Raw genomic sequence first — 131508 nt, forward strand, 5'->3', positions numbered from 1 at the left:
ACAACGTATGTAATAACTACATTTAATTATAGAAGGTGAACACAGGAACCAACAAGAAAACTCCCCTCCCCCAAGATACTTGAACCACTCAGAAGTACTTCACTCCCCATCTGTAGAAGGCAGTCCATTATTCTGCCTAATCTTAGAAGATTCTAAATGGAGGTGCACTAAGTTCAGTGGCAGAAAAATGCACATGCAATAACTGGGGCTATTGCAGGTGATCTAAAGAATGCTGATAAGATGAACAAACCATTTATGTTCTGCCCTCTTTAAAAAAGGAAATTGTGTTTCTTGACATGGAGGTGCTAATGATAAGAATAATTAATAAAATAATTATGATGACATGATAATAATGATTTTAGATAAGATAGAAAGGACAAAAGGCACATTTAAAAGACTCAATATCATTCCTTAACCTTGCAAACTTCACTTTGTCAGCTCATAATCCCTCTATAAAAGAGAAGAAGTCAAAGTCAGATTTATAACAGCAAGAATAGTCTCTAAACAGCTGGATTTACCTCCACTGACTCCTGACAACATTGGCTTTACCAAAAACCTCTGAAGCCAAGGTAGGCCCATCAAAGTTCAGAACATTTTAGAAAATGTTAACTTTAAGTATTTGGAAGTTATTTAACCCTGCAAAGGAGGTTTGTTTTGAGAAATTATATATTAGGACGTCTTCTTGGAGAGTATCTTCCTCCAAGACTCCATTGACATAGAATTAGCATATAAATACAAATTATTTAGTATATTTCATATTCTGTGTTGAATAACCACTTAAAAAAATTAGTGTATACTACTATATAATTGTATTCATTCATATGTTAATGGTTGCATATTCTATAACAGTGATACATTTCAAGCTTTTTAAAAGTCAATTCTGGTTATTCCGTTTTACTGCAATGCTAACAATGTAATAAAAAAAAAAAACAAGATTAAGCAGAAAAATGCAACAATACGGCCTACATGAGGAGGGGGAAACCCACTGACTTGACAGTTGCTCTGCAGACACTTACTGACACTATCCACATGGCAGAAAAAAAGCTACAAGTCATCACATAGGATGCTGGCTGTTTACAGAGTCCTGCACCAAACATGCTAATCAGTAACAGCACGGTGTTTCTATTCTTAGATGAAAATGTGTTCTTTTTTTAATAGTTTTTAGTCTTGTATCACTATGCTTTTGTGTGGCAGTTTGCTTTGCCAATGACAGAACTAACATTTTCTTCTGTGGGACTATATATGCAATTTCTATTAATTGAAGTTAAGTTGAAGGACAGAGTCAGATAAAGAAGATGAGGTGGTGTAATGGTTTCTGCACTGATTCTGGCCTGATCACTCAGTCCATACACCTGCTCTGCTCCACCCGTCCGCAATCAGCTCTGACCGGATTCACCTGTTTCCAGCACTTTAAAAACCCCATTAGATCAGTCCTCCGTGCCAGATTATCTCGAGCCAACGTGCCACGAATAGTCCAGCATCTAAAAGAGTACCTGACCGCCTATCTGTTTCTGACCCGATCTGCCTCCTGACTCCGAGCTGCCTGACCCCTGTTTGATTCTGCCTGCCTGATTACCCTCTCTCCTCTGCCTCTGGATCCCCAGATCTCTGTGTCGTTCTGATCGGCCTGCCTGCTCCCCTCTCTATGGATCTCTGACTCGGAAAAGCTCCGCTAAACTGCCTGCTTCTCCATCCTGGATCTAACTGGTAAACCTCCCTCAATCTGCCCACCTGTCTACCTGCAGCCTGTTTGCCCACACAGATTCAGCCCCGCTATCAGATTAACCCTTTCAATAAACCAATCAAAACGTCACTAACCTGTCTTGGTTTATTTGGATCCAGTCTCTCTCTTATTACAGGTGGTTTGGGTTTTATCTGAAGCCAGAGCTTCAAAAGCCAAAACAGAAGCGTTTTACCTGCCCTGACAAGAAAGAGGAAACCACTATTGCACGGTGGTCCTTGAATGAATTTAAATGTTGATTTTTATTTGAAAATCTAAGTCCCTGAGAGGGCAGGAAGTGAGGAAAGGTACAGAAATCAAGCTGCTTGAGGTTTCTGGAATTAGAGACAATTTGGGCAGACATGTTTACTGTTTGATCAAACCCAATTCTGTGCCAGAAGATACCAACAGATTAAAAAAATAATTACAGATTATGAATAGCATTAATTGCATTAAAAATGAGAGACATTAGAATAAACAATGCAGGGTTACTGGCAGTTGGTCTAATATTAGACCAACCTGACCTTCGTCAGAGCCACAAGCTAATTGCCTCCTTGCAACGCAGCGTTTATCTATTAAAAATCAGCTCAAGTACCGTACAGACAGCGAGTATTTAATGGATTAACTTTTATTATATGCATGGGTGAACTTTTTAGTAGGCTAACAACTTTGAATTAAGCAACCTTTATTCATTAGTTTTAAGTGATATTCTAATTCCCTGAGAAAATGAATTTTAACCTTTAATTTGCCGTAATTCAATTTGATCAAAATGAAATGAAAAAAAAAACAAAACACAATGAATGAATTTATATGCATGCCATCCTCCTTAAAGCAGGAGTATGAATGTGGGCGGTACAGTTTATTTCAGGAGAACCATCGATGCCCCCTTTTTGCTCCAGCAGGAAGCTCTTTGGATCATGTTATGTTGGAGATTAATGGCCAAACAGGCTATTTTCAGGCTGAGTGCTGCAACCTGAGACGGCTGGCAGCTGCGTGGACCTGGGCTGGGCTGCCGACCATAAGCACACAGACAGGAAGACAGATTGGACACCAGGGTTTGGGTGTTCATTGGTGTGTTGGAGCGTGCATGTAGTGTATGCCACAGAGGGCAGGAAGTGAACGTGGACACCAGAGTCGTCTGATATTTGGAGAATCTGTCGCCTCTGATCACATGGTGGAATCTGTTGCATTGGGCCAAGGACAGGCCAAGACTTTCCCACAGTGAGAATTAGTCAGAAAGGAACAGACAGGCACAGTCAGCTCTGCATGTTCAGCAATCTCTGATTAAACACACATTTAGATATGTTTAAATAAATAAATCAGCTCTCAAAATGCAAGTTAAGTGCAGAAATATAAACATAGCTAATTTCTACAGCCTGATTCGTATGCTTATAATATGAAGTACAGCTGAATTACTTAACCTTTAAATCAGAAGGCCTCCAAAAAAGTATTCACAATATGCCAGCAGATTAGATTCGCACCACCGATGAAATATTTCTGAGTAAAATATCTATTTCTTAGATAAACTCAAGGACTGAGTGGTTGTGTTGATCTGAGAATCAAACAAGTGAAAGACACTGATGCTGCTGCTTCTATATTGAGAGTCAAGGAACAAGAATAACCTCTAAAAGCTTAATGGGAGCAGATGTGTGATGTTGGTTGTCCTCTGCTCACTATTCCACATCTTCTACTTTTGTCAGTAGCATGGTAAGACACACCAGCAGCCAAAATACATTGCCTTGCTGTGCATTTGGCCCTATTTCAAACATAACTGTATTACCAGTTCACAATTATTTTAGAAAAAAAACACTACATTGCTCTGCAGCCAAAAAACTTAATTTTTTTCTCCAAGAAATTTAGTATTTTAAAAGGCAAACTGAAATAGATTTGCCACACATTTACTCTAATTAGTTAATTAACTGAAAACATTTGGTTCCCTAAGCCTCTAATTGGTCTCTGTCTGGGTGAGCAGGCTACACATCTATGGTGACTAATGCTGACCTGATAGATTATCAGGAGATGAATGCTGACATCTTCCACCAAAAAGGGTGAGCCAGAAAGTATCAGGGCTAAGGAAGCTGGTGGGAGTGGTAGGACAAAATGCAGCAGGAAATGATCTGCTACTGACAGAGATAGCTACAGCTTTGAGTGGTTTGTCAAGCAAATTCCAGTCAAGAATTTTGTATGTGAGTTTTGTACCACAATGGATTCTACACAGTAGGATAGCAGGAAGGTGATCAGCCTATGGCTCTGCTGAGGTATAATAGGAGCCCAGGTTGCTCTGATAGAGGCTTCTTTTATTGAGTCTGATGCCTTTCACCTTCCTTTCAGCAATATTCCTTACATGTTCTCTGATGTTCAGGTCAGGCAGTAACATCATGATCATTAAACGAGCTTATGGTACGATTGGCAGTGTAGCTGGCAAAGAGTCTGCTGGAAAATTAAATCATAATCACCATTAAGCTTGCCAGCAGAAGGAAGCATGCATTGCTCCAAATTCTCCTGCTAAATAGCTGGGTTGACCCTTAAAGGAATAGTACACCCAAAACATGATTAGCCTTCATTTTCTACTCACCCCCATGCTGAACAACACTCTGGAGTACTTTTTTGATATCTCAAATGCATCTGGAGATTTGGGAGGCTTCTTGCTGTCTGCTGCCATTCAAATAATGGAGTTGCCCAGCGCCCGAGGCAGAAAGGCCCATAAAATTCCACAAAAAACGTTTCAATATTCCTCTATACTGCTCGTCCAATGTATTCCAAGTGTCCTGAGTGGGTAGCATCCAGAATTTACTCGAAACGAAGTCATTTAGAATGTTTTTAGAGCATAAACAGTAGTGTATAGGATTTCTTGAAAGCGCGTTCACGACTCTACGGAAACCGCGGCAGACCAAACCAGATGAAAGTGCGCATTCAGCTCGGCAAAGAACTCATGCTCTTCCTCAACACTGAAGTCCTCAGACATTTTTCTTTCGTTGTTTCTTTGTTTGCACAGGTAAACAGCACATTTCTTCTTCTACGCTTGCATTATTGGCAGAGCAGACGCAGATGCGCGCTTTCAGGAAATCCTATACACTACTGTTTATGCTCTAAAAACATTCTAAATGACTTCGTTTCGAGTAAATTCTGGATGCTACCCACTCAGGACACTTGGAATGCATTGGACGAGCAGTATGGAGGAATATTGACACGTTTTTTGTGGACCTTTATGGACCTTTCTGTCTCGGTCACCATAGACCTCCATTATTTGAATGTCAGCAGACAGCAAGAAGCCTCCCAGATCTCCAGATGCATTTGAGATATCAAAAAAGTACTGTCCAGAGTGTTGTTCAGCATGGGGGTGAGTAGAAAATGAAGGCTAATCATGTTTTGGGTGTACTATTCCTTTAAAAACAAAGGATCTACACCAGCGGCTCTCTATTCACTCTGAACTTTTAGGAGCATGGATTCTGCAGCAGTTCTCAATTCTTCCTCCAGACAATTAGACCTTGTATTCCAAATGAAATGAAAACTGCCATGGCTCGGATCTGAAGACCCAGAATTCAAAACAGACAGATTACAAAAGCGTTTATAAAAGCATGTTGGATCTGCAACTCAGCCACAAGGGTGTCAAAGGCAGTAATCTCTGTAAGGAGAAAACTCAGGTTAGTGACCATTTAAATTTGACAAAGGAGAATTACAAGCATGTGAGTCACTAACCTGGTTTTAGAGTTCAGTCCATGCCCAGAAATAGGAGTGGAATCCAGCCAGACCGCTAACAACAGCACACAAAACAGGAGTCCAGGGCAGAAGATCAGAGATCCAAAGAGGTACAGTGGGGAAATCCAAGTTGAAGTCAGAAGACAGATCAAGGTTCAGTCCACAAGCAGAAACCAGCAGGAGTCCGAAGACAGGTCAGGCGTAAAAATGCGAAAAGGAAAGAGGCAGGCTCAAAGGTCAGAGTGCAGAACAGATCAGGATTAGGCAATCAGAACAACAACAGGTACAATAGAGAACTCTCACCAAAGGCTCAAATAATCTCGCACTGATGACTGGGAGCAAGCAGGTTAAATAGAAGCAGGAGCAGTTGGATAAGATGAGCAGTGATTAGAAACTGGGTGGAGCAGGGCCGATGAATGGAATGAACCATTAAGGCAGTCAAAAGAGCCAAGATAATGACAGAAAATTTTACTTTCATCTATAAAAATGACATTAAGCACTCAGTAAAAATCCATTCTCTATTCACCTTAGCTCAGGTAAAACCCTTAAAATGAAAGATTAGGGAAAATGGTATTGATGGATCACTAATCAAATTTGTCTCAACATGATCAGTTTCCATATGGCAATTTTCATAAGGTCAATATTTCATTCATTAAGGATTTGTTAAAGTAAAAGTCAGGTCATATTCAGAAGTCAAACTTCTGAAAGTAATTGAAATATTAAATTATTACATACTGCTCAATAAATGATAATTTTTTTAATTAAGAGTATTTTTTATTTGAATGTGCTTTACTGAAGACATCCATGTTTGTCAAAGTACACTACTGCCACCTACCGGTTTGTGACATCACGGCGCGGATAGGCTGTTAAGCAAGTCCTAATGCTGTATCTGGTGTTTGTCACAACGCGCTATTATCCAAGTCATCTTGAAAACATTCTTCGAAATGTTGGCTACATATTACGTGTTTTTTTCTCTGGCCAGAAGTTCGATGGCAAATCCTCCCTCTTTAAGTTGGCAATCCAATGATCAGGACCACCATAATCCGTCCGTGGTGGATCATGAATCGGAAAGGTGAAATAACTTATTTTTGTTTTCACTTTTACCTAATGTTTTTCCAACATCCATGCCATACATGTGGGCATTGTCAGTTTAACTATAGCTCTCATGAATGTTAATGGTGATGTCCTCTCAAATTTCTTAAATAATTGTTGTTGATTGCAGATGCGTCTCATAGTTCCCATTGATTTTGCTTGTAACGCGGGGAGAGTGGCGCTAGGCTTACCGAACTGGGACATCACTTTTTTTTTTTTAGGAGTGAGGTGTTACTATATTTGGAAAGAAATGGCCACTCCCAGATTCAGTGATTGCGACCAAAATTATTAGTTTTATTTTTTTTACTGATTAACACTAAATCCATTAAATCACCACAAACATATTAGTTTTAGGCATAGATCGTGATCCATTGATCATTCCGTGCTGACCGGACTTTTCCTTTAAAACAATTTGTTATCAGGAGACTTCTTTACCTTCCCTGAAAAACATTTTCTCAAGCCAGTGGAGGTATTTTCCACTTTCTATTTACATGCAATGATGCTTCTCCATTAACAGAGTGTTTATTTTTTTTTTTATACATATACACCAGTAGTGCCTATAAGGGTTAACGTCACGTTAAATTTAGCATCTCAACTATATAAAAAGCCATCGTCATGAAGATTCTCCCCTGTAAAAAAGACTCAATTTAGCACCTTCTTACCGATACTGCAGGAATTTCTCCTCTGCTTAAAGGGATTGCTCTCATATTGATGATAGACACTAATGTGAGTGAGAGAGCAGTAATGCACATTCGCACAGTAGCAGACGTCTCAGCTGCTGTGCTATAAAGCTCACATTCACTATTAAGCATCACTGACATGCAGCTTAGACCACAACACGACTGGGGCATTTGTAGCTCATCATCTCCCTCCACACACAGTCTAGTACCTCCTGCAGGAAATGACTTGTTGACATCCTCATTCTCAATGCTGCATCTTAAGCTCTCCCCACAGATAACTGACACTAATTAGGTGAGACACACATGCAGGGAGTTTTAGAGAGAGACAAGGCTAGAATGGATGAGCAAAGGGAAACAGAACGCAATGGGATGAGTGAGCCGAAGAGAGTTTGAATAAAACCAGAACACCCTGTGAGCCCGTAATGAGATTACAATGGGGAAAGAACATTTATGATTATTTTGAATCCGCCAGAGAGCTTTGATTCCTAAATCGTGTATACTCCTCATTAATGAAACACTTGACATGCAGCCTGTGCACGTTTGCTCTGCCTGAACAACAAAGGCAGTCTGATAAGACAGAAATTGAATTTAAATGATACCCTCCCACTGTACAAATTGTTCGCAATTTAGGTTTGCATGTAAAATTATGGGGGCTGAATTACTGCCAATGAAATGCACTAAGGGTTTTCAAATCCTAGGCCTGGTGCACTATGAAATGGTTTCCATTGATATTTGAGTCTCATTGTGTCCGCTTAGGTGACCAACTGATTAGGTTCCCTTCAATGTCTTCCTTTGGTTGCAGTTTCTGTAGAAACTGCATAAAATGCCCTCTTTCAAACAGTATGGTTTAAAACATTTAATAAATCAAAAACTATTCAGTTGTGCAGCAGAATTGTTTGCAAAGTGACTCCAGCTACATCAATTTTTCAGGATATTTTTTGTAAATAGCAGCTCTATATTGTTTAGTTTGAGGTTCTGTGTGAAAGCACTGGGTGATCTCGCCATCAGGAAATGCAGAACAGTTCCTGGTGTTCTGTCTGGCTGCTTGCTCTCAGGGGTTGGAATATCTCTGCTTGGGTAACGCTTAAATTTTCAAAATAAACAATCAATGCTGTTTGTGTGTTTCTCTCGGGTCTCTGCCTTGCTGACACGCCCCTCTTCCACATCCTTCAGTTTAAGATAGTGAAGAGGAAATAGCAGTAGATAGGGAAAGCATAAAAGGAAGAGAGAACTGGCCGCAAAATCCCATTCAATAATTTTGGTGAGCAGCTCAGACAAAAAGACATCGGTAAAAACGGTGGTATCAAGCACAACTAGTTTAATGAGGAGGTTGGACTAACTTTACTAACTTCATAAACATCTGTTTTAAGCATTTACAAAGGATAGTGCACATTTTATAATGAGGTTTAAGAACAAAGTTTCAATTTATTTAATGCTGCAAAGTCCAAAAATTGAGATTTTTATTTATACTTCATAAACTGCCTAAAATATTATTAGTATTAATATCAAATACAGTATATACACATTTTCAGAGCAGAACACTAACACTTATCTTAGTATCATATAGATCTGCATCACCAAACATATAAAGGGAAAGATTTTTTTTTTTTGCCAATTGCCCAGATTAAAACATAGAAGGAAAAGTGCCTACATAGGAAACCTGACAAATTTAGCAAATTGGCAACAATAGCCTGAAGTAATCAAATCAAAATATATTTATGAAAAAAAAAACAAAGGATGTAAAAAATTGTTGGATTTGCACAAATGCACTATATTGCATGGTGTCAATGTAGTGGAAATTGTATTTATGGCACATAGAATAAAGACAGAAGGGGATTAATCCTTGAATCAGAGCCAGTACTTTGGTAGTGAAGAAGGACAATGCAGTAAGGAGAGGTCTGGGGTTTTAATTGAGTCTTATGGAGTCAGGGATAAAGTTGTGGTGTAACCTTGTTGTTTAGCTGCTCTTACAAAGTGGTTTCTTTCATGGCCTTAGAGGCAAGGACACTTTGATTTTATGCTTCAGAATAAGTTGAACTTCATTCATGATGGTATATAAACAAATATAGATGATTTGGAATGTAAATTTTATTTGGCTAAAAAATATCAATGTCAAGCTCTAATGTTGAGACATTAGTCCTTTAATCTTGGAGATGGTCTTCAGGTAATAGAAGGTCAAGTTTGTTACTGTCTTTATGAGCCTCTGGAGGTTCAGGTCTGAGTAAATCACTATACTCGGATTTAGAGCCTGACTAGTGGTTTCTAGCTGTAACAACCGAAGCTGTGTGCTAACTTTGACATGCTATTCCTTTGGTCCAAATATTATTACTTCAGTTCTGTTGTATTTCGGCTGAAGAAACTTTGGGCTCACCCACATGTTGATATCTTATATGCATTGTAGGGAAAGTTCAATATGATTTCATGGTTAGGAGCAAATATTGGATAGAAAAATAATAAAAAAAAAAAATCTTCTAAGATGTCTCATCATCAGCTCTCTTTTAAAGTATTGTGATCCTCCTGAGGAACCGGGAGTTTTCCTTTTTTATTAATGAATTGCAGAGGACAAGCCAAAATAAAAAGCCATTTTCTCTTTTTTAATAAAGGTATTTTACACAAACTTAGAATCTGTCTTTAGTGAAAGATGAGACCTTCTCCAAGGATTTAAGCACTGCATTTACTGAAGAGGCAAAGGAATTACATAAAAACTAAAAATAGTGCACCACATACGCCTCTGTTTTAAATATACGTCAGAGGAAATCCCACTGCATTATTTAAGTTAACTTAATGTAGCTTAAGGCTTCACTGGCACAGCTGTGCAAGCTCTCTGTAATGTAGGCTCACTTAGCTTGACCAGAAAGAAGAGCATATTAGGGTGTAGTTAAAAGGAACGATGTCTGGGTGAAGTCCTTGAGCTTTACCCTCTGTGACCTGAACTAATGGAAGTATAGGAAATAGATGGAAGGACTTTAATCTTTGTCTAGAAAGCTCAAGGGGAATTGTTTTTAACATTATGATGAATATTACTCAAAAAATGTCACAAAACACTGTGAAAAACTTGGCCCAAAATATTTTTACTGTTTCTCATTTTTGATTTTATTTATTAAGAGAGTGATCCATTATCAGAATACTTTCCTTTTTGATTTGCTAAAACTTCAGTTTTTCATATTCAAATTCATATTGATTCCTGATCAGTCATTAGCCCAGTGCAAAGCCAGGTCAAAGTGCAGAATGAGATCCTAAAAATGGATGAGTGGATACTCATTTTCTCACTGAAACATGCTCCAGCAGGGAGTATCTATTTGCACAAAGAACTGTGTTACTCAGCCTCCCTGCTGCTCGCTACCTTAATAATCCAGACATAGTCTGTCTCTCCTAATTTTACCCGTGTTCGGTACGCTGCTGTTCTGGTCAGTTGCAGAGTTTGACTGTGCAAACATACAGATAATCTAATGGGGTCAGAAAAGACTTGAGTCCAGAGCTCAATAAACTACAGACTGCAGCACAGTCATATTCAAGTGTTTCTTCCACGTCTATCCCTAGTGGTTGATACTTTATAGTATCAACCACATTATTGCATTATCTTCCGTTTGTTTCATGAAAACACACTAGATCAATAATTTTGCATGTGTCATGTAAACTCAAATCTGGCCCATATATAGTTGAGAAGATTTAACTTTCATGCCACAGGATATATAACATAACTTAAAATGAGTATTTACTCTATATCTACAGTCCAAAATAGATTTTAATTCTACAGAACAAAGAGGATAGGATGAAAAGGATCCATCAAACAACTCAGAAACAGATTTAGCTGATTCTAGAATAAGCTTCGACAGTCTGCCATTAATACATCACTGCTCAGAAGAAACTCATCTATGGCATGAGTACAATGCCATAACTGGGCTTTTCATGACTCTCAAACCACTCTAGACAATATACACTGTTTTTCAACAAGTACTGTATTTGGTTCCTTGCTTTCATGTACACATGACCCTAAACAACATGCTTTAATTAATACAAATGTTTTAATATGGCGTCCCCCTTTGTAGCAATAACACCTTTAGATATTCAGAGAATGTTGTGTATAGAGTTTAGGAGAGTGTTTATGGGAAAGTATGTCTATTTGAATTTTTTAAATACCTTTATTTGACCAGCAAATGCCCAGAGGAAGGAGTAAAATCCAGCCGGATGATTTTCCACAGCAAGCGGTGGACGCAGTGGCCAGAGAGCTCTAGGAGCCGAGGCCAAGAAGGCTGCAGAGTTGGCTGACGAGCAGAAGCCAGACTAGGAAGAGCAGGAGTTTCTTATGGATGAGGAAACAGAAGTCCTGGCCAGAAGATCAGAGATCCGAAGAGGTACTGTAGGGAGATCCAAGCCCGGCTCAGGAGACAGATCCAAGGTCATAAGTAGGCAGAATCCAACAGGAGTCTTAACCCCTGGTCTGCCCCTGGTCTTAATCAGAACAGGGGCAGACAGGCTCAGAGTTCCGAGAGCAGAAACTAGTCAGGATCAGATGATCAGAATACTAAACTGGGTACCCAAGAGAACTCTGACCTATGGCTCGAATAATCTGGCACTGGTAGCTGAGACCAAACAGTTTAAGTAGAAGCTGGAACAGGTCGGTCTGATTAATAATAATTAAAACTGGGCCAACCTTGGCAGGTGAATGAAATAAACCATTAATCCAGTCATCAGTGCCAATATCATGACATACTATCCCTCCAAACCAAACGCAGCATCTGACATAATACATTGAGATGGTGCTGTTCTCAAGAGAATACGTCTCTATTACTCTTAAGTCCAGTAATTGTGTGTTTTACACCACTGTGTAATACATGCACTTGCACTTAGTGATTTAAGGCTAGGATATAATGCTTTAGCCATGTAAACTCATTCTGTTGTCAAGTTAATCTGATGACACATGGAGGTCTATAGCTATTGGTGTTTATGGCATAAGAGCCCCTGATTCTGCTCATGCCATTCAGTGACTTTAAGAGTCCTACTGCTTTATGGTTGAGTTGCTTCCACTACTGTATGTTATAGTAAAATATATCATAAAGTTTGCTGCTCTTATTTAATGCTGCTTATCCCCTGAGAGTTTCCCATTCTTTCACAAATGTTTATAAAAATTATCTGAAAGGCTAGGAGCTTGGTTTTTACTCATGTGTTTTGGATTTTCACCACTTAACACAGTGTTGACTGGTTAACACCATGTTTGTACTGTAGACTCAAATATAGACCCAAACCCTACATGTATATTTGGATTTTTTGGAGTAAGCTGCAGAAATCCGGCCCTGTCTGTATCCTCAGCCTGCATTACTCAGGCCTGATATTTCGCCATCTTTCTTTTCAGAATTGGAAGGGTCCTTTAAAATTAGTTGGTTTATTCTAGGCAATTTTGGTTTTTAATGCAGAAGAGAAATTTCCAGTAGTTTTAAGGTCAGGGTCAGTGTAGGAATTTAATGTTGGCCAACTATAACCATCTTAAAACTAAACTAATGTGTGATCGGGATCATCACTTTGCTAAAATAACAAACGCAAAGTCTACCAAAAAAAAGGATTTTTGAATTTTTACGCTGCTGAGAAAATATTGACCATAAAGCCTGCAGAATGATATTTGGACTATTGTTTATTCGTGAATAATGCTAACATATGTTTTTTAAAATGTCGAATATAAACAGTAGTTGTTTAAAGGTAACACATTTTCTTTTCTCATACCAGAAATGACTGCTCTATTTTGGGCCTTCTCTCTTTTAAGCTGTTGCAATTTCTCTCTTTTTTCCAAGCCATTTATTATAATATATTACTACTGCCCTTATGTGTTGCCTAATCATTTTTCTTAAACCCAATGGAAATCGATTTGAACAATTTTTAAACATGTCTAGATGCAGAAATTTACACCCTGAAGGCAATAATTCTGATATTGTTGATCCTGTTCAGCTGTGCAACAGTTCAACTTCCTTTTTGTTCATGGTTACCATAGCAACAGTCAGAAAGAACTGTTATCATCAGACGGATCAGCCTGCAAAAAATTATTTTTATCTCCACTTCCCCATTTCTATGCCTCACACAGCTAGAAGACTGAATGTCCTCGCGGGTTTCACGCTACAGCTTGAGGGTGCAACAAATTTTCATGAATGTGAGAGAATCTGAAGTAAAGAAAAGGACAATCGGGTAGACTGTTACTTGTATGAATGCCAAATATACATTCAGTCCTGGATTTGCACAAACAGGTAGAAAGGAACATGGGGGGGGGGGATGCAGATGTTCTGTAACAGAACATGCAGATAGGGAGGAAGTGTGTCTCATGTTGTGCGTTTAATTTGCACATTTATTTAAATGAATTGCTAAACTCTACAACTGTTTAACCACTGAGTATTTCCATGGTTCATTCTGCTAAAAAGAGTCCACAGGAAAGACTCATACTACAAGCACAGTCTTATTTTGCTTAAATCATTATCAGAATATTTTTTCTAAGAAAATGTCAAGTTGAATCCAAACCATTAATGAATTAATCCGAAAAAGTATCAATTTAACTTTGGATTCTGACTTGAAATACGTTGTTAACTTGAACAAAAGAGTCATATGAATGAGACACTTATTCTTCACCACACCAGTAAGGCACCTCATTTCGATTCAGACCCACATGCAGAAAAAGCTATGCATTTCAGCAACCTGCAGAACTTTTCTAGGTCATGAGCAGGACAGGAGAGCTAAAGTAGTGCAGAGTTTGGACTGAAAAAAGCAAACAGATTTAAACATCGCTCCTGTCAGGTTCTCTGTAGCATGCTGTGATTCAGATTTTTTTAATCACCGTTCACAGGTTCACTGCTATCACAAAAAATAATTTTCATTATCTTAGAGAGTTTTTTGTGAATCTGTTTAAAATGTCTCATTAAAAAAAAAAAAAAGGTAAGGTGGAAACCTGTAACTCAAAAAAGATAATTTGTGGAGAGAATTCTGCAGTGGGCAAATGTGTTGGTTCATTTATTTCACACATTTTCCATAAAAATGCACAAGAGAATTAAAAAGTTCATGGTTGCATGATATTGAAAATAATGGGAAAAGTTAAGAAATTTTATTTTTTAGACCCACTCTTAAATTTCTAGAAATGAACCAGTATCTCTTGTATCAGGGTTCAGAGGTCGGGTTTGTCATTATTAAGGGTTAAAGGGTCATCTTAATGGTGTGCCATCTATACAAAAATAGAGGTTTTCTTTCAGATTTCAAGATAATCTTAAGGTCGAGTAACATGATTGTCTGGTGCTTTTCTCAGATCTGGTAATCATTTTAGATCTTTTTTTTTGGCCATTTTTCTCCAAGGGGCATCAGAGGTGAATTATGAGGACTCAGACACTCTCGTCCTGAAATAATGGGGCAGTTTAAAGCATTACATGTGCTAATGGTCTGCAAATCTGACTCTGGGGATCATATTGAATGTGTCTTCCATCAGTCATTAATATTTATAGCTGATAGGAAAATGTGTCCAAAGCTGCTTCTCATCGTGGACAATGGATATATCTATCTAGATCTGCAGTGATGTTCTTATATAACATTGATATCACTTTAAATAGCATAGTCAGAAAGTGTTTAATTAAGTGCCCTGAAAGAGATGAATGAGATTTATAAAGTTTTCCAGACGACCACAAAAACATGATGGTTTGTTGTCTGATTTAGGTCAAATGAAATGAAATTGCGTTCTGAAGGGTGTTTTTATTCTAAGCAGCATCCATATAAATACTCGCTCAGATTATATGGTTCGGTTAATTGCAAACTAACCTGATTGTGAGTGTGTGGTGGAAGGCAGGAACACTGAGCATCACAAAACTTTACAGGATGTTAATTTCCTCCTGCTCTCCCATTATGTAACACAGGAGCAGCAACAGTATGAGTTGCAAATCACATGACTTGAACTTGAGTCAAACACCAGTCATTAATTGTATGACTGTAGACTTGATTTGAAAAAATGGTCAGGCTTCTGGCTTTTACATAAATGAATCTGGACTTAGATCAGACTTCAACCTGTTTGATCTGACTTGATTTTTCACCAAATCTAAAGCTTTAAGCACTTGTTATTTAAAGGGTGCATGGCATTAATTCCTTTTACTCATCCCATTAACAAATTGAGTCCTTCTCTCTTCTGCAGTGGCCTAGAGGTGTTCTCTTCCTTCCCACACTATGTACCAATGTGCCCATGAGCTACCGCAAGGCCAATCACTTTACCCTAAAAAGTACATATATGCTCCTGAGTGCAAAGTACTTGAAAGAAAACATAATACAACAAAGAAAACAAGCAAATAAAATCACAGATGGGAACAAGCTAGCTTACAACTTTTTTTGAACAAAATTGCTATGATGAGATGGCCGACTTTAGCAAACGCGATCTTTTTAGAAATGCAGCGCTTTCACTGTGTATTGAGATAAGATCCAATTTAAAAAGTGCACATGGTTAATTATCTGCAATTAACATATAATTAAACTTTGTAAAAAAAAAAGACTGAAAAGTACTTCACGTTCAAAGTTTTAAACTTGGGACTTGACTTGAATTACCTGCCTTAACTTGAGAATCAACTCTTACGTGACTGTTTTTCCTTGAGACTTGACTAAGGACTTGTTGAGAAAGACTTGAGTCTTATTTGAGACTTGGATAATGTGACTTGGTTCCACCTCTGTTAAGAAACAACACGTGAACACTTTTGGTGTGTTATTTCTACACGGATAGAATATTTCTTCTGTGGTTGTATTAGGGAAATATAAATGCTCCAGTTCCACTGTTACAACTAAAACAATGTTCTATGCCATATTTAATGTACATAAACAACCCTGAATTATGCTGTATTGTTGGGCAGAGATAATCATAAGGGATTTTCCAGTCTACAGCACACATAAGATCATGTTCTGCATGTAGTTGACAAAAAATGGGCTTGCACTGTCAGTGGTAGAGGGCAAGTGTGAAGTAGCTGAGAAGAGAACTTGGATGTTGGACACATACTCAGTCTAGGAGAAATCTCAGGCTGAGGAATCCCCTAGTTCAATGGTGAAGTACTCTGGAGGGGAGACTCAGGAATAGTCTCTTGAGATGATTCCCACTTTACAGATGACAGATGAAGCTGTTTCCTAGTGATCTTCCCCATACATCAACTGAGCTGAAAGTGGGTGTGACTCCTCAGAATGGATTCAGCAGCATTGTATACATAACCTTGCGCTGCAAGCTGGATTGTCGCGAGATCTGAGTGTTCGGTCTCACAAAAAATCCATCTTGAAAGACTCCCGCTGATACGTCCGTCTCGTAACAATCAGCGGGTTGGACCGATGACATGTAGGAAGTGTTTTTTGGCATGGGACATGTAGGAATGATGACAGTCAGAAGGGCCTTGCCGGGGGATAACCACCATGGCTACGCTGGAGGACTCACCTATCCATAACGCAATTGACTCGTTTTTAGTTAAAATAACGGCAATTTCTTGTTAAACACCAGTGAATTATACATCACTGAACCACAACCACTGACAAGAATCTGCGAGACATGGAGCTCACCAAGGTTCTGCCATCTTATGCCCTCCTGAAGCCTAGACAGAATCAAACTTTGATGACCACCTTGGGGACAATCTGCCTTTTAAACCTCTATAACCCCTCATTGTGGTAGAAGCTGAATTCCATTTGGAAAACCATTTCAAGGAAAATTCATGTGTTAATGGAGAGTCTGACTCTGTCTGTCAAAGACCCTTATTCCCCCTGTTGTTAGGCTTTGAGGGAAGAATTTTCATTAGTTGTGGACCCAGCCTCCATTGCAGAACCAACAATTGTACCATGCAGGAAATCAGAAAATAGGCTAAAAATACATGGGAACACCTGTTAATCGGGTTAATTGAAGCTGTCAGAAAATGCCAAAAAGTCCAAAAATTTTAAGCAGAGGTCATCCTGTTGTTGAATGTTTTTTTTTTGTTTTGGAGCAGACACAACTCATTCTCCTACGCTTTGTTTAGTTTTTTTTAGTCAGAGCACCAAAAACAGGGGGACAAATCACCCGGACAATAGAGGCAAGGGTAGACGGCGTTCCTGAGCTCAGAGACGAGCAGCAGGAAATCAGTGTGAGAACAAAAACTGAGAGAGCAGCATTACCTTTGACCAGCCATGCACCCTTCTGGAACTGAGAAACTAGAGTGGTATCTTGGAGTAGCCCACTGGGAAGATAGCTCAATGAAGGGGGGGAGATAATGCAGCTTCAAAGGAGAGCAGAGGACAGATAGGTCTGCCAGGGAAACAGCGCCAGAACAAGGAGAGGATCGATGGAGCATGGCAAAAGACCGGGAGTAGGACAATAGTACTTTTGAGATGCCAGCCAGGGAGAATGAGCAGCAAGAGTCTAAGGCCAGCCCTTTCCCTTTTTAAGGTTGAGGGCTACTATATGGGTACAGAGTCAAAAGAAGGGCTAACCATACTGACCTATGAACTGTAGGGATCACTGTTAACCTAAACTTTATGGATAATAAACAATTTTTATTGTTTCTTTTAATTTCTAAATTTTTTTTGGATATTGTCATCTTGAAATCTCTATAAATTCTTAAATATGCGATATGATTAATATTATGAAATGCTCTATAAATGACTAAAAAGAAGAACAGAATGAAATAAATTTTCAACTAGTCTCCGCCATGGGCGTAGGTTTGCATAGGGACCATAGGGACATGTCCCTACCAAAATTTTGAACCGACCTAATTGTCCCGACCAATAATTTGATGTGAGCAACATGTTTATAATTTACAGCAGTAGTTGTTGCAGCAGTGGCTTCTTTTCCTCTCGCAGCTCCTCTGCCTGGTCTCTCCTGTCCCTTTCACGTAGCAGCGCATGGAACTGTGCTGCGCTGTTTAACTTCACTCTCATTGGTTGTTTTGCCTTAGGTCCCGCCTTCTCTCTCTCTGATTGGCTGTTTTCTAGTCCGCGTGTGCTTGGAGCACAAAATTGAAAATGTATTCACACTAGAATGCAGCGGTTACTACAATTAATATTAGGCTACAAAACTAGTCCCAATAAAAAAATGAATATCATGCACACTAAAAAACAAAAACCTTTTTTTTTCTGTTATAAAACGAAATATTCTGAGTCAGCCAGGAGTTCTGAAGACTGCTGGAAAAATGGGCAAATAAAGGCTGTAAGCCATCAACATTTCTGATTCTTAGCCACAGCCAATTAAAACAGAAAATGTGAGGGTTTCCTTTTACCGATATTTAGTTGATATTACTGTTTTAATTTTTTTGTTTTTATTTTTACAATTTTTATATAATAACTGATCTAAGTGGGTTGCTCTGTGGGGAAAGGCACATTTTACATTTATATTACTGTATGTTTTAAAGTCTCTATACTCCAGTTAATGATGAATCACTTACTAAATTAGTTGACGATTATTGAAATAATCAATTAATATGATTCATTTTTTTCAGCCCTAGATAAAATACATGAAATTGGCTACACAGAGTAACTACAGCTCAGATGTTCAACTTTTATAGTGAAGTTAATATTTTAATGAATGTATTATTTTTGCTTGATACAGAGAGAGAATAGTAGGTACAAATATTAGAGTGGGGTTTAACTCGCACAATTCTGTATCTTCAAAAGAAAATACTGTATTTACCTTCTCTCTTAGTCGTTCAAATGAAACCATTTTCAAAGTGGAAAACAGTCCTAATTCCACATTCATCAGAGCCGGTGATACTTCAAACATTGATAAACAGCATCTAATGAGTGTAGAGCTTATAACATTTTTATTAATGGAGCAAAATGTTGCTTTTCTCTTTTAACAATGAATTCCTCTTATCAGTACGGATGCTCACATCCAGCATAAAAAAGGGCATGCATATTGCATAGCACCAATGACACCTGACCAATAGTGTCCCTACCAAAGTTCAAATCAAACCTACGCCCTTGGTCTCCGCTGCCTCCTTCACGAAAACAATGGTCAGTTCATGATGCTTTCTCCAATGTCAGTGTACATGAGAGAGCAGTTAAAAAATTTAGTTAAAGAACGGATTTGATGCTGTGATTGGTGATTGGCAATTGGCAGATACTGATTTTTGTGATTGGTGATTGTCGTATAGCTCCCAAAATCCTGAATGTCTTAAGAAATTGATAGTGGGTCTCAAGTTGTGCAAAAGAAAAGAGCCTTGCACTGGAGGGGACAGGGATGCCTTCCCTCAGAACTAAAACTAGCAACATGTTTGGTCCAAAGGATAGAAGGTGTAGTGAACAGAAAAACCACATGCCAAGACAAGCACGTGAAGCTAAAAAGTAAAACGAATATAACCAGATGGATCCAAAAGGTAAAAGGGGTCATGAAGAGGGAGATCGAGGAAGCCTTCCTGTCAGGATTAGGTTGTGGTTTAAAGCTACAGTGTATAATTTTCAGCGACATCTAACGTCCAGACTGCAGACCGCAGCAACATGAACATCTCCCCCCACCGCTTCTCCCCCCCAACAGTACGGCGAGCGTTACGGGACAAAATGTCTTCCACGACGTCCGCATCACCTACCTTCTCAAGTGATGAGGTTTGTTTACATAGATAATTTTACAGATAGTATTTCATTAGTCTGTGTGTTCAGTACCGTCTCAGTTCATCTCTCTCAACTTGCCGTTGTTACTTTCGAGCGTAATGGGCAATCTCGCAATCGCTAGTTTGTTGGCTCTGTGCTGCCGTAGTGCAAAGATGTCTGCCTCCATGGTGGCGAGACCCGCTCCTATGTAATTATAAATAACGAACTCTAAGGCAACGCAAATATTAAGGTTAAGAGGCTGAGATTCGTAGATGATGATAAATAACATAGTTATGTATAATATATTACATATCTGACTGTATATCCCTGTAATTACTACACACTGTAGCTTTAAGGACCCAAATGCAGAGGCAGGGAGGCAGAGGTGAGTTTCTTGATGATTTAATGAACTCTTAACAGACAACTGATGATGGAATCCAAAAAAATCCAAAAATCAAACGTGAAAAAAAAAGTCAAATAGAACAGAAACCATGGAGACATCAGGGGAAAAACAATCACGACGAGGAAAACTCAGTGAGACGGAGTTGGAGGAAATTTGACGAGGAACCAGCACTGAGGAACTGCACAAGGAGTGTATTTATGGGAGACTGAACAAAGAGAGGGCTAACGAGCAGATTGGGAGCAGGTGTGAACATAGCAGACTGGAAAGGAGATAGGGAAAAGGAAAACACCAGAAGGTAACAGAGGGCAACAAATAAAATCCTGAAAACCTAAAATATAACCAGATAACACAACAAAATAAGAATTAAACCAATAAAACTAGAAAATATGGAGCAACGTAAAACTTAATACTCAAAAGAAAACAAAATAAAAGATTGTGACTCTTCCACAAACGTTTGGGAGAAAAAAAATGATCCTAGCTTTCTCTGCCTTCATAGTCTACCTGGTAAACCCACAGGACCTTTTGATATTTTACCAGAAGAAAATTTACTTATTTTCAAATCCTCTTGAGTGAATCAAACCACAACACAGAAGCTCACTTCTTAAACAGCTTAACCACTATATTTTAGGAAACCTGAACAGAAAATCTGGCTTCATCAACTGACCCTTATTCTTATCTTAAATTTGTCAATGACTTACTTGTAGGGGAGAGAGACTGCAAACTGCAAAGCTCTACACACCCCTCCAACAGGTGGCCTAAAAGCCTTATTTGTCTGACAACACCCAGGCTTATATCTCAATTCAACTTAATTCAATCAATTCAATTCATCTTTATTGTCATTGTCACAAGAACAACAAAATAAAAAAAAATGCCATCGATCAATGCATATGCTTAAAAAAAAAAACCTTTACTACTTCTTTCAGGCTCCCCTTTAGAGAGAGGGGTTTGCATCTCGTTGGTCCCACTGGAAGTAACAAAATCAATGGAAGGTAGTAAATATTTTGAGTTGGCAATATACAATTTCATTATTATTATTCACCATTATTATCATAGGAACTAAATGAAGACCTAAACCAAACTCTCTTCCCCAAGGATGGAGCCTGCCTCTATTCTGGAAGAAGGTGTGATCAGTGCATTGTACTATTTAGGATAGCTTCTGCATGCTCAGAACTCAGCCCTGGCAAGGACTAGTCCCTAACAACCGTATCCACATTTCTAGTTTATACGCAGGATCTCTGTCAGGAAGCGAGTGAGTTTAAATAGCTCTAAGGACATTTTGTAATGTCAAACACTGAAATGTACAAAAAGGTAAACTATTGTTGCTGTACTAAAGCACTACTTGGTACTTTTGAGCACACCTGTTCCTATTCTTTTACCAAATTTTTGCCTAAGTTATGATTATACAGGTGCTGGTCATAAAATTAGAATATCATGAAAAAGTAGATTGATTTCAGTAATTCCATTTAAAAAGTGAAACTTGTATATTATATTCATACATTACATACAAACTCATATATTTCAGATGTTTATTTTGTTTTATTTTGATGATTACAAATGACAACAAATGAAAATCTCAAATTCATCATATCAGAAAATTAGAATATTACTGAAGACCAATAAAAACAAAGGATTTATAGAAATGTTGGCCAACTGAAAAGTATGAACATGAAAAGTATGAGCATGTACAGCACTCAGTATTTAATTGGGCCTCCTTTGGCCTGTATTACTGCAGCAATGCAGCGTGGCATGGAGTCGATCAGTCTGTGGCACTGCTCAGGTGTTATGATAGCCCAGGTTGCTCTAATAGTGGCTTTTAGCTCTTCTGAATTGTTGGGTCTGGTGTATTGCATCTTCTTCTTCACAATACCCCATAGATTTTCTATGGGGTTAAGGTCAGGAGAGTTTGCTGGCCAATTAAGAACAGGGATACCATGGTCCTTCAACCAGGTACTGGTAGCTTTGGCACTGTGTGCAGGTGCCAAGTCCTGTTGGAAAATGAAATCTGCATCTCCAAAAAGTTGGTCAGCTGCAGGAAGCATGAAGTGCTCTAAAACTTCCTGGTATGTGGCTGCGTTGACCCTGGACCTCAGAAAACACAATGGACCAACACCAGCAGATGACATGGCACCCCAAACCATCACTGACTGTGGAAACTTTACACTGGACTTCAAGCAACGTGGATGAAGTGCCTCTCTTCTTTTCCTCCAGACTCTGGGATCTTGATTTCCAAAGGAAATGCAAAATTTACTTTCATCAGAGAACATGACTTTGGACCACTCACCAGCAGTCCAGTCCTGTTTCTCTTTAGCCCAGGCAAGACGCTTCTGACGCTGTCTGTGGTTCAAGAGTGGCTTGACACAAGGAATGCGACAGCAGAAACCCATGTCTTTCATACGTCTGTGTGTGGTGGTTCTTGAAGCACTCACTCCAGCTGCAGTCCACTCTTTGTGAATCTCCCCCACATTTTTGAATGGGTTTTGTTTCACAATCCTCTCCAGGGTGCGGTTATCTCTCTTGCTTGTACACTTTTTTCGACCACATCTTTTCCTTCCCTTCGCCTCTCTATTAATGTGCTTGGACACTGAGCTCTGTGAACAGCCAGCCTCTTTAGCGATGACCTTTTGTGTCTTGCCCTCCTTGTGCAAGGTGTCGATGGTCGTCTTTTGGACAACTGTCAAGTCAGCAGTCTTCCCCATGATTGTGTAGCCTATAGAACTAGACTGAAAGACCATTTAAAGGCTTTTGCAGGTGGTTTGAGTTAATTAGCTGATTAGAGTGTGGCACCAGGGGCCATCAATTTTGAACCTTTTCACAATATTCTAATTTTCTGATATGATGAATTTGAGATTTTCATTTGTTGTCATTTGTAATCATCAAAATTAAACAAAATAAACATCTGAAATATATGAGTTTGTATGTAATGTATGAATATAATATACAAGTTTCACTTTTTAAATGGAATTACTGAAATCAATCTACTTTTTCATGATATTCTAATTTTATGACCAGCACCTGTACCATCTCTGTATACAAGTAGACTTAGAGGCTATATTGTCTATGTTTTTTTTTTTGTTTTGTTTTTTTGTATGATTTCAAAAAATCTCTTTCAGGTTTGCTTTGCTGGGCATAATTTAGGTTAACAAGATATAATTTATTGGATTTCATTATCACTCTCCAAAGATATACAGGTGCTGGTCATAAAATTAGAATATCATGAAAAAGTAGATTGATTTCAGTAATTCCATTTAAAAAGTGAAACTTGTATATTATATTCATACATTACATACAAACTCATATATTTCAGATGTTTATTTTGTTTAATTTTGATGATTACAAATGACAACAAATGAAAATCTCAAATTCATCATATCAGAAAATTAGAATATTACTGAAGACCAATAAAAACAAAGGATTTATAGAAATGTTGGCCAACTGAAAAGTATGAACATGAAAAGTATGAGCATGTACAGCACTCAGTATTTAGTTGGGCCTCCTTTGGCCTGTATTACTGCAGCAATGCGGCGTGGCATGGAGTCGATCAGTCTGTGGCACTGCTCAGGTGTTATGATAGCCCAGGTTGCTCTAATAGTGGCTTTTAGCTCTTCTGAATTGTTGGGTCTGGTGTATTGCATCTTCTTCTTCACAATACCCCATAGATTTTCTATGGGGTTAAGGTCAGGAGAGTTTGCTGGCCAATTAAGAACAGGGATACCATGGTCCTTCAACCAGGTACTGGTAGCTTTGGCACTGTGTGCAGGTGCCAAGTCCTGTTGGAAAATGAAATCTGCATCTCCAAAAAGTTGGTCAGCTGCAGGAAGCATGAAGTGCTCTAAAACTTCCTGGTATGTGGCTGCGTTGACCCTGGACCTCAGAAAACACAATGGACCAACACCAGCAGATGACATGGCACCCCAAACCATCACTGACTGTGGAAACTTTACACTGGACTTCAAGCAACGTGGATGAAGTGCCTCTCTTCTTTTCCTCCAGACTCTGGGACCTTGATTTCCAAAGGAAATGCAAAATTTACTTTCATCAGAGAACATGACTTTGGACCACTCACCAGCAGTCCAGTCCTGTTTCTCTTTAGCCCAGGCAAGACGCTTCTGACGCTGTCTGTGGTTCAAGAGTGGCTTGACACAAGGAATGCGACAGCAGAAACCCATGTCTTTCATACGTCTGTGTGTGGTGGTTCTTGAAGCACTCACTCCAGCTGCAGTCCACTCTTTGTGAATCTCCCCCACATTTTTGAATGGGTTTTGTTTCACAATCCTCTCCAGGGTGCGGTTATCTCTCTTGCTTGTACACTTTTTTCGACCACATCTTTTCCTTCCCTTCGCCTCTCTATTAATGTGCTTGGACACTGAGCTCTGTGAACAGCCAGCCTCTTTAGCGATGACCTTTTGTGTCTTGCCCTCCTTGTGCAAGGTGTCGATGGTCGTCTTTTGGACAACTGTCAAGTCAGCAGTCTTCCCCATGATTGTGTAGCCTATAGAACTAGACTGAAAGACCATTTAAAGGCTTTTGCAGGTGGTTTGAGTTAATTAGCTGATTAGAGTGTGGCACCAGGGGCCATCAATTTTGAACCTTTTCACAATATTCTAATTTTCTTATATGATGAATTTGAGATTTTCATTTCTTGTCATTTGTAATCATCAAAATTAAACAAAATAAACATCTGAAATATATGAGTTTGTATGTAATGTATGAATATAATATACAAGTTTCACTTTTTAAATGGAATTACTGAAATCAATCTACTTTTTCATGATATTCTAATTTTATGACCAGCACCTGTACACGTGTGTTTGCTGAGTCGAGGCAATGGTCACGTAGTGCGATAATGACTTGCTGAGGTTAAATTTTAACTTCTGGGCGGATGTGTGACGCAGTCTCTTAGGCTTGTTAGCCCCTGAACCTTGCCCCATTCAAGTTAACCTGCAGCAACAGAAGAGGAGAAAGGAAAATAAGAGGTGATATTGGGATTCTGTAGAAAGGAAACTGGAAAGGAAATTAATTAAAAAATATGAAAGAGGATATAGTAGTTTTCTAGAGATTAATAGAAATATAGAGAATGGATGTAAAATGTAAATGAAATTATACATTTAACTTTTATTTCTATGTTGGAAACTGCCTTAACCTGAATTTTAAGTTAAAATAATTCAGTGTTTATATAAAATATATGTGGGTACCAAAAAAAGACATTGCCCTCTGCTGACCCTTGGACAAAAAGAAAAAAATGTAATGTTTGCTTTTTAAGAACAAGGTCAAAGTCAAAACCTTTCACATGGTTGCTCATGTGTAAATAGATATATCCGGTGCCAAGATCAGAAATATACTTTGGTGCACATGGCTGAGGTCACAGAAAGAATGGAATAAACTTGATCTCCCACTCAATTTAAGAACATTAAATCTCAATAAAGCTGGTCTACATGTTAATCTATTCCTGAATTGAGTTTTAATGGTAAGGTGTGGACTTTACACCTGCTCCTGAAAAAAAAAAACGAGGTTGTTTGAGTTGTATCACAGGCTTTAAAAAAATAAAAAACAATACAACAAAAATAAAACAGAGTATGTTTTCAGCATTACCAACATTCTTTATTTAAAACATCCTTTTAAAAGGCTTGGTCTGAGATTCTGAAATGTTAAAAACAAATACAGTATATTTGTTGCACCATTCCTTTTTAAAGTTCTTATAATGAGGTTCTAGAGACGTTGTTTATCTTTTTGCATCACAAAATATTTTACTTCTGTCCCCTCCCTCACCTGTTGCTTAGCCCCATTTGCTAGAAGATGACTTCTACAGTACAGTTGCTTACAATAAAGACTTGCTGTGAGGAGGAACTTGCAGTCGTTGCAATCATGCAAAGTGATGATGTTAGAAGTAAAATAGAGTCACTGTCAGTTTTGTTAAGCTGAGGCTATTTTGAATCTGTATTTAGCTAAATTGAATATTTCTGTGCAATGAGTGCTCATAAACTACTCCCAGGTTTGAGAGAGATGTTCATTCTAAATGTTTGCTGAAGTCAACATATCAAACTTGAAATAACTTTCAATGTCACAGACGTTGCAAATGTAACAACAGGATGTCTTGTAATACACTATTAGTACATCATTGTAAAATGAATGGCTATGCGTAGGGTTGAAACAATTAATTGGATTAATCCTGATTAATCAATTATTGAGATTATCTGCAACTAATTTAGCAATCGATTAATCATTAACTGGAGTATAGCTACCGTAATACATGCCTTTAGCTGACAGAGTGACCCTCTTAGAGCAATAATTCTATCATAATTGTAAAAAAAATATGTAAATATTTTGTATTTAAGACGAAACATACTTTTCGTCCGTCAATATACTCTACCCAGAACTCATCAAGTGGAAAAGTTTTACTTTCATCTGGTATAATTTTATAAAATCTGATATATTTTATATCTATCTAGCCGATTATTAATCGATTAATCGAAAAAATAAACAACAGATTAATCATTTTGCAAAATAATCGTTAGTTGTAGCCATAGATATGTGGTTTTAAAAGTGTTTATTAAAATGTATTTATGAAAATCTAAAAAAGCTGGCTTGAAAAAGAAATCAATCCCTTCCTAACTTTAAATACAGCTCTCTGGCTGCACAGAAGTAGCCTAATCCTGGTTAAGACCATTTTCTTGGTAATTGATAGAAAACTTCGATAGAAACCTTCCGTAAATAGAAAACTTTGAACCAATTTGATCTGGTTAATTTGTCTCTGTAATGTGCATTGAGATGACATACGTTGATAATTGGAGCTATATAAACAAACTGAAATGAATTAATGTGTCAGTTTAGACCCTGCTGTTCTGTTAAGGGCTCCGAAGTTTGTTACATAACACTAGCAAACAAGTACTGAAGATGAAGGGTTAGAGCAGAGCGGTCAGAGATAATGGAGGTTTTTCAGGGAGGTTTAAACAATATGATGAATTTGGCCATCATTTTGGCAGCGCTGCTCACCGAAACTGATAAGCCAGTCAAGAGAAGCTTCAGTTAGGGAAGCAGCCAAAGCCTAAAGTACAACTTCAGGAAAGAAAGATCTCAAAACATACAGTGAGAGCTTTAAGGGATTAGGTCGGGTAATATTCACTGTAAAATAGCCAAAAGCTAAATTTAATTGAGAATCATTTGCAGTGCTTGAAAACTAAAACACAGGGACAATCTCCATCAATAAGCAGCTTAAGTTATCTTGCAATGATGAATGTCTAAAAAACACAAATGCCTGAATAAACTGCAAAGCCGAATTTTTATTAGTAAAAAAAATCTAGTCTGATTTTCTTAATTAACATTGAAGCAACTTTATGTTGGATTATCACATGGATTCATAGAAAATATGCAGATATTTCCATAATCTTACATGATGAAGCCTACATAGCTGTCCACCATCCCTTTCATTGTGCTCTTCCAAGTGCTGATTGCTGCAGAGAGACAGAGTTTCACTGATTCCTTATATAACCACCAACGACAGCTCAGAATGTACAGTGAATCGATGCAGAACTAGCAGAGGGAGGACTTAGCTCCCGCAGCAAAGCAGCTATTTACTGTAATTATTGAAGCCATTAAGGGAGCCAGCAACAGAGCAGCTTCTGTTGAGGACCAGGGCATCTCGGTCTGTTACCGTCATGACCGCCGCAGAGGTAATTTATCTGTAAGTGTTTCAGCAATGTCAGTTCAACACAGGCTGAGGAGAACTTAATTAAAGGAATGAACGGGGCTTAACTAAAATCTGCCTACAGGGTGTAATAAAACAATCACATGTGGATCAATAAACATGGATTAAAATCATTCAAGTATCTGTCCTGTTGATTTTATTTGTAAATTTTTAAACCTGATTAGTAAACGGAATTCAAACAATATAGAATAATTTCTCCACTTGTCATGCTGCTTCCTCTTCAGGCACAAAACATTTTTATTCCCAGATTCACTTTTTTTTTTAAAACACTTTCTTAAAGCTACAGTGTGTAATAATTACAGGGATATACAGTCAGAAATGTAATATATTATACATAACTATGTTATTTATCATCATCTACGAGCTCAGCCTCTTAACCTTAATATTTGCGTTGCCTTAGAATTCGTTATTTATAATTACATAGGAGCGGGTCTCGCAGCCATGGAGGCAGACATCTTTGCGCTACGGCAGCGCAGAGCCAGCAAACGAGCGATTGCGAGATCGCCCATTACGCTCGAAAGTAACTACGGCAAGTTGAGAGAGATGAACTGAGATGGTACTGAACAATAGTTGGCAGTATTATGCCTGAGAATACTATCTGTAAAATTATCTATGTAAACAAACCTCATCACTTGAGAAGGTAGGTGATGCGGACGTCGTGGAAGACATTTTGTCCCATAACGCTCGCCGTACTGTTGGGGGGGGGGGAGCGGTGGGGGGGAGATGTTCATGTTGCTGCAGTCTGCAGTCTGGACGTTAGATGTCGCTGAAAATTACACACTATAGCTTTAAAAATCAAAAGTTTACATTCTTTCAGATTAGTGTAACTCATGAAAACCCATATGATGATTTTAATGGCATGTTAAGCATCTTGTAGGTTAATTTGGCTAGGGCTGCAAGTAATGATTATTTTGCAAATTAATTAATCTGATGATTATATTTTCGATTAATCGATTAATAACCGGATAGCCAACGGTTCCTTATAGAAGATTTGTTACTAAATCAATCCAGATAAAACACAAACACATTTCCACTTCTGGAGTTCTGGACAGAGCACAATAAAGGATTTTTATTTTTTTTATTGTAAATGAAAAATGTATATACACTATATTGCCAAAAGTATTTGCTCACCTGCCTTGACTCACATATGAGCTTAAGTGACATCCCGTTCCTAATCCATAGGGTTCAATATGACGTCGGTCCACCCTTTGCAGCTAGAACAGCTTCAACTCTTCTGGGAAGGCTGTCCACAAGGTTTAGGAGTGTGTTTATGGGAATTTTTGACCATTCTTCCAGAAGCGCATTTGTGAGGTCGCACACTGATGTTGGACGAGAAGGCCTGGCTCTCAGTTTCCGCTCTAATTCATCCCAAAGGTGTTCTATCGGGTTGAGGTCAGGACTCTGTGCAGGCCAGTCAAGTTCATCCACACCAGACTCTGTCATCCATGTCTTTATGGACCTTGCTTTGTGCACTGGTGCACAGTCATGTTGGAAGAGGAAGGGGCCAGCTCCAAACTGTTCCCACAAAGTTGGGAGCATGGAATTGTCCAAAATGTCTTGGTATGCTGAAGCATTCAGAGTTCCTTTCACTGGAACTAAGGGGCCAAGCCCAGCTCCTGAAAAACAACCCCACACCATAATCCCCCCTCCACCAAACTTTACACTTGGCACAATGCAGTCAGACAAGTACCGTTCTCCTGGCAACCGCCAAACCCAGACCCGTCCATCAGATTGCCAGATGGAGAAGCGCGATTCGTCACTCCAGAGAACGCGTCTCCACTGCTCTAGAGTCCAGTGGCGGCGTGCTTTACACCACCGCATCCGACGCTTTGCATTGCACTTGGTGATGTATGGCTTGGATGCAGCTGCTCGACCATGGAAACCCATTCCATGAAGCTCTCTGCGCACTGTTCTTGAGCTAATCTGAAGGCCACATGAAGTTTGGAGGTCTGTAGTGATTGACTCTGCAGAAAGTTGGCGACCTCTTCGCACTATGCGCGTCAGCATCCGCTGACCCCGCTCCGTCAGTTTACGTGGCCTACCTCTTCGTGGCTGAGTTGCTGTCGTTCCCAAACACTTCCATTTTCTTATAATACAGCTGACAGTTGACTGTGGAATATTTAGGAGCGAGGAAATTTCACGACTGGATTTGTTGCACAGGTGGCATCCTATCACAGTTCCACGCTGGAATTCACTGAGCTCCTGAGAGCGACCCATTCTTTCACAAATGTTTGTAAAAACAGTCTGCATGCCTAGGTGCTTGAATTTATACACCTGTGGCCATGGAAGTGATTGGAACACCTGATTCCAATAATTTGGATGGGTGAGCAAATACTTTTGGCAATATAGTGTATATTTTTTAGTACAATTTTGATATACTTACTGCTCTAAGTGGGTTGCTCTGTCAGTTAAAGGCATGGTTTAGAGTCGACACCCCAGTTAAGGATTACTAAATTAGTTTAAGATTATTTCATCAATCAATCACAATTAATCTGAATGTTTTAGTCCTAAATTTAAGTAAAAATAGAGGTATTCCTTTTTTGTGGCCATACATCCAAAATATTGCCCCTTTCAAAATTAGATATAACTTTCAAATTCTTGCATGTGAATATCCAGCCATCCTACTGTTCAGGAAGGATATCTTAATATTTAACTTTTTTTGTTTTGCAAGTGTGTGAAATATGCATCAAGAGCTCTGATGCATTTGCTTTTATTTTATTTTTTTGTTATCCAGCCTAAAATATTAATTGAAATAGTACTATTGAAAATGACATTGGAAACATTTCCTATTGCATGGATACATTAAGATAAACGTGTGGGAAAGTCTTAAACTCTATTGCCTTGAAAGCCAATACTTCTGCTTCTAGTGCTGTTCAAACAGGGTGGGGCTTTCATTTCCTTTATTTCACCCCCACTGTCACTGTAATGTCCACTATGAATTAAACAGCTCACTTTGGTTGCACAACAGCCGAATTCATTGCCAAAGCGAAAGCGTGCAGTTGTAGTGGGAAGAAGAAGAAGAGCGGATTGCTGGAAGAGACTAGAAGAGCTGAGATATTTATAGTCAGCTCATCTCATGGTGATGTCTTTTGGAAGCTCTTTTTCCTCCTCTCACTTCCTTGCTGTCTTGTTCTCTCTCCCTTGCTGCCCTCATTTTACGTGCACATTTACTGTTCATATACACTGAATGGAAGGCTAGAAAGCAGTGGAAAGGTTACAATTAAATGTGAACACTTAAAGGGATCTGTTTTTTTCTGGTATAAACTGTTTAAATATTCGAACATAAGTCACATGTTCAGAAATAACAAGAAAACACATTAAAGAAAAAAAATATTTCAAGATTTATTCGCTGTATAAACAATACTGGAGTTGCCTCCATACACTGTACAATACGTAGGGTCAGTCATATTTCTCTCCGTAGACAGAAAGGTGAAACTGCCCTGGTTAATGTGCCCAATCATTTTTATATAGAGACAGATTGCATCTTTTCTTCTTTTTTTTACAGCACAAAGTAAAACAGCTATTCAACGTGACTTTTAAGCTGTAACGTGACGTGAGATGCATTGTCTAAAAAGAAAAAAAAAATGTCCCTGAAGAATTCCTCACTGAGGTAACATTTATCAAACCGTTCACTTCTTGTTTCACTCTGTTTCACCGTGCCACCGCCTCCTTCCTCTCGGTTTTAAACCACCTTCCTCTCGCAATCACATATACTGCAGCTACAAGTTTGAAGACACAGAAACGTTCGTTCCCGATATCTGGCATATTTACAAACAGAGAAAATGACTCAGTTTCTCTTTTGATGTTAGAAACACGACCCCCCCCTCCCCACAGGAAAAAAAGCAGCTTACAATAAACCATGTTCTGTTTAGAAAGAAAAGCTGCGCCGTGAAATACGTATCAGTCATTGGGTGCAAATGATCAAGTTCTCGCTGCTTATTGTTTCATCGTATATTGGACGTGAATCCAAACAAGGAACCTCAGTCGTATTGTTTAAGTAATATGAGAGGAACTTTGCATATAAATTCAGAACGTATACATATACTGAGATTATACAGTATATTCATATTGAAAGGCCACAGGAATAGCATAGAGAACATGATATCAAAACATAAGGAAAAACAAAACCCTTGTAACTATTTAAGCCGAGTGTTGAGACAAATACTGGCATGCTATAGCACAGCTGTGGCTGTGTAATGCTTTGGATGTGTGTGTTTGCAATGGCCCCTATGTTGGACATACTTGAAATGTTACTTCAGCCAAAAAGCTAATATTCCAGTTGGATCTTAAACAGTTTGACAGAGCACATATCATACAAAAAGAGAGCGAATTAAAAACTTTGAGGTCTTACATGTACAAAATTCTGCAAAACAAGGTGTTCTGATATATTGCAGTTACAAAGAGGACCTCATGTGACCCGTTGCGGTAAGAAGGCAGCATGCCCCATCTACTATTATCGGGTTTCTAGTCAGAAAACACAGAAAAGAAGTGTGATTACAAGAGAAATGAACAGTCAGCATTAGAAACATGTTAGAAAGATTATATAAGGCCAGCCTGAACCAACGGAGATCCAACTGCTGTTCATACAAAGACCCGGACCTTTGTTTCTGTTAAGACCTCGTCAACATCTGCACTTTGAGAACCAATCATTGGTATTATTTATACATCTATTTATGTTGGATACAGGTCTTCAATGAGATGTATTTCTGATTCCTTTTAATTAAATTGTTTTTATGCTTTACTTTTAGAAAATGTCTTGAAATGATCGACTAATAGAAAATAAGTTCTGATGCACCTTTTGGTCAGACCAGAGAGAGGATTATGTTTTTTTTTTTTAAATCAGCTCTGATATGTGATTTGCTGGAAAATTATCAACAAAGAGTACTGGTTCAATTTTACTTCTTATTAAGTAAATCCGAAACTGAGAAATAACCTCAAGTTTGATATTGACGTAATAAAAAAAAACAAAACTTAAAATTTAAACAAACAAATTTAAACATTAAATTTAAACAAAAGGATAACAAAAAAGCCAAGCGACTTGGAAAAAAATAACAAATTAAGATTTGTTTTCTCATGTCTTTGAGATTGTGAAGCCAGTTTTCTTTTCACTTTAGAAATGTTGCATTGTCAATTGCAAACACAGAAGTGACCCGACTGTACAAACTAACTGTTAATGTAGGTCTACAACCCGTTACTTTTATACTGAAGACTTTAAATCTGAAATATAAACAATAGATTGTTCAGGGTCAGCTTGTTTCCATTCCCATGTACAGTCTAACCTCATTATCCTGTTATGTGTGAAGCAGATTGAAATAAAGCCACTGTACAGGAGAAAATTTTTCTATTCCATGAAACCTGATGGTGATAGGATCACACTTGAGCTGTTTTCTAAAGGAGGTGGAAAACTGGTCACAATCAATGTGGGGAAACTAGATAGAAAAAAATTTTTTTCATTAATTTTCATTTTTAATAAACCATTATTCCAGTACAAATTTACATAATTTGTCCAATTTGGAAATTGCAAGCTTGACCTCAAAGGAATCAGAAATTTGAAATAGGCATGAAATGCCAGATTGGTGCTTCTCTAAAGATAATCAGAGTGACTAGGATCAGTCTACCACAACTTGACCCATTTTCTTTAGCTTTAAAAAACAAAACAAAAAACATGATTGCCTGGTTTTAGCTCTATTTGGCATCAAGATAATAGGTGTGATAAATCAGGCTATTTACCCCCTGGTAAAATAAAAGCTGTGGTTTGACATTTGGTTGATTAAAAGCTAGAGCTGAAACATCTGCTTTAGTTTGGTCTAATTGTAAATATAAGTGGATAATATTAAGACCTTAAACTGAGTGAATGCTAAGGCGTTACCCATTGTTCAAACTGACTGGGAAAATAATTTGCAGGCAAAAAGGCAAAGTTGAGCCACTTGTTTTGGAGTTTCTGCTCCGAATTATTGCAGAATTCTTTGCTTTTTATTTTATCTGACTTCAACACTTCCTGCATGAGCGGCAGATGTGCACATTGTCACAGAAAGCCATCTATAGCTTATACTGCATGCTGTCGTGATCGGCGACAACAGCCAAGAAAAACAACAAAGTCCTCCAATATATTAAAGCAACATCCAACCCTTGGTTACAGAGACTGTTAAGAGAGCACACAGCACCACAGCATGCTCAGGTATACAAAATAAGATTCATTTGATTAATAACTTTATATATAAATTCCCTTTTTCATTATTAATATTTCTCTCTTTCTTAAACAAGGCTTAAAACTACCTATAATGAAATGGGTGATCCTTACTTAGCTGCCCCCTAATGCAGTTAAGGGACAGTAAATGCAGTCTGTCAGAGGCCAGTCCCAGTCTGCAGCACAAACACCAGATTACACCCACAGTCCTTCTTCCTGCTCTCCTTTTTTGGCAAATGTGGGCCCCGTTAGGTATGGTGCCCTAGAAGTTTTTTTTAAAAATGGAAACAACTTCCTCCATATGCTCTCCTGTCGGCACTAACCTCTCAGTGAAATTTCTCGAAAGGAGAAAAAAAAAAAGAAGTCTGAGCTGGCAGGAACCAGTTTTGGCAAAACAAGCTTGTTAGACAGCAGCTGTGATGCAATAACGAAAGAAGTTCAGAGTTTGGTTTCAAACTGAAATAACTAAGGTTTTAAGGATAAACTGGTGGAAAAAGCCTGTAGCTCCTTATCTGCAGCTGAGGGGACAGTGAGATGTTGGGGGGGGGATAAGGGATCTGCACACTTCCAGCCCAGACCCCGACCTTAGAGGCCTCTGTTAGGGACTCCAGGTCCCTGTTCCCTCCCCATGGCACCGTGCAGCTGTCAGGGCTTGTCGCAGGCTGGGACTAGCCTCTCTGCCTGCTCCTTCTGCTCTCTGAATGTCTCTTTATCAAGTGCCAGCACGTCTACGGCTACACCACTGTGCAAACTGCATAATGTCATTAAAAATTAAAGACGACTTAGAATAAAAACAACAAAAAAACTTTCCTTTTCTTTAGTCTTACAGTCTCTTAAATCAGTTTTAAGATTGATTCACTTTGTTTTGGACAAAGATAAAGAGTATATAATTATATAAAGGTACAGATCTGTGCGTAAATGTACATAAAAATATAAAAAAAATGCATATACATATATTGAATTTGTTAAGGACTTCTCATAGATGTTCTGCTATGTACGTTACCATACATACAGTACAAACTTACATACTTATTTTAAGTGTGTGTTAATTCCTTGGTTTTAGAAAACGCTCTACACTCAGTAGAGCGAGTGAATCACAGATTCTCCGTGAGACGCCGCCAAGCTCAGCATGCCAGCAGCTTCTCTGTGGATCCTCTATGTTCCTATCTTTGTATTAAGCTTTCCGTTTTTCTGTGGCCAGTCAGTCAACTCAGTGGAGGCAGGGTTTTAACAACAGCTCAGGTGTAAACCCACAGTTCACTGCCTTGGGTTAAAGAAACTCCCTCACATCTCCTTCGCTTAGCTCCGTTGACCCCTTCCATCGCTCTAGAGCAGCTCTGCGCCCAAACTCTATGACGAGGGGCCCGAAGAGGCGAAAACTTTCAATAAAACCGGCTGCTTTTCTCCAAGTGCAGCCGCTTGTTACCTCCTACCTCTTTGAAAAATAGAGAGGTGGTGGGGGACAGTCTCGAGTCAGTCTTTCAAGTGGACTCCAGAGTGTCCAGCTGAAACACGTTGTGATTGGTCGGGGTGGTAAAGAAGAGCTGGTCGTGCGGCGGGGAGGTGGAGCGGTTGTCACAGGGGCTGTTGAGGCCCAGCGTCCGCTCGAAGTCCAGGAGCTGGCCCATGAAGTTGAAGTTGGGGGAAATGTTGGACTTTTTCCGCTTTACGAAGTCGTAGGCGTCGTTTAGCGACAGGTTGAGCTTCTGCATCAGGTAGGCCACGGTGACGGTGACTGAACGGCTGATCCCGGCCAGGCAGTGCACCAGGATGCCACATTTTTTGGAACGAGCCTCATCTAGTCACGGTGAAGGGGTGGGTAAGAAGATAAAGAAAAAACAAAGAGAGAGAAAACCAAGAAAATCGGATTACTTTAACACCAAGGACTTACATTTATACATTGAAATCCAAACAATATTCTCCATTTCTGACATTTAGCTTCCTAGAAAGGAAGCTAAATGTCTTCAATTCCAGTGGATTTTTTTTTTTTACTTTTTTGGATTAACCAAGCAAGTAATTCCCTAACTAACAAACAATAAGATCAATAGAAACAAATAATTATGTTATTAATTCAAATATTTTCATTTTTTGGCTTTATTTATTTTGACTAAAATAAATATTTTTGATACATTTAGCTTCTAACAAACTGTGTAAACATCAAACTGTTTCCAGTTTGTAGATTTTTAGTAAATATTTAGACTTAATGGGACATTTCTGATAGGCATATAGTGTTATATCCCCTCTATTAGAGAGGACAGGTTTTACTACACATCAGTGGATAAATGAGACAACAAACACATATGGTCCTCTAAAATAAAATGGCCTAATTATTAATTTAAATTAATATTTCATATCTAACACATACAACTACCAATAGCTTTCCTCAATGGACAGAGCGTGGGTTCCCTTCCAGCTCTCTTTTTAAAGCAAACTGAAGAAAAGTGGGTCCTACATTATTAAGCGGCTGCACCCATCCACCTATCAGTTTCGAGCCCTTGCACTCACATCCAGAGGCCATTAGAGCGAGAGTTAAGTGCTTCTTTCCTTCCTTTCTGTCAGCCTCTTCTCGCTCTCACTGACTGCATCTCCAGTTGGAGGATTGAGGTCAGTTGGCTCACGAACTCAGGCAGGCGAGCTGATGCCAAATTAAATTTATATGACACACGTGCCAAAATTGCATAATGTAAAAAAAAAAAATAGAAAGAAAGAAAAGGGGTGTGAAAATAATAATTAGTATATTTATCTTAACCCTACAAGGCTCAGAATGAGAACAAATATAGAGTTAATCTCCTGGAGCGGATCTGTGGGCTGGGCTGCATTACAGCTGCTTTAAAAACACGACCAGAATCCTCCATTTATTAAGATTTTTAACCGCCCAAGATACAAACTCCTCTCTATTTCTATTGTCTTTCATAAAAATCTAGCAATTTCTTTAAATCCTTCAATGAATTTCTACCTTTCCAGCGTTACGAATCTTTCATAGCCATGTCTGCATTATTACCCTGCTATAACTGAAATGATCTGATGTAATCCCTGCGTTCTACAGCTGGTCACACAGCTCCATTTAACATCAGTATGACCCAAATCTGCCACAACCTCCTGGTCTGGCATATGTCACGCCTACTTCCACCAAAGCAGATTCATACGTTTAAAAGAAAAAAAGAAAGCCTGTAGAATTCATTCATTCCCAGAGAATATAGTGAATGGATGTGGGCATCCATTCACATAGCTACCAAAACATACATATTTCACTTTACTTTGGGATTCAATTTTATAGAGGCAATCCAGAGCCTTGTGAAGATTATTGAATCAAGTAAAGTCTTTTTTTTTCTTTTTTTTTTTTACTTTGTTGATGTATTCTAGAAGTTTTTCTACAGAGTTCTGAGCCATTTTCTTGATCTATAAACAAGAAAATTCTACATAAATAAACAGCTGATATTCCTTAAAAGCTTTAAATCCAAAATATACCAAAAAGAACAAAAACTAAGAAAACTGGGAGATAAAAAAATGAATAGATGGCTTGCTGATGGATAAATAGGAACCGATGGGAAGAATGAGATGGATCCCAGTCAGTTGGGTGGGTGAATACAGGTGGGTATAAATGGATTGATGGGACCCTGAATTAAGTGATTTTATTTTTTTTTTTTTTCATATTTTGATTTTATTTTGCGGACTTATAGAAACCTGAACAATGCTTAAATCAAATTTCAGAGTTTTATAGACCCTGTTGGAGTCCAGTATGTTTGCTGCTTCAAATAACTTAATGTTATGATCTCATTCATCAGCTTAATGTGCGCAAAACTGAAAAGAAAAAAGAAAAAACTTGAATGACAGGCTGCAAATTATTATTATTTTTCTAGCTGATTAATAAAAAAAAAAACAAAAAACAACAGAATAAACGATTAGCAAAACTGAGCTGCATCCTTAATTCTATTCCTATTTATCTAGCTAACCATCCATGTTATTTTTTTTTTTTTTGATGATATCTGGATAGAACATACTTTTTTTTATCTTAAAAGCAAAATTATATATATATATATATATATATATATATATATATATATATATATATTTTTTTTTTTTTTTTTTTTTTTTTTTTTTTTTACAATTTTGGTATAATTACTGCTCTAAGTGGGTCACTGTCAGCTAATTGCACGTTTTAGAGTCTCTACACTCCAGTTAACGATTAATCAGTTGCTAAATTTGTTGAAGATTATTTTAATAATTGATTAATCACAATTAATCTAATTAATTGTTTCAGCCCTACTTGGATGTAACATTTTAGAAACTATGGATGTAAACGTGTGTATTTTTATAGTGACTAAGATGCTGGAGCTGACAAATGTTGTCCTGATGTAGAACTCTACCCACTAAAATACCAAAAATGGTCTAAAGACATTTTATTTGCAGCTGCTTTAAGAAGGTGCAGAAAAAAACTCAACTATGAATCTTTATTTAAAAAGATTTGATTGTTGGATATTTTTAGGTGCCAATTAGACCTAAAACAAAAATAAGGTAAATGTACAGCACAACTTAACACTGAATTTAAGTCCATCGGTTTGTAAATTTACACCAATAAGTTCATTTTGACTGGCATAGATCTGGAAGGCAACACATTGTATATGACTACTGAGAGCATTAAACCCCATTTCCATGGTGAGGTCATTTCCATTCTCCTAACATTTTCAGAGAGAAATGTTTGAACTGCTGCTTCTATGTATTAATTTTAGACCATCAATTCTTAGATACATCATCAGCAGCACAGTTTTCTCCAAGTGTTGTATAACTTTCAGGAATATTTAGGTGTTTCTAAAAAAGAAAATAAAAGGATCACCTACAACAAAGATAGGATCTTTTTCTTTTCATGGATGCGTGAATTTGGGATGATCTAATGTTAAGAGTTATGAGCAATTTAATTAAGTAATGCCCCTGAACCGCTTCCAGATGTTTGATCGAGCTGAAATTTTGCATGTGACGTTATTTAAATCTCTATAGATTAAGTAGCAAATTGCAGCTCTGAACTATTTGTGGTTTCTGACTTACAGGTGTTTGAACTGAGTAAAGTCTGAAATGGAGCCTGTCGAGTATCGAGCAGTGATCCGGTTTTTCTATTGGAAGGACTCGCACAACGGAAGACTTTTGATTAAATTAAAGTAACTTATGGTGATGATGCCCGTTATATGACCTTGCAAAATGTTTTACAAGGTTATATTATGGAACATTATCACTATAAGTTACTTTCATTTGATCAAAAATCTCCCATTTTGTGTGTCCTTTCAAATGCAAAACTCAGACTTGACTCAGTTTTAACAGCAGTAAATCAGAAACCACAATTAGTTCAGAGCTGTAATTTGCAATTTAATCTATAGAGATTTAATATACTTCAAATGCAAAATTTCAGCTCAATCAAACATCTGGAAGTGGGCCAGGGGCATTACGTATAAAGCAGAGGAATAAAGATAAAGGGATGGGATTTATTCTTTATGCTGTGATGAACTTTCACCCTGCAAATCCGACCTGCTGAGCCAGATTCAAGCCCAAACTGGCACAAAACAAACAGCTTTCTGAAGTCTTGATGGGGCAGTGACTTCAGACGTCAGCGGATACAATTTTAAGCCCATAAATGTGAACAATAAATAGATATGTAATCCTCATATCCTTAAAAGTAATTCTGACTTACAGTAACTTTTCTGGATTTTGGCCACACCTGCTCATTCAGAATAAACAGCTGAATGTGTCCACGCCTTTGGGCTTTCCAGCACACCTGATAAAGAGCAGGAGCTCTGCCTCCACTTACCGATAAATGAAATGGCCTCAGGGAAAAACTGCGAGAGGTTCTGGCTCCAGTGATCAGAGATGGGGATCTGTTTGTACTTGAAGTCTCCCTCGTGCTCGAACATGTTGGGCAGGTTGGGCGTGACATTCAGGATGTACTTTATGTTGTACTTGCTGAGCACATCCAGGTTTGCAGAGTCTTTGGCACAGCCCAGGTAAAGGTACGGCAGGATCTGGACAGGGAAGGCAGGCTGGTTGTTCGGAAGCGGGCTACCCTCAGATTCTGTGGCGCTGCTCGGTTCGCGGTCAGACTCTCCGTCCGAGCAGTCCGAGCTAATGCGAAGTCCTCCTAGCCCCAGGACCGAGGCTGGCGGGGAGCTGCTGGGACATGAGCAGTCCAGATTGGTTTCGCAGTGTTCCGGATACTCTGACTGGAATTTATTGAAGCCTCCTAAAGATGAAAAAAAAAAACAGAAAAAAAAAAATACAGGAAATAATGAAAATATATGTAGATTTTTTTTCCATTAACAGATGTAATTACCTTTAACAGCCTAATCATTCTGCAGAACTAAGGAGTAGGTTTTTCATTTTCTTTAAGAGTAAAATACAAAACATTCCTCTTCCAAAGACCCGTAGAAATGCATCCAGTTTTCATATGCAATCCTTCTTTTTAGAGATCACTTTGGAGGATGTTATTTTAAATGTCTATAATTCCATTTTCAACTCCTTAAGAAATATTTAACCTCTCTTTTTTTAAACAGCCTTTGACCTTGCACGCCCTTACTTTGTTGATCCCCTAGGAAGGGGATGGGTTAAATGCAGAGGAAAAATTCTCCAATGTGAGATCAATAAAGTTCAATTATGATTACTTCTCAGAGTAATGTGCAAGCACATCAACACATGTCAACTCAGAGCCAGGTGAGCTAACCAGGTATTAGATCCTCAGACCTGTTAGAAAACCTGTGGCTATAATCCCTCTCAGCAGTCTGGACTGTGGAATATACTCAGCTTGTCTTTAAGCAGTACTAACAATGGTGCATCTAAATACATAAAAAGGTAATTAGTTCAGTAATTCAGTACAGAAAGCATAATTTCTGGTTTACCTGACATGTTTATCTAAAAAGAAAAAGAGAAATGGCAATAACAGGGACTTTTTATTCATAGCATTAGGTTAACATGCTTTTTTTAAGCATTTCAGACATTTTCAGACTTATATTTTTAAGATTATCTGTCAAATTTCATAACATTCTTGGAATCCAAACTATGTTAAATAGTGTTATCTGTGTGTTTCACAAGTCATCAGACAATGATTAAGCTTTTCATTTCAAAGTGCTCTTCAGCAGATGTAACCAGACAGATGTGGGTTGAATTAACATAAACCGACCAGTGGTTGTTTTTGTCAAAGTCTGTGAAGTTTAATACAGTTATCTTTGTTTGTGAAAATGAAAAAATACAATTTAAATGATGTTTGGGCCATTTAAAGAAACATCAGTCCAGTTTAAAACCATGAACTGACAGGACTTCAAGGCCATAAAGCAGTAAAACATCCGTTTTCTTTTGACGTACGTATATTTATAGTTTCTCAGTCTTTAACCTAAAATGATTCGACTGAAGCACCAATCAGCTGGCCAGAGATCAGAACATCATGTTCTTTAAAGTAGTTTTATGATAAGGAATAAACAGATAATGGTCAGAGGGGTGACAGCAGCTAAGTGGGTGGAGTCGTCATCGTACAACTAGAAGGTTGCGAGCTTGTTTCCAGTTTCCCACTGTCAGAGCTCCATCTGCATCTGAGCAAGGCAGTAAACATAAGCTACCTGCTAATCTGCACACCTGTGTACGAATCGGTGTGCATGGATGAGTGTGACTGAGTGAATGTGGCTTTAGTTTGAGGGGTTTGAAGGGTTGGTGACCAGAGTAGCACAATATAAACAGTCCTTTTATTTATCATTTAGGAACATATGCTGCAATGCGTACATGAGGATTATCTTGTAATCCCTTCATTTTTTTGTAGAAATGATCACACCTATCCAAACAATTATTCTTATAAATAAATCATGATAATAAACTAAGTAAATGGCTCAAATCAAACAAAGATGTCAGACTTTACAAATCACTGATCTCCTGAGCCTATAATATTCACCGTTTTAGAGTTTTCTTATCCATATTCTTCATAAACCATCAATTGAATGGACTGTTTTAACTAACATCATATCTAACAAAATAAAAAAAATAAAAAAACTTGCCTGGAAAAATCTGATCAACAAATGACCAATTTAGAAAAAAAACAATTACATTTCAAAATAAAATAATGTAAAGATATTTTATTTTTAAAATTGGGATTTTTGAATATCTTTTACTTAAACAACTCTCTGAACTAAATGTATTTATCCCACGCAGACCTTGACAGTACCTTATTAAATATTTATATACATATTTTTTCAAGATTTTGAAGCAAATTATAATAATAAAACGGTGTATCTTTCCTGACAGCACAGATGTTTCTCACCTACCTTCATGCAAGGTTTTTTTGCACAGTGATCAGACAGATGAATGGTAATAACGTGTCATTTAGTGGGGAATGAGCAGGAAGAAAGGCGCACAGACGCGCTCCATTGAGAACAGCTGCGCCCTACGGAGAATCAGGCTCGGCAGCAACACTTCACAGCTCAGTGGACTTTTTGTGAATGGCAGCCATGCTTGTGACTTCCCGTCCAACTGATCCATCATCCACGGCTCACAAGACACTCAGATCTACTCCGGTTTACCCGTCGGCTGCGTTTACTTTAATACAGTCAAGGAATGGATCAAAAGAGCGCCTCTGTGTCCTGGTTTCACTCTTCATTCATGAAAAAAATGCTCATATTTCCCTGAAGGAGCCCAACATGGCGGGTTTTATCCGTAAATAAAAAGAGGAAACGCTCTCCCTGGTGGTTTTAGTTTACAAGTAGCCTATATTAGGATTTTTTTATTTTAGAAGTTTGAAGACAGTTTACTGCACTTAATAATTATCAGACTTAATTATATCTTCAAGTTGCAGATCTAATTATATTCATAATAAGGGTTTAGGTACATATGTGTTTTCTGAAACTTAAACTATTAGAGAAATGTCACTATTATTATGAGCTGAGTGAATTTACCCTCCAGATAGAAAGCTTTGCAGCCGTCGTCCCGCAGCTTTTGCAGCAGCAGCCCCATCACGGAGCTCCCCAGCGCGGACTCGTGTCGCTCCGACGTCGCCTCGTCGTACAGCAGAACCACGTCCGTCTTGCACCGCTTGACGAACTTCTCCTTGTCCTCGTTGTTGGGGATGATGGAGCGGATGGGCAGGTTGCCTTTCTTCAGCCTCCGCAGCATGAGGCCCGGGATGGCCAGGTTGATGGCGGACTCGATGTGAGAGGACTCGTACAACTCGTGCGCTCTGCAGTCAAGCAGCAGCAGCGCGCCTGCCCCGGACTCCAGCTCGTCCTGCAGCCACTCCACGCTCTTACTCGACATCATCTTCACAGTCACGATCACTGAGCCTCTGCACAGCTGCTCCGTTTTCATCGGGGAAACGTTAACCCACCTGTCCGCTTATGGGACATGATAGCAACACAAGAGTTGAAGGAAAGGAAACGTTAAAAAAACAAACAAAAAATTAAAAAATAAAATCACGGAGCTAAACTTGGCTTCCCGCGGACACCTCCAGGATCACCGCCGCTCCTGCGGGCGCCGCGCACCCACACGCATCCAAAAAGCACACGGCGATCTCCCTCTGCTCGGAACAGGAAACTTGGACATGCAGATCTCTGTTTGGCTCCCAGGTTCGGTCCGATTGAAGCGGACGTCAGTCCAGTCCATCGACGTCCATTCAGTGGGTCCGCTCCAGCGTCCGCAGAGTCACCAGCGGCCTCGCAGATGTCCAGCTGCCGCCTTTCTCCTCTGAGTTTCGGGTTGAGACTAAAGCCCAGGATCGGTGTTATTATTTGACATGCCTGGCCACAGAGCGCCTCTGGTTTGTCATTTCCTCTGGATGCATTAAAGAAGAAGCTCTGCAGGCTTGTCACTGAGAAGAGGGAGGAGCTGAGAAATTTAAAGGTGCAGAGATTCAAAAGACTTTACCCCTCCATCCATTCATTCATAGACACCGGGAGGTTTAACTGAATAAACTCAGAGATTATAACCTGATTCATGCTTCTTATCATCAAGGCACACATTGGTAATAATATATTTATAAACTGACCCAATTGGATAAAAAACAACAACACTTTATTCATCTTCTAAAAAACATTTAGAAATCTTAGTGTCAGGATGACCTTATTTTGCATAATTTGATAATAAATAAATAAAAGCTTAGGTATGGGAATGTGCAGACTATGTCATGCATTGCAGAAATCTGGCTTTTGTGAAAAAAATGTCCCAACCATTCAGCATCTCATTGCACTGCATAATTTATTTGACTCTGAGATAGAAAACAAGTGTGGTAAAGCTAATAAAACATGACTACTTCATTTGACAGAGGGTGCAAGGAAAAGATTTACTGAAAAGGCAGCCAGAGAGGAGCTGCTCTAGTGGGGAAGCAGAAGACATGATTCCTGCACTCCATCTATCTGCCATCTACAGAAGATTGGTAAAGAGTTGTTAAATAGGGCGACAGTGGCGTTGGATGTAGGAGTTTGCCCTGTAATCCGACTTTCATTGTCGTTGTGTCCTTGGGCAAGACACTTCACCTGCATTGTCTACTGATGGTGGTCAGAGGGCCCGGTGGCGCCAGTGTACGGCAGCCTCGCTTCTGTCAGTGAGCCCCAGGGCAGCTGTGGCTACAATGTAGCTTGCCACCATTAGTGTGTGTGTGAATGGGTGAATGAATGTAGTGTAAAGCGCTTTGGTCAAGTCTCCTAACTTGAATAAAGGCGCTATATAAGTACATGCCATTTACCAAATGTCTGAGTTCTTACTTTTTCCATTTTAGCGTACATGCAAAATGGTGCATGGTGCAAAACTGCTCATCAGCCTGAGTTTAGAATAGAATAGAACTTTATTGATCTCGCAATGGAGAAATTCACTTGTGACATCGGCATAAACAAACAGAAGGTGCACAAAGGAGGAAAAGGTGCATGACGTATATACAGTGGATGGTAAAAAATAAAGAAGGAGAGATTAAAGGTGACATATATACAGTATCTTATGTACAGTATCTTGTGTACAGGAACAGTTCCCATCTTTAAATTAGGTGGTGGTATCATCATGATTTGGGAAGGCTTTTGATCAACTTTCGGGGGAAAGATAAGCTTCCCATCTCTGCTTCACTGTAAGCACCTGTATTACATGCTAGTTTACCTTTCCACATGACATACACTTTCTTAGATTTACAACAAAAGAAACAAACTACTTATCTGACTTGTTAGGGGAGTGTTGGCCTAGGGGTTAGAGTAGTGTGCCTGTGCTCTGAGGGTTGCAAGTACCTGGTTCAATCCCCACAGTCTGCCTCTCTGGGTCTCCCCGGCTGCCACATGATGGCAGCCCACTGCTCCCCAAGTGGATGGGTTAAATGCAGAGGTAATTTACTCCAATATGAGATCAATAAAGTTCTACGTGTTTATTTTCACAGGTGGCTGAATGTACAACTACAGCTCCATTCCCAATTTGCTCTCAATGCATTTTTTTTTAGTAAATCCCAACAAAAAGAAAATAAACAGTGGGCATTTACTTACCTGCACAATTACCAGTTCTTCTATAGAAATTAGAACACACTCTCTCTCACCACCCACTCCACACACCTCCACATGTTACACTCTAAAATAAATTACTGGAAATTTTTTCTCTGAGAGCTAGCCTTGATTCTATACAATAAAAGAACAAATCACATAATCAAATTGTTGTTGTTTTTTTCCTGCTGCATCCTCTTCAGATGATTCGGTGAGTAATACCTTATGATCACATTGTATAGCGGAACATTACGGTGTTTATCCATCACAACAGTTATACTAATGTGGACTTAAAAATAGGTTATTTTTTTTATTTCAAATCTTTATTATTTACAAAACTTCCATTTTTAGATTTTCAATCTATTTTTCATGTTTACATAAAATATCTAAGGTAAATGTTGTTGTTTTTTTGTTTTTTATAGAACTTATATCCAAATATAAACAACTTGATTATTTGGCACAACTGTTTTCACTTTAACAGCAAATATCTTTGAGTATTTTTAAAAGATTTCCTTTTGTCTAAGGATCACAAAGGGGTATAAATATTAAAAGTGGTTGAATAAAAAAGTTGTAAAGAATGAAAGAAGTGAAAAGCTGTATGAATTTTTTAGTAAATCGGATCAAAGGGCCACACTTCTAATATTTGGTTTTGGCCAAATATATATTTTTTTGGGGGGGCGAAAAATGACCTAAAGCTAACAAAGGCTGAAAGAGCCATATAAAACACTGTAAGTCTAATGTTTGCAGAGTTATGACTGAACTAATTTGAGATAATCTGCATATGGTTAGTTCTCTGAAGTTTAAACTTTAATTTTCCAACACGGCATTCCATGTTTCTTAGAAATATCAATATCAAAAACAGAAGTTCAAGCCACAGTGAAGAAAAAAAAAAACATTTTATACATTTGTCCAAGCTTCAAACAATGCTAAATGATGATTTTAGATTTTTGCATACATCTTAAGGCAGTATAGGACTAGTAAAATCCTTTTAGGGGAAAAAAAGGTTTTTAAAAAAGTTTGTAATGAAGTACTTCAACAAGGTTAGTAAAAAAAAAAAAAAAAAAGTACGACAAAATCTGAGATGCGGATATAATCTGTGGAGCTCAGGTTTGTAGGATATGTACAAAACATTTGAGAGAAAATAGTCCATAAAAGTCGTAACATTATATGACATTTGTTTTCATTTATACTTAAGTAGTTCATACCGGTTGCAAAGAAAGTAGTTCTGAATGATTACCTGCTGGCGACTATTTGTTATTAGGTTTGTAGTGTTTTGACCTGCATGAAGAATCACACAGACAACAAGTGAATTTTAACATTTTATTTATAAATAGCAAACAAGAATATTGAAGTGCGGATGAGTCAGTTGTAACTTTCTGGTTAGTCTGAGGGGAGAAAGCAGGCTGATCAGGATGGAGTTGCTTGATTACAACTGTTTGATTTGCCTTACTTAAGAGAAGAAGGAGGCTGCACAGTGAGTAGCACTGCTGAAGCAAGAAGATTGTGAGTTTGATTTCCGGCCTGGGGTCTTTCTGCATGGAGTTTGCATATTTTCCCTAAGTATGCGTGGGTTCTCTCCAGGTACTCCGGATTCCTCCCACAGTCCATATACACGACTAGTAAGTTAATTGGCTTCTCTAATCCTCCTTAGGTGTGAGTGTTTACAGGTATGGTTGTTTGTTCTGTTTGTTTCAGTGTTGCTCTGCCATGGACTGGCAACCTGTCCAGGGTGTACCCTGCCTCTTGCCCATTGACAGCGGGAGATAGGCACCAGCACCCCTCGCAACCCCAGGAAGGATAAGTGGACGCAAAATGGAAAAATGGAGGGAGATAAGGAGAGGTTGCTTGGATCTGCAAGTATTCGAGTTAGCAGGCTTTGCAGATTGTACCTCAAAGGTCCATCTTGGTGTGGTACTTGCAAAAAAACATTGTGCTGGGGAGAGGAAAAGCAGGGTGACGAAGGCTGAGAACTGCTACACACAGGTAAGAACTTCTATTACAAGGAATATATTACTTTAATTAGGTCTTTGGCTGGAATACTATCAGAGCTAATCATGATCCTTTGCCTCCTTATATACACGCTAGTCATCTTGACTGAGAAGTGTTCTCAGGTGTGCAGCAACATGGGTCAGCCCAGCCACTAGCAAAGATCTGTAACGGGAAGCTCACTCACACCAGTAAAACAGTAAAAAAAAACAGACACCCTAACATGGACGGAAATAAAGTGAACAGAGCATGTTGGGTTGGGCAGTTTGCTGCCACACCTGCTAAAACCATGAAGACTAAAGATCAGATTTAATATTCAGAGCTCATCAACAATGTACTTTCTATTTAAATAGCATTTGATGTGTTTATTTTACACTCATTCCAATGAAAAAGCTTTAGCCTATGAGCTTTGACAAATATATCCAATTGAAATATTTCTTACCTTGATGCTGTGTTCCTGTTTGCGTTTGGCAGGAACAGGAATATTCTTTTTTCTTGATGTTCTGATAGGAGGTTCTGAGATTCACTAGAATTTAAAAATTCTGTAGATTGGTTTATTTAACGGATATCGTTTGGTCTTTGACCATGCCAAGCTGTCGCTTTACCGCATCGCATTTCAGGACAGTTGGACTCTGTTAAGTAAGGGCCTTAATTGTCAGCTTTCTGATAGTTCTTCAGTAATACTGCCAGATGGCACACAGGCCTGTTTATGTCCTTTCTTATTGTAACCAATAAGTGTCCTAACATTCTTAATAATGGAAGAGTATATCCAAATATTAAAGTTATATAAGATATATGTTTTTATATTTCAGAGAGATGTCGGACGTCACGGTGGTGCCATGTAGGATATTGGTCCATATGTAACAGCTTGGCGGTTGGCCTACAACTCTAAACAAACCATCACTACACATCACCATGGATGACCTAATAAGGCATCAGCAGGTTGTGACAGAGGCAGAGACGAGGAAAAGAAGAGCGTTTGATTTCCTCACAGCTGCACAGAGAAGGAGTAGGGGGATGCACCAGCTGCAGACAATGGCTCTTTATCCCCTCCAGTGACTTACCCACAAACACAAACAAACACCCGGACACATGCTTAAACTTTGAGGCTCTTGTGTTTCCACTCCGTTCATGGACAACAACAGGCTCTCTGAGCAAGCGATTGTTTTTTTCCCACAATTTCACTTCATTACTAAACCAAATGATCATCTTTCATTGATATATATGTATACACATATTCCTGCGACTTCAACAATCCGGTGGCTGAATGTATTCATATGAATCCAGCTTCTAACCATACACCTTTTCTTATAATGAAAGAAACATAGTCATTGCTAATTAGAATGAGAATCACAACCAGAATAAAGTTTATTGCAAAGTAGGTTTGCACTTACAAGGAATTTGACTTGGTGTTAATAGTGCAGACGAACTACATATTTATATATAAAGAATACAGGATCTATAGTTATATACAATATAAAAAATACAATATACTATATACAACATATAGTATATAGCTATGTACTATATACACAGAGGCAGTGGCAGAGGCAGTGACAGTGTCACAGGATCTCTGGGCCTTGTTGATAAGGCTAGTAGCAGATGGAAGGTTGAAATTAAGTTAAGGTTGAAATACCTAAAACTATTTATAGGACGCAAACGATTTGCACCTTAGATGAGACTAATACATTCAAATTTAACACATATCAATTAAAAGAAATACTGTGCAATTTTCAGCAACATGTAATGGTCAGACTGCAGCAACATGAACTGCGCCCACATTGTCTCTTCTCTCCAACAATACGGAGGCCGTCATGCAACGTCTACTTTACCCATCTTATGTAAAGTGATGAAGAGGTTTATTTACATTAGATCGCAGCATCAAATCCGTATGTTTTTCCAACACTGTTGTCTTAAAAGGTATTGTGGAGGATGTTCTTTTTCTGGGTGGATCATCAAAATAATTGGTCCTCCTAATTCTCAATCATTCTGGTGATATGTTTACGTAAGGCTGTCCTTGTGGAAATTGCAAATCTTCTTTAGGAAAGTAAGCTTGTATGAGCGATGCAAAGAGCAAACCAGAGCAGTGCACTTGTGCTCTGAGAAGGTTGCAAGTACCTGGTTCGATTCTAACAGCCTGCATTCTGGCTCCCTAAGCAAGACCCTTAACTCCACACTGTTCCCTGAGCGCTGCACATTGGCAGCCCACTACTCCCCAAGGGGATGAGTTTAATGCAGAGGTGAATTTCTCCCCAGTGAGATTAATAGAGTTCAATTTTCATTATTATGATCTCTATGGTCACTAATCTGTCAGCTCTGTGTTGCCGTAGCACAAAAGATGTCTGCCTTCACAAATACAAACCCAGTCCTGTAACTATAAATAGCAATGTCTAAACCAAGGCAAACATAAAGATTGAGACTTTCAATTCATGAGTGATAATAAATAACATACATATAGATAATATTTTACATTTATGTCAGTAAACCCCTGTAATTATTACACACTTTACCTTAAAACTGAACGTTTATGAAGAAGATAATCAGCTCATACCACTGGGAAATGAGACAGTGATCAGGACAGTCAGCAAGGAATTTTAATTTGATGTCCTCAGTATGAAAAGTACTTGTTCATTAAAACAGCAGATGTAGATGTAATTCATCCTCGTTTCAAGGAATCTGCCATTCTTTATTCAGAATAAATCAGATGAGTTAATGTATTAGCTCATCTATCTTCTCTTCGAAGTTCTTAAACAAACGATCTCTGCAGACCAGATTTCCTTTTGGTCTGTGGTCTCTTTAAAGCAGCAGACTCTGGTTTAAACCCACTCACCTTGGTGATTGAGTGAAGGGGCCACCCCTCTCCCACACAAACGATGGCATTTCCTCTCCTGCTTCCTTTACCCTCCAACATTCAGGTTCTTAATGTATGAAACAGGCTTAGGAAATGTATCACATGCAGTCTTTCTAGGCCCTTTAATATTAAACTTTTCTTGGATTTTGGTACTATTAACACTAGATTAATGAGAAATGCAAATAAGCCTGTAACTCTTACATGTTTCTGTAGCACATATGTAATTCCCTCTTTGCAGACATATATTAAACCAAAGAAATATGCTTAAAAACTTTTCTTTGGTATGGTTTTAAATTTAGAAAATATGTCAGTTTTCTAGATTTTATTGACCCAGACTTATATATCTGTGTCCTACCATTTTAAACTATGCATGATAAATATCTTATAGTGAAAAAAGAATACACTTATTTTTTCTTTGTAGTTTATACTAAAAAAAAAAACGACTTTTATCTTGACTAGAACAGGGGGACTGACTATTGCCATTTTTACCATTTTCCGTGTGAGCTGATGGAAATTTTTATGTTAAACCTATAGTAAAATAAGCCACTACCTAGAACCAGAGGCAATGAATAAGGTTAACTATTGAAGGTTATATACTTTAATATTCAAAGCAACATGAACTTTCATTCACAATTCAAGGTATGACACAAATGACGATTTTCCCTTCATTTATTTTCAAACCAGACAAATACTTTCAATAAATAATGGCAACGTCTTGAAACTTGTCACTTTTCATGGCTGATTGTTTTCTTAGCAAAGACTGCCTGTTTGTTGAGAATATGTTTGTGTCATATATGACAACACATGAGAAGGACACAGCTAGCTTTTTAAAATGCTGATTATCAGTGAATGTAGAAGCACCGACACACAGGATGGATTTCTCCTCAAACATTTAGAAAAAAAGTTTTGAAACATTTTGCTTTAGGATTTTGAGAACTATCAGAATCTTAAACTGAAAACAACGTAAAACTAAGGAATGACGCATTGTTACCCCTAAAAAATTTTTAAAGAAACTCCATAATTGAGGTGTAGAGCTCTGAGGTGATTTGGACATTTGATTATAACGCCTTAATGAGTGCCTTTGTTTAGAGGTTTGCAAGTAAAGTCCCAGTGGCACTAAACCCATGAAACAGACCCACAGTAGAGCAGAAATGAAAAAAAATCTGGATTGTTACGTCCAGAAAAAGGGTTATATCTGCCCCAAGCAGAGAAGCTTAGCTATCTTGGATGCTGTTAATGAGTGGTAACAGAATGAGAGGTAATGAACAGATTAAGTCAGGTCACATCTTCACCAATGTAGGAGTTTTTTGGATTGAGCTGAGTCCAAAGCAATAGCGGTTGTTGTTCCAGTCTCAGTTCTAGCCCCCATCTCTGTAAAAATGAGCTTTCTTCATAGGGTCCAGGGGTGTATTAATATGAGCAATAAAGAGAGGAGTTCCATTATGTTAGAGCTAAGAGGACATTAGTTCTGCAACATTCTGAAGTGGTCTGGATCAGATTAATATTTTTGGAGATTTTCCTGATGGGATTGGGAATGGGATTGAGGGAATGACCTAGAACCCACTGCAGTTTCTCTACATCCCTTCTGACGTGGCCACACCTTGATCTGGCCTAATGAGTTCAAGATTTTACTAGGGCGAGGGAAGTCTGGTACCTTAAAATAAAATACAACCTGACCTGAAATACAGTAGGGGTAAAGCTAGAAGAAGACTGTCAATCTGTCCATTCTGGAGAAGTCACAAATAGCTGTTCTGCCTACCTGCCATCATCCTACCTGGTTCATTAACAGAACAGTACTCGTCATTACAATAATTAGATAGGTTAGAAACTTAGCTCTACAGAAAGTGTTTGAATATTTAGTGAAAAGCATCTGACTGTTTGTTTTCCATGATAAAAAGTAAGTGGAATAAAGGGCAGGAAGGATGTCAGTAAACCATAGAGGTTTATGATAGAAGCAACACACGGAGGGTGTGGCAGGGAGCTTTGTTCTCACAAACATTAAAATAGATATTGTTTTTTTGGGGGGGTCTTAGTTGACCCCTAAAGATTTTAACAAAAGTTTTGTTTTTCTTTAAAAAGAAAGTGGTTGCAATGCAATACTAATGTAATGTTAAATGAACAAACTATACAGGTATAAAGCAAAGACAAGAAATAATGCCTCCTTTAAATTCTATGTTTCCCTGTCTTTTTTATTGGACATTTCAAACAAAACATCTGACTGGAGAATACGTTAAAGTATTTAAACATGGTTTAGTGTTATTACATAGAGATCAAAAGATGGGGCAGCCATAAAATAAAAATATCTCAGCCGAGGACGCCCTGGCAGGCCTCAAGCTGTTTATGAATAAGGTGTATGAACCAGTCTGTCAACACAAGAGCTAACTGAAGGGAATCCACCATAAAAATGACTCTACTGCTTTCAGATTGGATTATTGCTGAAAAATAAACTCATTTAATTCATTTGTTCACAGTTTTCAAGAACAATTAATCAATCCCAGCACTAGACACTTAAGTCTTTTGTATAAAGAACCTAAAAAAAGACCCAGCTTACTGTATCTGATCGCCCTGCAGAACAAACACACTGTACCTACTCAGGTAGGGCTGTAAAACCACTGAGGTGACTCATCGTATGTCAACTTAGTCCTCCCCTCTCTATCATTCTCCTTTTCACACTCTGGCACATAAACCACAAACCTCACCCTATTGGATCACAGTGAAAGCTTACACACAGGGCCATAAAGACACATTGTCAAAGATGGCCAAATCACACTTTGACCTCCGTCTCTTTCCCTTTTCTTCCCTAAGTTTCGGCTAAGTTTGCCCTGACCAAAAAATGTTGTGGAACAGCTCCATCGACACATTTATTAGTTATGGTAACACAACCAAAAAAGGGATTTTGCACTTTAAGTTTCAGTTAACCCAATGTTCTGTTAATCCTGACAATAAATAGACACAGATGTGTACCAAGTGAGAATACGTAGGATGAGGGACATGTTCATTGTAAGGCTGCTGTTATGTTTATGCCGGAACAATAAACAACCTGCATACATTTAATGCATTTTTTACGCTCCTCTGTTCATTATACATTTAAATTATTTACGAGGCTGTAACATAATACAGCTATAAAAATAATCCAAGTAAACTTTAAAGAGACAAGAATAACATATGTCTTTTTTTGTTTTTGACTTGAATATGAAGAAGTTTTGAGAGATCTTCAAATCTTTATTTTGTTACAGAACAATGAAAATGACAGTTTTTTGTTTTTTTTACTGTGCATTAGGAAATGAGTCAGGTATTTTAATGGAAAAGGTTAATTATCCTCTCCAATTTGGAGTTCCTCCTTGTGTATGGGTGATAGTAGGATGAAGCAGGAAACAGGCTGATAGTTTGGGGACTCATCTGCAGTACTGAAAGGGATTTTCCATTCCCCCAAAAAGCAAACTTCCTCCTTTGGACTGGTAGGGGAGCAGATGTCAAGCTCAGAGTACAGCGGTACTACATGGCCACTGTCTCTATGTTTCATAATCCAAAAGTAATAAAAAAAATATATATATACACTTAAGATGTTTTTTAACAAAGAGAAAAAAATAAATTGAATGAATCTGTGAATGTAAAAAAAACACTAATCCAGAAATTCTGTAAAAGCTGCTGTTACGTGCGCTTCAATCAACATATAAATATTTTGGTGATGAGAAAGAACCAGTTGCTTTTATGTAGTGTTTTCTTCTGCTGAGGGTTATTCCAATCTGATCTGAAGTGAAATTTAAATTAATTACTTCCTTTTATCTAAAATTGTAACAACTAAATTTGTGATGTTTGATTTGTGATTATGTAGGACGGTGAAGTCATTGTGAACACAAAACTTCTTCCCTGGAAGTCAATGTGAACTTAGCAGGCACGGTTTATTGTTGGCTGCCTTAAATCATGGGTGTGTGTTGAATCTTAACAGAATCAGGTAAGGTTAAAGGCGAGGCTTCAAGAAGGAGGTTGGTGCTTCCAGGCTTATCAGCGGGTTTGTTTTATGGGCTTGGCCGCTGTGAAGCAGGTCATTATTTTAAACCCTTAGCTCACCTTTAAACACCTGAAAGTTTGTATAACCTTTTTTTTTGCATGTTGCTTTGACAGCAACAACACATCGCCTTTAAGCAGCCAGAAATCGTAGCTCTTGTCGAATATATGCAGAGGCAGAGGAACAAGATCCTGACCCTTTAGGGCTGGATGTAATAGAGGGCTTTGAATCAGAAGCTGCTGCGTGGGCTTGAGAAGCTAGGCGCCAAACCTCAGCCTTCAAGCAGGGCCTGGTTTAAAAGGGGGGAAATGTACAGTAGGAGGAACATGGGGGTAGCAGAAAGCACGGAAGAAAAGGGGTGGAGAAAGAGATGAGGATAAGGGGAGGCTTGATCAAACATGCAGAAGTACAAAGGCTCAAGTTTCTATAAGGTATCATGAACCAGATATAAAGCTGCTTTTATGTCTTTTCAACATTTTCATCTTATGCATGTAAATGAGTAGGGGGAACAGTTTACTGAGGGAGCTAGTATCTCCTTGAAGACTTTAGTGGGAGTTTAAATAGTAAAAAAGAAATCAAAAGCCTTTGTATGGATCCCAGAAAAAACACCCACATAAAAACCTAACACTGAAAAGATGTCAGCAGGAAAAAATGGCAAACCTCTCAGAAATATTAAGACAAATTAAGGTCTGATCTATGACACACTTCAGGGAAAAAAGTGGAAAGTTTTCAGACATTTAGGGAAATATGTAGAATCTTAAAAGGACGTCAAATCACTAAGCTTTCAGAGCACAGGATTAAAGCAAAAATAATAATGAAATAAAAATCTTCATCATCATCAAGCAAAGCTTCAAAATAAGCAATGGCAGGGCCCATTGGTGAAAGTCAGTGGTGGCTCTAGACCAAATTTAATAGGGAGTCATGGAGTCACTCAACCTAAAAAACAGGGGAATAGTTCAATGTTTAATGCATTAAGTTAGTTAATCAATCCTACATAAGGATGGTTAATTGCAATGCAATCAACTGGTGTTCCTTAGATAGAAAACTTTGAATCAATATGACTGTATGATCTGGTTGAACTGTAAAGTGCCTTGAGATGACTTGTGTTGTGAATTGGCGCTATATAAATAAACTGAATTGAATTAATTAGTATATCTCAACATGGGACTTAGTGAAACACCTTGACTTTTAAGTCAATGTTTAAATAAAACTAAGGTAGCAAACATAATAAGAAACTGAATTTGTCTTGTAGGGGCACTGACCCCTATTGGCCCCTCTCTAGAACCACCATGAGTGTTGAGGATTTCAATCTTAATGTCAGATTTAGTTTTAAGGGGACCAGTGACCCCAAAGCGTGATTCTTCTGTCTGCAAAGTATGAAATATATTATCTACAGACCTAACCCTGCTTTATATTTCTATACTTTATCTCTTACCCGTTCCTCATTATTTATGATGCTGTTCTATCCCTAATAAACCTAAGCCTTTACCAAACAAATAACAAGAATAAATGGAACATACAGCCTTTGTCTAAAAGGCGCTGCATTTTATTTAGGGGTATCAGACTAAACAGACTGAATATTTATTTAATCATTAAAAAAATGTTATCTAGTATATGACTTTTCTCTTTCAATTATCACTTGGGTGTCATTTTTATTTTGTTTAACATAATATTCAAATAAAACTTTAACGTTTGTTGAAATGGAACAAAAAGGTTAAGGAGTTGGGAACTACACAAGAGATGATCACTTGGTTTTAGCCACTAATAAACCTCTTATCGTTTTATATTTTGGTATGAAACCAATACTTTAAGTTACTTTTCAGATATTAGATTTTACTTTAGCTTCAGTAAATGGCATGTTTTATAGCTAACAAAGTCAAACAGAAGCTTACATGGTTAGGAACTTTTTTTACTCCATTTTTTAAGCAGGGCTGAATATTGTCATATTTCTCAAGAAAAACCTTTCTATGTCAAAACTGATGGTACGTGGATTCTGCGTCATTTTGTGTTATTTAACTTCTATTACTCAGAAATGTGTCTAAAGGCACAAACATACATCTTAAAACCACAACTTCCACTTAGCTTATTACGTGTTGACTAACACGATTGCAAAATATCCATTTTAGTGTTTTAGCCAGTTCAAAGTACAAGACCAAAGCCAGTTTAACTTGTAGTTCTAAGAATAAGCCATGACTGCATACTGTAGAGAGGTAAACCAGCCACAAGTGGCTGTGTGTTATCTCTATTGCATAAGATGGTCAAAGTATAACATAATGTTCGAGGAAGCACAATTTAAAAAAAAGAGAGAGGGAGTGCAAAGCCCTGACACACTGAACTCAAACACACACAGAGGCCAAAAGTAGCTTCAACCAGAGCGCGCCAGTGAAAATATATCCAGATGTTCTCCTTAAAGGATAACCAACCCCCCTTCCAACACACACGTGTGGCCACACAGTTACTGCACATAACAGCAGGCAGCATCACAGATTTTCTTCTCCTTTCTTTCTCACCCACAGACACTATCTTTTAATGAAATACTAATACAACAAAAACAGTTAATCAATCTGTTTATTTGTGGCACTTGTGATTTAAAAAGTTTGAGAGAAATGTGTTTGAAGAAGACAGAGTTGATGCCTATGGGACTTTAGGTATTTTAGAGTAAAATTAATCAGTACTTGGAAACTCACAGATTATTATGGGCAAAACTGAAACTTTGAAAGTGCAAGACAAAGAGGATGACGATTCAAAGCCAAAAAGGTGAGAAATCATAGGAGAAATCTGGAAATTTCCTCTTAAAATCTTAAATAATTTCACCAGAGAAAGATGTTTTTGTACTGTATCCCCCCAACTTCAATGTTGTAAACTGATCCCCGGTCCTCACAGAGACAGTCATATGAAAGTCCTCTAACACACCCACACCAGTTAGTGAGCTTTCTCTTTCAGCCCCCTTCAGCCGGAGCTCCTGGCAGGCCGTCTGGTTGAGGCCCACAGCTAAGGGAGCTGTTTTCTCTGGCTGGAGTGGATTGTGTGTGTGTGTGCATGTGTGTGTGAGAGAGAGAGAGAGAGAGAGAGAGAGAGAGAGAGAGAGAGAGAGAGAGAGAGAGAGAGAGTCCGCGGGCCTCAGACAGGAAGGAAGAGAGTGGGCCCGGCAGCACAGCTCCAGAATTCCGGTTTTGTTTTCTTCTTTTTCCATCAGCGCAGAGGCAGCTTCGGGTCTTAAAGAAAACAGTTGTTAATATTTTCTCCATGTTGTTAGGCTGCACACTTCTCTCTGAAAAACAGACCACCCCCCCTGCCTGAAACTCAGTCTGAAACACCAACCTAGCACACATATAATCGCATTACCAGTTCTTGAAAAGAAAACAAACCAACCCAGGAATGAATGAAAATCAAAGTAATGTTTCTATTAGCTCAGTGTGCTCCATAAGAACGTCTATGCACAACTTTTGGGTAACTTCACTTTCAAGTTTCTAATAAAATACTAATCCAGCACCAGTGTTCAGGGTTAAGGAAAATTACTCTGGCTCCTAAATCTATGGATTTTTGGACTAATACAAACCATGGGTTTATTTCTAGTCAGAGCAGGAAAGCCATCCTTTGTCTAACTACTGCATCGTTGAGGATCTAAGCATTGACTTCATTAATCTGGCAGCTGTTCAGAAACACTTTCTTTCATACAATGCACTCGCTGTTAGGGAACACAAACCAGAATCTCCGAACCAAGGTTTAGAGTATAAAACTTTTATTTAGAGTGGAAAAACAAAAATTACAGAATAAAAGGTTCAGACAAGAAAAAAATTAGACTGGATTTCCTGTTTTCTCACAGTCAACAATTTAGAAACAAGTTCTATTATTTCTTTGGGACTTTTCCATCCCAATCGGCTCAAATTCAAAACTTACTGTTAACCAATGAGAAAGTAAAATTTTAAAAAATGTAGTTTCCTAAAAACGCATGACAGTTTTCGTATGTTTTTTCTGGATGCTGGCTTTGTTTCTTCTTGGGATTTTATGAGGCAAGATAAACCGCATTGATTAGCAGACTTATAAAAAGGCACGGCATTGGCTCTGTAATTTCTATGCTTGATGTATGATGGGCCCGTAAAAACGGATTCATGCTTGTTGGATATTGAAGTGCATTTAATCTAATTTTTACTCGGCTAATTGAGATGCAACACTAAAGGCCCTAGTATAGGTCGACAGCACTACAGGCTGCCGTTCTGTATGCACACATTTATATGCACATATACACAGTGACAAGTCCTTTGTCAGCAGAAAACAGACTGCAGACTCAGCACTGCTGTGGAGGAACTTCTCTAATATTCAACCCTTACACCTCTGATATCTGTGAGCGAAATAACCAGTGCATCAGCAGCAAAGCTTGGAATGTAGAATGGTTTTAGTGCTTGTATGACTGCATTTGTAGGGCTACCTATTTTTTTAATCCTTGCTTTTAATGCATTGGTGTATGTTTTTCTTTTCCAACAACTGAGTTGATGCGGCTGCCTTCCTTCTAGACCAGTTGCTCAACTTCTTTCTTCATTTCTAGGCCTCATCTCGATTTTGGAGATGCAGTCCAATCTCCATTTGGTTCTCCAAACACTCCTTCAGCTTGTCCTCCGTCAGCGTCAGCCGCTGCTCCAGGATTGAAACAGTCTGAATGTAGAAAGATGGAGGGCAGGAAGGAGACAAATGAGAGATAAGGGGAATGTTAGAGGGGGCTGTACAGTATCAGAATGACAGTATGACTATATGAGAGTAATGTATCCCCATGTTTGAAATAGAAGGTTGTGCCTGCAGGACAATCCAGTTGTTTGATTTTAAAAAAATGCTCCCAGAGATGGCAATGCAAGTCTCTGCTGTTGGCATGCGGCCCATCTTGTTTGTCCACACAGACAACACAAGAAAGTGGTTTTCTGATACAAGGCCGACATGTGTGGGTAGTGAGATCACAGTATAACATACTTTTCCTCTGAGCTCCATCCAACACTGACAGGATTTGTTGTGGGTTTTTACCTCAGCACATTGGTCCTAAACTATCTGAATCTGTTTATCAAAAGAAGCCTGTAAGTCTTATTTTTAAAGAACACTTTGTGATGAAACTGATTCCATGTTTAATCCTTTCAACATTACATTTTTAAAGGGTTGAAGTATTGTATTAAAAGCCAAAGGTTTTGAATTGGTCCTGAATAATAGACAACCGGAGATGTTCTGAGAAATCAGCTGGTCGTATGTTATCGGTCAGCAGGAAGCTCAGAAATCCAACGTTAATGGACAAAATGTCCACACTGCCGAAGAGAGGAAAAAGACTGCAGGAAAAAGAGGTGCTTCAAAACACATGCAAAGATTATGCAACAAAAGTAAGTCATAAACACAGAAGTTAGACCAACACAATGAATACTATGGGTTTTAAAACAACTATGATATTTTCACAAGTTCTACAGTGGGGGAGTACACTGAGTGCAGAGAGGTTATATTTGTAGCTTATATTGGTGCTCCTGTTTGGCCGTGACACCATCTTGGAGAGAAAAATCAGCTGTTCTGCTGCCATCAACACCTTTGTTTATAGATGTTCGAGTTTGGCCTGTTTTTCAGTGTAGTCCTGTTTCTCTGACTGTAACTGGCTGGATGTGCTCTCTTCATCCTCTGACATGGGAGCTGGCTCGGAGCTTGTCTGCCTGGCTGTGTGTTTCCTGGATGGGGCTGCCTTTTACAGTTGCCTTTTGTATCTCTGCTTCTGTCTCCTTGAACCCCAGTCAGCCTCGGCAGATGGCTGCTCACACTGAGCCTGCCCTCCTGCCCTCTTGGGGACCTTCTGGATGGCTGCATCAGCACCTTATAGGGGTTGGTCTTTTACGCCACACAGCCACTTTTGTATTTTTGTTATACATTTTTTTGTTTTGTTTGGATATTGTATTAACCAATCACAGCTCTTAAAAGATAGCGTCACCCCAAGCAACTGGGTTAATCAACCTCCTCACTAACATAAAAATGTCTGCCTCCTTGCTTAACCGGATGCTAGTGCAGCTCCGATCTGGAGAGACTGAATTGCAATAAGTCACCATGTCCAGAGGGTGTCAGCCATTGGTCCTGAAGTCCTGTACAGAGCAGAGAACCTACAATACTCTTCAGCTTTAGCCTAACCCAAAAGACAGCTTTGCAGTGTTGCCAACTCCTCAGTAAGGAAAGTAGCTATTGGCTGTGCTAGAAGTCGCTGAAAACGTCATTGCCTAATTTGCATAATCTGCTACATGATGTGATGTGCATGTTATTGACGCTGTGGGAGAAATAACGTAGAAAAGATAGAGGGACAAAGAGAGTAAAAAAACTCAGAATATATAGAGCTACTTTTTCTGTCCATTAATTTTTATTTATTATTTTTTTTATTAATGTTTATTTTATTACAATACTAACCCTCCTCCTTTACCCAGGCTTGGGATCGGCAAAATGAACCATAAAGCAGAGTTACAATTTTTCTTTTTTTTTCAACTTTTATTTTTAACTTTTTCTTTTTTCCTTTGTGGTCAACTAAGGAGCCTACAAATCATCATATTAGAGAGGAAAACATAATGGACATGTTGATTAACTAAATATGGCTGTATGAATCAAATGTCGTTATTTATTTAAGATAAAAATTTCAAATTCAGTTATTTTTTTAGATCAAATAACATTTTACATTTACATCCCGCTCGCTCCAGCCGTGAATGTAAGCCAGGGCGGGGCGGCATCGCATGATCAACCTGCGCCATCAATCCCGGCACATGCGCGCAGTTCATTTGCAGTCAGAACGCTGAGGCTAAACATGCTGCGGCTCTGACTGCAACGCTGAGAGGTAGGGACTCCTGCGGAAGCGGGAGAACGGGGTTGGGATGGCGGAGGCGCCCCTGCGCTGGAGGACAAGAGTAGGAACGATACATGCTTTCATGTAAGAGTCTCCAAAAGCCGCCAGTGACACCAGAAAAGTCACTAGATTTGCTGCTAGTCACTTTTTTGAAAAAGAGTCACTGGAGGGGACTGAAAAGTCGCTAAATATAGCGACAAAGTCGCTAAATTGGCAACACTGCAGCTTTGTGGAAAACCTCCTGCCTTGTTTCAGAACCAAAGAAGACTCAGCCAACAGTCCTCAGTGACTATATTAGTCCATCGGAGCAAGCAAACATCTCCAGATCTCATGATTAAATCTTTTAATGATGGTTAAGGAGCAGAACCAGGCGACTTTGAACTGGGGTATGTTTTATGTTTTTATAAATATATGTTGAGTATCCACAACTGTAATAGAAACTAGTATTATATAAAGGGATTTTTATATCAAATTAGACACTCTTAAAATCACAGGAAGGTGTAAGGTTGACGTTTGGATACATGGGGGGGAAAATGTGGCTTAAGTTTTTGAAACTGCAGTGATCGGTATATGGAGAGTGGAAAAATAACATTTTATTTGGTTAACTTATTATCCATGGTATGGGGCATGTTTCTCGGTCTTGGATCTCTGGACCCAGACTGTATCTGCTCTGGTGTAGCTTAATTTTTATCCAGGTCTGTTTTATGAATTAATTGATTTATTTATTGTTATTGAAATATTTATTTATTATAAAAAAAATTCAGAAAGTTACTTCTGTGTCCATTGTGGATTTTCTGTTAGTTAAATGCAGGGTACTTAAATTTTTTTTCCACATGTGTATATCATTCAATGTTAATCCTATTGCATACCCAAAGCCAGAACCAAACATGAAGAATCAACTTTTAGTCCTTCTGCCCAACTAATCTGGAACAATCAAGAAGATAGAGGACTATAAAAGTTTGAAAACCATAAGTTTCTTTAAATCAAAGTTAAAAACCTATTTGTTTAAATTTGCCTGAAGTCTGTACTTCAACTTTCCTTTTCCTGTCTCTATGATGCCACTGCTATTTACTTTTCTGTGTTTTCTTTTATGTTCTTTTTTCATGTACAGCACTTTGATTGTTGTGTTACGAAATGTGTTATACAAAAACACTTGCCTCGACAAGTAAAAAAGTAAATTGTCTCACCAAGAAACGGCTGTCAGCTATCAGATCTCAATTTTCCACTAATTAGTTCCTTGCTTTCCTAATATTGCCTTGTAGTGAAACCATCCAAGCTAATAACCTTTATAGATAACATCATAATAAGAATAAGAACAATAAAAAAAAAAAAAGATTAAGTGTGGTGATTTCATCAGACGAATGAAGCTCTTTGGGTTTGGAGCAATAGAAAAAGCCAAACTTGTCAGCATGTCTTGACCTGAAAAATCTTCAATATGTCATTCCAGCGAGGGTAATTTAGACATTCCTCATTTCTAGAAAGCGACAAAGAGATGAGTCATTTCCTGTGCAAATATCAAACAGCCAAGTGGAAAGAAACATAAAAAAATATTTTTCCATTACTAGTCACAACACAGCCTTTTAATAATAACCTTTAAATGTTATTGCATACAGTTATTATTATAATATAATTATATGGGTTATGACGCGCAATGGTGTTACATCTGTCTAGGTATATTCATTTTTCCTCTATTTAATTTAATTGCTGTACCAGGTTTCCAAAGTGGATACTGATTAATAAATAGGTAGGTTTCAGAAATAGAGTTATATATTTATTAATTTTTTTTTTTTTTTTTTATATCAAACTCAAGTAGCGGATATCAGAGAGTGTTCCTAACTGGTTCTATGATGATTGTCAGGAATTGGCTTGAATCTTTAACTTTCTGTTTTAAAGAGTCAAATTTATTAAAGATGTTTTGGTGTTTATAATTTGAGCTGCAAACAGTATTTAACAATGCTGCATAATGCAGGATTTACAAACAAACAACTTGTGCATAGAATGTGTTTGATCTGCAGTGATGTTAGCAACCTTTCTCCTCACTTGAGGAACAGGTTCTCAATACACCTAACAGGACGGACTAAAACCTGACAGTGTAAAAGATTACTAGCAGTTTCTGTAGAAGATTGCACAACCTTAGTTGCCACAGAAAGTACAGTCTGTGCCTGGTCTTATTCCAAACAGCATCAATAGGTTTGTTTGCATGTGCCTGGTTCCTTTTATCTGAATGGAAAATAAATTATAATTAGAAACAAAATAATTTGTCTTTTTACCATTTTAAATCTAATGTCGTCTTTTTTTATCCTATTTTATAGGTTTTTATCTTTGCTATCGTGCATCTGGGATTGATAAACTATCCATCCATCCATCCATCCATCCATCCATCCATCCATCCATCCATCCATCCATCCATCCATCCATCCATCCATCCATCCATCCATCCATCCACAGTTCCATAAATAAAAAGGACACCTTTTCACATTTGATGTGTAAAAACAAATACAGGCTTAATATTTTGTAAGCATACTATTTGGAACCTTCTGGTGCAACCGGCAATAATGGTCTGAACTTCTAGCACATCACTTTTTCAATCAGCACCAGAATGGCGAACACCTCACTATAGACCTTTTTTCTTACCTACATGTAGAGGATTTTTCTAACTGTCTGCTTACAATATTTATCTAGTCAATCTCAATGCTAAACTGGCCAAATTTCCTGTGAGAAAATCATACCCATCTTGGATTTCTAGCTGCCGTTACACTGGCAACAACTCAGCATTCCTGTTTTCTTCTTGCTATTTAGACTTCAAAATAAAAGCATACAGGGAACGTTATAAACATCTCAGAGGGTTGCTTTTTTTCTAAGTAGTGCTCCATGTAAAACCCTCTGTCACACAGAGTAATGTGGGGCTCAATAACAATGCAAAGAATGGCTGATTTCAGTGTTTTCTCGCAGTCTCCAAAAAAGTTTTACAATGAAAGCAGAATAGGACTGCCAGTACCTAAGAATTTACTGATTTATGGAAGCATTGTGTCTTTACATTTGCAATGGTGATATCAATATATTGTGAAGCTCTAAGAATTGATATGCAATCAAGAACCTAAAGTTGATAAAAACCATATATAACAATTTTAAAATGGAGCAATGTGTTCAACTTTGTTGGCCAGAGCCATTTTCATTTGGTATGTCTAACATCTTATGTTACTCTGCCCATTTTTATCCTCTTTGACTGTGCCTGTTTCCATTTTCTGGATCAATACCCTGTTCATCTCCTATATCTGATGCAGCACCCTATTCCCTGGCACAGCCAGGGAGTGGTGTATGTGTCTCCATCTGCATGTGTCCCTGAGGCACTAGCAACAATAAACAGGCCTATGGTTTTCATCTGGAGTGGAAACCAAATCTTTTTACTCCTAAAAATAGAGTGAGCCAATGCCCTAAGCATTAATTCCCTCTGTTACAAAGTCACATAACTTCAGGATGACGAAAGTTGCAAAAGCATGAAAGTCAGAGGAAAGAAATCTAGTGATGATGATAATAAAGGGAAAACAACTCTTTCGTCTAAATGTACAATAAGAAGGGTATCACACGTAAAAAAGTATAAAATAAATAAAAACAGAACAAAAATATAAACGAATAAGTTAAAAAACATCCTAATGGGCTGAAAGAATCCATAGATAAGTATAAAATGCTCGATTTTCTTGGTGAAACAAGAGGGACAAAAAGCAACGCAGTAATCTGGGACTGAGTGTTACTTCATAAAAGCCATAGGAGACGTCACATGACAGTCTAATATACAAACATAATGTTAATATGTCTGCATATTAACAGAACATGCTTATTTATGTCTACGAAGTAAACCAAGTAAGCATCATGTCTATCATAAGGCATTATAGCATAGTAGCATGGAGTAGCATTAGAGTTTGATTGTTTTAAGGCAAAACACTGACATTCATAACAAGATTGTGCAAGCAGCAGAAAAGGTCACATTTGCATTTTGCATTACATTTCCTTAATAATCTAAAATAAGACAGTTTAAGAAGCAGAACCATTTTATGGGTTTGCAGAAAAAAACAAATTCTCTGTCAGGCTGATTATTGCTTTGTGTCATAAGTATCTTTATAAAAACAACAACAATTTCATATCAACTAATATCCACATTTAGGACACAACTTAAGACCTATAATAGAAGATCGCCACAACTCTTAAAGGGGTCATAGAATGATTATATAGGGTATTTAGTGCTGGTCGTTAAGGTCTCTGAATAGGATGTGTAACATTGCTTGGGCTGAAAATGGCATATTTGCTGTCCTGGAGCCTTGATGCAAGCCTGGTTAAGAGCCCCAGCATGAAACAACAGGTTTTCTCCCTTTTATTGTAAGCTCATGAATATTTAGATGAGCTGTGCGCTGATTGGTTGGTTTACAACGAGCAAAGCTGCTGAGCAAAGACGCATCATAGCAACAAGCACTCACTCACTGAAACATCAAATTGTTGATATGGTAGGGTGACCAGATGTCCTCTTTTACATGTCCTACTACTGTCATACCTAAAAAAATGTCCGGGGGGAATTTCAAAATCATATATAGTGCAGTCAAAACAGGGAGCCAGTGGGGAACGCAGCGACCAAACCTGACCCAGTGACGGTAGCCTGGACAACGGCGGCCCCATGCCTTTCCTGCCTGCCTAACCGGGCACACGGGGGAAGCATACCGTCAATGGATCGGGTTCTGTCTCTTCGTCCTCCGCTGGGGCCCAATCCGGTCCAGTCAGTGGCCCAGCAGCTAACAGGCCCAAAATTGAGATAATCGAATTTAAGACTGAGTCGCAGTGAGATATTATAGAGGGAACAGAAAAACATGTTGGGGTTAAAAAAAAAAAAGTAATTGGTGAATGAGTTAAATAAAATATATTTAGTGGGTGGTGTAATGATAAGACCCTTATCACAGAAATACAGTACAAAGTAAAATATTAAAAAATATATCTGGGGCAAAAAAACTCCAAACATTTAGAAGCGTCATTAAACTTAATGAATGCAGGGACACGCAAAGAGATATGAGGCCAAAACTATAAAAAATGGTCGTGTTCTCAGACATTCAGAGCAGGACTCCTAATTTCCTACAGCTCTTATTCCACCTGCACCAAACTGTACATCACTAAAACCACTTATGGATGTAAAAAAAAAACTGTGTGATGTCTAAAAGAACACAAATTGATAAGAAGCAGAGCTTTTAGGACTTAAAGTGGTTGCTGTCCTTTTCTGCTTTGTTCAATAATCTATTTTTAGTCCTGCAGGCTCAGGCTTCACACTGTGCCTGGCCTTCACCAGACGATCACACTGAGAGTAGAAGCTAACTAAACACACCGGCATGAGTCAGTGCAGAAAAAAGAAAAATACATTTCTGTGTGAAGTGAAGTGAGTTAGCAGTTACAAAGCTATTATAAAGGTAAGATTACAGACCCTTTACAAACACTCAAGGGATGGGCTGAGGGAAAAGCAAAAGTAGAAATGTACTTTCTTGATTGGTTTACATTAAGGCAGTAAAAATATGTACTTTTAGTTTTGATCTTTTCTTAAAATACTTACAAATACTGTGCAAAAAAAAGGAAAATATCACCCTTTGTTTCAGTAAAATAAAATTCTACATCTGCTCCTAAAGACGTATTTGTTCTCAGCTATGTGGATAGGAGGCACAGCCACTGTACCATACATGTTTATCCAGATGAACACATCTTCTGCTTACCTGAGTGAGAACATCCAGTTGACCAACAATGTGTTCTAGGGTGTTGGTTAAACTAGAGGGAAGCCTTCCATCTGATGCACCAGACACAACTTTATCCTTCTGTGTAGGTAGTTGTACACTTCGAGTCTGCTGGGTGGAGGGTGAACCGACTCTGTGGGTATAATAGTGAGCCCCTCTACTGTGGCTGCAACTACTATTGAAGTCAGTGAAGGTGGTAGTTTGAGAGTCTTGTCTGTTAAGTTGCTCCACTCTTTCAGAGGTCTGCAGAGAAAGCAAAGGGACAAAAGAAAAGCTATAAACAGGGGATGTACCGAGCAGCCAGTTGATGACATGAATTTACCCATATTTGTACCAAATGAGATATCAGTGAGTGAATGCATTATATTTCAATTTGTGTTAGCTACAGTTTGCAGTTCCCATAAATAATAATGCAGAATTACTCAAAATTAGCCATTTGTCTTAACAGCATGTCAATGAAAACACAATAGATGTGAAATATTACAGGAAACGAACAGGTTGTGTGTGCTGTTTATACATACTAGCATTTAATTCAGACAAAATTATGAATCCATTCTGCTTTTGGAATAAGAACAACCTTAGCAGACAACACAGCAGGTTGGCAGTGTGGGCAGATTACAGAAAAACTGTATTAATAAATTTGAGATTTTAAATTCTATCTATGTTTGGAATTGAAAAACATATGTTGGAAAACTATTAATCACTGCAAGGCTAAAATAAAATGAGGCAATGATTTATCTTTTCAATGTAGCAATAATAAATACTGTAGTTTGGCAAAAAAAAAAAAAAACACCTCCTGTCAAAGCATAAATGTATGTGTAAAATGTGAGAATAAAAAAGGTGTTAAAGAATTATATTCAGCTATATGTAGTAAATATACCATATTTATTCACATTTGATTAGTACAGAAAAAAACGCAATCTTTTGGAGTTAGTATTTGTAGGTCTGAGCTTTACAAAAACCTAAAATTAAATTAACAATGCTGTGTATCATCCATATTTTTTCACCCACCTGCTGCAACAGTACTGCTGGTAGTAAAAGACTCAAAAGACGATGATGCCACCTATACTCAATACAAATAAGCTCTACCTGTTTATTCAAATACTACCAGTTAATGTCAAATACTACAAAGTTTAACGTCTAGAAATACACTATATTGCCAAAAGTATTTGCTCACCTGCCTTGACTCACATATGAGCTTAAGTGACATCCCGTTCCTAATCCATAGGGTTCAATATGACGTCGGTCCACCCTTTGCAGCTAGAACAGCTTCAACTCTTCTGGGAAGGCTGTCCACAAGGTTTAGGAGTGTGTTTATGGGAATTTTTGACCATTCTTCCAGAAGCGCATTTGTGAGGTCGCACACTGATGTTGGACGAGAAGGCCTGGCTCTCAGTCTCCGCTCTAATTCATCCCAAAGGTGTTCTATCGGGTTGAGGTCAGGACTCTGTGCAGGCCAGTCAAGTTCATCCACACCAGACTCTGTCATCCATGTCTTTATGGACCTTGCTTTGTGCACTGGTGCACAGTCATGTTGGAAGAGGAAGGGGCCAGCTCCAAACTGTTCCCACAAAGTTGGGAGCATGGAATTGTCCAAAATGTCTTGGTATGCTGAAGCATTCAGAGTTCCTTTCACTGGAACTAAGGGGCCAAGCCCAGCTCCTGAAAAACAACCCCACACCATAATCCCCCCTCCACCAAACTTTACACTTGGCACAATGCAGTCAGACAAGTACCGTTCTCCTGGCAACCGCCAAACCCAGACCCGTCCATCAGATTGCCAGATGGAGAAGCGCGATTCGTCACTCCAGAGAACGCGTCTCCACTGCTCTAGAGTCCAGTGGCGGCGTGCTTTACACCACCGCATCCGACGCTTTGCATTGCACTTGGTGATGTATGGCTTGGATGCAGCTGCTCGACCATGGAAACCCATTCCATGAAGCTCTCTGCGCACTGTTCTTGAGCTAATCTGAAGGCCACATGAAGTTTGGAGGTCTGTAGTGATTGACTCTGCAGAAAGTTGGCGACCTCTTCGCACTATGCGCTTCAGCATCCGCTGACCCCGCTCCGTCAGTTTACGTGGCCTACCACTTCGTGGCTGAGTTGCTGTCGTTCCCAAACACTTCCATTTTCTTATAATACAGCTGACAGTTGACTGTGGAATATTTAGGAGCGAGGAAATTTCACGACTGGATTTGTTGCACAGGTGGCATCCTATCACAGTTCCACGCTGGAATTCACTGAGCTCCTGAGAGCGACCCATTCTTTCACAAATGTTTGTAAAAACAGTCTGCATGCCTAGGTGCTTGAATTTATACACCTGTGGCCATGGAAGTGATTGGAACACCTGATTCCAATAATTTGGATGGGTGAGCAAATACTTTTGGCAATATAGTGTATATGCAAATAAAATGTGACAAAATATAAAAATGGGAGAGAAAATGTCCAATATAGCTGTTGACTTGTGTTTTAGCATATTCACAGAGTCCGTCTTTGGATGTGATTAATTCAATGATGCATGAACACATGAAGGTCAGTGATCACATTTCTCCATGTTTATGTGTCTAAAAACAGACTCATATCTATATGTTCCTTCATATGTCTGTCTCTTTCTACAGATCTCTGTCTGCTGGCGTGCAAATGTATCACTTATACATATCAGCAAGGAAGAAAACAATTGTATTACTCATCATCACGCAGCAGGAAACTTATTCTCGCTCGGTGAAACACGGTGTCATACTGTGCTTCTTCTAAATGAAGCCAGATGAACATAACCATCACAAGCAGGAAGAAAAAATACCCACTGCTTACCCAGAGTTGGAAAGCAGTCTTGAAATAGCATGTTATTTTTTATGTATTCTGATTTCTTTATACTTGCAAAACCATTTAAAACCTTAATGTTATATCATTCCTACTGTGTGAAAACAACAACCATAGAATTAACGGAACTGCCGCGGGCTTACTTGACTGAAGGCTTTTGCTAATATGCTGCTCTTTATAACAGTGTCTTCATAACTGTTAAACTAAACTTTTAAAGTATTGGTTGGTTCATTTAATATTTGGAGTCTATCACATCACATAAAAAAAAATAAATTGCACAGATAAACCAAAAATATAAAGAATTGTCCTTTAAACCTATGTGAAAATAGACAGAATTAAGAAGAATCATCAAGTAAATAAAAATGATCCCACTTCTATAGCATTTTCATTTCCAAAATATTTGTAAGGAAAAAAAGTATTTGAATTATATTTCAAACAGGCTAAAAACATTCTTAATATCAAGAATTTAGACAAGCTTTATTTTCTGATAAAGAGATCTTTTAATTCAAACAATTGATATGGTTTTAGTTGGCAAATTGTCTTTCATTTTCAGAGGGTGTATTCTGGCATTAACATTAAACTAAAATCAAGCTGCTGCTGACATGTCTTGTACCAGTGTATTCTAGATTGGGGTTAGTGAAAACCCTGGATTTAAAATTGTATTCACATACATAGACAAACACAGTAAAAACTGTTTTAATGACTGAGGGAAAAACTATCAATCAAAAATTTCTTGAGACCTAATCTAAACCCTGACACAGTCAGCCATCATGACGCTCAACAAGGATCATGGAAAACCAATCATCAAAGACATGTCCATCCAGAGAAGGTTACTGAACCGTGCACTCCGAATGTAAACAAAAATCTGATAGAAATCTGAAATGAAAGCAATCTCTACTATGATGTTATGTCCTAACAGGACAATAACAATGCTTGAACCAATAAAAAAAACATTTTGCCCCAAATTGTGATACACCTATGGCTAAAACTCACACATGATCTGGATGAGCAAATTTTAATGGATTGTTCCTTGGCATGATGCGCACCACCGATAAAAAATGTCGATAAAATCCGTTCATAAGCTTTCAATTGATTGTGCTAACAAACCAAAACAAAATTTTCTTCTGTTTTTGTCTTCAGTAAAATTATCAAACATGTCACATTGGACAAATTATTTTCAGTCTTTCCTAGGGGTAAAATAATTTTTGTCCAGGTCTGTTTCATGACTTTATCTCTATAAATCACTCTGTTGAAGCGTGGATGTACAGCAATGTCTAACTTTTATTTGTTCATTATCATAGAAATTCATTTATTACTTTTGTCATATTCAAGTTATTTTTTCTTCTCTCATGAAATGAGCCATACCAACAATTTTGTCTGGGTGTGTATATTGTACTTCTCTAATATTTCAGGGCTAGTTGCTCTGTGTTTTTCAAATCCTACATAATTATTTATTACAGTCAGGCATTCATGGTGATCAATCTTATATCTTGAAGGTTGCTTATATAACTCTGTGATATAGTGTATCGGTGAAGTTTTCACGGCACTCTACTTTAGTGAAAATCTTATCAATGGTATCACATTAATCCCCCCCCATTCTACACACCATTCTGACAATGTGAAAAATGTTAGATTTTTGCAAATCCATCAAAAATGAAAACCTAAAAGATGGATTACTAAAAAATGTTCAATCTTTTGTTGATCCAATCTTGGCAGTAATTACAGGTTCAAGTCTTTTTTTAATTTAAAGCTACAGTGTGTAATAATTACAGGGATATACAGTCAGAAATCTAATATCTTATACATAACTATGTTATTTATCATCATCTACGAGCTCAGCCTCTTAACCTTAATATTTGCGTTGCCTTAGAATTTGTTATTTATAATTACATAGGAGCGGGTCTCGCAGCCATGGAGGCAGACATCTTTGCGCTACGGCAGCGCAGAGCCAACAAACTAGCGATTGCGAGATCGCCCATTACGCTCGAAAGTAACTACGGCAAGTTGAGAGAGATGAACTGAGACAGTACTGAACAATAGATGGCAGTATTATGCCTGAGAATACTATCTGTAAAATTATCTATGTAAACAAACCTCATCACTTGAGAAGGTAGGTGATGCGGACGTCGTGGAAGACATTTTGTCCCGAAACGCTCGCTGTACTGTTGGGGGGGAGAAGCGGTGGGGGCGAGATGTTCATATTGCTGCGGTCTGCAGTCTGGACGTTAGATGTCGCTAAAAATTACACACTGTAGCTTTAATTAGCTTAGCTAGCCTATCTTTAAGGTATTTTGCCCATTCCCTTTTACAAAGCTATTGCTAAGAATATGGTTGTAACATAGATAAATGTGGAAAAAAGGTCACAGCTGTGTGTACTTTCCAGAAGCACTGTAGGAGAAAGTGTCTGTCTAACCTAATAATCCTGGATATGTTTGTATAAATTAGTAAACAGATGCTACAGGAGGTCCAAAGAAAGATTTTTGCTTACCTAAATATGGAAAGTCTTAGTTTTCATGTCCTCCTATTAGACAATATTTTTGTTTTTAACCAAACATGAAAAGCTGGTAGGCATGTTTGTAAGTAGAGATGAGCTTCATAATACAACCCTGATTCAAGACAAACATTTTCACCAGCTGCTCGACTCAGTTAATTACAGCTGAGCAAACATTTCATGAAAAACTGTCAGTGAAGCTCTTTATTTATTGAAGTCTTTAGCGATTGAGGACCTAACTGTAGTATCGAGATTAAATAAACAATAGAGCATCATACATTTCTCCTTGTTACTTCAATTCTTCTGGCTGTATTTATCTACCTTTATTGCGTTCCCTCATTGTCATCTAAGTCTGTTCATCCTGAAACATGTAAGAACAGTTGTTTCCTACCTGCTCTTGACTTGCTAAGAGTCCTTGTATTGTCTTCCTGGTCACATGGTCCTCCTGCTAACTGTAATGTCTGTACCTTTCACTCCGCATCTGCCAGCTAAACACTGATCATTCACCTCAAAAGGCCATTACTTATTTTACTTCCACTGTTACCCTGTCTTCAGCACCCCCTCCCTCCTTTACCTCCTGCTGTCAAATACATTTGACTCCTGCTGTCAAAATAATACCACCTGCCTATCTCTGCCTGCACCTCTAAGCTACACACAGTACAAAAGAAACCGCACCAAACAGAACACTAGATCTGTATTGATTATATTACTCTACTTTTAAAAATATAACACTAACATTAAATATACAAATAATGGGTAAGGAGTGGAATGCTTAGATAGATAATCCACTCTGTTAAATCTAATTTCTATCCTATCCATTCCTAATCCTAAAGCTAAGCACAGTGGAAGTTCTTACGTGTGTGTGGGTTTTTTCTTTTTTTTGGCGGGGGGGGGGGGGGGCTTGGTGAGAGAAGCCTGCTGAGAGAGCACTGCTCGTCTTTCAGCACACGTGAGCAAGAGAAAGACCCAGATGTGAAGCTGAAGACTGAGGGAAAAGGGGAAGGGAGGGCTGGAGCCAATGTGATCAGAGAGAGCTGATCTGCCTGTCAGCGATGGTTGGCACTCACACACATCAACCCATGTAGATTCTTTTAAAAAAAGCTGCCGCAAATTTAGATTTGCTCAGCTGTAGATGGAAAAGAGATGAGCAGACTCAGCCAAATGCTTTCGCAGGCTGTAGCTCAACAAACCTCGCTGTGAATCTGATATTATTGTGTTTCACAAATGGATTTTTATGACTCTGGTAATGTATCTTTTTATTACATATAGATGGGCAATTTATGATCAATCAAAGTTAAGGATGAACTCATATGAACTCATGTTTTGAGATTTAAAGGAAAAGTCCAGTCAGAAAGGAATAACCAATGGGTCATTATCTATACCTACAACTAATAAGTTTGCGGTGATTTAATTAATGTAGCATTAATCAGTAAAAAAAATAAAAACAATTATTTTCGTCGTGATTACTGAGTCCAGGAACGGACATTTTTCCCCAAATATATTAACACCTCACTCCTGACATCTTCCGGCAGTGACGTCACGGTGCGGTAAGCCAAGCACCATTCTACTAGAACTACTAGACACATCTACAATCAACAACAGTTATTTAAGATTTTGAGAGGACTTCGCCATTGAAATTTGCGAGAGCTACAGTTAAACTGTCAATGCCCACGTGCATGGCATTTGGATGCTGTAATTCACTGGGTAAAATAAAATAAAAAAAATGTTATTTCACCATTCCCAATTCATGATCCACCGTGGACGGGTTTATCATTGGATTGCCAACTTGAAGAGGGAGGATTTGCCATTGCACTTCTGGCCAGATAAAAAACACGCCATTAATCCGTTACTCTCTGCTAGCATGTTGTGACAAACACCAGATACAGCACTGGGACTTGCTCAACAGCCAATACTGCACCGTGACATCACAAACCGGTAGGTGTTTGTCTTTGACAAACATTAATGCCTATTGGTAAAGCACATTCAAATTAAATTACTCTTAATTAAAAGCACTTATCATTTATTGAACAGTATGTAATAATTTCATACTTAAAGTACTTTCAGAAGTTTTTATTCTGAATGTGACCCGACTTTTCCTTTAAATCTTTTTATGTTTACGTCTTTTTCAGATTATGTAATTGCAATGTTAAATTACTGCAGTTGTTTGTTTTCCATTTTAATGCTTTTGTTTTGAAAGTGAACCAAAAACCAGAGCAATAATTTGTGTTTCTGCAAACTGATGTTTTATCTGGGTTAGACAGTCCAAAACACAGTAAAGTGTTTTGTTTTGGACTAACTGTACTTTTCTACTACCAAATCCATAACCCCTATACTTTCATTAGCAAGAACATGATAAAAGTTAGCCTTTGCTACTTCCACAAGCAGGCAGCCTGCAGCAGCTTTTGAACTCAGCCAATAAATGGGAAGCTGCAGTGATGATGCTGTTCCAAAGATTGCCCCTCTGTTTTTACATTTCAGACTGCACATGGAGAGGAAAAACTAGAGGTGAAAAAACTAGTGGTGGAAATTAAGAGAAGCTAAAATAAAATCTGTTTGGTGGGAGAATAGTACAGGGATTTAATGGATGAGAAAATATACCAGTGATTAAAACTGACTTTTTTTTTATTTTTATAACTTTTTAAAAAAACTTTTAATAAACTTTTTTTTTAAGCAACTGATCAATTGTTAAATATATCTATCTATAAATATATATTTATATCTTTCAATCCTTTTGTTGGATTTAATGGCCCACTAATCCAAATTTTTGTTGGCCTAGACTCTAGGCCAAAACAAATTGCTTGAGATTATATGAATGTATTATTAATTATGGTAGGATGTTTACAGTTAACCATCTGTTCACAGATCCACAATATCCAACTATTTATCACTTTATAAAAAAAAAAAAAACAATAATAAACAAGTCTCACAGCCAAAGCTATATTGCCACCATTATTGTTAGTATCATCTAAGCATCTTGCAGAGAGAGTGCTGAAAGAGAAGTTTAAGATGTAACCGCTTGTTGTCTGAGTTGTGGCTGAAGACAGTTTTAGTTTTATATTAAATAAAGTCATAAAAAAGTCACAGCGTTTGCACTGGTGGGAGCTGCCCCAACATAAAACTTAGTAAAAATAGTGGGAGCCAGCTGCACATAGGCACCAGGCCCCCCACAGACTGACAAAAATGAGCCAGACCAAACTTCTCAGCACTTACTTTGAAGGTGAGGCATGCTCCTGATGAGCTTAATCAGCTTTGCTAGCTGACGTCTCTGAGTCATCAAGCACTTGTGGTCGGAGGGACCTTAGCACCTCCGGCATGTCTGCGCCGTTCTCTGTCTTAAAGTGAATGTGTGTCTACAGACACATGACTGAACCAGCAGGATAGGCAGAAAGATCTCTATGCATGAACACAGGGTTTTATTATAATATCATGTTGAGGTGACAGGGTGAACTCTGGCGATGTTTCTCCATACTCCATTATCAAACTGTTAGAGCGGGTATCATTCAGACACTAGCTTGGCTGAAAATCTGCCTTCCTGTACATCTAATCATTGTGAATCCCCACACAGAATTCTTTGCTAAGTATTGATAAACTTCCAATCATCTCGGGTTGTTCATGCCCTTTCCATCTACCTTCATAGACTTAACAAATTGTCATATTATCCTTCCAGTTTGATGTTGTAGCAGCATGAAGAATTGATAAAACCTTATTTTATAAGAGATAAAAGAGACTGTACCCATTTCAGATCCATCGCTTTCCAATGTAAATAAACAATTACCTATTTGACAGTAAATCTGTAGCAGAGAGCTTGGTAGTGAAGGTATACCAGAAAAGCCTGTTAAATTTGCCTATAATGCATCTTTTCTTCCACCAAATGGTTCTAGTAAATGTTGAAATATTGGGACCATACAAAATTAGATTCCCCTAATATTAATACCAATTAAAGGCTTTACCTTTTATTTCGCTTTTTATCCCTTGAAAAGAAAATCAAAAACAACAAATAGTAAGATTAATCATTTTGTAATAAATCTGAAGTAATCACCTCACATAGAGAGGGTCTAAAACTTTACATACATTTACAAAACCACATTCTATTGTAGCAACGGTCAAATATAGCAAAAAAATAAATAAATTAAGGACTTATTTAATACATTTTATTAATCATCAAGTTACCCATTGTGCTACCTTCAACCCGATGAGCTATTAAAAGCCATTTATAGTCCTGCTTTCAAATCTCAGAGAAAAAGAGCCAGATGGAAATGAAAAAAAAAAAACACATCTTAAGGGTTCCACGAATAACATTAAATAACCAAGTTTTCAAAAGACATTAAAAGCTTCACATTCAGACTGTCGAAGTCCTTTTTAGGTCAGCTTTAGACATAAATACCATTACAAAGCATTTTGAAATCCCTGTTTCATAACTCCTTTTTTTATTTTTTTTTACCATAACTGTGCCAAAGCTGAATAAAAATGTCTGTTTGTTCCCAAAAAAAAAACCCTCCCCCTCCATACAAGCAATAGGAAAAAGAGTCTCACACTTGTTTTTAGTTACAAATGTATGTAAAACTTTGTTGTGTCTTCTTTGTCTGTTTCGCCAGCAGTATTGTCAGTTTGTTGATTAAGTAACTCATGTGATGCAAAAAGAGTGTTTCCATCACAGTTTTGCAAAATACACCTTTATAAATATGGTCGAAAAACCATCTTATCCTATGGCGCAAAAATCTTTTTATGAAAATTTGTGAATTTTTTCAAAGCTTGCCTATTTCTGTTAGTGAAACTTACTTCTGTATTTGTGCAATTTGATTATGAATGATGCACAACACACAAAGCACCATATAAATATTTTTTTATGTTGATTATTGGGTTACCAAAAGGCTCTCTGGTGTTTAAAACTGCCAAGCGAAAATTATAGATTTTTTGAGAAAAACTGAAGTTTCAAAGTAACTGTAACAGAGAAGTTGTGTGTTATGAAAAGAATTAGAGAGGCAAAGGGAAACATTAGGTTTCTGTTATTCACTTGTATTGCTAACAGCTGTCAGTAGTTCACTGAATACAACTAACAAATCCCACAGGTTTGCCATCTTGCTACCAGAATATCTGAGTTCTTAGTTCCAAAATGATCAAACACTACAATAAAAAAATGTAGTTTTTATCTTTCCTATATTTTTTGATGTGCAAAAAGATTTTTTTTAAAAACAGCAGATTTTCACCAAACAGAACTGAAGCAAAACACTGAACTCTTTAAATGTGACATGAAGTTTCAATCATGTTATGGTTTCCTGGTCAGTGATAACATTTCATTTCATGTTTAAGATTATGGTGCCTTTTAGCCTTCAGGGTTCATAATCTTACTACCCAATGAAAATGAAATTAAATTGCTGACTTAAAAGCTACCTATTCTTCCTGAGGAGGCTGAAGTCCTTTAACATCTGTGGGACCATGCTGAGGATGTTTTATGAGTCTGTTGTTGCTAGCACGCTCTTCTTTGCTGTCACATGCTGGGGCAGTGGGCTGAGGGTCGCTGAAAACAACAGACTGAACAAACTGATCAGGAGGGCCGGTGATGTTGTGGGGGAGCAGCTGGACACCCTGACCACCGTGGCAGAGAGGAGGATGCTGTCCAGGTTTCAGTCCATCTTAGACAATGACTCACATCCTCTCCACGACACACTGGTCCAGCAGACGAGCTCCTTCAGCAGAAGACTCCTCCTACCCAGATGCACCACAGAGCGCCACAGGAAATCATTCCTACCTGTGGTCATCAACCTATATAACGCCTCCCTCAGGTGATTCAGCCCCCCAACCCCCCCCACCCCCTCTGTAATTGACATTTATGCACTACTTTTGCACGCCACGTATCACCTTACTTGGATTTATTCACTTTAATTGGACTTTTCACTCTATTTGGATTTAGGTTTTTACATATACATAGATATACGTACAGATATATATATAGAAGAGCTATATGTGTATATATATTTTATCTCTTTTTATTCTTATTTTTTATCTTTATTATATTGTATAGTTGGATGTGTGTATATATCATGTAAAACTGTAACTAGAGCGTGTAACAAAAGTAATTCCCCTCTGGGATTATTAAAGTATTTCTGATTCTGATTCTGATTCTGATACCTTCATTTCTACAATATCATCTATCAAATTCTAATATTGGAAAAATGAGTAAAAGATCTATATCCATGCTGGGACCAAATGTTGTGTTAAGTAGTTCTGTTCTTTATTTTCCCCCCTTCTTAAAAACATATATATTAGCAAGATGGCTGAAAGTACATACTGAGCTTAGAATGGAATAGAACAGCATGTTCTGATTATTTGAAATTCTAAAATGAATGTTCTTCAGTTAGCTGGTGCACTTCACTTTGGCTCTTTTATCTTAATTGGTCAGGCATGTCAAGGTGTGCATAAAACTCAACCTGGTGAGTCTAGCAAGAGTAGACAACAGTTGCTCTTTGTAATAAATTCCTTTGATTTTTATGTATATAAAAAGCAAGCAAGATTCACACCAGCTGCAGGCCTCCCATGGTTTTCATTCACACAGAAATATGAGCGGTTAAGGAAATGAAGCCGATACAACATTCATTGCTCCAGTTATACCAGCAGGGATCCAGATGGGAGTTAAACTATGGTCATCAATAATTAGAATAACTTTCCATTAAATCACGATTTTAGCGGGGCAGGAATTGTTATAAAATAGTGTGAAAAGTCATTAGCCCCTTTTTTAATGAGGACATTTTATAGATTTTTTTCCTATTATTTTATAGTAAGAATGGTCAGAATTGGATCTCAGCAATTTTAAACAGGCAGATTAAGTTTTTCATGTACAGTAACAAATACAAATGACAGGTTCTAGATATTAGGAAACATTTCCATTTCGGATCTAAGCTATGTTTACTTTTGTTTTGTGAGTACCTTATTTTTAAACTCTCATAAAAATCTATTTTTCTGAATCAAATAATGCACCTGAAAGTGGATACACTTTCTTGAGATGCTTGGTTGATGTATTGCATTCAGATTTATTATGGAAGTATGCTTAGCAACAGAATGCAAATTATTTTAAATAAATATACATCTTTACCCTCTTTGGGAAATAAGCTTAGTTCTGTGCTACCCTGCTTACAATGCCTTGTTGGCCAATTACCAATAAAACTTGTAATAATTAAAATGTTAAAGTCATGGAGGGGAGATCCAGGTCATGAAAAAGAAAAATTATATTTTACATTTCTATTTTCAGCATTTTATCGAATTGCATTTTTGCATTTTTCAAATTGTCAGATTCTACTATGCAATACATTAAACAACAGAGCCATAATTTTATTGGGGAAATGAATTACATTGTTGTGAAAGGATGACATCTATTTAACAACAAAATAATTATTACTTTTCACGGCCAATTAAAACTAAAACAAAAGTCAGTGCTTAAAAAACACAATCAGGCAATATGCATATGTTCTGTGTTTAAATAACCTGTAAACTACAATATGTTAAGAAAAATTTAAAAAACACAGATTTTTTTCTTTTACTCCACTGAACTGTTTGAGTTTTGAATAGCTCTGATCTTCCAGTAAAACTGTACAGATTCCCAATTAAATTTGTATTATTAAAGCAACTTATTTTTTATTTTAGTATTCTGACTGTTCATAGTAAAAAAAAAAATTTGCATTTAATTTTGCATTTTTTCCTATAAAACACCATAGTATAGTTTTCTCCTCTTTGGTTCCAGTAAATTACAACTATCCCACATTTTATTGGACAGAAATATTGTAAATACAACTTATCTGAAAAAAACTACAGTATATCTACCTTATCTGTCAGAAAATAGATCAAAGAAATATGCTGATGAAGATTCTCAGTCATCCAGGTAAAGTTTTTAAACTTTTACGGGAGATCCAAGAAATATTTATAATTTTATGGTGTTTTTTCACTCTTAAAAAAATAAAAGTGAGTTATAACAAATTATTGGTTTCTCCTCTTTAAACTAGAAGCACTAAAAGCAAATGGAAGCTATTTTATGTCTACAGTTTGTGAGGACAAGGCCTATTGTCTGAGCAGGGGCCATAGTCATAGCATAGTCAGATGTGGCACAGGGTGTCGTCTGAGGTTGTGTCCATTCTAATATAGGGTTCTTTTTGTGCCATATTTAAACTTTGCTTCAAAGCTGTTTATTTTATACTGCTGGTTTAATTAAATTGTCTTATATTTTAGGCTATGTAAAGTTTGGTTGTCTCTATCTGTGATCAGTTATATCTTGCAAAATCATCACTTTGGAGTTAATAGCTTGATTATATAGAGAAATTTCTTGCAATTAGGTCAATGATTTCTAAATATCAGTTACAAGTATCAATTTAAATGATTGACATCTGCTAGAGTTCAATTCAAACCATATCCACAGCTGATTTAAATATAATAATTACTGGTTAATTAGGATAATCAGGGTCTTTCATACCTCACAATTTGAATAATGATTAAAAACTAGTATCCATTAATTACCATTGTTCAAATATCTTATTATGGTTATCATACCTGCCTTTGACTGACTGAGACCCATCAAACTACTCCAATATCCTGCACTACTGCAAGCTTCGTCCTAGTGATGATGTCATTTTATCCTAGATTCAAGAACACAATTGTTTTCGGAAGGCAAAAACCAGCAGCCTAGAGGTAACAACATAAAATACAGGAATAAAATATATTCAACAGCTAAGGCTGGAGTCTTAGTCGTGGTCGGTTGGGCTTTGGACCTACTAAATACGCTTTTACTATCCTAACATGTCTTGTCTTTTACAGGCACGATGTAAAGGGTAGAAGTTGTTTTTTTTTTGACTGCCATACACTGACCTGGTTGTTGGGATCTGGTGGATGTGATTTAAAATGGAGATTAGCAGTAGTAGCTGGTTGAGTCTGTAAACTTGCTGCACTTTTATGTTGCGACCTGACACCCTTACTGCTTTCAATACATTCATCAAAGTTGCTCTTCCACACCAATACCTATAAAAAACACCAAAAGCATATCATAAATAAATAAAACAGCAGGCTGAAATTTATTAATTAGGGAAAAACAGCTTGGTATAAACTTTCTGATATTTACTGTCTATTAGTTAAGCTGTATGCACCATAGCATTATACATAAGAAGAATAAACCTTCACCTGTTCATCAGAGCCTCCAGATGAAAAGTAATCCCCTGTTCTAGAAAAGGCCACACATGTGACTGGACCCTGGATTAGAGAAAACCCAAACAGAATATAAAAGTGAGGTGATACAGCAGATAAATGATACTTATCTTGAATAAAACTGTGGCAGATTACGAAAGATAAGCTAATTGAATTAGTGAATTTTGAATTACCACAATATAAACTTAATACAATTGAATTTACACAGCAAAAGAAAACGGATAACCAAAACAATACTTTATATAATATTATTTATATTTTTAAGTCTATTTAATATTTTGCCCATACAGTGGCTCTAAAAAAATATGAATTTATTCACTGAAAATTGCTACAGTCAAGAAACACTTTGAAATAAGTTTAAAAGAAAAGATGATTAATGCAGAAATGAGAAAAAAAAAACATTTATAAGACAGAAAAAAATAACAGTTTAAGAATGATTTAAAGATCACAAGACCAGTAATATTCAAGAGTTTATATTTGGGTGGTACGTTAACAAATTCTGGTTCATGTTTATTTTCTTAGTCCAATTCACTATTCTATTCTAAGAGCACGTTAAATCCAGTTTAAAACCAGAGCTTGTTTTTATACATAACTTAATTTTATTTAAAGCTAAAAAGAAAGGAGATGAGAACAGAAGCTCCAGAGTGGGAGTATGCATGTGAGCATGTGGGTGTTTAGAGGATTGGTTGATGTGATGGGCTTACAGCTAAGCTATTAATATATTCATATAATAATTCAACTAAAAAACACAGACTAATATTGGTTGAGGTCACATATGTTCAAAGCAAAAAAAGAAACTGAAACAGCAGTTTTAAAACTAATTCATCACTTTTTTTCCTTCTTCTACTTCTCTCTCTTCTTTTTCTTCTTTCTCTACTTTTCAAACCATTTTGTCTTTAGAGGAATAAAAAAGATGGAAAAAGACATGATCAAGAAGGCTGTTGTATAAAGAAGGAGCAATGTCCTGCAGCTGGCACCCAGATAGGTTGGTTTAGTCTAGGATGGTTTCCCAGAAGCACCTGAGAGAAGCAGACAGTAGCGCCATGGCAACGCAGCAGTCTGACAGACAGCATGTTCTGTCTCTACTCTGACTAATGCATGCTGCCAGGCTGGCACTCACCACTGACAGACACCCCCCCACACACACACAAGTAAAGAACCTAAACGGCCTATTTTGTCCTCCGATACAAGGGCAAATATTACAAAAACCAGAGAGGACCCACATGGTCCAGTCTAAAACGACACAAATATAATTACATACAGTTTTTGCTCCATTCGATTTCTCAGAAATTCCTAAATTAGTCGGAGCAAAGAGAAAACTATAAAACTTTATACTCTTTTACTCTTAAAGTCGATTAAACAGCATGTCAGCCGTATCTTGAATTAAAAGAGATGGCTTCTCATTTTCTAAATAATTTGCACTGGTTGTTAAAAGGCCGACAAACTCTTATAGCAAAGCCTTCATAGACTTCATTTGTTTTTTGAGCAAATCTTTTTCTTTCTCTGCAGCCAATTTAAGGAGCGCAGTTAGATTCTGCACTGCTGTCTTTCCATCTCCTCTACTGCTGAATGGTGTTTCTTTATAGATGATAATACATAGTATGTACTGTCACATACACTAATCCGCTTTACTCCTTAGAAGCAACAGTTTCCAAGCCGACAGACTAACACTTAGCAAGCAGTCTGAAATCAAGTTTTTTTTTTTTTTTCTCAAATGTGTGCTTCTCTTGTCTGCTGTTTGAGCATTATTAGCTCGAGTCATGCTTTGAATGGTCTAAGGTTAATTATAGACCGTACTGCATATACAAACGCTGAGTAACACAACCGTCAGCAAAGAGTGTTTTAACACCAGCTGCATATTGTAATTTGTTCCATAGTCACAGGCTCCATGATTCTATGGCTTTACAGTAGGTCGTTCTTTGTTGTTTGAGTTATTAAAAGTTGTTGTGAATGCTAATTTAAAAGGATGATGAGCTGATTAATACTAAAAAAAAAACATTTTATATTCTGTGGTAAAGAAAGGTTACATAAACCTCAAACTTTTTAATAGCATTTCCAGGTTACTTACAATAAAAACGTAAAGTTACTAATAATATTGATGAATGTGATGCATAATCAGCTGCAATTAAACTTAATTTTCTTTACTCATCATTGATACGATCCCACTTTGAGCATTTTGATCAACCAATTCTAGATTTGGGCAGAAGGACAGTAAAAGACATTATTCATTCACCAGGTGAGGATGCATGCACTTTGAAAAGCATGCTACAATTGGATTAGAAACATTTAGCTGTTTGTAACATTGCCATATTACAACAGAGTATTAGGGGCCAGCCTAGAGTTCTTTTTTTGTTTTTTAATACAAGAATTAAGTCATAGTATTATGAGAATATAGTCGTAATATTATTAGAATAAAGTCATAATATTACAACAATAAAATTGTAACATTACGAGAATAACTTCATAAAATTACAAGAATAAAGCTGAAAAGTTACGAGAATGAGGTCATCATACAACCCGTTTCAGAAAGAAAGCTTCGAGCGCCAATCAGCATATGACGGCCGACCAGCACCACCAAAAAACAACTTGAGTCCATTTTGACACACTGCCCAATTTGATGCTGGTGTGCTAAAAGATTTCCTTATTTGTCAAACTGATGCCAAACTGAGAACTTCACATGATGCTCAATATTTCTCATTTTAGGGAAGAAAATGCTTCTTGTAAGAGTTGTTATAATATTCATCTTTATTCTTGTAATATTAGGATGTTATTCTCATAATATAACAACTTTATTCTCGTAATGTTGCGACTTTACACTTTTAATTTTATTACTTTATTCTTGTAATGTTATGAGAATAATATCGTAATGTTGTGACTTTATTCTGGTAATTTTATAACTTTATTCTCATAATATTACAACTTTATTCTCATAATGTTATGGGAATAATATATTAATGTTGTGACTTTATTCTTGTTATTTTATAACTTTATTTTAATAATATTACAACTTTATTCTGGAATAAAAAAAAAAAATCTCAATCTAAATTTTGTGAATAGATTTTTTCGTGAATCAGAGGTCTAAACAAGTTCACTTTAAGTCCGGCCAGGGGACATTCTTCCAAGACTGGGGAAGCAGCACACTGATTAAATTCAATAGCAAATCACTAACATGTTTTGTTAACATGTAATGTGGTGTCTGGATGCATGTGTACATGCATCCAGACACCACATTACCTAGACACCCACGCTAAACAGACGGGGATCTCTCCCGATCTCTCGATCTGCAGCAGGAGAAACAATTAGTGCTCAGAGTGGTCCCAGCACAAACAGATTGGTGGTGTCACCACAGAGCCTTGCTCAACAACAGAAACTGAGACAAACTACAGGAGATAACAAGTCTGGAGGTGAGAGGAGGAAACAAAAAAAGCCTTTTCTTCATCTCAGCTAAGAATGAACCTTGGCAATTGATTGTAAAGAAACACTGGAGACAAAAACAAAACGAAAGACGGGCAAAGTGTGTGTGTGTGTGGGGGGGATAGATAAACAGATGGACCACATGTGGTACTGGCAAGCCACGGATTTCAACAACCAGCCAGCGAGCCAGTCCATCAGCTGTTCAAACAAACAGACACAGTCAGCGCGCCGTCGGGACAGCTACTGCAGGCAGCTAGAATGTGAGTCCATCACATGTGGGACAGGAAGAGGCAGGAAGCCCCAAAGGAAAGACAGGAACATTACAAAGGTGGAAAAGTGAGAAAGAGAGTTCTCCTGATGTTTAAAAAATGCATCGGGACAAATCCAGAAAAGAAGGAGAGGGAAGGGAGAGGATCCGGAGAAACGTGGGCAGAAACACTTCTGTCTCCTTCCAAACAACCATCAGATGAGTCATCCTGAGTGGGCTGCCTGCTTGCCAGGCAAGTACTAAAATACAAATACAAAAAAGGCCTCAGACGCACACACTTTTTTTTTTTTGCATACAGACCTAAACAGAGCTCAACACCAATAATGGAGATGTCAAAAGCCACCTATAGTGTTTCTTTACAAAAATCCTGCAAATCTCAACAGGTAACAACTGGACATGCTGGACGCCCATGCAGAGAAGGTGTGTGTGGGTTTTTTTATGTCTACCTGGTGTCCATGCAGTGTATACAACAGCTTTCCCTCCAACAGGTCCAGGATTTTCAATGTGGAATCGCTGGATGCGGTTATAAGGAAATTACCAGCAGGATGGAAAGATAGACTGTTTACAGCTCCACTGTGGACTGGAAGAGACAAAACAACATGGATCTATCAGCTGGACTTCAGTGCACGTCAGCAGCCCTGCTTTTATTTTAAATTCAACCCAAATCAAAAGAACATGATGATATAAGATTCCTATAATACAAGGCATGATGATAAAAATCCAAAACTATAGTTTTTCAATCGCTGAGCAGCTTTGAATAGCAGTTCTGAACCTTTTAAAACTTAAAGAAAACACAAATTAACCAGAAGCACCAAAAATCTACTGTAGCATATGCTATAATTAATTTGCAGTGTAAATTAGGTGTAGTGTAGTGGCTTTTTTTTCAGTTGGTCCTGTTTCTCTGACTGTGACTAAATGGATGTGCATGTGGACATTTGGAGGAAGCCTAGAGAGAACCACAGCCTGATTTGGGAAGATGACACATTTAATGCAGAGAGTTCCTAGGTCAGGATTCGAACCCACCTGCACCAGCCTGCAGACTATATTAATGATGTAAATGTCATATATGGTAATGGTCTGTCATCCTTGCTCCTAGTTACATATTGCAATAGAGCATCTTTAGATTTGAACTAAAAATGTAACCATTAAAGATCAGGTCAGGCATTTTATTTTTACTATCTTTGCTCACACACCTCAGCAGAGCAGATGTTTGAAACGTAAGAGCAAAACTGCAGAGCTGAACCATGTGCCACGTGCTGTTTAGAAGAAAATGCTTCACTTCTTAGTTACAATATAAACATAGTGTAATGTCAAGCTTCAGAGCAAAAATATTAGAACTCCTCCTGAGTTAAAAGAACCTCTTTTATGTTTAAAACGTTGTTCAATCAAACACAAAAAAAAACATTGAAAAGCTATGGCTCCATCTGCTGGATGAACTTGACTGGGACATAAAGACACTTCTAGGTGGAAAATAAAGGCTTAGGTTAGATAAAGGAAAGACCTGTTGTATTCTGAAGAATATGTTCATATGGTGAAAAAATTATTCTATACCTGAATAAACACTGTCTGCCAACACCGCACAGCTACATGTTGCTAATATGAACCACACAATAATCCAACCTGCTTCCAAAAATCCATGTAACAAGTTTCCACAGAAATCGACCCCATTTAGCAAAAAATTGTTACACATATTATGTGAAATAACATCATATTTAAAATAAGGGGATATGGAGGAGCTTTTATCGTAATGCTCAATCTCCACAGACAGAAGTGATTATCCATTATTAGATCTCCCAACTGAATCCATTTAGACGGGCTGATTACGGTAATCAGATCAAAATACCTTCCAACCTAATCAGGAGTTTCCAACTGGAGATGTAGCATAGGACTGATGGAAAGCAATTTTAGAACTATAAATGAACAAAAGAAGCCCTTATTTAAAATTTTTTCAAGATACATTTAAAGTAAAACATACCGATGACTTATGAAGTGGGGAAAAAAGTTAGATTTTCTCCCTCTCAAGCACTAAAAACGTAGGAGTGTAGTATGCAGATAAGGGAAAAAATTTATCGATAGATAATAGTTAAGTAAAATATATATCAGCATATCTTCTTTCTAAGACTAATTAAACATTTTCTTATCTTTTTACCTAAAATTGTACAGTAGATTTCAATATCTCAAAACAAAGAACTGATATTTAAACAGGACTCACAATATTTACTAACCCCGCATGTTGCATAAGAGGACTTTAAAAAGGATAAATCAGAACAGTGTTACCATAACAACTCCAGCTTCCTAAATCTACTGATATTAAAGTTTATGTTGCAGCTGCCCGAGTAAATGACCTATTATACTATAGAGGTTTCATGCCTTCATGAACAAGCTCCTTAAGCAACTAAATGATACAGAAAAACTGATGCAATAAAAAAAAAAAAAAGACTTCCACACTGAAGGTTGTTCAGTGTGGAAATCTGTGAGGGGGGTGGGGGGGTGGGGTTGTGTTACCTGGATAATGTTGAAGCATCTTGTGAGATCTGATGTCCCAGACCTTAACAGAGTGGTCAGTACTTGCTGCAGCAATGCATGTCCCGCTTGGGTGAAAGTCTACATAGTTGGCATAACTTCGGAGAAAAGGGAAAAATAAATTTAAAAATCAGTTTATAATAGGGAGGCAGAATCTCTATTCTGTATTTCTAAAATACAAAAACAACAAAAATACACATTTTACACAAAAACAGACAGCAAAAAAATACTAAAATTTTTCTTTAATTTTCACTGCTTAAAACGCTTACCCAGCATGCTCAGAGAAAGAATGAATACATTCTCTACTGTTTTTGTCCCACAGTTTTATGGATTTATCGTCACTGGACGATACAATCAAACGATCATCTGGAGAAAACCTACAAAGAAAATTCAGGCGAGTCATGTGGTAGTTTTATATCTGTGCATAAAGAGATATAAAAATATTACTAAATCAAATTATTTAAACAGAAAATTATATCCAACTAGAAAAATATAAAAAGGATATTTTATATGGTTAAAAAATATGTTTCCTACTTTGCACAGCGAACCCAGTTCATGTGTTGGCTGAGGGAGAACAGGAACTTCTGCCTATGGACTGTCCACAGTTTGATGGTCTTGTCATCAGAGGCTGTCACCAGAGTTTGTCCATCAGCAGAGAAGTTAACACAGCGCACAGTGGCAGTGTGAGCCCTGAATACTGTTGACTCTGCCTTCCTTTGGACACACAGCACATCACTCAAATGTAAAGCAGTCAGAGGGTAAGGCTGGAGATTAATTCAATAAATATATATTTATATACATAATGTTATTCAAAACAGTGATGTGGCTTTTAAATGCATTTCTGGTATTATGATATACATTAAAGTCTATGATTACAGCCTTTGCACACATTTATCTGTTATCTGAGTGATTACATTCACTACAGACACAGAGATTGTGGCTGCAGTGGTAGGGGTTTTTTTTTTTTTACATTTATGCTTTTTTTTTTTTAAATGTTATGCTCCTTTTAATTTAAATTTTTTAATGCTTTTTTGGAACTTCACATACTCTTTTTATATTGTCTTTTTTTTTGTTTTTTTTTCTTATCTTTAATGGCATTTTACTTTAACTCTTTGTACTCTATATAAGCTACTGGAACCAGCATTTCTCTGAAGAAGTAATCCCAAGGGATAAATAAAGCTGAGTCTAAGTTCAAGGTTAAGCTTCAAAAGGGCGAGTTTTAGCGACAAAATTAGTGAGCATGATAAGACCAAATGTCTCCGTTTTGGATGACCTGTATCCAGCCACAGTCAGAGTAAAAGGGGTAAGTATGATAAAGGTTTAAACACTAAAAGAGTTACTATAGTTGTCAATATTAGCAGAGCTCAGGTAAAAAAAAAAAAAGGATTTGGGTTGGGGATGTAACAGGAAATCTTACATGTTGGGCACCCAAAGGCGTACAGTTTTGTCTCTAGAAGATGAGGCCACCAGGTGGCCAGATGGAGAAAACTGAACAGAAGTGACGGCTTCTTTGTGCCCATCAAAGCGATACGCTCGCATCTGAGGCTTCATGTTCCAGATCATCACACAAGAATCCACAGAGCCTGTAGCTGGGAGAGGGGGAAGAAAACTTGAATGATTTTTGCAAGACCGCAGGGAACTGTACAATAAAATAAAATACAAGGAAAAGTGGGGAATACATGAAAATAGTCTGAAACATGGATAAGGTTTTACCAATCTGTTTCATGTTGCAGCTGAAGTCCACACTTGTCACAGTGTGCCGATGACCCTTAAAATGTCTCTCGAGCGTTGGATCCAACTATGTGAACAACCAAAGAGAAACATCTGTTTAGTGACAGTATAGTACCAATGTTAAATAAGCAACTATCACAGCTAAATAACTTAATCTAAAAAACAAACATTTTTCTGTATTTACAAAGGTAAAAAGATCCCAAAATCTCAAGAGTTGAAAGGAGTGATGTGATATATAGGAAGCTGTAGTTTTTTTAGGGTAGTGGACAGATCCTCTTAGAAATAGCTACATTAAATTGAAAACATACTGTATGAGAGCTTCAATGAACAGTCAGAACATGAATATTTTGAATGTCAAATAATAATAATAGCAAAGAAGATCAATCATTTTGCATCAAAACTTATTCAAAGCCATACAAATCTCACAGTTCTTGCATTTCCTGCAACAGCCTGACAATAACTGTCATTCGAAAACCTGAAAGAGTGTGTTCCTATATTATAACTCCTGCAATAATTAGTGTGTGCGGTATATAATTAGAGAAACTGAACAACCCAAAAGAGAACCAGTGACCTGTCTAAGGTGTACCCCGCCGGAGATAGGCACCAGCACCCCTCGCGAACCCGCGTGGGAAAAAGCATGCAGGATGGATGGATGGATGGATGGATGGATGGATGGATGGATGGATGGATGGATGGATGGATGGATGGATGGATGGATGGATGGATGGATGGATGGATGGATGGATGGATGGATGGATGAAGGAATTCTAGAGATGTGGTCAAATGATATTACTCAAACAGAAAGCATAGTCAAAACAGGTCACAACAGGTTTGGAAAAGTAAAATCCATGGCTACCTGTCTTTAAAAGTCATCTATGAAGTAAATAAGAGTCAATCTGTGTAAAATTTATTCTTAGTATAAATTAATCTTCAACTATTTAGCAATTGAAAAAGTGTAAACTGAAATATACAGCCCTATGCAGATCAAATGTTAGTAAAGCCATTTTATTGAGACTCAGAATCAGAGATACTTTAATAATCCCAAAGGGAAATGACTTCAAGAGACTCCACAAAGGCATGTGATCTCTTCATTTTAGATAAATGAAAATCACTGACTGCCTACTTTGATAAGGCTGGAAATGTATTTTTTAATACTGCTTTTCGAATTATTTGCTAAATGAAAAGATTCACATTAGGGCTGAAACAATTGGTGGTATTAATCGTGATTAATCGATTATTGAAAAAAATCATCAACTAATGTAGAAAGCGATTAATCCTTAACTGGAGAGTAGAGACTCTAAAACGTCTCTTTAGCTGATACAGCAACCCACATTGAGCAGTAATTATACCAAAATTGTAGAAAAAAAAAAAAAAAGTAAACATTTTGCATTTATGATTAAAAAAAAACTTTTTCGTCAGTCAATATTCTCTATCCAAAACATCTTAAGTGGAAAAAATTTAGTTAAACCTGGTTTAATTTGATAAAAAATATAAGAAATCTTCATTAAGAAACATTTTGATATACGATTATTAATCAATTAATCGAAAAAATAATCAACAAATTAATCGATTAGTAAAATAATTTTTAGTTGAAGCCCTACTTCACATATATTTGGGGGGTGTGGGTGTTTGTTTTGTTTCTATATTACCACAGACTCTTGGAACTCAGGAATTGTGTGCAAGAGCATTTATGCAAAGCAGTTTTTTAGCTGATCATAAAGCAAAACATCCCAGGTAAATAAAATGCTAAAATATGGGGATAATTATTTTATAATGATATTGTACAATGTACTTAATTAATTAATCACGTTTAACTTGTGTAATGCTCACTGTGTGGCACTATTTTACGATGGTCTCAAGGCTCATTGTCTTGCTTATTTTAGAGAGACAAATACATTTATCGTTAGTCAGAATGATGTAGGCTAATTTACAAATGTAAATGGTTTACATCCCAACCACCGTCAAAAAAAACTATGGATAACAGCACAAAACCTTAACTTTTACTTTTGTCACTTATTTATGTAACAACAACACCTGTCAATTTATTTATGATTTCATTAACACTTATACTGAAATACTAAATGATATCTATATATAAAAAAAATGTTGATCTCCAACTGTCTTCAAACAATTAAAGTAAAACCTAAAAGAAAAGAATGGGTAGCTTTACAGACTGTACTGTATTGTATGTAATTGTATTTTTTTATTTTCAAGCAGGCGCTCTGAGACAGCCTGGGTTACCATGGAGACGTGTTCTGTGCTGCTATCGCGAGCCTCCTGCTTAGCCGTTGAGCCAGAGCTAGCAGTGAGGTTAGCCGTTGTTCGGAACTGAACCGCATGCCCGGGTTAAAGCGGACAGCTTTGAAATGGCAGAGCTTCACATCATAGGCCAGATCATCGGGGCCAGCGGTTTCCCGCAAAATAGTCTATTTTGTAAATGGGGTGTTCACACGGGAGGAGCATGGCGTCTTCTCTCCGGGTTAAAGGAAGGACAGACTCAAGTGGACTTTCCTCAAACTGGAGACATGGCTTACTGGAGTCACCCGATTGATCTACTCTACGCAACCAAAGGTCTCCAAGGCTGGCCCAAGCTCCACCTGCAGGTGTGGCACCAGGACTCTTTCGGTCGCTGCCAGCTGTACGGGTACGGCTACTGCCACGTCCCCTCCAGTCCGGGACATCACAGGATAAGCTGCGTGACCTGGAGGCCTCTCGGTTCATGGCAAGAGCAGCTAGCGCAAATGTTTGTCGGCGGTGGACCCCAGCTCCGCAACCCGGACCTGATCTACAGCGGGGCTGACAGATACAGACTGCACACCGAAACCATGGGGACTGTGGAGCTGGAGCTGGGAGTTATAATGAGACACTTTGACAAATATGGCGTCGAGAGCTGAAACTTGAACAAACTTCTAAACATGGATTTTATATCGAGTATACTGAATAAGCAAAGAGACAATTAAAAGAACATCTGAAAGTTTTGTATTTTTTTTTTTTATAAATCCCTTTCACGTTTTTTACTCAAGTTACACCTGTGTTAAACTATAGTGAATATTTAATAAATCTGGTTTTATATCTTTCAATATTCATTTTGATGTAATATTTTATGGCCTACATGGAGCCATATTGGAAAAGTTTAATTATTTGGCATCCACACTGAGTTCCTCTTTAGCAAACACCCCTACCTTTAATGCAACTACAAACTTCCACAAATATTTTGTGCTTTCTGTTAAATATTTTAACAAAATAAAAAGTCAAAATACTTTTGGCTTAATATCTCAAAATATTTTACAGCTGCAACTAAACTGGACATCTGATCAGAACTAAATGCATTATTCAGCTCATCATCCACATGTGCATCTCAAAGCAGCAAATCTTTTGTCTTTAGAGAAATATAGAGTATGCCGTTAACATTTTCCCCAAACAAATAATTTTAAAATTGAACTTTTAGTTTACTAACAGTCATAAAAGCTAAAAAGCTCAAGGTACTGTGTACTATTGTGTAGTATTATGGTCAAACTTCTTTTTTCTTCAAACAACTGAATATGAATAAATAAAATTTACATTTCCATCATGGAAGCTTAAGCAAGATTCTAAATATCTCCTAAAAAGCCATCTGAACTAGTTTAATGTTGGAATTAGAGTAAAAGCGCCACTCTTTAGCTGCATAATACAGGCCAACACAGTCTGCTGTGATTGGCCAATAGCTCCCTGTGTACTTCACAGATGAGAGCAGGTGCAGACTAACAGTCGCAGGTACCCTGACTTCAATCAGGTACTGGGATATGATCCTCAGACACCTTGTGAGACCAAATTCTGCATGATACTGCTAGGCTTCGTACAGCTTAAGTGTGTCGGCAGTTCCTGCATGATTAAGGCATTGATGCTATAGAGTGGGGCTACTCAGAAGGTTGTGGGTTTGATTCCCAGCCTGGAGTCTTTCTACATAGAGTTTGCATGTTCTCCCTGGGCATGCATGGGTTCTCTCCTGATACTCCAGCTTCCTCCCACATTCTCCTTAGGTGTGAATGTGTGCGTGAATGGTTGTTTGTCCTGTTCGTCTCTGTGTTGCCCTGCGATGGACTGGCGACCTGTCCAGCGTGTACCCTGGCTCTCGCCTGTAGAAAGCTGGAGATAGGCACCAGCACCCCTCGCGACCCCACTCGGGATACAGCGTTTTAGAAAATGGATAGATGGATGGATGCTATAGAGTTGCCTGACCTGAATCCAATCAAGAACCTCTGGGACATCTAGAAAGGTCTGTCACACACAAAACTGAGCCTCATTTTGACTTGTCAGTGGACCGGCCTGTGATGTGATTTTCCACTTTATGCTGAGTACGACTCCTAGGTTGAGAACAACATGGAATAATAATGATGACCTGCATTAATCCTTTCTGTGTTACTTGTTTCTCATAAGATTCCGTTGTGTAATGAGCACAAATCCCCAACAGGAATATTTAATTTGGGGATTTAAAACATGTTGTAGTGATTCCTTTGTTTTTTTTTAGCATTACATTTTACTCAGCATTCAGATCAAAAAGCAGGTATAATGGTCATCTCTCTCTCTCTACTTACATGGCCATAGATAATGCTATAATATCCCAAATATGTTTTAATAGACAAGTTACACAAAAATGCATTGCAATACTTTCCAACAACACAGACTGACCAAACCAAAAAATAAAAATAAAAAATGGTGATACATCAGCTGGAAACAGAAAGTTAGTGTATTTTTGTTGTGAACTCATACATTGTTAGATTTCTTGTATATGTCCAAATATATAATACACAAACAAGAACGCTTTTATCATTTCCTTTAGTATTCAAATACAAATAGATTAATGTGTTTACTTCCCTGCCACTTTAATGTTAAACAAGTTTTCACACACCCTAAAAGTCTTTATAACATTACATTTATTTACATAAGTGTAAAGCAGCTAAACTCACCAGTGCAGAAGTCATTTTAACTTATGTTGAAGGCACACGCTTTTTAAGACTTGTGAACGGCTAAATTTTGCTTAAATTTGCTTGACATAAGCAGGACATTTAAAAAACCCGAACCGTAAGCTAACCGATTAGTTAACATTAGCTGAAAGCTAGCCGCTAGTTGCTAACAACAACGCATTCAGTTTCCGCGCCGCGATTGGGCGCTTAGACAGTTGGTCAGAAAGTTTAAAGGGGAAGCACACATAAAAGTGGAAATCTCATTGTAGTTTACACATAATTACGCTTAACAAGTATATTTATTATAACAACAATTCTATAGAACAAAAGATTTTCACGCTATTTTTATCACTTTTTTTCTCAGAAGATAAATAATAAGTTGCATCACAACCGTTTCAAAACGTTGTAACTGCTTATGACCACCAGGTGTCACCATTGGCAAAGGAAAGTTTCTTGAAATTTGGTCCATGTTTTTTATTCCTCTTGACCTCTTTAATGGAAACCTCAGGTCAGTTTTTACAAATGAGGACGTTACATGGATGGAATAAACCAGTAAAAACATATAGTTACACAATATTTCATGAAATACACAGTATTTCCTTTGTTTATTTTTTAACTCTTCACTATTATGTTATTATAAGGTCCATATTTGTGTGACCATTTTCTCTATAAACTTGTAAGCAGCAGAATCTCCCCTTTGTGGGACAATAAAGGGATTTTCTATTCTATTCTATTCTATTCTAATCTATTCTATTCTATTCTATTCTATTATATTATATTCTATTCTGCTCAATATTTCCACACCATAATAATGAGTTTTCTATCTAAATATATTTTAAATGCTAAATACAGTGTATCTGTTATAGCACAAGCTGCTACATATAGTTTGTATTTTATGGGTCATGAATGTCATATAAAACAAGTAGAGAGTCCTAAAGAAATAGAATACGCAGTCACAGAAAATATACTTTTTAAATTCTCAGGTAACTGAATTATTCTTGTTTTTTACGAAACAGACTGTATTGCACACATTTCATTTATAAAATAAAAAAACTATGAATACTAATCCATAGAAAGATAGTCATATAACTGACAGCAGAACAGTGGTCTTGTTTTTGATCTTTGACAAATTAACTAAAAAGCACTAACATGGCCTAGACAGATGTAACATTGTTAAATTACTTTAAGGCTTTCTAACATAATCCTTTTTTTTAAGATAAAAAATAGTGATAACACCAGGTTATAATAATTTTAAGCAAATTTAAATGCAACTATTTATTAAAGACACTCTTAGAGTAAGTTCATGGGTGTTTTCATGCCCATTTTTCAGGAGCTTAGGCTGCAGATTATATATTTTGTGCCCCAGTAGAAGTCCTGAACAAACCTCAGTTAAACGTTGCAACTGTTAAACAACCACTTTCATCTTGTACTATATTTTGAAATGTGGTAGTGTAATGTTTATGTTCCTTCTCAATAGCGACAATAAAACTAGTCCGAGTTAATGGGAAAATTAATGGATCTCAATAAAGGCAAATAATAACAAAAATACCAACTGAGGCTGCAAAAACCATGAGCAAAATTGGATTTTTGGGAAGAAGCTTTTTAAAAAAAAGTATTCCCCGGCATGGCATTAAGGGTATTAGATCCCCTGGGTAGGTCATGTAGGTTACTATAAAGGGACCTCTACAGAACAACATATACTTTACCTAGATCCTCTTGTGGGCTGGTTAAGCTGTAAGGTGGATTGCTCACACAGAAAACAATTCTTGCCACAAATACTGACTTCATAAGTCACACTTTTCACACCGTGTTTATGCGGCTTTACTCTCTGTTATTATGTCGGGTTCCCATTTTTTAAATGTTTTTTTAGAATCCTGTCTCAAAAGTACCCTTCACACTGTCTGTCAACCTAGATCTACTGCTTTACAGAAACTCAAATCTTTTAGTTAAGTCATTATTAGCTTGCTCAAGAGGCAGGAGACACAGGATTTATTTAAACACATTGCTTGGATTGCAGTTGGGGGTATTTTTTTAAAATGGATCATCCAAATCTCATTCTGCTCCACCTACAGATACATAATCAGATGTGATTAAACTTTTTGATTATTCAACCCCCCAGGAATGTTACCCCTACCTCCAAGACACCTATTAATCACCTAACCAGGCTTACATCTGTTTAGTAAATGAAGTAGTTCCCATCAGATGCCTGGAATGCTAATATCACAAACCTGTGCTGAGAAGGAAGTTAGAAGTAATTCAAATGGATTCCTTCCTTATTCAGTATACAGAAGCACATTTTTATTGTATTTTGAGCTCTGTTCGTGAACACATTTCCGTTTTCAGTAGGGGTGAATGATCTAGAAAGTTTTATCTGTAGTTCTTGACTCATTTATGACTGCTGCTCCCAAAAGCCTGCAATCTTATCTCCCCAGTTGAGTTTACTTTCTCTGGTGCTTCTGTGAATTTATTTATCATTACATGAGTTCCTATTATATGCAAAAACTGTTAGGAAATACATATGAAAAAAACACTACACTGAGTTTCTAAAACCACATTTTCCCTCCATGATCCCCTTACATGTTGGAATGTTTTCAAAAGTGTTGTTTTTACATAGTTTTAGCTGAATCCTAGAGTCGCAAAAATGCTGGACAAAAGCAGCAGTTATATTTAGACACAACTATGCGCTTCATGAATGAGGAAATACAAAAGCCTCAGAGTTCAGTCAGCTGGAAATGATTGGGTAAATAGTATAGAGCACTGCTGTAATTTAAAGTTTTCTGTCCTTATCTGGAAAACAAAAAAGACTTGCAAAAAAAAAGAAAAGAAAAGACAGTCAGATGTTCATGTTTTAGAAACTTTCTTTTCATGAAACTCAGAATTTTGATTTGAAGATTTCAAACAAAGATGCATTTGTTAAGATTGTTGCTTTGCAACAGGAAGGTCTTGGGTTCAAATCCCAGCTGCAGCCTGTTTGAGGTTTGCATTTTTTTCCCTCCATGCATGCATGGATTCTCTCACGCTACTGTGGCTTTCTCTACACATCCAACGATATACATGTGTAGAAAACAGCCCACAATAAACTGTCTTTATGATTGCGTGGTTGTTTTACCTCTGTAGTGGCCACAGTTTACCTAATAATTTATTTAAAACAAATTGGTGGCTTTAGCAGTTGAAGAAAATTGTTAGATATTTTATAAAAACAAACAAACAAAAATCTTTTGAGTTTATATAATAAGCTTTATGTTTTAGCCAAAGGATCTACTCAGTAGAGATCAGGGAGGAGTATTACACTTAATGCCTAAAGCTCCTCCTGCGTCCTGTAAATTCCTCCGTCACCTTTATCATGAGTGCCCTCTGTCAGACTCTTATATAAAGTCAAAGTTCACATGAGGAAATAATGAACGCCTTACCTGCCTGACTGTGTATTTATGCACAATTCTCTATTTATACTTTTTGATTTTGTCCACAAATCAGATACATTTATGGCTGTATTAATGATCCATGTTTTCTAAATAATATCCCGGAAGCATTCATTTTGTATTTATATATGTTGTTATAATATTTTCCATGTGGCCTTAAATTTCAGAGCTACACAAGCTTTGGAAATCTAAAAGAGGAATGCAAAAAACTTGCAAAGTCATTGCCACATTTTACAAGCTAAAATAAAGGCTCTCTGTACAGACATGCAGCCGCAGCCAGCTACCATAAAAACACTCATTCTGCTTGATGCTGAATGGATGTAGCTTTAATCTGACTCGCAAAATTTAAATTCATACATTTTTAAACTCAACTAAAACTCCAACCCTTTTTTTATACCATGGTTAAACTATTGTATTTTTGTTATGAATATATGGATCACACCAACTCGCTCAAATACCTAAAACTGATGACACACTAAGCTCCTTCAAATGTAAAATAAAATGCATTATACATTCATATATATCCATTATGTTTAAGAAGAAGAAGTAAAAATGTTCCTTTCCCCTTGTAGGTATTTTACAATATTGCAAGTAGAATGAGGGGAGAACAAACAAGAACAAGGAATAAAATATTCTTATTTGTCGAAGATGGCTCCTGGAATCTTAGGGCCTTAGAATAATCCACAAGGAGAATCTCTTTAACCTTGTTTCTTTCTCAATCCTGCTATTTATGTCGTGAGTCTCGAACTTCTGCTGTTATTTCTAGTTTAGATTAAGGTCACTGATATGCATCTAAGCCGTTTGAATCAACTGCTTTATGCAGATGCAGAAGAATAAAAATTGTGCATGAAGCACCATTTATTTGATCTAGAAGCAAAGTTTTTGGTTTATTTGCATACACTGGATAAGAAATTGTCATAGAGAAGAGACTTCCTTGCCTTTTACACAATACATTAACTAGATCAGACATCATCAAAGATGGTCTATTAGCTATAATGTAGAAAAAAATCCTTCATCTCCAAAACTGACTTTTCATTAAATTACAAAACAAGAATCATCTTTAATTGTCTTGCCAATCATATTTTTGCTTCGAAATGCCTGGTTTAGGTGATTTTTAGTGGAATTACATAGAGATGTGAGGAATGATGAATTGTTTTTTTTTTTATTAAAACAGAACCAGCTAAGGTGGACTTGTCCTCAATAGCAGTCAATGTTACAATGTTAAACTTATTCAGAAAAAATACCAACAAGGTCAGAGTTCTGCTTTATTAATTCTAATTCAAACTGCAGATCAAGATTGTCCATGAAAGATAAAGATCAAAGTAACTTTTTTACCTACTAAGGAGCACAAAGCTAGTGCTAATTATTGTATGTTAAACAATCAAAGTTAACCAAAGAATCGCTCATAAAGTCAACATAGACTTACAAAACTGACAATGTTCTGTTGGTGCTGGTCAAGGGCAATAGCCACCGAAGTTTATTCCCAGGGCCTCCAACCAAGGGCCACAGTGGAGTACTTAACTTCGTACAAATACGACAACTTCAGAATTCTAATATCAATATTGATGATGTGAAGTCTAGGAAAAGCATACTGTTGTTCTGCCCTTTGTTTAGCTTTCTTTTTAAGTCTTTAGTTTCACTGTGATTTTGTGTATTTGTAGTTTTCTGTAAGACCAACCAACATACAGCTAGTTGGTCATAGACTTAGACCCCTCTTGGACCCCTTGGACCCCTCTGCTGTGGATTTTTAAACCGATGGTCATGATTTGTTGAATTTTCTCTTCCACATAGATTATGTCCTGTTTAAGGCCCGCAACTCCTGCTGAGTCCTTCTATTTCTCCGTAAGTAGATTAATAGAAATTTTAAATATCTATTCATTTAATGCAATTAATTAAAATTATTCATTCATTCAGTTGAAATTATTCATTATTTCACACTCATTTTATTTTAGACATTGCTCATTTTCACTCATTTGACTGGTCAAAAATCCAACCCAGTATGCTGGTTCAAACCCACCACCAATATCATTTTAAATCGTACTATGGCTGGTAGGTAAATGATGCAGAGCAGTTTTTTTATTTTCTGCATGATTCCAACATTACTGTGTTTTGTTCTGGCAGGCTGATTTTAAGGCCCAAATGATTGCAGGAATAACACACAGAATGTCTTTTGTTCTTTTTGATGCCCTATCTTGAAAATAATGTTGAAAACAGGCCTTTAACTGAACCTGTCTGAGTCATGTTTTTTCTTTTTATGGGCAGTTCAAGAAGAAAACGATTGTTCTAGTGTGTAGGTTTGATAAAGGTGGAGGAAATCCACTGGTTGAAAGTCTGACTATACACAAGCATTGTAAAGTAATTATAAATGTTACTACTAACCAAGATAAAAGATTCAGTAAATTATTCACCTTGACATGAATCGTTTTCATTCCAGTAAAATAAAGGCAGTAATAAACAGGTGCCGTCCCATTTATGGTCTTTTACTGTACAGGCGTGAGGCTGGAGGTTTAGTATTGTTTATCGAACAGCCTTTTTCCTGCAAGAACCAAAACAATACAGTGACAGAAACAAAGCAAAGTCTTGATGTTATTCATTTACAGTATAAAGCTTCACGGACCCATAAAGTGCGGCATAATCGTTTTTGCAGGAAGGAAGCATTGTCCTTGGAGGCAATGTTTTCTTAATCTGAGGGTCTACAATCACAAAGGAAGAGGAGCGTTTTTGTTGGCTTGAAGAGAGGAAAAGGAACGCCTGGATGGTTCAAGAGAGGCTGTTATCTGCTCATCAGCGTTTGGAGTCATGCACGCAAACATGCAGAAACCACTGAGCTGTAAACACAGCTCTATCATTTTCAAAAAAAACAAAGCAAGTAAAAATTTTACGTTTTAAAGCCTAAAAGATGACCATGGGTAAAACTCATGGCTAAAATGATTACATGACTCTAACCTAAAAGCATAATAACACTGAGAAGGAAATTACTGTAACTCCTGCAAAGATAAAGACTCATCAGCAGAAGGAGTGTCCTTTAAGGCATGTTACATCCTTGTTCCTCGTCTGACTTCTTCAAATGACATTAAACTCTGAGTCACATGTTAGAGAGTGAGATGTTGCAACAAATGCAAACGAATTTGCTGAAGGGGTTGATAGATCCCTTTTCCAAGTAAAGCAATTTAGTCCCACTTCCATGATTTCTCACAACAGCCAAGATGAAAAAAAAATGAAAAACAGCTGAACACATTTTCCTTGACAGAAATAAACAAATTTTTACAGATTAACCTTAAATATGATGTCAAATCCTAAGAGTGCAGAATTACCTATAATTAGTTATCGCCACCATATAAATAAATGTATATCAATTGACATTGTATCTCTGTAATGTACCACCACATTGTGACATTTTTTAACCAAAGATAGCAGGTGAGCCATTAATTAGGGGATCAGTCTTTGTCTATCATCAAAATGTTCCTTATGCAATTTTTTATGGATCTTGGCTGTTTAGATAAAGCCAAGTTACAATTATAGTTCAATGATTTCCAATGAAGTCCCTTGTCATGGAATCAAATGACTTTCCATGATTGAATCAGATTCTTTGTTGTTCTTACTAATAAGGGGAAAGCAAGGTAAATTTGCTCAGTAAAGTATTTATCAATACAGCAACTTTAGAGTATTTCGTTTATGGACTAGTTGTGCACAACATATCGAAAAAAAAACTGCTTTAAAATAATGTTGAATAAGCTTTAACAGAGAAAACTTCTGCATGTTTTGAAGATTTAAACATCTAAACAACGATGTAAACGTTGCTCCAATGGTTATATGCTTAGTGTTGTTGTCTTGACTGAGAAGTAACCTCCTAAAGGTGTTTGCACGCTACATTGGATTTTCTTCCAGTTTTTTTTTTTTTTAGTCCCTCCATCCACCTGCAAATCAGTTTAGATCAGTTTTCATGTCCTGCTGAAGAAAACCATTCCCACACCACAATGCTCCCAGGACGGTTTCTCGAGCATTAGTTCATCATTTGCTAGAGCGGTAAACTGTCGGCCTCATGCTGTGTTTAAGGTTATTGAATTTTAGAGATGGGAAGTAACGAAGTACAAATACTTCGTTACTGTACTCAAGTAGATTTTTCTGATATTTTTACTTTACTTTACTACTTATTTTTATGGCGACTTTTTACTTCCACTCCTTACATTTTTACACAAATATCTGTACTTTCTACTCCTTACATTTTAAAAAATTGGCTCATTACTTTAGTTTTGAATCATTTCAATGGAGTTACCGTTATTATTTTTCACGTCATCAATACCAAATTCAATCTAATTGGATGGGAATCTACGTTGCATTTGACGCACCACTACAAGATGAATCGACAGATTCGGCGGTATTCATTTGTGGCAAATCATTGCAGGTTGGTGGCGGTGGTGGCGTTAGCATAGTAGTATGGACGACGAGATGATTGAAAATGAACACAACGGAGATCTAGTCCTATTGGCAGACATCCATTTAAAATGTAGGCAACGGCATGAAAAAAGTGGTTTCTACTTTTTCTTTTATACTTTAAGTACATTTACAAGCCTGTACTTTGTTACTTTTACTTGAGTAAAGAAGTTTAATCAGTACTTCTACTTTTACCAGAGTATTTTTTAACACAAGTATCTGTACTTTTACTCAAGTACGGAAAGTGAGTACTTTTGCCATCTCTGTTGAATTTCAACAATTTGGTAACCTTGTCAGTCTTACATAACAGCCAGATTTCTGGAGTTCCCGATATACAGTTTCCCTGAACAAATAAGCCAGACTGCACATCCAGTATTTTCTCTGAGTCACCATAGGCGTTTTGGATGCTCCTCTTATTAATCCTCTCTTTGCCACTCTTCTCAGCCTTTGTAGCCATGTCTTGGTAGGCTAAGATATACTGTTTTCGAATATTAGACAATAAGATTTTTGAGATTTATAAAACTCATCCAAACCAGCTTTCCTGTCCTTGTTTCCCTGTTGATGGAAAAAAAAAAAACCTGAAAGCACGATGCTGCCCACTTCATGTATTACAGTGAGAATGTTCAGTTTTACATACATTTTCTCTGAGAAATTTATAACAAAACAACAACAAAAAACCTCAAAGGTCATCACAAAATTATTCAGAGATTAAATCACATTAGCACATTTGGTTGGATTTAACTTGTTTTTTAGTGATCCAGGGAGACAAATCTAGAGTAAAATGCACAATGTTTAATAAATATGATGTTAAACAATGCACCCTTTCCCATGCAAGTCAGGCTGTGTTTACTGTAATAATATAACCTAAATGCAGAAACTCAGCAGGTAACATGAATGTCAATCCTTCCCTTGGCTATGCAGGCTGTGTGGTTAGCATTTAGGAACCTTTCAAAGCTTCCCTCATCTGATCTAGAGTTCCAGTAAGACTAAGAGGAAATGGCTGCTTTTTTTCAAAGAATTTGCAGCGGACAAAGAAAGCCTGTCAATGTGGTATCTAGTTGACTATTAATAGAGTTTCCTCTCATGGGCAGGCCAGCAGGTGATTAGTCAAAACATCACAAAGCAACAAAGGTGAGTATAAGTACAGGTATTGTTAAAGGACTTAAAGACAGAGGCTTTACCAAGCAATGACCATAAAATCACAGTTACCCTCAAATACACACCTTCCTTTAATTTTATGGTTTTAGCTGTCATGGTGGAATTAAAAATCTTTTTAGGGACTGAAAATGTAGTTAAGGTAACTCCGAATAAACAACAACAATGTAACATGTTACGTTTGATATATTTACCATATAAAGAAAAGCTTGTAAAGGTAGTTTATATAAACAAAGCACACATTCATTGTTCAACATGCTGTAACAGCATCAGAAGAACTAAGTGAGTCTTGATTTGTCTTAACTCTCAAAGAGGAGTTTTGTCCTCTTTATTTAACAGTGCAAGTTTAATGCAACTCTCATAAGGCCACAGGATAAAATGTTAGCTCCACTGATGTATCTTGTAAGACAGAATCTTTATAAATCATTCTGTGTTAGATCTGACATGGTTTTGGTATCATTGTTTTAAAGCAAAAAACAAGAAGAGGATCTCGTATAGCAGGACTGATGGCACCTTTAATGACTTTTGTTTCTGCAAAGTCCACATCACCATGCCTCCGATATCAAGCTTTACAGTTTGTATCAAATCTTATTGCTGATATGCTGTGGCTATGTGCTTTACTCAGAAAATGGAAGCACTCTGGTCTTAATTTTCTTCTTTATATATTCTGCAATGAGAAAATGCTTGTTAAAAATCTTCATTGGTTTGATGGAATTAAAACTATGGTTGAATATTTGTATCTGAGGCACAAAATATTACAACATAACATTTATTTAGCCATCTTTATTTTTGTCAAATCTTGATATAAAAAATCCATGGCTTCTCTTTTATATTATTGAATAATCAGTTAATTTTTTCCAAGAACACCAACCTTTGGAAGTAATAAGTCACAATATCTCTGATGTCAGATGATGAGTATCCTGCACTGATTCATTAGTCAAACTGACTGTTCTTACAATTTTTTAAGGAGGTCCAGATGTCTTCTCAGTTTTTTTTTTCCTAACTCCGAAGTCCAGCTCCAAGAAGAAATTGTGATATACAGTAGGAAGCTCCAAAAAAACGGCTATACATGATGATCACTTTCTGTACATGTACACCGTTTTTAACAATAAAAACAATGTTTTTAATTTTAAAACAGAAGAGGTCGATATTATCTAAAATTAAGCAGTTAGGTTTAAACCTCAATCAGATTACTTATTTTTCATGACAACCAGCCTGAGCATTGTTACAAGGTGTGGTGATCAAAGTACTCAACAGTAGTATGTGAGTAGAAGTATTGATACTCATAGTCAAATCTTACTCAAATACAAGTAAAAGTTACTCGGTCAAACATCTACTCAAGTTAAAGAATTGAAGTATTTACTTTTGAAAATACAATTTTCTAAGATCAGTTCATTGCTGTATAATTCTATACACAAATCACAAATCTACACTTGTAAAGGACATGAAAATGTTTAGGTAAAGATACTCAAAAAGTACTTAAGTAAAGAAATCAAGTAAATGTACGTTGTTAATTTCTACCACTGGTTATGAAGAAGAATAGATCCACACTTTCATTTTGTTTACAACCTCTGACTTTAACTATTCAGTTCAATTTAGTATTTAGTTATTTGTATTTAAAGAACCATTAGAGGAGGATACTTTACTGGAAATTCAACTGTTTAGGGCAATGGTGAATACTGTTTCTGTGAGGTTTGACACAATATGCGCTAGTGTTTAAAGCCAAGACATAATGAGAGAAGTAGAAATAATCAAAGCTGGACAGATACAGGAGGACTGTGAGGTTAATGTGCTTCAGATTTTCCTGGAACTGTCTGGGGACAAAGCCAAGTGGGAGATCTGATCTGAATCACTCTGAGAGTTTGGATTTCACACACTGGCTGAAAATCAAATCTGCTTCAACCCTAATCCCAAAGAAGGAAGACTGGGTCACTGCCACAGGAAAGACATTCATAAAACCTCTAACACAGCAAACTGCCATACTACTAACCCATTTTGGATGACTCCCAAAAGGAAGGACATTCATCAAACTTCATAAAAATCAGACAGCGATGTTACAAAACTGGTTTGTCTCACTACCTGTATGATGACCAACAAGAGCCTGTGTCATCACAGGGGAGTAAACCACAGCTTTAAAGCATGGTAAAGAAAACCTCAAAAAGGTTCCTCAAACACTCGGAGGGGCTAATACTAAACATGCGGGACATTTTTTTCTTTTTTTAAAAACTATAAAAATTTTCAATGTTTCTTTTGATGTTTATATGATACAGGAAAATTTTTCACAATCTGACAGAAAATCCAATTGTTCACAAGGTTGCTTTACATACTGAGACAGGTCATATTGTAAATGTCCTTAGGCAAAACTTTTTGGATCAGTGGAAAACAGTTTGGCCTCTAGAAAAGCTCTTGCCCATTACTGCCTGTCATTAGAGGAGCTGAGAGGTTTAGCAGGCTACAGTATCTATCACTCTTCAGGCTCCTATTTATTAGTGACACATCTGCCAACTGCAGAGTTAACTGAGTACCTCTGTTGACAACAGGACTCTGACTTGTCCTGTGCTTTTTTTATTTTCTCTCCTAGACACAGCATTTACTGTGATAAACTGTATGACCTCCCTTTCATCCCTTTTGACATGAAGGCCAGTACAGAGCTTGTCTGCTGAACTGTTTCTTTTTTTTTAAATGAAGCCATAGTTTACTTTTACCTTTTATAACATAGAACATATTTATAAATCAGTGCTTCTATTTTCCTTTTGTGTGTCTGCTTCTGCCTTCTTGAATCCCAGGCAGCCTCAGCACAGGGATGCTCACACTGAGCCTGGTTCCGCTCGAGGTTTGTTTCTGTTAAAAGGGAGTTTTTCATCTCCACTGTCGCTGCATGCAGTTTGAGAGATTGTAGAGTCAGTGACATAATGCACTGGTATCTCTACTGTTGTCACATGCTCATCCAGGAGGAGAGAATCTGTAAAGTCAATGACTTTAAAAACAGGCATCCACCCCAGCTTTCACAGTACCTTTCTCTGTTTGCTAAGAAAAGGTATGGACTCTACATTTATTTTAATTAGTTTCTTTCATAACTTTTAGTAATACACTGCAAAAATTTGTATTTTTCCTTGATTAGATGAGATGGTAAATAAGATGATCTGCAGTGTGTTTTTATCCCTAAAATACAATATTAGATATCATTAATTTGAAAAAAAGAAAATGCCCCCCCCCCCCCCCCTTCATTTTACACCTGTCCTCTATATGAGACAAAATACACATTCTTATTGTTTGAAATTTTCTGCAAAGAATTGAGTAATTCAAGCCAAAAAACCCTTTTACAATATTTTTACTGGGTTTCAGTTTCTTTTAAAGTAGTTGAGGTAAATGAGGAAAAGTCACTAAACTCATGATGAATAAAATATTTTTCAAAAGGAGTTCGTGAAAGTTTTAGGAACAGTGGAACATGAAAATTTCCTCCAAAAGAACTGCAAATTAATATTTTGTAAAGCTGCAGGCTCAATGCTCCGATCTTTTCTTAGTTATGGAGGGCAGAGGAGGGACTACAGTAAAATATTATGTTATTGTTTTGATTGTAGTTTATAACTATTTTATTTCAGAGATTCAAAGATGTTTTGGGGGCACCGTGATGGGAATGGGCAACCTTACTGTCAAAGGGCCACAGGTGGTTTCCTCTGGTATGTCCACCCCATGGAAAGATGGGACACCCAGCAAAATCTATGATTATGACCAAGACAACTGCTCCTACCCTACTGTATACACACTACAAAACAGCAAATGGAAAAAAACCTTGGGAGAAAGAATTTTGCACTCATCATACTCCAAAACAGAAATACATGGATTTTCCCCTAAAAAACTGATAGAAAAAATCATTTTGTAAATAAGGACAACCGTGGAGAAAGGGTTTACCGTGACCAACCGATTTTAGCTGGACTTCATTATCTAATCAGTATGCAGCACAAGTTTCTGCTCTCTGCCAACTAATACTCATAACGCTAAAAAGACAATGTGAGAATGTGATAAAAAATCAACAAGCCCCCAATCCAATCAAACAAGTTTACCTAAAAATGTCTAGTGAGTGCATAATACATGGATCTATGCTTAGAACCTGACACACCATAAAATCACATGGTCTCTACTGACACGGTAAAGCAGTCAGATGCCTGCAAACCTCAAGGACCAGCAGTTATCAGGACCGTGACGCTTACAGCCAGACAGATAGAGGTTGGTGTCAAGGATAACCATGAAGGGACTGGATTTAATAGCTGTTTTCATAAAGTATGTGTGGCAATGAACTATGATCACCATTTTTTTCTAATTGGTGAAAAATGGGCCTTTTTTAAACTGTCCGCATTTGGCCTTTTTCAGCAGCATATGATTGGACATGTGTTGAAGAGAAGACCTGTTTCTCTTTCAGTTCTTTGAAGTAGTGATAGAAAAAATGGGCATGAAAAGATCCTGTGCTGCATTTCAGAGATAAATACCAATAGTAGATGTATTGTTTTCAGACCTCAGGTGCAATACTGGGCATTCCCTGAAAACTGACTGGAATGCTCAAAATCTGGAAACTTGATGCAGTTTGGACCAGTTTCACACTGCGGCTGACAGACACACAGACACAATTTAATAAGAGGAGGACTTAATATTAAGAGGTGACGCCGATGTGTAAGCGTGTGTATGTAAAACGTCATCTGCATGACTATTTGTAGTGTGCTGGAGGCTGTCTAACCAGTTGTCTAGCTGACTGCATTGCTTTTCTGTGTAATGAGGAAGTGAGCTACTGAGAGATACGATCAGATCACAGCCTTCAATCAGTTTAGCTCTGTGGTTGAAGTCATGGGGATGATCCCGTAATGTTACTCTGAAGAAAAACTTGAGTATTCACTGAAGATCTACACTCTAGAATGACCTATAATATTTTCAAAGCCTTTACATCTCTGTTGGAGGAAAGAGGCTTTAAAGAGCTTGTATTCTGTAGGCCACGTGAAGGTTCAGTCATTCTAGCAAAATGCTTGCATTGTTTAAGGATTTTTGGTGCCTATGAATGATGTGTTTCACAGAGATTGAATCTGTGTTTAACATGGGAGACGAGATCAAAGCGGCAGACTTTCTGTTGGCTCGGGGGGGAAAAACAGAGGCAGCAATCAGCTACACTTATTATGAACTGCTTTCCATGAACTGATCCTCTTTAAATAACAGAAACAAATTCAAAACATTGCAAAACCATTTTGCTTCTGCCATTTTGGGGCCTGAGGCAACCTTTTGTATAGGGGTTCTTTTCCAAGTCTATTTTAATGTCCCAGTTGTTGCTAAGTGTAAAAGATTTGTACGTAAGGCTGCAACCAGGGATAAAGTCAAGACCTGTTCTTCCCAAAACAAGGAAGCACCCTCCATTACCAAGACCAAGACCAAGACCAAGACAGATGCATAAAGATCCAAGGCTGTGACTGAGCCAAAAAATAGGTTGAGACTGGTCTCCAGACTTCCATCCCTGGCTGCCACAGTGCTAATACTGCATCACTGTGAAGCAGATCATTCTAAAATATCTGATGTAGTACCTCCATGGCCTTTGGAGCTGAAGAATAAGAGAAATCAGCCTACAGGGTTCTATAGAAAATTTGCATATTTGTCTGAAGGGAGCTGTCAATCAACTGTGCTGCCCCTAGCGTGTTCATTTCCAAATTGTAGATGCATCTAAATCATGAAGGGGCCCTTGGGAGGAATAACTTCTAGCTCCTTACTGGAGGAGAGGACAGCTTTGGGTGTATCCTTCTACAGCTGGTTTGTCAACAGCTGGTTTTCTAATCGTGTAAAGGATATAAATGACTGAGCAAGCCTGCAAAAGCCTGTCTAATGCTGCAGCTAAGAAGAAAACATAAATACTCTACCATTAATCAAGTATAAATGAGTGCACCAAACATCAATTAAATGAGCAAGCGATTTATTTTTGTTTTATTTTAATTGGGTCTGTTAGCTCTAAAGTGTAAAAAAAAAAAATCTGACAGATGTTGTCTCATTGTCTAAAGAACCAGTAGAAGATTATTATGGAAAGATTGTAGAGACTGCATTCTGCACTTTTATATATGCACTATAGTAAGCCGATTTACAAAGTTAAAATCATACAGATTTATAACAAAACAAATGATTTCAAGTCTTAATCTCTGTCAATTGTGATAATTTGCTTTCAAATCTAATTAAAAACACAACATTTGAGGTTAGAATATTATATTTGACCAATATAAAAACAGTTTTTAATTGAAGAGGGGGAGTAATTAAATATATGTCAATTACTGTTACAAAGTTATTTTTTAATCTGACAAAAAATTGAGAGGCTTGTTGCCATTTATTGTGGGTAAAAATAAACTAAAGGTACTCCGTGAAAAGTTAACTTCTAAAAAAATTTGCAGAAGCAACTTGTACATAATTTTACAGCCAGATTTTTGACTGTACAAACAATTTTGCTTTGCAATAATTATAAATGATGTTAATACAAAATAAAACCAAAAAATCTTTGAACATTTTGGATTCGATTGAAAGTGTCGTTGTCTTCTGCTTTATCAGGGACCGGGTTGTGTGGGCAGTGGTCTCAGTGTGAGACTCCCAGACTTCCCTTCCTCTCCTCAGATATCTCCAGCTCTACTGGGGAAAGCCCCGGGCGCTCTTAGACCAGCCAAGATACATGGTCCCTCCATCAGTGGGACGCGCCTGGGAGGAGTCCAGACCAGGGGGCATCCAAAAAAGATGTCTGGACCACCTCAGCGGACTCCTCTCAATGCAGAGGGGGAATGGCTCTTCTCTGAGTCTCTATCTGGTGAGGGAGCTCCTCACCCTATCTCTTAGGGAGAGCCCATTCCCCCTGCAGAGAAAGCTAATTTCAGTCGCTTCTATCCTGGATCTCCTTCTTTCGGTTATTATCCAGATTTCATGGCCATAGCTGAGGGTAAGAACATAGACATACAGGTAAATCGATAGCTTTGCCTTTTCGCTAAGCTCTCTTCACCATGACAGGGTGCAGTATAGTAGCAGCTGCACCAATCCATCTATCAAGCTCCTGCTCCATTCTCTCCTCACTCGTGAACTGGACCCCAAGATATTTGAACTCCTCCACTTGAGGCAGGAACTCTTGTCCAACCTGAAGGGGACAACCCAAATTTTTTTCAGGTCGAGAACCATGGCCTCAGACTTGGAGGAACTGATTGTCATCCTGGCCGCTGTAAACCACCACAGTTAATGCTGCAGGTCTGGGCAGGACTGAGACAGCAGAACAATGTAATCTACAAAGATCAGGGACAAAATCTGCAGGTCCCCAAGGTCAAAAGTTTTTCAACAAAAGGTAAAATGTTTGGTGAAGGCACAAAAATATGAGTTTTTTTTTTAATAAGAATACACAAACCTATAATTTAGAACTTATTAAAAAGATATTTATCAGTGGCTACAGAGAAGACAGAAATAAAGTTTAAGGTTTGACAATCCTTCACAGAAAGAATCTCTGAAGAAAAGCTCATGATTTTCCCAAACAGATCAGCCCAGTCCTTTAGATCTTAGAACTGTTTGAATTTTTCAACAACCCACGTGGGCTCGCTCTCCTCTGCCTCTTGCTTTTGTTTGGGTCATGAAAAGTGGCAGCTGTGCTGGGATGAGTAGCCAAGAACTAGTCACTAAGGTTACATCCCACAATATGTAAACACATGGCTCCCACTTAAACATCTTTCAGGAGACTTTCCCACACTGGGGAAAAAATTTGTTTCATTTTAATGAAGCATTTATTCAAAAGAAGTGGAAATGCTTACAAATAAGTGATAAAAGAGGGTGTTCTCAGTTTACACGAACATCAGGCCTCACTTTAAATCCTAATGGCGGTCTAGCAAGTATATTTCTTGAGATCTAAGTTTCTTTTTCTGTTCTGCTTGGGTTCTTGAAGGATGTGTAATCCAGGGATTATTGGAAGATCACATGAAAACTCAAACCACTGGATTTGGAAATAGAGTTACTGACTCATATTGGTGTATTCTTTTTTCATGTGAGTCTACAAATGTGAGTGACTCATTATAGGATTCACTGTGATGGGTTTTTCACTCCTAGAGTCATTGGTTTATCTAGAACATTTTACATAAGGGGAGAAAAGGAGTCACAAAATCTCTATTAAAAGCTTTGGTAAATATGTAAATGAAAACAGAAAAAACACATTACACTGACCCTGACACTCCCTTCTTTCATTGTGTAATGTTTAACTTCCTTGAAAGAAAGAGAACTTTTAGCTATGGCCAACCCAGAAAAAAGGGATTTTTTTCACATAAAAATAAAGAAATAAATACAGCAGAGATATTTCAGACAAAAAAATAAATAAATAATAATAAACTGCCATACAGAGATGGCACCTTCAGGAGAGCGTATGGTGGTGATTGTTGTGCTGGGCAGCAAAACATTTCACAGAGAATCCAAATCTAATATTGCTGGACTGGAAAATTATGAAAATAAATACATGGAGGTCCAATACAATTCTGTGAATTCCTTCTCTCCTTAATTAGTTTCCACTGCACATCTAATTTCTCTCTCTCTGACTCTGAATTTTCTCATCTTCATCACTTATGCTAACATAATATTCCTCCTTTCATCCGTTGTTCCACTTTCAGGGGCTTCTCTTACCTGCAACCCTCCTGTTCTCTCTATCATTCTTGCTTTGCAAAAGTCACAGTCTTTTCTTACTTCTCATTCCTTACTTTTTGGCCAGTAAAAATAGCAATGTTTTTTGATATCATATTAAATTCTATATCAAAAGCTATATTATATGCATGATAAAAAAAAATTACAATATACATTACATGTTTTTGGTAAACTAATGTTTCATTTTAAGGCTGGTTTTATTGTATATTTAATTATAAAGGGGCTTTTGGACAAACAACAATTTATAATTACAAGTATTTTAATGACATAAAAGTAGGGGGGTGGGCTCTACCGTAGGTGGGCAGTTGTCCCCTCTTAACCTCCTGCAGACCTGTCCCTGCCTGAACCTCAAGACCCACAGACCCACAACCCAAAACAACACAAGGAAGACTGGAGTCACAGACACCCAGCGCCAGTGTTCTGGGAGCCTCCTGTAGGGACAGCCTGACACCCCCACTCAGAGAACAGCAGAGGAGCCAGGGACAATCCCACAGCCTCCACCTGCAACCCACTACACTGGAGCATATCAGCCATGGACATAAAGGTGAGATCTGAGGATGCAATATCCTGCAGGGGTCAGACTGAGCCAGGTACCAAGGCCCAGTCAAGCTGTCACCAGGGTAATATAGTGTTGCTTTAAGATGAAAAACATACAAAGCTTAGGTGTAGCAGTAATTAAGAATTATGATTACTTTTTTATTAGGACTTTCTTAACCACATAAATAAGAGAATATAAAATGTATACCTCATGTTTCGTTATGAAGGACTGCAAAGCAGAACTAGGGAGAAGAATGTTAGTAAAAATGAAAGACATTGTATTTCACAACTACAAACTGTAGAAGCAAGAAATATAAGGGGTTGGCTTAGAAAAGAAGGACATGGTAACAAAATGATTCAGTAGATAACAAATTGATCCATACTGGTGCCTATATCCAGTTGAAAGGCCGTGGATGGCCTGGACAGACGGCGCCGCCATCGCAGGGCAACACATGGACATACAGCTATGCACAAACAGCCAAGGGAAGTTCAGATATATCAGTAAACCCAAGGATTATGTTTTTGAACATCGGGAGAAAACCAGAGTACCAAGAAAGTACTCCAACACACATGGGAAGAACATGAAAACTTCATGCAGAATATCCTTCAGGCAAACCCTGGGAACTACGGCCGATCTACTTTCTACAGAATCTTAGAGGTGGTCTGCAACTGACCTGACACGGATGAGTTGCAGCTGAGGGAGAGAGCAGCTTAAGGTTAAAGAGAACTAATGAACCAGAAGGAACAGAGCAGGTAGAAACAAAAGAAATCAAAGGATGGAAACTGAACTGTAAACAGGGAAGTACAATGAAAAACTAAAAAAACAAACTAGTATATAAAACAAATAATATTAACAAACATTTGGAAATAACCAACGAAAGACTTAAAAAGAAAAAAACATAGCATTAAAGAAAAAAATCAAAACACATACAGGGAAAAATCCAATAAAAAACCCATCAGATCATGAGTATACATTTCATGAACAAAGTGGGATTTATCTGAAGTCATTCTGGCCTCCTTATTAGATCATCACCCTGTGATAAACTCTTCTTAGGCAGGCGTGTGACTTAATTTAAAACCATCAAATCTCCTCATATAATGTTAGAATGAAAGTCATTTTTTGGGTGTTTATGTTTTACTTTTATTTCTTCTTTTCTGCAAAGCAACTTCCCCCCTTTAGGGTTCTGCTACTTCTTTCAGTTTTGAAACCCATTTCATCACTCTGTGTCTTAACCTATTTCAGGTATGAAGACATTGGTCAAATCTTGCAACTTCAGGTTCCTTAAGTATTTTTTTGGTCACAAATAGTGATATAGGATATACAGTCATCCATATCAGCGATTAAAGACTGCTTTCAAGTTTAGTTATTCATATTACTAAACTTTCTGCATACAGTTGCAAAAAAAGATTTTATTTATATATAGAATTTGAGGAAACAAAAGTAAATTATTGCGAAGTAAAAGGAAAGTAATAAAAGATCATGTATATAAATGAGAATCAGTTGGAAGACCTTAGTAGCTATGTACACAAATTATCACCCTACCTCAAGTCAAAATTAATTTGGGCTTCTCTGTCGGAACAAGCAGAAATGCAGGTTTTGCAATGGTGGTAGAGAGATACCCCCAAAAAGCTCCACATGTAAATAAGGTGAATATATTAACACAGAGTGGTAGAAATAATATTCACATCTCTATTTTCAGATTTTTTTTGTGAATAAAAAATTAAAAAAACAAACCAAACCACATATTCTTTGGCTCCTATCTTTCACTTATGTCCTGCTCTCTGTCAAACTCTTTCATCACATCCAAATAAAAACGCTGACATGTAAGATTGTAAGAAGTGACGTCTAAGAGTCATTCAATCCCTCTGTAAATACATGAACATAAGCTTTTTCTTGCAGTACCCGCTAGGAAACAACTTAGAAGTGGAAACATTAACGCATTATAATAGAAACCTCGGTTTCTTAGTAAAAACCAAAAATGTTTCTCACTTCCATTTTTAGAGAACTTCTCCTTTTTTGTAAGACAGCTGTGACATTTGCAACCTTTAACTGACGGATGGTGGATGCTGGATTGTGATAGAAGCTCTGTTAACTAAGAAGATGTTTTAAAAGGGAAATTGGCAAAGCTTCCCTTAAAAGGTTTAGAGTGTAGCAGTGCAACAGTCTGAGATTTAATGACATTTAATGTTTTAATGTATTGATTATCCTCACCTTGGGATTCCTTTTGTACATTTGGATCTTCTAAACCTATTTATATAATCTTTTCCCCTTCAAATTATTGTATTATGCATAGTAAAATGAGAACAATATATCCCTATATTGCATATATATATCTATATATATATATATATATATAGATATATATATATGCAAATTCTTCCATGGCAAATAACACTGATATCACTTCCTATTCTATGTATTAATGGGAGCCAAACAGTGAGGGAAAGGTGTCAATGTCCTAAATTTATATAAAAAAAAAAAAATAGAAAAAGTACAGCTCTGTGCTGAAATAACAAGGCCAAAGTATCATAAAGGTTCGGCCTTTTCAGTGAGCGTAGCCAATCTCATTACGGTGACCTATTTCTATTTAGACAAAGTATTAAATTGCACTAAATGTGTGGGGCAGTAAATCCCATATGCACCCCTTTTGTTACACAGATGGCTGAGATTTCAGATAGAGTACTTTCTTGATTGAATAGAAAAGCTCAGAGCTACAATATTACTTTGAATAGGAGACATACTATATGTCTGCTCTAGCTAAAGTTTATCTTACAGTGCATGTCTAGTTAAGCTTTAATTTACATCAAATGCAACCTATACAATTACAAAACAAAACTGTTGCAAATATATATAATATATTCGATACAGAATAAAGATATTTCTGTGCGCTCCTGTCATTGACATGTAGGTGAACTGCTGATTAAAGCTGGAGAGTTGGCACCTCTTCGATGTGCCATGAGCTTCTTAAGTGGTTGTTAAGAAGCTCGTGGCACATTATCAGCATCTGCTAAATAAAGATCTTTACATTTATTATAGATTCTAAACATTAATCATTCCAGATTCTAGATTTTGAAACATTTCCTTGGAAAGGTGATCTAAAATTCACAGAGTTGGTTTGACTCTGGCTTAAAAGGCATTAACACCTTGATTTGTGTAATCAAAGCAGTCCATAAGAAGGCTAAGTTGATTAAACAACTTACAGGTGGCTAAAATCACTCTTAAGAAGCTCTTGCCTTATCTAGAGCTTCTAACACAGTTAATCAGAAAAGGTAAACCTTGTCAGGGTGAGAGGTGGTATTGTCTGAAACCAGACTTTCCTGTTTGCAGTGCTTTCTAAAAGTGTTAATACCCACTAGATATTTTCAAAACTTTGTCATGAATCAACCTCAATGGTTAGTTATGAATGATTTTATGTCTTAGACCAACACAAAGAAATGGAAAACAGAAAAGGGAAAAAATTACAGATAAGTAGGGCATGAGCTTTTTTTCAGTCCCAGTGAACCAATACTTTGTAGAACTGCCTCTGGCTGTTACAGTTGCAGAACATGTACCGTGTTACCTTTATTCAGCATTAGGTCTGCCTGTGTCTTACTACAGAGGTGTCAAGTAACGAAGTACAAATACTTCGTTATTGTACTTAAGTGCACTTTCTAGGTATCTATACTTTACTCCATTACTTATTTTTCTTCCTACTTCTGACTTCTACTTATTACATTTTCACACAAATATCTGTACTTTATATTCCTTACAATTTTAAAACAAACATTACTCGTTATTCTTGGCTTTGGCTTTATGTTTATAAATATTTATTTCACATCATGTGCGCCATCCAATGCAGATCATATATCTAATGTAATTGGATGAGTCATATAACGCAAACACTCATTGGTTAGCTAAAGGAAATCATCAGAAGTAAGCAGGTGTTCTTCAAACTGCAAACGTGAATTGTCTATGCTATACTACAATGTCGGATTCAGAAAAAGATGTTGAAATGTCTGAAAGGTCGGACACAGGTGAGAGCGTATCGGAAGATGGAGACGGAGACCAAAAAGACCTCCCTCAACCTTTGCTCTTTCTCAAAGAAATTTTCGAAATGGTCGAGAAATTGAGCTTTCAATTCATATAGTGGCATCTGGCTGTTTTAAAAGGTTACTTTATACTTTTATACTTTAAGTCGTTTTTGGAGCACGTACTTTTTTCACTTTTACTTGGGTAAAGAGGTCAAGTTGATACTTCAACTTTTACTAGAGTGTTTTTAAACTGCAGTATCTATACTTCTACTTAAGTAAAAAAATGTGTACTTTTGACACCACTGCTTTACTAGTTTTACATCACTCTTTCCCCCTATAACCAGAGTACAATTTTCCTCATTTCTACGTGGCTCATGAACCAACATACCTGTCAACAGTTGCAGCTCAGTTGTTCAGTCTGACTGAGCTTTACAGAAAACACCTGATTTCCGTGATTGCCTTAAAATGTAGCCAAGCAACATTTTTGCTCAGGAACTACTTTATGCTTGTTCACTTGTTTTATTTATGAGTACATACACACATTTCAATTCAATGTTACTTTTGTCAATTTCAATTTATTTTATTGGAGCCTTTTCTGTCTTTAAAGGAAGGTATGTAAACCTTCAATCTCAACTGTATCTTCTTTTTGAACAGGGCTCTTCAACTAACGATATAGTTTTATAGCAAAAATTGGTTTAACATATTTCTGCACATATTTTCTATTCCTTGGTCTTCATAAAACAATAGACTCAAGCCAAGCTTAAATTACACACAAAAGGGCTCCATTTATTAATATACTTTGAAGTGCAGTTTTTAGCAATGGATTTTGGGGTTGTCAGAGTGAAGCAGTTTAATATAAATCCAGATAATTTCTTTATTAACACCCTTAGAAAGGTAGTCATTTATCATGGGCCATCTTCTTCCATATTTATCAATTGTACTATAAATTTTAATCAATAATTGTTTAAAGACACAAAAAACAGGTAAACTAATGTTCCTTTTATGCTTTATTTGGAGCTTATAGAACATCTGAAGATAGAATATCTTAAATATTACATATAATAGGACTTATTAAACATAATTAATACATTTTATGACAGCGACAGAGGAATGGGTGCTTATGTGCCATAATGCGCGAGCATTAATGAGTAGTGTTATGCGCAGGCTGAGATTGGGTGGCTGAGGCCGCTGAAGTACGACTTCACCCGCTCGCTCATCAGCTCAAAGTGAAGCGGCTGCTGGCAGAACGTGCACTCTGCCGAGGAGTGGGGCTTCAGATCGAGGCCGACCTCCTTCCACGTGTGCACCAACCGCTCTGAAATAATAAAAGATCAAGATAGGTTAGAAGTTAGGCGCAACCTGTTACACTTTGAGGGAGCAAATGACTGTTGTCAAATCTTACCAACAAAGTATTTCATCATCTCTGGGGTGTGGTGAGGTGTGGGGGCAATGCGTAGAAGCTCCTCCCCTCTTGCAACGGTGGGGTAGTTGATGGCCTGCACATAGATGTTGTGGCGATTCATCATGATGTCACACACCTCTGTGTTTTTCTCAGCGTCTGCCACCTAGGATCAAAAAGTCACGAGATGATTAAAGAGGAGCCATCAGTGGGGTCTTACGTAGGGCTTAAAGCTAATCAGGTTGTCTGTACTTAGTGTTTCTGTTTGATGAGATTAAGCTGTGAACTAAATCGTAAATTACCCGAACTGGGATGATGTGGCTGGGGCAGTGCACGACAGGGAGCCCTTCGTCCATTAGCATCTGTCTGAGCAGCTGCACGTTACGTTGGTGTTTACGCCTCAGCATGCGACCTTCTTCCCCCTTAAGGGTCTGGATTGACTGCCGGGCCCCAGCCAGAAGCATGGGGGGGAGGGAGGTGGTGAAGATGAACCCGGCTGCGTAGGAGCGAACGGTGTCCACAAGTGAAGAGGTGCTGGCGATGTAGCCCCCAACACAGCCAAAAGCTTTCCCTGGAAAACAAAACGTCCAATCATTTTAAAGTTGCTTCCTGAAGGTAGAATCAAGACAAAAATCATAATAAAACTAAAACTAATTCCTAAAACAACAGATGCAAAGAGTGGTGGAGCTGGTGAGGTAGAAATGCTAATCTAATCAGCTTCACAGCGACACAGTAACTCAATAAGACGACAATGAGCGAGCACAGTTTCCTAGCAACAACAGGGCTACTCCTGGCACCAGTGAGGCTTAATCCTCAGGCAAGCAAAAAAACATAAAGACCAGGATGAGTCACACAAACCAGGAGCAGTTCCTTTTAGCTCAGAAATAAAACATCCCAAAAATAAAAGTACAACATAAACAAAAAGCTTCTAACTGATAAACAACCTTTCAAAAATCAGTATCTTTTTAGTCAATGTTGAATGCTAACCTAATGTTCCTGAAATGATATCCATCTTGTGCATTACACCATCCCTGTCTCCGATTCCTCCTCCTCTGGCCCCGTACAGACCCACCGCATGAACCTCGTCGACAAATGTGATGGCGCCGAACTCATGAGCTAGATCACACATCTCCTCCAGGGGACACACAGCACCTGCGTTTCAGAGCATCCAGCACAGCGCAGGTTAGAGAACAGCACTTTTAAGAAATGTAACTGATGTTTCCAGATGAGAAGATAAAACTGACCATCCATGGAGTGGACAGTCTCAAACGCCACTATCTTGGGTTTGGTGGGGTCTCCCTTCTCCAGCAGCTCTCTAAGATGAGCCAGGTCATTGTGGCGGAAGATGAACTTCCTAGCACCGCTGTTCCGGATGCCTTGGATCATTGAGGCGTGGTTGCCGGCGTCCGAGTAAATCTCACAACCTGATATTGTGAGGGAAGATAGTTAGTGAGAACTATAATTAATACACTCGTCATTTTCCTCACAAACGTTTCTTACCAGGGAGCATCTTGGCGAGAGTGAAAAGGGTGGAGTCGTTTGCAACAAAGCAGGAGGTGAAGAGCAGGGCAGCATCCTTGTTGTGAAGGTCAGCCAACTCTTGTTCCAGCTCCACATGGAATTTGCTGGTCCCAGATATGTTCCTGGTCCCCCCTGCCCCTGAGCCATGCTTTTGTAAAGTGTCCCTGAAAGAAAGAAGAAAGCACACAAAAATACATTAAACCTGTTCTGCTTTTCTCAAGAAGTACATACATAACGATCCACGCCTGTTTTCCAGATAAAAGCTATAGTAGCTGTGAAATTATCCTTGAGCAACAAGTGTTACAAATGCACAGCCTAAAAGGACAGGCAGGCTAAGGCACGTTGAGAGGAAAAGAACACTTCTCATTTGAACTCTGACCAGCTATTTCCATAGAGGCGTAGTACAGGCACCCTTCCCAGGTGTCAGGTTATATCTAATCATTGCATAGTGTCTCTAAGCCTTTCTAGTTCTTTCTGTCTGGCCTGTTACAGTGGGACAAAAGCCCTGAGGTAATCACCAGGAGACATACACCAAACACAAATATTTTCTTTATTACATAACAGACCTTGAACCAAGGAACTAGGGTAAATGTTGTAAAATGAAGGCTACACATGCAAGCCCGGTTTATCTTACTCACATTATCGACTGCACGACTCGAGGGTGCCGACTCATGCCCAGGTAGTCGTTGCTACACCAAACGGACACCTCCCGTTTATCCTCCAGGGAGCCCGTGAAGTCATCTGCCATGGGAAACTCGGTGGCCCGGCGGTTCACGGTCTTAAACACACGGTATGTGTGGTCGTTTTTCTTCTCTTCTATCTTCTTCTCAAAAAATTCATCATACTGGAAGCGGAACACTGCAATACATAAAAAAAGGTTAGGTTAAAACTTACTTAACGTTCTTCAGAAGTAAATGTTGCAACGCTCAACACTGAAAAAAAAACAAAAAACAAAAAAAAACTTACTACTGCCGTGCAGGTTGTCCTGCAGCAGATGGGTGACCCTTTTGGGACGCTGCTTTAAGAGATTCTTCATCAAATTACTTGGCTCTGGCACTTTAGTGGTGCTGGCCAATGATGGCTGCTTCAACTGGGCAGGTGAAATCTCTAAAACAGGTGAACAATAGTATTAAGCACAGCCCTGCACAGTGAGCTAAAAGTGTAAACATTTACTATATATCTCACCTTTCTGAACGGTGCGCACTTCCTCAACATCCTCCTGGAACTCCACAGTAACTTGACGGACCACACCACTGTTCTTCTGCTTCATCTCAGCAGCAAGGAAAGGGCATTTGGAAGCCACGCCCTGTCCTGCAGCTTGCACAGAATGACCAGTAGGCAGCTTGGACTCCACTCTCTTTGCAGCAGCTGAAAGACATAAAAAATGTAAACCCCAACTCGTTCAACTTGCATGGCTTAAACCAACACAATACAAAACAGAGAAGCCAATGAATTCCAATTTGCATCCTATTCTGTGCATTATTTATTTTCACCTTCATTAGCATCCTTGATGTCAGTCTTTTGGTTGGAGGACGAAGAGCACAGGGCTCGTGCCATCGACGGAGCCATGGGTTTTGAGGCCAGCTCCATCATGATTGGACATCGCTGTGCATATGTCACCATGGTCTTTTTGGACTGTTGAAAAAAGGCCTGAGGCACGCAGGCCAGAAAGGGGCAGCGACGCACGATCACATCCATAATTAACTGATTAAAATACACAAAGGGGAGAAAGAGAGAGGAAACTTAATATATACACTAAAAATTATCAAAAAGGAAGAAAGAATAGTTGCCATCTGAAGCTATACCAAATCTTAAGGAATTGTTAAAAAAAAAAAAAAAAAAAAAGCAATGAAATAAAAACACATGTACAAATGTAATGGAAATAAAATCTAACAAGACCTAAACATTTCAATGAAAAAGCTTAAAGGAAATCAGAGCGGTAAAAATAAAGAAAACCAAACTGCTAAGATTGACTAAAATATGTTGTTACAGGCTATTAAAACCTATGGTCAGGTATTATGTTTTTTTGTTGCCTTTATTTTTCTATTTTGTATCTGTTATTTTGGAGGCGGGATCTCTCTCGGAAAGCTCATCTTTGACCTTAGTTATGTAGTTATGACACATATTAAATATCCATTACATCAAAGAGAGAAAAAAGGGATTTACTACTATTTTTTCCTCTGATGTTCACCCATAACTCCTTAAACACCTGTGAGAACATCTAGGGCTATGGTTGCGGAAACTAGCGTCTGTTGACAGCAGGATAATAAATATAATTTATTTTCAAAAACCTCTAAAAGTCGGATTCTTACATGTTGACGAATTTAAACATTCCTGTAGAGTAGGCTACTCACTTCAAATTTCGCAATTAAACTTATGAAAAAGCTACAACACCCAGCAAAACTTGTCACAAATGTTTTTTGTTTATTATTGCTAATTTAGTGTAATAACATTGTACTTTCTAATCTTAAATTGGTTTTTACCTGATCAATAATTTTGAACGTTTTAAGCCCTCCCATTTTTTTACGTAATAATATCCAAATTGGCTTTAAAACAATTTTTTCTACCTTTAATTTAAACTGATACAACATATAAATTGTTTATAAGTAAGATGTTGTACTACCATTATTAAAATTTCATAACCCCCCCAACGTCATAGGAAGGGTAACGTTAGCTAACGTTATATCACTTAGCTAATTTTCCCCCGACATAGTAATAAAAAAGCCCAAAACATTTAAAAGATATTCTTTTGTTCCAATGTGTATAAAATAAAGCTATCCTGTCATTCCAATGCTACCGTAGTGTGAACATAAGAGCCTCTCCCCTGATTCTTGCCGGTTGACCTAGCTTGATGTTAGCCTCGCTGCCATATTAGGCAACCAGAAGTGAGGATGTAACACGGTCAAGAAATTTAAACAACAAACTCACCTTTAGAGATAAACACGATGCCACAGATTACTTAAAAATCACGTTGAAGGCAGAATATCAGTACGGGGGTTGAATAAATAGAATACCCGGTCTAAAAAACTTGATTTCCTTAGTTGAAGAGGCAGAAGGAGCTGCGTTATCCTGCACTGAGGACGAACGAAGAGGACGAAGACAAGCCGGGTTTTATAAGGTTCCACGGCATGGCTGAGTCTCGCGATACTTACATCAAATACGTCAGTTACAGTTCCCGTAGAACCAGAATACAATTTTTTTTGCTTTTTTTTATTTTTTATTTTTTTTGCTTATTTTTTTTTTTTTGCTTTATTGGCTTTTTTTTTTTTTGCTTTATTGGCAACCAGGATACAGTATAAGTAAGCTTTAAAAACTATGAGTAAGCTTTGTTTCTTCCCCTAAGAGTTGGAATAATAAAGATAAGTTTATATTCGACTACAGAGGTTATTTATTCATAGTCAGAAAGACAATGTAGGGATAAAACTGTAGATATCATAATCAAATGACTGATTTCACCTAGAAATGTAAATAACAGAAACATTTTTTCAATAAAAAACAAACAAAACAAAACAAAAAATACTAAATTAACGTTAAAAATCAAAATAATAAACAAACTGATAGTTGTAAACTTGCCCAACAAAAGGACATTTATTTGCCCTTCTTTGCATGGTGTCACCTTTAAAATACTTTTTCAACTGTTTATTTTTTATCTCACTCATTAAAACTTGTATGTGTTATATAATGATTATTTTGTAGCATTTTGCCTTTTGCTTTTGCGTACTGAATGCCGTTTTACACAAATTGTATTTTAAAAAATTATAAAAATTGTTTATTTTTTGGCTTTTTAGTAATGCACATTTACTTTAAATATACATTACCCTACCAAAGTGCTTTCCTTATTACAGATTACTACTCTTCTTTATCTGTCATTGACATTTTTAGGCATCAAAAAACAAATTTCTTACCAAAAACATGTTCAAAGGATTATTTCATTTATTGAAAAAAAAAATCCTACCTGGTTTAAGAGGAATCCCCTCATTTTTATAGTTATTTCATTGTCTTGAACCCCATTTGACTCACAAAAAGCATAGTTCAGTTTTGCAGGTTATATTCAGACCTGAATAATGTAAACATTGTACAGTCAAGAAATAATTAGAACCTGTTGGGTAACAGGAAATACTCAGAAAGATCTCAAAAAGGTAAACATTTCAAAGAAATTTAAGACTAGATGAGGAAGAAAGTTGATGTGGACAGTGTTTACAAAGCCATTTTCATGTCTTTTAAGCTCCAGTAAACAAAAGTGGGAGCCATTACCCTGACATGAAGGAAAAACAGAACAGGCTTAATCAGATTACTCCAAGAGTATATCTAAAACTCCATGTGGGTTTGGACAACATTTTCCCTTAACAAATGAATCACTGATACAGTAATTTAAAATGTGAACTCTTTATCTGATAGGAACATTTTCTTTAAAGACCTGAGACATTTAAGTGCATCAAAAACATTCAACAGGGTAAATCTGTTGGTATGTTTTAAGTTGCGTTTGTGTCATATCTGTAATTTGTAAAATTGCTGTTTTTAATTTATGAATTTCTGCACATTATCGTTTTAATAAAATTTTTACAATAATATTCATAATAATCCCTTTATAATAATTAATGTAGAACAAGACATTATTCAGCAGGTTCATGATATCAGAGAAAGTCTCAGACTGTATTCCAAAAAATGAAAAAAAAAAAAAAATAATAATAATAAAATACACTGGACTTGGTTTCCAAGTTTGAAGACATCCAGGAAGTTTTTTCAATTCTAAATGTCAGGAATAGCATTGAGTTTGAGGTTTCAGACTATGCTACAGGTTCAGACTGTAGCATAGAGTGATACAACACCTTCCCTTTTGCTGCCCTCTGCCTACTGGCTGGTAGAGAGACAGCTTCTATAAGTTTTTCCTACTTACAAGACAGATTCAGCTGTTTGTCAACACTGAGAGGCTGAAGGGGCTCCACCCATCACTGATAATTGTAGTGTTACTCTTTAGAACACTTTAGATCAGAGTTCAGCTCCATTCCTCAAGGTCAAGTTTCCTGAACCTTTTAGAAGTGTTTCTGCTTCCACAAACCTCCTCAGCATGCAGTTCACTCTCTTCCAAGTCCTGTTAATGGCCTGATCATTTCACTAAGGTGTGTTGAGGTAGATGGACATCTTTAGATAAAGGTTACAACACTGTATTTTACTTATATAGATATTAATATAAGGATGTTAAACAGCTGTAATCTCTTCTATCATTGGTCACATAAAAGAAGAGAAAATATTCTAAAAATGCGTGTCACGAATCACAAATCACAAGTAACATTAATAATATTATATAAGAATGCTTGTTAAAAGCAGATGGGACTAGCCTCAGCAAACAGCAAATGGCTGTCAGGTCAGATATGTCTCAGAAACAAACATTACAACACTGTGCAGCGGGGTTTCAAGTCAAAGGTCAGTCTAGTCTGCTGGTTCACATGTGTCTGACATGAACATATTTATAAGTTGCAGGGACAGGATGTCAGATAGAAAAGGGTTGATTGAAATGTATTGATTCTGTTTTTTAGTTGACCTGTTTATATCTTATAATAGGTAGATGATACATCTTAAAAATAAGATAAAGAGAAATAAAAACTGACAGTGAGACCAAGGTAAGAGTATTTTCTTCAAAATAATTGTTTTAACCACCAGTCAAAAAAAGTGGTTATTTTAAACATGAATTTGGAATAAATATAACAAGTAAAGACCTAAAGATGACATTGATATACAGTGGTTTTGTAAAATCCAATAAGCGTTTCTACGCCCTTGGTTACTCATTACGTTCGCGGAGTTCTGCTGCCCCCTGCAGTTCATTTTAGGCTATTGCATAAACATGTGGCACCTTAGAGATTTTTATTTTTCAGGTTTTGTTTATGTAAACAACTAAAGAAAATATAAAGATATTTAATGTCTGTAGCAACCCAGAAAAGAATAAATGCACAGCAGCATATTTGGTGAAAACTAAACACACATAAACACTTGGCAGAGGCTGTTGGTTATACTACAACCACATACTGGATGGAATTGAATGATTGTATAGGCCTATATTCTTCTTGCTGTTTGATGTAACTGTATATATGATTAAGGTCAAACTGAAGCTCCAACAATGGGGTGGGGGGGTAAAAAAAAAACTAGAAAAAAAGTCTGTTAACGTTAAACCCTCTTTACTCCTGAGGGGTTACATATAGGGTATGAGACTGATAGTCAGAAGTGGGAGTAATTGTGTTGCAAGTCACAAGTCTCAGACAGTTTATCATTGGAGGAGACTTTAATGTACTTCCAGATGGATTCACTGACAGTTTCCCCACAAGAGGACCGCATCCTCTCTTTGATTATATTTATAATAAATTAGTCTCCAGTTTTAAACTGACAGATTTTTGGAGATTAAGGAATCTTAATGTAAGACAATTCACCTGGCTCAATTCTTCAAGTAATGGTCAGTGTTCAAGGTTGGACTATTGGCTGATCCCTTTCAACATGATACATAATATTGTGAGCTGTGAAACATCCCCATCCCCTCTGATCATTGCTCTGTTATCCAGGTTCTGTGTCTGAAGACATGTAAATTACCACCAAACCTTATTTGGACATTTAATTGTAACCTCTTGAGGTTGTTTCATTGTTTGTTTATTTTTTGATTGCTGTAAATCTCCTGTCCTCACTCCAGTCCAATTACTCAGAAGTTGGTCTGGCAACTGCCACAAATCTCTATAAGAAGAAGAAGACTTTTTTGACTTTGACTTTTAACAACACTTTATTTACACCATTCAAAATATATAAACAATTACTGATGTGAAAAGGTGTCAGTTAAAAATCTCTATTAATGTAAAAACAAGTGTCAGCTAAAAAAATCATTAAATGAAGAGCTTGTTAAATTGTAGTTGTCATTCATCTGACACAGCACAAAAATTTTTGTTAGCATCCCACGACTGAATAAAATCCTGCATGTTCTTTGTGGCTCTGTGGAAGGGAAACTCCAGTCTTTTTCTGGCATCAAGATAAGGTCCCTTCTGCAGTCTGTCTCTAAGGGACAAGTAAATGGCCATCTTTGGTTCACTGATAAAAACATTTAAAAGCCGGGCCTTTGGCTTATTTTTCCTATTGTGATAAACTCCTCCTACAAAAAGAACATTTATAAAACCTGTCCCAAAAGGACTAAAAACACTCATTAAAAGGCTAAAAATGATCTTTAGTTTTGTGCATTCCATAAAAACATGGAACACATTTTCAGAGAGACCACAGAAAGGACAACCGTTTAAAACAGCCTGATTAACAACCAATAAAAATCAGTTTGTGGCCATGGCACCGTGTAAAATTCTCAGTTGGAGATCACCAGTTCGTTTTTTGATTGGAGGCTTGTATAAAGTCCTTCCCTGGGGTGCTTTTATCTGTCCAGATGTAGACCGGTCGGTTCTGAAGATTTCTTTGGTTAATTGCTTTTGTGTAGCTGTGGTAAAGAGCTTCCTGGTCCATATTTGATAAGATCATTCTCTGTGGGTCCAGGCTGGAGAGAAAGAAGAAGCACAAGAAAAAATTAACATCCAACTAAGGAAATTTTAAATCCATGTTGGGAAAAAGAAATGAGGATTTTTGGGTTTACAATTGAAAAGAAAAGATTTTAAAATGACTGATTCAGAAAATAAACTCAAACAATACCACTATCAGCTATACCACCATGGATTCTTCCAGAAGCAGCAGTAGTTATGTCAATAATGGAAAAGAAACAAGATAAATCTTACACCGTAGATAGTTATTTAGTACAGTTAAATTTAAACAATTATTATTAATATATTCAAATTTATACAGATGCAACAAATATGCAAAAAGAAAAATAGGAATAGCTTTTGTGGTACCAGAATTCAATATAAAAACAGGATGGATTATCAGCATACACAGGAGAAATGTTGGCAATTTTATTAGCCTTACAGCAAAAAAGGTTGGATGAAGAAAGAAACAGGATGATGGTTTTATAAAATTGAGAAGATAGTAGGAAAAAGAAGAGAGATACTTAACGAGGTGAAGATTTAAGCATACAGGACTTAAATATACACTTTAAAAATTGAATACTACTGGCAAATGTGATTACTGTGGAAAATATGAAACAATTGAACATGTTATACTGGAATGTCACAGATATGAAAGAGAAAGAAGATATATGAGTAGAGAGCTTAATATATTATGGAAAATATAAATTTTGTAGATATTTTGAGTAAGAATTTGAGGAAAACATACAAACAGTCATTCGATTTTTAAAGAAAACTACATTATTTCCTAGAATTTGATCATAGAAGGTGTGTATATGAATGTGTGTATGTGCATATAGATGGGCAGAATACAGATGGGATGCATCTGTGTGTGTAGTTTTTATTTTTTTAAATTTATATATATGTTTATTAGTAGATAGACCATCACGAACCACACTCCATACCAGTAATTAGCGGTAATGCTACTAAGAGTTTGATGCCAACCGCCAATAAATCCAAGAAGGAGGAGGAGAAGCAGAAGAATACAAAGGATAGACAGATTACAGAGTAGAGATTTACGTATATGTACAGGAGCAGTGAAAACAACACCTATCAACGCTATTTTAGTCGAGACTGGAGAAACTCCACTGGAAATGAGAAGAATGAAATTAGGTTTAGTATATTGGATGAAAATTAAAAGTAGTATTGATGAAAATGTAACTTCAACAATTCTACAAACTTGTTGGGAATATTCAAAGTTCCATAATAATGGATTTGGATGGGTTATAAGCAAATTGATTAAAGAGTTTGGATTAGAGGATAAGGAAATAACACAGTTTAATCCAAATAGTGTTATTCCTCCATGGCTATTTCCTGAGATAAATGTAGACATGAGACTTATTAAAATGAAAAATGATTGGAATTTAAACGAAATAGGGATACAGACTGATATATATTTAAGAAACTCATATTATAATTACCTTAAAATATATTCTGATGGTTCTAAGACTTTAAAAGGGTGTGTGGGAATAGGAATATATGTACCAGAGTTCAAAATACACATTTCTAAAAGAATTTCAGATCAACTGTCTGTTTTCACAGCAGAGATGGTGGCAGTTATATTGAGTTTACAATGGGTTGAGGAGGTCAGAGCAGACAGGGTGGTGGTATGCACAGATTCCAAAGCAGTTTTAGAAAGTATTCAGGGAGAAGGAAATAATAAGAAAGATTTAGTATTAGAAATTCAGCACAGTTTATTTAGATTATACAGGGGTGGCATTGATATTAGGTTTTGTTGGGTACCAGCACATGAAGGAGTAAAAGGAAATGAAAAGGCAGACAAATTAGCAAAAAGGGCTTTAGGGGAGGCAATAACAATTACAATTCCTTTAGGAAAAGGGGAAGGAAAATCATTTATTAAGAGGAAAGAATTTGAAAAATGGCAGAAAAGGTGGAATGAAGATAAAGAAGGAAGAAGATTATATAAAGTACAAAAGTTAGTATTAAATAGAAATATTAATGAGAGAAACCGAAGGGAAGAAATAATAATGATCAGATTAAGAGTAGGTCATACTTATTTAAATGACAATTTATACTTAATAGGGAGGAAAAATAATGATAAATGTGAAGGATGTGGAGAGATAGAAAATGTAGAACACGTATTGATGAACTGTAAAACATATGAACCTGAAAGGGAGAAATTGAGAAGAGTAGTTGAAAGGACAGGCCAAGAATGGAGTCCTAAAGGATTAGTGGGAAATAAAGGAAATATGAAGGATATTTATAGATTAAGGAAAGCATTATTTATTTATCTTCAGAATACAAAATTAAAAAATAGAATTTAAAGGAATAGTACACCCAAAACATGATTAGCCTTCATTTTCTACTCTGGTTTGGTCTGCCGGCTTCCGTAGCGTCATGAACGCGCCGGCGCGCGCTTTCAGGAAATCCTATACACTACTGTTTATGCTCTAAAAACATTCTAAATGACTTCGTTTCGAGTAAATTCTGGATGCTACCCACTCAGGACACTTGGAATACATTGGACGAGCAGTATGGAGGAATATTGACACGTTTTTTGTGGAGTTTTATGGACCTTTTTGACTCGGGCACCATAGACCTCCATTATTTGAATGTCAGCAGACAGCAATAAGCCTCCCAGATCTCCAGATGTATTTGAGATATCAAAAAAGTACTCCAGAGTGTTGTTCAGCATGGGGGTGAGTAGAAAATGAAGGCTAATCATGTTTTGGGTGTACTATTCCTTTAATAGATGTAAAACAATGTTGCTACACACTCATGAACAGTAGGTGGCGGTATGCACCTTAAAGCTGAAGTCTGTAAGTTTTTAAAAAAACACTTTTTTGTCATATTGGCTAAAACTGTCCCTATGCCCAGACAGCAGTACATGTGATATGTAACCTGTGAAAAAAACTGCTTCAATTGGTCCCGCATACTGCCTGTATTTCAATCTGGAAAGAATAATTCGGGACGAGTCAAAACAACCAATCACAGCCAGAGGAGCGTCTGGAAATCAACAAACAATCTAAGTTATGCTGAGGTGTTAAAGAAGGTTCAGGAAAAGCAAAAGGAAACTGTGAGTAACATTCAAGAACTAAGGCGAGAACCAGAGCAGCATGCCAGGGTTTATAACCCTGTTGACTTTGACAAACTTATTTTGTTTGTGGCTTATGTTATTAACTGCACGGACCAGGTTAAACATAAAAATGAGAAAATCAAAATCATTGTTAAAGGAGCTGAAAAATTCTTGGGGATGAGGAATATGTCGTTGGATCAAGTTATACAAAAACTTGAGGCAGATGGCAATAAACCAAAGTAAGAGTGATATAAAAATTTATATGAGTAAAATAGAAGTTAAAAGTTTTTAAAAGAAAGATCCGAGAAGATTGGCAAAAACAGTGGGAAGAAGATTTAAAGGAAGATTACTTTTTCGTTATTTATTGGCTACAGGTTTAGTGAAAAGAATTTAGGTTTTTTCCCCTTTTTTTTTTTTTTTTTTTTTGAGCATGTCTGTCTTGATCCACACTCATTACTGGTTGGTGGCGGTAATGCACCTCTTAATTGTTTGCCAACCGCCATAAAACAAGAAGAAGAAGAAGAGGAGCGTCTGATGGAGTGTCAATCACAGCTCCCCCCCACCGCTTAACCTGCCGCAGGAGGACGCGCGTGGAAGTCATGGCGGAGCGACAGCCACCAGAGAAAGAGAAACTGCCCTTACTGCCCCTGCCGACAACTGCTTACACGGCAAACTTCGGTATAACCAGCATCTTATATCTAGCTGCTTGGAGGTGAGTGTTATCGCTCTTACCGGTTCACACTCCATGCAGCGTACGCTGCTTGGACGCTCCATACGGTAGCCGCGCAGGTGCTGTGAGAGGGGTGGAGCTTGGAGGTGGGGCATGAGTGAAGCAGAGAGGGTGGGGGAGTGGAGTGAAACCTGTTTTTCTTCAAATTTTCAGTCGAAGTCTGCTCTCTTCTCAATGTTACAGACTGCAGCTTTAAAGTTGCTTGCGATCCGCCATGATAGAAAAGAAGAAGCAGAAGATGGGTGCGTCTCAATTCGCAGGCTGCGTACTTGGTAGTACGCATTTTGAGGCCGGTGACGTCACAACGCTGCGCGGAGGCCGTCCCATTTGGCAAAAATTCTGAGGACGCTTAAAATGCAGCCTCAAAATGCGTCCTCCTTTTCCCCGAATTCTGAGGATGCATCGCTACCGTCCTTAGTGGCCTCGCCTCCCGCTAGATTTCCCGAGGTGCTTTGCGCGCTTTTTTTTTTTTTTAGTTGAAGAAAAAGAAGAAGAAGAAAGTCGGATTTTCTTCAAATTACGGACAACCGAAAGCAGCAGCAGCGCCGACAGTAGTGCGGAGAACACCTTTAAATGTAAGTAGTTTGTTTTTTTTGTTTTTTTTTATGAACATCTATTAAAATACATGACGGTAACAGAGCCACCGGGATGTGTAGGAGCAGCTAAAGCTAAAGCTTAGAGCTAACCTGTTGATACGTGATGCTCATCAACAATTAAAAGCCTTCATACAAATGTCACTATTTTTTATTTTAACCTACATCTTACTGTACTGAT

General features: G+C 37.4%; 4 protein-coding genes and 1 long non-coding RNA gene across 5 annotated transcripts; 1 reads left to right on the forward strand and 4 right to left on the reverse strand.

Annotated features, from left to right (window-relative positions):
- Positions 1 to 5178: 5178 nt before the first annotated feature.
- On the reverse strand, positions 5179 to 11689 carry LOC119786030. The gene is made up of 3 exons (XR_005281136.1): positions 11332 to 11689; positions 5420 to 5474; positions 5179 to 5345 (listed from the first exon to the last, which is right to left on the reverse strand). It is a non-coding gene; the product is annotated as an uncharacterized LOC119786030 (long non-coding RNA).
- Positions 11690 to 34079: 22390 nt separating this feature from the next.
- dusp7 (dual specificity phosphatase 7) lies at positions 34080 to 43820 on the reverse strand. The gene is made up of 3 exons (XM_038291807.1): positions 42927 to 43820; positions 39809 to 40237; positions 34080 to 35809 (listed from the first exon to the last, which is right to left on the reverse strand). The coding sequence occupies exons 1-3, from the start codon at positions 43333 to 43335 to the stop codon at positions 35493 to 35495; spliced, it is 1155 nt and encodes a 384-aa protein (XP_038147735.1). The 5' UTR covers positions 43336 to 43820; the 3' UTR covers positions 34080 to 35492.
- Positions 43821 to 58116: 14296 nt separating this feature from the next.
- poc1a (POC1 centriolar protein A) lies at positions 58117 to 94475 on the reverse strand. The gene is made up of 11 exons (XM_038291907.1): positions 94296 to 94475; positions 89332 to 89416; positions 89036 to 89207; positions 88153 to 88332; positions 87888 to 87995; positions 87601 to 87716; positions 85542 to 85675; positions 81390 to 81458; positions 81081 to 81230; positions 66902 to 67162; positions 58117 to 58975 (listed from the first exon to the last, which is right to left on the reverse strand). The coding sequence occupies exons 1-11, from the start codon at positions 94308 to 94310 to the stop codon at positions 58865 to 58867; spliced, it is 1401 nt and encodes a 466-aa protein (XP_038147835.1). The 5' UTR covers positions 94311 to 94475; the 3' UTR covers positions 58117 to 58864.
- On the forward strand, positions 91595 to 92429 carry b9d2 (B9 domain containing 2). Its single transcript, XM_038292021.1, has one exon. The coding sequence runs from the start codon at positions 91716 to 91718 to the stop codon at positions 92241 to 92243; it is 528 nt and encodes a 175-aa protein (XP_038147949.1). The 5' UTR covers positions 91595 to 91715; the 3' UTR covers positions 92244 to 92429.
- Positions 94476 to 117509: 23034 nt separating the features above from the next.
- Positions 117510 to 122532, reverse strand: alas1 (aminolevulinate, delta-, synthase 1). The gene is made up of 11 exons (XM_038292129.1): positions 122364 to 122532; positions 120929 to 121139; positions 120621 to 120803; positions 120402 to 120542; positions 120074 to 120293; positions 119415 to 119599; positions 119159 to 119338; positions 118902 to 119066; positions 118217 to 118485; positions 117918 to 118080; positions 117510 to 117830 (listed from the first exon to the last, which is right to left on the reverse strand). Exons 2-11 carry the CDS (start codon positions 121131 to 121133, stop codon positions 117670 to 117672), a joined length of 1872 nt encoding a protein of 623 aa, XP_038148057.1. The 5' UTR covers positions 121134 to 121139; positions 122364 to 122532; the 3' UTR covers positions 117510 to 117669.
- Positions 122533 to 131508: the final 8976 nt, after the last annotated feature.

The sequence above is a fragment of the Cyprinodon tularosa genome, unplaced genomic scaffold, assembly GCF_016077235.1.
Source record: "Cyprinodon tularosa strain WSP-4 unplaced genomic scaffold, ASM1607723v1 ctg10, whole genome shotgun sequence".
NCBI lineage: Eukaryota > Metazoa > Chordata > Actinopteri > Cyprinodontiformes > Cyprinodontidae > Cyprinodon > Cyprinodon tularosa.

What these genes read in the sequence shown, in the direction of transcription:
- poc1a (XM_038291907.1), bottom strand. An exon ending in GATGCTTCAACATTATCCAG is followed by an intron (nt 85,676 to 87,600) that starts GTAACACAACCC and finishes TGTCTCTTCCAG; the next exon opens with TCCACAGTGGAGCTGTAAAC. An exon ending in CACCAGATCCCAACAACCAG is followed by an intron (nt 67,163 to 81,080) that starts GTCAGTGTATGG and finishes CTTTCTCTGCAG; the next exon opens with ACCTCTGAAAGAGTGGAGCA.
- b9d2 (XM_038292021.1), top strand. Translation starts at nt 91,716, where the DNA reads ATGGCAGAGCTTCACATCATAGGCCAGATCATCGGGGCCAGCGGTTTC.
- dusp7 (XM_038291807.1), bottom strand. Translation starts at nt 43,335, where the DNA reads ATGAAAACGGAGCAGCTGTGCAGAGGCTCAGTGATCGTGACTGTGAAG. An exon ending in CAAAGCTTTCTATCTGGAGG is followed by an intron (nt 40,238 to 42,926) that starts GTAAATTCACTC and finishes TTTCATCTTTAG; the next exon opens with GAGGCTTCAATAAATTCCAG. An exon ending in TGAGGCCATTTCATTTATCG is followed by an intron (nt 35,810 to 39,808) that starts GTAAGTGGAGGC and finishes CACCGTGACTAG; the next exon opens with ATGAGGCTCGTTCCAAAAAA.
- alas1 (XM_038292129.1), bottom strand. Translation starts at nt 121,133, where the DNA reads ATGGATGTGATCGTGCGTCGCTGCCCCTTTCTGGCCTGCGTGCCTCAG. An exon ending in CGAGTCGTGCAGTCGATAAT is followed by an intron (nt 119,600 to 120,073) that starts GTGAGTAAGATA and finishes TCTTTCTTTCAG; the next exon opens with GGACACTTTACAAAAGCATG. An exon ending in TATCATTTCAGGAACATTAG is followed by an intron (nt 118,486 to 118,901) that starts GTTAGCATTCAA and finishes TTTGTTTTCCAG; the next exon opens with GGAAAGCTTTTGGCTGTGTT.